General features: G+C 38.2%; 1 protein-coding gene and 1 pseudogene across 2 annotated transcripts; one reads left to right on the forward strand and one right to left on the reverse strand.

The window, feature by feature from the left end:
* Positions 1-5,260: 5,260 nt before the first annotated feature.
* Positions 5,261-12,251, reverse strand: LOC103262511 (annotated as a pseudogene).
* Positions 12,252-25,684: 13,433 nt separating this feature from the next.
* GABRA3 (gamma-aminobutyric acid type A receptor alpha3 subunit) lies at positions 25,685-121,575 on the forward strand. Of its 2 annotated transcripts, none has more exons than XM_008060136.1 (7): positions 25,685-25,748; positions 39,291-39,511; positions 68,880-68,962; positions 78,620-78,763; positions 88,810-88,962; positions 101,659-101,870; positions 119,219-121,575. In XM_008060136.1, the coding sequence occupies exons 1-7, from the start codon at positions 25,746-25,748 to the stop codon at positions 119,552-119,554; spliced, it is 1,152 nt and encodes a 383-aa protein (XP_008058327.1). In that variant the 5' UTR covers positions 25,685-25,745; the 3' UTR covers positions 119,555-121,575. The 2 variants fall into 2 exon arrangements, with proteins under 2 accessions (XP_008058327.1, XP_021569091.1); XM_021713416.1 differs by having other exon boundaries at positions 119,222-121,575.
* Positions 121,576-136,086: the final 14,511 nt, after the last annotated feature.

Here is a 136,086-nt window from a genome sequence, read left to right on the forward strand (position 1 = left end):
CTGCTTTTTTTTAATTGAGTTGCAGTCTCACTCTGTCATCCAGACTGGAGTGCAGTGGCCGCTCCCGGCCACCGCAGCCTCGCCCTGCTGGGCTCTGGCGATCCTTCCGCCTCAGCCTTCCAAGTAGCTGGAACTACAGACGTGCGCTACCACACCCGGCTAATTTTTTGATTTATTGTAGAGATGAGGTCTCACCAGGTTGCCCAGGTGGGTCTTGAACCCGCGGGCTCAGGCAATCCACTCACCTCAGCCTCCCAAAGTGCGGGATTACAGGCTGAGGTGAAAGGAAGCTATTTTCTTTCTGCCTTATCATTTCCTTCTCATTATCTACCTTGAATCCTCCAATTTCATTCAACCATATCTTAATTTCTATACCAAAGAATATTCTAGAACATACAAAAATAAAAATAAAATTGTGATTAAATAGAGAATTACCAGGTGCTCAAAGGGTAAACAGATGGAACCACAAAACAATCAGGCAACAGAGAAACACTGTTTTTTTGTTTGATCATTTTATTTTAGCATGTTTATTTTTGGTCCAAGCCCTTATTAGGTTTGACATGGGGGCTGGATAGGAAGAATATCAAGGTACTGAGGAGATGGAGCCTTGATAAGTTTGGTTGCTGCTATGTCTGATCAGTGTTAAGAATTACCAAGTCAGACAACTCCGGGTTCCCCAAGTTTTTAAGGCAGATATGCCAGACATCCTTCCATTCACACACATACCTATCCATCTTTTTATTCAACACATTTTTATTGAATGACCAGCTATGTGCCAATCATTGTGCTTGGTGCAGAGGATAGCTTGGTCAATGCAATGAACAAAAAATTTCTACTTTATTATATTTACAATCCGGTTTGTGTGAGAGACCAACATTAAACAAATAGTCATACAATTTCTGATTACAAACTGTAATGTGAGATAGGATTACAGTGAGACCTAATTCAGATTTAGGGGAAGGAGTGAGTGAGAGTTCATCAGACAGAGTTCTTCAGGCGGAGGGAAGAGCATGTGTGACTTATCTGAGGTGATAAAGGCCTTGATGCCTTCTGGAGTCAAAGGGAGAAAACAAAAACAAAAAAGCAAAACAAAAAACTAGCCAGTGGGAGTGGAGTGTAGTGAGGTTCAGTAGGACGGACATAAAATTAGAGGGTAGACAGGAACCACATCATGTAGAAATTATAAGTCATGGTAAGGACTTGAGTATTATTCAGAGTATGTTCTGAAGCCATCAGAAGGTTTTGATGGTGAAGGGGTAAGATCTTACTTTTAAAATAAGACAGTATTCTGAAGAACAGAACTGCTTGAGAGATCTACCTCTCTCTCTCTCTCTATCTATCTACTGATTTATTTTTATAGGACAAAGTCTTGCTGTATGCCCAGGCTGGAGTACAGTGCTGCAATCATAGCTCACTACAGCCTTGAACACCTGGGCTGAACTGATCCTTCTGCCTCGCCTGGCACTGCAAGCATGTACCACCACGCCTGGCTATTTTTATTATTATTATTATTTTAGAAGCAGTGTTTTGCTACGTTGACCAGGCTGATCTCAAACTATTGGGCTCATGAGATCCTCCTGCCTCAGCCTCCCAAAGTGTTAGGATCACAGGCTTGAGCCACAGTGCCCAGCCCTTCATTCATTCACTCAATTCAACAATTATTTATTGATCTTTTGTCTTGTGTTGGGTTCTGGGCAGGTACAAATTAGCAATATATTATACCAGTCCTCAAGAAGCTAAAGGTAGTTGGAAAAGTAGAAATTCAACAATATAAAATTATGACAGGATGTGAAAAAGACAACAAGCAAAGTATGTTTGGGGTACCAAAAAAGCAAAGACAAGAGGCGTACCCAATGAAACAGAGATTTAGGCAATGCTTTCAAGAGGAAAACATATGTAAATTAGAGGAAATGTAATTGTTTTACGCAGAGAAGATGGCAAAGGGTACCCCACGCAGAGAGGTGAAAAAGTCAGGATATACAAAATATTGCTTATGTGTCTAGTCATAGCAAGGCAAGTTACACTGACTTTTTTCACAAATCAATGATGTTGGCAATCGTCCTGCCTATGAACTGCCTTTGAGCTAATTTATCTTCTGGGTATATTCCACATCACACCCCATCTTCTTCCTTGTCACACAATCATAAGCCCTCACTCTCACACCCATCACCAACATTTGAACATTTTAGTCAATCTCTTGATTTGATAAATGAACAGAAAATCCATTTTAACTCAACCTTACAATAATAACTCTTGAAACTGCTTACCATTTCTGTAAATATGTTAGCTGCAATTCTGTTTTATAGACTTCCTTTTAATGGATCTGAGACCTGCATGTTACCACAAATATGTTACTAATGTAACACCTTCCTGTTGTAACTCCCCTCTAGACCATTCCTTTCCTGGGATACCATTAGTATGGAGAAACAGAGAGCTACCAACCACTGTTGAAGAAGGCATGTATCTAGATAGCTGGAATATACCCAAGGTCATGGCTGAAGCGATTGCATTCTTATCCCCAGCTTCAGCGCCAATTTATCACATAACCTCAAATAAGTGCTTTGTCCATTAGCATAGCAGTTTCTCCACCTATCGTGTGAGAAAAATCATGCTATTCTCTCTCTCTCTCACACACACATTCTTGATAACAATAATACATAGACAACTTAAAATTCACTTTCAGATAACCAGAACAGTGTTTTCATGTCATGGTGGTTATTTCTTATCCCGAGATGGTCACCACTACTTCTAAAAACACGAGAGAAAGAAATAATAACAGCAGACGATGTTCAGAATATACCCTGGGAGAAAACATTTTTGAGAGTCAGGACATTACCCTTATGCTCCTCAAATGTCATAGCTAGCGTTAATGCTTTAGTCAAGCTCTATTGGGATTCTGCAGTGGAGTTTTGCCAAATTCAAGTGTCTCCCTTTATCCCACTGGTAAACAATCTGGAAGCCTTCACACTAGAAGGAGAGGCACGAGGTGAGGCAATGAGTGGAGTTTCTTTTGTCATTCAAACTATCACCTATATCAGGCATGTCCAACCTGTGGCCCACAGGTCTCATGGACCCAGTATAGCTAGTAATTCAGCCCCACAAAGTCTTTTAACATCATGTGTTTTTTAGCATTTATTTTCTTTGTGACCCCATGCATAGTTTCATTTTTGAAGTTCACAATAATGCTTTATTCATGACATCGCTTTTTGGCAGCACATACATTTGTGAGCAGCTGTTTTCAATTATGAAGCACATGAAGAGCAAAATTCGAACAAACATTTCTGATGAGTGCCTTGAGAACTCACAAAGAATTGTGACCATTTCCATCAACTGAGATATTAATAGATAAACTTTACAGAAACAAGGTCAAATCGCCCACTAGTTTTAGATTGTTCCTCATTTTTCGAAACTTTATAACAAAAAAATGTTAAAGATTAGTCTTATTATGTATATACACTAAATATATTATTTAATTTATGTGCAGCCCAAGATAATTTCTCTTTACTCAGTGTGGCCCAAAGAAACCAAAAGGTTACTCAGCGTGGCACAGGGAAGCCAAAAGGTTGGACACCCCTGACTTACGTAGTCCGATATAATGAAATTTGGAAACGATTTCTCAGAGAAGTAGCTCTAGCTACAAAGTAGGCAATACTCGATTCTGTGTTCTGTCTCCTTTGTTCTTCCTCTTCCCCAGTAAGCTACTTTAAGGCAGGAATTCAGTCCTATAAGTTTCTCGCTTCCCCTCCAAAGTCTAGCACATACTTCTTGTGCCTGTCCCCTTTCTGTGTTCTGTCTTGGGCACTCTGTCATTTCACTATCTGAACTGTAGACGAGCAGTGTTCTCAATTAGCAAGCATACCTGTTTCTGACCAGTTCCTGTTCTTCATACTCAACTTCCTTCTAAAACTCTGGCAACCCCACTCAATGTCTGCATAAAATTTTTTATCTTGTATTGCTTTTGTCTATCCTCCTGTTTGTGCTAGTGTCTCCTATCTTACTAGATTGTTGTCCTCTGGCCTTATGCCCGATTCTGTTACCTCCTTTCTCATTTTTGAATCATTCGTCTCTCTCTTTCTCTGCTTTGAGGACTTCAGAGCTCATCTTAGGGACCCCCCTATGGCCTGGCTTTCCCAGCTAGAAAAGAACCATCAGCAGTTTAGCAGCCTAACTATGACTGCTAAACTTTGGCCTAAGATGCTCTCACAACTCTTTACCATTCAAGAGCATATTCTTTCTTCAAGACCTAACTCAATACCATCTCCACCATGAAGTCTTCCTGCATGGGCTAGAATACCTTAATTTGCAACCTTATTTCAGCTCATTCTAGCTGAATAAAAAAAAAAGTCACTTGAGTATAACTGATTCAAGAAAGTCGCTTGACCTCTCAGAGCCTCAATGTCCTTCCTTTGGCTACAAAATGCAGATAACAAGCATATGTTTTAGCTGCTCAGGAAACTTGACTCTTCTAAATTTGATCCACTAAAAAATTCGAATGGCAGTGTCCTCAAAACATCCCAGAATCTGAGCAGTTTCCACCACCTCTAGTGCTACCAACTTGGTCTGAGCCACCATCAGCTATCACCTGGATTATTTCTTGCACAAGTTCCTTCTTTCTTAAATGGCATCTTCTCAGTGAAGACTTTTCTGATTTAATTTTTTTACTCCATTCTTCTTTATTGTATCTGTTACATCTATTACATTGTAATAACTTATTTCTGTTTGGTCTACTTTCCCCCCACTTGATTGTAAGCTTTAGGACAGTGAAGATTTTTGACTACATGGTTCACTGTTAAATTGCCAAACACTACCTAGCCCATAATAGGTTCTCAATGTGTGTTTAATTGGTAAATACTTACCTTACAGGTTTATTGTGAAAACCATATGAAATAACATATAGACAGTATGTCATGAGATTAAGTACCATGGATGTGAATTATCATTTCCCAAAGTTGTAATTGACCATTGCCTATCCAGAGCTCATTTCTCTGTTGGTAAGATACCTCTAGCACTTATTTCTTTGCCTTTTGTGTGGTTAGTTATTTAGGTGTCTGTATCAGAAATACTCTCTCTGATAAAGTTAGGGCCCTATCTCAAAGTCAGGCTAGAATTCTTGGATCTGATCTAGGAGAAGAATGACTAAACTTCTAGCTTCTGTAGGCAAGAAAAATCTGAAAGAAAATGCCCAGGAGTAAAATTGCAAGTTAGAACCCAAGCAGACAGTCCAGCTTCTGTAGACCACGCAGAGTGAGAAACCAGTTACCGGGAATGAGGATGTGAAATCTAAGGGAAAGCAAGAAGTAGGTTCTCTGCCTCAAGTATCTCAAGACCTCTTCATTAATGGTATGAAGTTTCGACTCCATTGAAGTGGAATAACAGCATAACATGGGAACAATATAACTTTGGCAGTAGAAGCCTAGAGTGAAGTAGAGGAGTATAGGTCTTCCAGGACCTGCAGACAGAAAAGACCAGGACTAAGAAGAAATGTACACAGAAAAATAACAGATAAAGTCATCTTTTGAACATTCTTATTGTTTTCTGTGGTTATCCCCTCATCTCCTAAAGGGTATGGCTATCAGCAGTGTCTGCTGGGGAGGCGGCCTTAGGTCAGGTAGGGAGGAGGTTTAGTCAGTGAAGCCTCTTGATGTTCCTGAGTCGATCACTGATATTACCTGAGTCAAAGACTCCATACTCAAGATTTTATACTGTGAGTGCCACTGGAAAGGAAAATGCCTTTTCAATATACAGACAGGGCTATGGCCTAATGCAGAGAATAGGTGTTAATCCAGTTGGATAGATAATACCACCATGAACTTTGTATTTCAGGGGGAAATGGCTTATTTACCTGCAGTACAGTCATAGTGTCCCATTTGGAAATCTGGTTACTCTGATGGTGCTAGCAGATGGTGGGTCTAGATGTCATGCAGCAGGGATGACCTGGTGTCCTTGATTGTGGTCAGTTTCATAAGGCAGTCTAAGCGAGCTGCCAGCCACGCTTTTGACCTCATGATGTCTCCCATTTCTGGGACTCATTCCAGCCTGGGCAAAGAGCTTGAGTCTGATAGCCCTGTGTTCCCTGCTGGAATCTTAAATAGAGTTAATGACCATCTTTCTGAGTAAGGCTGCCAACCATGTTGGTTAGTGCTTCTTTAAAATCCGAGAATGCGTCTTAGCTGACCAGCCCACCTATTCAAACCCCTATGCCTCCCCAAACCTTTAACAAAAATACTGTGAAGACAGTCTAAAATGTTCCTCTGTGAACCCAGAGCTCTAATGCTTCTGATACAAGTACCACCGGTACATTCCATAGCAAATTTGTTGTACCGGCAAAAGTTGTGATAGATAGCAGTGGTGCTGATGGCAGATATTGGAGCCAAAGCTTCAGTTTCAGTTCCAGCAATTACATTCAGGTCATTTCTAGCTGGAGTATGATCATGACAAGGCTAGGAACAGAAGTACTGAAAATAGCACCTCCTTAACTATCTGAGAGAACTTACAGCTGGTACCTGAGCTAAGCATTAGGGAAGACTTGGCTTGTAGGCTGCAGAATGTAGGGTCCAGGGATACCAGGTTTGAGAGGCAAATAGTAAATTGGAACACCAATATGAAGGGACTGGTCATAAAGGCAGAGAGTAGCTGTAAGTCAACAGGGTTCAAAGCAAACTTATCAGACAGAGGTAACTGAGAGGTGCTTTGAGACCTTGGAAACTAGGAGGGAGTTGTTAGCGTCCCAGAGAAGTGAATTCCAAACTTTGCCGATCCTCAAAATCACCTAGAAGGCTTGCAGAAACCCAAGTTCCTGAGTTTCATCTAGACTGTCAAATCAGTATTTCTGAGAGTAGAGCCCTCACTCCATATTTTTAAAATAATTAAATAAATAAATAAATACCCCTTTCATGGAAATGCTGACCCTTCCTTTCCCACAAAATGGCTACTACTTCTAAGAGTTTCTAATCAATCCGCAGGAGATGGGTCTATTTTTCTTCCTCAAATATTTAGAAAATTTCACAGAGGGTGATGAGACAGGTGCAGGAAAATTCCACTAAAACAGATATGTTAGTACTGGTAATGACTAGCATTTGGATGGCATTTTACAATTTCAAAGAACTTTTTCACATCTAGCATCTCTTATCTAGTTTAATTCTCACAATAGGCCTATGAGGGCAGATATTAATATCACCATTTCACAGAGAGGAAAACTAAGACTAAAATGAGTAAGCGAACTTAGCCAATAAAGAGTAGAGTCAAGACTCAACTTCAAGCCTTCTGGTTCTAAATGAAGGCGTCTTATTCCTAAAAGTTCTAAAAATCGACCCTCCATATGACCCTGCAATCCCCCTACTGGGAATATACCCGGAAGAACTCAAATCACTCTATCAAAAAGATACCTGCACACAAATGTTTATCGCAGCATTGCTCACAACAGCAAGAACCTGGAACCAACCATGTTGTCCATCAAAAGAGGACTGGATTTTCAAAATGTGGTATGTATACACAATGGAATATTATGCAGCCATTTAAAAAAACAAAATCATGAATTTCACAGCAACCTGGATGAAATTAGAGTTTATAATACTGAGTGATCTTTCGCAGAAACAAAGATCTGAGTATCACATGTTCTCACTCATAAGTGGACCTTGAACAACTACCGCAATACTATATGAAAATGATTGACAGTGGCGGGCAACTACGGGGGGAGGGGGCGGGGAGGTGGGATTAACGGTAGTCAATATCTGTCTGGGGAAGAGGGGGCATACCTCATCAACAAGGGTACCTGCACAATGAATATTTGTATACTAACACTTAACTGTACCCCACCATTTTAAAATAAAAAATATATATAATTAAATGAAGGCATCTTTATAGCTCATCTATGAGGTATAAAGAGGTAAAGAATGAAACAGGAATAAGAGTGAACAGCATACTCTCATAGAAGGTTCCATATTTCCCAATGGATATCAGTATCAAGGCTTGGTTTTATAGATTTTTAAACAAGGGGTCCTGAAACAGGACAGAGCTGTTCAAAGCTGGAACAAGCAAGAGTGAGGCACTGTAGGTATATGTCAACTCAAAGGATGGTCCCTCATAAGAAAATTAAAAGAGCAGGTACTGGCTAATATTGATGTGTGAAAAAAAATATGAGCGCATTCTGGTTTAACACTAAGGTTAAGAAAGGACAGCATGGCAGACAGTGTATTTGGAAGATATAATTCTTCCTAACATGCTCAAAGGACTGGGGAAACTGTAACAAAGACATGGGAGGGAAAACTGCTTATTTTGAGTTGCAAAATGATGTCTTATTCTAGGCAGAAAGCTTGGGTTCTGCTGAGTTCAGCCAGGCCCCCCGCATTAACTCATTCTATGACAAAAGAGAATGAGACTCCATCTCACTTGCAACACATTGTTGTAGGTGATTGTATAGGAGTCTACTGGAGATTTCTGGGAGAAATAGAGAATTCCCTTTGCCAAAAGGTACCTATTAGCACCATTAAGTCTAAACAGAACTACATTTTAAACACTGAATGGACACTCATACATGTCTCTTTGTGCACATGTGTCAATACTTTTTGTTGAATATAGACCTATCAGTGGAACAGCAGAGTTACAGGGTATACACATCTAAGCTTTAGCAGATGCTGCCTAATGCTCTCCAAAATGGTTGTGTTGGTTTTCACCAGCCCACCCCAGCAGTGTGTGAGTGTACTCTGTTTCACTTCCTTGCCAACACTTGATATTCTCATGTCTCTAGATAATAGCTATGAAATTGTACCTCCGTTTAATTTGCATTTTCCTGATTATCTATTGATATTTTATGTTATTTTGAAAGAAGGTATTCAGATTCCTTCTTTCATGAATTGCTTTTGCTATTTAAGGTTTTTAATTCACTTGCAAATTAATATTTATATGTGATTTGAAATAGGGATACACTTTTACTTTTTAAGTTTTCATTTTTTTTACTTTTAATTTTTTTTATTTTAAAGATGTGGGGTACAACTCAGGGTTAGGTATACGAATGTTCATTATGCAGGTACCCTTGTTGATGAGGCAAGCCCCTCTTCCCCAGGCAGACTCCCGCTACTGCCAATTCTGCTTCCTCGCCCCCCTTCTGGCAGTTTCCTGCTACTGCCAATCCTTTGCTTATAGTATTACAATAATTGTTCAAGGTCTGCTTATGAGTGAGAACATGTGACACTCAGTTCTTTGTTTCTGTGATACATCACTCAGTATAGGGATGTACTTCTACACACGGATCACTTGTGGTCCCAGTGCATTTTTTAATCATCAGTTCTTTTCATGCTAATATATAACGTCTATCATTGCGTATATCAAGTGTCTGTGTATTCATAGGACAATTTCTGGGTACAATGTTCTGTTTCATTGGTTTTGATGTGTAGGCTCATTTGATTGGAAGTCTTTTTGCTTGTTTTTTCGCTTTTAGATTAAAGTTTAGTTAAACTTTATATTTCAAAAATGAATGTATAACTTATGCACACTATAGTTTGCTCTTTGTGGCATACAATCATATAACTACCAAGATAGTCAAGATATACACAAACTCCATCAAGCCAACCACTTTCCTAACCACCAGCCCCTGAAAACTGGGAACCACTGATCTGTTTTCTGTGTTTATACTCTTACCCTTTCCAAAATGTCATGAAAATGGAATCATATAGTATATAGACCTTTGTATCTGGCCTCTTTCACTTAGTAATATGCATTTGAAATTCATCCATGTTATTGCATCTATCAGTAGTTAATTCCTTTTTTATTGAACAGTATTGCATTTTATGGATATATTTAGTTTATGGATGCACTAGTTCAAGGATATTTGTAATATTTGCAGTTCTTATGATTATGAATAAAGATGCTATAACCATTCACATGCAGTTTTTTGTGAGACATAATTCATGTTTATTATGGGTAAATAACTAGAGCTATGATTATTGAGTTGTGTGGGAAGGGTATGTTTTACTTTACACAAAGTTGTTAAATTGTTTTTCAAGCATACTTTTTGCTTTTCTACCAGCAATGTATAAGAATTCTCGTTGCTCTACATCCTTGCAAGCATTTGACATTATATGTTTTTAAAAAAATATGAAGCTCTTCCCATAGGCTACTAATGGTATTATACTGTGGCTATAATTTGCATTTCCTGCTTTAATATTTATATGCTTATTTTTCACCTGTATTTTTTTTTTTTTTTTTTTTTGGTGAAGTCTCTGTTTAGATCTTTTGCAAATTTTTAAATTAGGTTGTTTGGTATCATTGTAGAATTTTGAAAGTTATTTACATATTCTGAATAGAAGTCCCTTGTTAGAAATGTGATATGAAAATATTTCTCTCAGTCTTTCAGTGTCTTTTTTTCTCTTAACAGTTTCTTTGAAGAAGAGTTTTTCAATTTTTGAAATTGGGGTTTTATTATTTTTGCTAAACAATATTTTAAAAATTCATTTTGAGGCAAAGCTTAAATTATTTAATTTTGATCTATTTATTTAATTTAAAAAAGAAAGCAGAAAAAGGTTATGGCCAAAGAATTGTAGTTAACTCCCACCCCATTCCCAAAACTCCAGCCAGTCACATGAGCATCACCCACATCCCATTTGGTGCCTGATTTTCAGATGGTGGCGTTTTCTATCCCATAATACTGCCTAAAGGCACGGGTCAATGAGTGCCAGTTTTAGTTCTCAGCAGGTTAGTCAAACCAGACAAACTGGTGGATTAAAGTCCAGAAATTCTTTGGTTTTCTGCTCATTGGCTGAACACATACAAACTACCATAAACTTGTAAAATTTAAGGAGACTGGTGGTGGGACATAAGAGTAGGAGGATGGCAGAGAAGAGAAACAATAGGTCACCCAAGTTTTTTCCTGGACTAGTGGCTTCGGATATAGATTTAAAGAGAGGTTGGGGTAGATAGATTTCAGTTCTATTATTAAAAAAAATCATCATTCAAGAAGAAGCTGAGATGTGACATGTGAAAAAGTTCTTCCTGCAGCTGTCTGTCCTATTTTGAGACTGGTGAGGAGGTTCTTCTAGTACCATGAAGTAAGACAAAAGGCAGAGGGAAAATCCTGAGGTTTGTGCCAAATGTGAAACTGGTACACACTCAGTTAACATCCAAAAGCCATCAGGAGTCATCAAAGCTAAATCCCATCTGTACACACTGGCTCTACAAACTGCTGTAAGAGATTCTTGCCAGGAACTAAGTCAAGTTGGTTGCCTGGCTATGGGTGATGGGAAGAACAAAGTATTTTTATTGTCAGAGGGATTTTGGAAAAGATGTAAAAGTTTCTTGAAATCATTCAGAAGGCAAATATAGTCACTTATAAAAATAGAATGGAAGGAGCAGACAAGGAAAGGAAAGTCAGAAGTAAAGGGGCAGAACAGGAGAGAAATTTTCAAAAATAAAATTAACAAGGTGACTCTTTTACAAGGGTGCTGTAAAAAGGACATGGTGGAATGAAGTTTGTTAGCCAAGTAATGATTCAACTTTTAAATTATTATCTTGTTGTTTTTTGTTGGGTGTTTATCTTGTTCAAGTCTAAGATTTGGAAATGCTGAACTTTTGTAAACAAAAGGTAATAGGACATGTAAGACCTCTTCCCTCCCCTGGTCTGCCTCTGTTGAAGCCACTACCAGTGCCTCCTTGGCTGGAAGCTGGAAGCTGGAAGAGTCCTCCATTATATGGACCCAGGATGAAAGGGCATTCTCCTTGTGTGGTTGCTGGGCTCACAAATGTAGTATCCTTTGGCTTTCCACATCTCTAAAATACTTTTTAAGTATTTTGAGTACAGGGATCAGTACACCCCCTCTTTGCATTTACAGTTTTCTACTTGCTATAGGGGAGTAATAACAACTTCTTCCATGAATACTATGTTAGTTTGTTTTGCCATTTACAGTGTTTAATAGTCTTGTGAATGATCTGAAAGAGCTGCTGGCCACCTAGGGATTAGTGTGGCTCGCTATTCCTTCTCTGTCCATGCTTTGCTGGCAAGCTTACTAACAGTGAGTGAAGGTAGAGAAGGAGGGGTTTCTGATCTATCATTATTTATATTTTCACTTCTGGAATGTACTGTAAGTTTATGAGCAAGATGTCTGCATGGTTAGGCTTCCCACTAAAAGAGGGACATTTCAAAGTGGGCATTTTGAACTGGTAGTTGAAGGCCACCACCTAGCCCTGCAGCTGTGCTCCTGGAAAGTCTGGCATGACACTTGGTTCCCAGTGCTGAAGTGCTTGCCTGCCGGAGCTGCCATGCTGTGAGAGCAGCTGGACTGGTGAAAGCTGGGCTCTCAGTTGTTTTAATTTTGATTAAATCTAACTCAATGCTCTTCTATTTTTTTTTTTTTTTTTTTACTTTTGTGTCATATCTAAAAAAGTCTTTACTTGACCCAAGGTCATAAATATTTCCCCTATATTTTCTTCTATAAGTTTTATAGTCTTAGGTTTTACATTTAGGCTATCGTCCATTTTTTGTTAACTTTTGTATAAAATGTGAAGTATGAGTTGGACTTCATGTCCAATTGTTTTAGCACAAATAGTTGAAAATATTGTACTTTCTACCCTGCATTATCATCATGGTTAACAATCAATTGAACATATATATTTATGACATATTTCTGAACTTTTTGTTCTGTTCTATTGATCTATGTATCTATCTGTTCACCAATACAACACTGTTTTGATGAGTATACTTTTATAGTAAATCATGGAACACTGAAATCCTGTACTAGAGTCATCCAAATTAAGAACACATTTTTAAAAATTCATTTTGGCAATTCTAGCTCCTTTGCTTTTCCATGTGAATTTTAAAATCAACTCATTAATTTCTCCCGAAAAGAACAACAACAACATAAAACAAAAACACCGACTTGGATTTTATTTGGCATTGTATTCAATCTATACATCTGTTTAGGGAGAATTGACTCTGCCTTAGCTTTCACTTCCTTTTTGCATGAAGTCTGAAGGTCATTCATAGTTGAAAGTGCAGAGTTTTCTCAAGTCTTTTCTGAGCATTTGTTCAACCCTGGGCATGTGCATTGCCTTATCATTTCCCTGGTATATGTGCAGCTTTTAAAAAGTCCTTATTCACCCAAGTATCTCCTTTTCCAACCTTTTTCTTCTCAGGCTTTCAGCCTGTCTTTGCTTGCTCTGACTGCCACCACCAATACTTTTCCCTTTACATGTTTTGGCAAATACATCTCAGAAAGCAGCCCCAGTGCTGGTAATGCTTCGAGTTAGGTGAAACAAGTGTGAACCACGTCATCAGTCCTTCAGGGAGCTACCATTTGGTTGTAATACTCAACCACAATTTTTTGAAAAGAAGGTTTGTATTGGTACTAGTAACTTGCACTTGAAGTGCAAAGAAGGGACCTGCCACTGATTGGAGCATGACAGATGGTAGGTGGGCAATGTAAAATGCCACAATATTCTTTTACCTAAATACAGTGACTTCTTTCTTTACCCTGGTTGTTGTAAGTTTCTGACTGGATTCTAAAGTCAAAAGTACATTCTGACAGTTTTTCCAAAGTTACGAGTTATTTTTGTGGAGACATGGGAGTTCCAAAATTTCCTACTCTGCCAACCTGGGTGACATCAATTTTTTTCTTGATACTCAGAATTTTTATATTTTCTTTCAGTTTCCTGGTTAATCTGCTGGAGTTTTGTCATTTAAAAATTATTTTTTCAAAAAAAGAAGTTTTGTTTATTTTACATATGCATATTTTAATTTTTAATGATCAAGATAATAGATTTTAAATGTCTTGCCATAAAAATGATAAATAAGTGAAGTTATAGATTTGTTAATTAGCTTGATTTATATAATTCCATAAGGTAAACACATACCAAAGAACAAATTTGAAATTTTACTGATTTTTTTCTATTGTTTTTCTTTTTTTCCCTTTTTTTTTAAAGATGTGTAAGGTACAATTCTGGGTTAGGTATACAAATGTTCATTATGCAGGTACTCTTGTTGATGAGGTGTGCCTCTCCTTCCCCTGGCAGTTTCCCCCAAATGCCAATCCCATCCCCCCTCTCCCGGCAGTTTCCCAGTACTGCCAATCCCTTTCTTTTTTTTTTTTTTTTTTTGTTTGAGTTGGAGTCTCACTCCGTCGCCCAGACTGGAGTGCAGTGGCCACTCCTGGCCACCGCAGCCTCGACCTTCTGGACTCCGGCGATCCTTCTGCCTCAGGCTTCCGCATAGCTGGAATTACAGGCATGCGCTACCACGCCCGGCTGATTTTTTGATTTATTGTAGAGATGAGGTCTCGCTGCCCAGGCAGGTCTCGAACCCTCGGGCTCAGGCAATCCACTCACCTCAGCCTCCCAAAGGCGCGGGATTACAGGCTGAGCCACCACTGAGCCTGGCTTTAATCCCTTTCTTATAGTATTATGATAACTGTTCAAGGTCCACTTATGAGTGAGAACATATGGTACTCTGTTCTTTGTTTCTGTGATAGATCACTCAGTATGATAGACTTTAAATCGATCCAAGTTGCTGCAAAGTCCATAAGTTTTCTTTCTTTATGGTTGAATAATATTCCATTGTGCATATGTACCACATTTTTTTATACAGTCCAGTTTTGGTGGGGGTTGGTTCCATGTTTTTGCTGTTGTGAATAGAGCTGCAACAAACATCCATATGCAGGTATCTTTTTGGTAAAATGACTTGAGTTCCTCTGGGTATATTCCCAATAGGGGTATTGCTGGGTCATATGGAAGGTCAATTTCTAGTTCTTTCACAAATCACCACACTGTCTTCCAAAGAGGTTGCACTAGTTTGCATTCCCACCAGCAGTGTAGAAGCATTCCTTTTTCTCCACATCCTCACAAGTATCTGTTGTTGTTTGTTTTATTAATGATGACTGTTCTTACTGAGGTTAGGGGGTATCTCAATGTGATTTTGATTTGCATTTCTCTGATTAGTGAGGTTGAGCACTTTTTCATATGTCTGTTGGTTGCCTGTATAACTTCTTTTGAGAGGTGTCTATTCATGTCTTTTTCCCACTTTCTAATGGAGCTGTTTCTTTTTTTCCTTTCAGCACGTTTGAGTTCCTTGTAGATCCTAGATATTAGACCTTTGTCAGATATAACAGTTGGAAAAATTTTTTTCCCATTCTGTGGACTGTCTCCTTGCTCTCTAGATGATTTCTTTTGCTTTGGAGAAGCTCATCAGTTTTATGAGGTCTCACTTGTCTATCTTATCTCTTATGGGGTGGGCACTTAGGGTTTTGATCAGGAATTGGTTGCCTGTTCCAATTTCCATAAGAGTGTCTCCTGCATTTTCTAAGATTCTCATAATTTGAGGTTTTACGTTTAGGTCTTTGATTCATTTAGAGTTGATTTTTGTGTATGGTGACAGGTAGGGGTCCTGTTTCAATCTTCTGCATGTGATCAGCCAGTTTCCCCAGCACCATTTACTGAATAGGCTCTCCTCTCCCCAGTGGTTGCTGTTGGAGACTTTGTCAAAGATGAGTTGGTTGAGAAATTGAGGTTTTGCTTCTGGAATCTCTATCCTGTTCCATTGGTCCATATGCCTGATCTTGTACCATTACCAGGCTGTTTTGATTACTGTAGCCTTATGGTAAAGTTTGAAGTCTGGAAGTGTGATACCTCCTGCTTTATTTCTTTTGCTAAGGATTGTTTTGTCTATTCATGGTCATTTATGTTTTCATATGAATTTCTGTATTGTCATTTCCAGGTCTGAGAAGAATGATGTTGGTTATTTAATGGGTTGAATCAGTAGAATGCCTTTGGTAGGATGGATACCTTAACAATGTTGATTCTTCAAATCTATGAGTATGGAATATTTTTCCTTTTGTTTGTGTCTTCTTGGATTTCTTCGAGCAGTGTTTTGTAGTTCTCATTGTAAAGGTCTTTCACTTCTCTGGTTAGGAAGATGCCAAGGTATTTCTTTTTCTTTTCTTTTTTTTTTTTTTTGGTGGCTATTGTGAATGGGATTGTACTTTTATTTTGTTTCCAACTGCTTGTTGTTGGTGTATAAGAATGCAACTGTCTTGTGCACATTTATTTTGTGCCTTGAGACTTTGTCAAAGTTCTTTATCAGTGCTAGCAGGTTTCTGACAGATTCTCTTGGATTTTTGATGTATAGGATCATGTCATCAGCAAAGAAGGATAACTTAACTTCCTCTTTTCCTATTTGGATACCCCTGATTTCCTTCTCTTGTCTACTTGCTCTAGCTAGGAATGCAATGTTGAACAAGAGGGATGAGAGAGGGTAGGCTTGTCTTGTTCCAGTTTTGAGGGGAAATGTTTCTAGTTTCTGTTCATTTAGCAGTATGCTAGCTGTGGATTTATTGTAGATGGCACTTACTATTTTAAGGTATGTTCCTTCTATACCTAGGTGCTTGAGGATTTTTATCAAGAAGGATGCTGGATTTTATCAAAAGCTTTTTCTGCATCTAATGATATAATCATGTGGTTCTTGTTTTTACATCTGTTGATGTATTTAATTGCATTTACGGTCTTGCAGATGTTGAACCAGCCCTGCATCCTGGGGATGAAGCATATTTGGTCACGGAGGATGATATTTGAGATGTGTTTTGGATACAATTTGCTCGAATCTAGTTGAGGATTTTTGCATCTATGTTCATAAGGGATATTGGCCTGTAGTTATCTTTTTTTGTTGAGTGTTTACCTGGTTTGGGTATCAGTGTGATGTTAGCATCATAAAGTGATTTGGGGAGAATTTCATCTTTCTCAACTGCCTGGAATACTTTCAATAGGATCAGTGTCAGCTCCTCCTTGTATGTTTTGCAGAATTCTGCTGGAAAGCCATCCAGTCCAGGGCTTTTTTTGGTAGGCAGTTTTCATATGACAGAGTCAATTTCCTGGGTTGATATTCGTCTATTTAGTGTCTAAATGTCTTCTTGTTTCAACCTGGGGAGGTTGTGTGATGTCAGAAAGTCCTCCATTTCATTTAGGTGATCAAGTTTGCTTCCATATAGGTGTGCATAGTAATCGCTGATAATCTTTTTTTTTTTTCCCTCTTTTAATTTTTATTTTAAAATTGTGGGGTACAGTTGCGGGTTAGGTATACAAATATTCATTGTGCAGTTACCATTTCTTCAGAGTCATTTGTGAGTTGATCTTTCATATTTCTGATTGTGTTTATCTGGGTTTTTTCTCTCTCTTTCTTGGTCATTTTTCTATTGTTTTTCAATTTTCAGTTTCATTTATTTCTATTCTATCATTTTTTTCTTTTATTTCCTTCGTTTTTAATTTCTTCTTTTTTTATATTTCTAGTTCTTAAAATGGTAGCTTCAATTATTGTCTTAATAGATCTTCTTTGCTACTGTAGTTATTTTATGCTATATGTTTCCTTCTAAGTATTTCCTTGTATGCATGCCACAATTTTGATTTGTAGTCTTTTTAGTTTATTCAGTTCATTATATATTTTTTTCCTCTTTTAATTTTTATTTAAAATTGTGGAGTACAATTCAGGGCTAGGTATACAAATATTCACCATACAGGTACCCTTATTGATGAGGTATGCTCCCCCATTCCCTAGGCATGTATCTACTACTGTCAATGCGACCTCACCCCCCCAAGTTCATTATATTTTGTAACTTCCTTCTTCATTTATGGACTATTTAGAAAAGTGTTCTTTAGTTTTCAAATATTTAGAGTTTTACCAGATATTTTTGTTATGAATTGCTATTTTTATTTTTATGAACACAAATCATAACTTATATAATGACAATTCATGAAATGTGTTAAAGTTTGTTTTGTGGCCTAATTTGGTGAACATTCCAGTATATTTGGAAGGACATTCTTCTGCTGTAGGTGAAGTGTTCTATTTATGTTAAGTAGGTCTCCTTGGTTGGTTGATAATAATGTACAGGTCATCCATATATTTACTCATTTTGTTTGTAAATGCTCTATCGATTGCTGGGAGAGAAACATTGAGGTGCTCAACAATAATTTGGAATTTATTTCTTCTTTGAATTCTATCAGTTTTTGTCTCATGTATTTTGAAGCTCCGATGCATACACATTTACCTTGTAATGCCTTATCTGTGATTTAATTCTGTAAATCTCTCTCTATTTTTCAATAATTCTCCTTGTTTTAAAACTGAATTTGTTGATATGAATACAGTTTGAGCATTCCTAATTTGAAAATCTGAAGTCCTTAATGCTCTAAAATTTGAAACTTTTTGAGTGCTGACATGAAGCCACAAGTGAAAAATTTCACAAGTGACCTTATGTGATGGGACATGGTCAAAATGTAGTCAAAACTCAAAACTTTGTTTCATGAACAAAATTGTTAAAAGCATTTATAAAAATCACTTTCAGGATATGTGTATAAGGTATATATGGGTCATAAAGGAATTTTGTGTTTAGACTTGGGTCTTATCGAAAAAATATTTCATTCTGTGAGTGCAAATTTTTCAAAAATCTGAAAAAAAAAGAAATCCAAAACACTTCTGGTTCCAAGCATCTCAGATGAGGGCTACTCAATCTATATAGCCATCACATCTCTCTTCTGATTAGTGTTTATGTTGTATACATTTTCTATTCATACTTTATTTGTATCTTTATGTCTGAAGTATGCTTTTTACACACAGAATATGTTGGGCTGTCTTCTCTTAATCTGAAAATCTCTACTTTAACTGGTCTATTTAGACCATCTACAGTTAATATATTTTCTTTACATATTTGTGCTTAGATTCATCATTTTATTATTTGTTTTCCGTTTGGCTCATGTTCTTATGTTTATCTATTTTTCCTTCCCTGCCTTCCTTTGAGATATTTAACTATTTTTATTGTTTTACTTTAAGAACTATTTTTTAATATTGTGAGACTAATTGGTTGTTATAGGGATTACTGTCTTTATAGCTAGTCTTTAACAGTCGTCTTAAAGTTAATAGTGTTCTACTTCTAGCAAACTGCAGTTGTCTGATAGCCACATAGGTCAGTTTACCACCCAAATGACCTTTATGTTGCTGCTGTTTTATCAATTATACTACTATTCATTAAAAACCACATAAAACAATGTTGTAGTATTTTACTCAACGACATAACTATTTTTAAGAACTTAAAAAGAAAAAAATGCCTTTCATGTTTACCCAGAATTGCCATTTCTGTTGCCTTTTTTTAAAAAAAATTCCTGCCAGTCTAATTTCCCTTCTGGCATTATTTCCCTTAAACCTAAAGGACATTCTTTGAAATTTCTTCTAGAACAATTTTGGTGGTGACAAATTCTTAGTCTTTCTTAATCTGAGAATGTCTTTATTTTTACTCCATTCCTGAAACATATTTTGCTGGATATAGAATTCTAGGGTTGATGTTTTCTTTAAGCATATTAAAGGTGCTGTTTTACTCTCTTATGTCCTCTGAGATTTGTGACAATATATCTTCAGTCTTTCCAATCATTGTTCTCCTTTATGGAATGCTATTTTCCAGTAGCTCTTTCAAGATCTTTCCTTCTTTGTTATTTAACAGTTTGATTATGGTATGTATAGGCATGATTTTCTTTTAATCTTTCTGTTTAGTGTTTGGTGAGCTTCTTCATTTTGTAAATTTGTGTATTCTATTAAACTTGGGAAATTTCTGAACACTGTTTCCTCTAAATTAATTTTTCTGCACTAATATCTTTCTCACCTTTTTTGGAACTTCAGTGCTCTATGTGTTAGACCTCATACTGTCCAACAGGGATGATTTTTTTCCAGTCATTTATCTTGCTGTTCTTCACACTGAATAATTTCCATCAGTCTCCCTTCGAGTTCACTAATCCTTTCCTTGGTTATTTCCTTTCTGCTATTGTGACTACCCAGTGAATCTTTTATTTTGGTAATTGAATTTTTAATTAGTAAAATTCCAAATTGGTTATTTTAATATTTTTAATATTTTTTTTTTTTTTTTTGCTGAGAACTTTTTCTAACTTTCCATTCATTTCAAACGTGTTTTCATTTACCTCGTGATGTTTCATAGTCATTAATAACTGCTTTCAAATCTTTGATACTTCCAACATCTAGGTCATTTTGCAGTTGACATTTGTTGTTTTTTTCCTCCAGAACTGGTAACATTGTCCCAGGTCAATCTAAGTAGTAATGCTGGATTGAATCTAGGGCATTTTTATTTTGAGTTGAGGTCTCACTCTGTGGCCCAGGTTGGAGTACAGTGGCTTGATCACACGGTTTACTGCAGCCTCAACCTCCTGAGCTCAGGTAATCTTTCTGCCTCAGCCTCCCAGGTAGCTGGGACTACAGGTGAGCAACACCACACCCAGCCAAATTTGTTTTGTTTTGTTTTGCTTTGTTTTGTAGAGATGAGGTCTTGCCATGTTGCCTAGGCTGGTCTTAAACTCCTGTGTTCAAGCAATCGTCCCACCTAAGCTTCTCAAAGTCTTGGGATTACAGGCATGAGCCATATTGAGATAAATGGTGTAGCTGGCTTTTGTTCATTTTATTCAACTCATGATCATGTGTCTAACAGAATTATGACAGACCTGTTTCAGAGTCAGTAACAAATTACTTGAGCCAGAAGAATAAAATAAACAGGGAATAGTGAGGGTACTCAAAACCAAGTCAAAAGAGGGGAGACTCAGTCAAAGGAATTTGAAATATTTAGTCTGGACATACACAAGAAGAGCAGACTTAGGCACAAGAATCACTTTCTCTAAGTCTTTGAAGGCCTGTAAATCTCAAAAGGAGCAGGAAGCAGAGTTTGTTTCATGGGTCTGGAGAGTTTATTTGTTGTTAGCTGTATTGCAGGGGTCAGGGGAGATCAAGGAATACTATGAGGAGACCAATGTGTATGTGTGTGCTTGGGTGGAGCAACTAGAGTTGGGGAACAGACTGAAACAGGTTTCTGCTCAGTGGAGAGACTTCAAGGTTTCTAGGACATGTATTGGAAGTTAAACTCCAAAATACAGTTTGTTATGGGCAACACAAACATAAAGACAGTGATAACTTGCTGATTGGCTTATCTTTACTCTTTCAGATCAGCAGCAAGGAAAATAATGTAAGGCCTGGCGAATGAGTTCCCCACCAATAGGAGTGCATTAAGAACACTCAAAACTGTTCACACACTTCCAATACTACAGTACATTTGCAAAAGGAAAAGATAATTCTATGCACCTTTTGTTTCAAAGGATAACACTGGGAGGGAATTAAATCCCTAAAGGAAATGAAGAAAGAACCAAGATGTATCTGTAAACAACTGTTAAAAAGAGGAAAAAGCCCCTCTTATCTCTCATTAATTGATATTTTACATTTGTTTCTATTAGGAAGGTTGTGAACAGGGGCTAGACTCTGTGGACTGTGGCCCTCACCAGTTTCAGCTTAATTCACTGATCTTTGCATTTAGTTAAATGAAACAGCAAACTCTGAATCATTCCTTCTCAAAGAGGAACTGAAGTGGTGGGTGGATACTGTCTTCTGCGTCTTGAACTCAGGACCTTAAACTTCTCTGAGTTCTGCCCACCTGGCCTTATGAGTGACTCATGTGGTCTAGCCTCTGAAACAATATTAAGCAGCAGCTGTAACACATACTGAAAACTGAATCCATTCTAACTACTAGCCTAAATATCATTTCCTTAAATCCTCAGAAAATTCTAAGGTAGGTGCTATCATTATTCTAATTTTACAGTTGAAGAAACAGATAAAAAGGCACACAAAGGGTCGTGGCAGAGCCTAAATCCAAACCCGAGCTAGTCATGCTTTTAAGCACTGTACTGTAATTCTTTTTTTAAATTTTAGATTTTAAGGCGTACAAGTGTGTGCTTGTTACATGGGCATATTACATACTGGCGGGGGATTGGACTTCTGGTGTCCCCATTTCCTGAATAGTGAACATTGTATCTGATAGGTAGCTTGTAGACACTTGCCCCTCTTTCTAATTTCCCCTTACTTTGATGTCCCCAGTGTCTATTATTTTCATGTTTATAGCAATGAGTACCCACTGCTTAGCTCCCACATATAAATGAGAACATATGGTATTTGGTTTTCTGCTTCTGAGTTAGTTCACTTAGGAGAATGACCTTAAGCTCCATCCATATTGCTGAAAAAGACATGATCTCATTCTTTTTTATGGCTGCATTTTGCCATACTTCTGCAAGGTTCTTTTCTATGTGTTGTCAGGTATTTGCCCTAGGGCAGCTGGATTTCCTAGTCAGAAAATAGGGCTAGTCATCCCCAAATACGGGTCCCTATGTAGAATGCTGAAGTCATGTCAAATATCCTTATTTTCCCCTGTCTTTGGAGTAGAGGGCCAGAGGCCTAAGGATAGTACCATAAATTCAGAGTCTGTCCTCTCATGCTACCAGGATCCAAGTAACAATCCCTTTTCCACACCTGATTATATGAGGGATTTCTGGCTCCTCTGGTGAAAAGAGCATTGTCATTGTCTCTTTTTATCTCTTGCATTTGTCTCTCTTGGTTTCCCTTTCTGTCTCACTTTTGCCATCTCTTGCTCTCTAGCTCTCTAGGTAATTAGGTTTATTTCCTCTTCTCATTCCCTTTCTATTTCTGTCTAGACTCTTTGTTTTCTTCCCATTCATTCTCTCCTGCTTTTTCCTCCAATCCACTTCTTTTTTCTTTTAATATTATTATTATTTTTATTATGAAGATGTGGGGTATGATTCAGGGTTAGGTATGCAAACATTGATTATGCAGGTACCCTTGTTGATGAGGTATGCCCCTCTCTCCCCTACCAGTCTCCCTCAACTGCCAATCCCACCCCCTCTCCCCTGACAGTTTCCCATTACTGCCAAACGCTTTCTTATAGTATTATAATTGTTCAAGTTCCACTTATGAGTGAGAACATATGGTACTCTATCCTCTTCTAATGATCTCTCTCCTCTTCCCTTCTTTCCCCCTTCCATTTGTTTTATACCACTTCCTCTGGTCTAATTTCTTACCTGCCAGACTCTTTCCAAACCAGCTACTAGACCAAACTTCCCCACACTATTTCTTTATTGGCAATCAATGACTGCCTTTACAAAGAAAGTGAACAAGTTAGAGAGAAGAGTCACCACCAGATTTGCATAAACCCTCCTACCTTCCTCAGCCAGCAGAGAAAGCATTATCTCTTGTTACTATTGAGAAACTTTAGTCAGATGCTTCTTGCTTGGTCCTACAGTCAGAGATACTAGTTAGAGAAGAGAGAACATTAAGAATTTGACTGATCCAAAACCCTCATTATACATAGGCAAGGGATCGGCCTAAAGGAAACCATTATGTAATCCATTCAGCAAATCAGGAGCAGAGATCCAGAACCCAAGCCTTTCCTTCCAGCCCAAGGCTCTTTGCTATAGCCATTTCCTACAGTGACTCCATTCTCCTCTTGGAACTAAAGCAGCCTCTTGTCACTTAACTTTACCACTAGTGGCATTAGAAACTGGACTAGGCTGGGGAGCAGGAGGAAGAGGCATTGTGGATGGAAGACCTTCTTTGGTCACTTTGCAATTGTAATTGCCATTAAGCCATCCTACTTATGAACTCTTCTGTCCCATTATGCCCATCAATTTTGTAGGCTTTCTTTACTGTCTCTCTTCTCCCTTTCTGTAGATGTTGGAAGTCTGTATGGCTGTCTTACAATTTTATAATTATGTTGATGTAGAAAGTTGTTCTGTATCTGGAATGTCAAGACTGGAATACTGGATTCAAATATAATTGTGGTCCCACCCATTGACGGATTTAATTTGTTTTATGTACTTGGTGGTAGGACAATTAGAGGTCATTATACCACACTGTAAGTATATGAGCACTTGCTTCTCCAGCCAATGAACCTGGCAATGTGTGTGAAGGAACAAGCCTTTAGAAAGCACATTCTGGGTTCTGAAGTTTTGTGTCTTCTCCTTCAAGTACAGAAATAACTCTGAGGGAAGCCTGTGCTCTAGATGAGAACCCAGCTATTTAAAACACAGCTTTAGTTTTAGAGACATGCTATTTGCTGATTAAGCTTGGGAGTAAATTGTGTCTCTCGGTGAATTGATTATAGTGTTGATTATTATTAGATGATACTCATCATCTCTTCTGAAATGGAATGTTTCTGGATGAGTGCAGTGGCCTTGAGTATAGTGAACACATTAGTGCCTGAGTAGGGGCACAGTATATTAGGTCTAAAGGATGGTTCTGGAAAGTGGGAAATTAACAAGAGCTAAAGTATATTTGGGCCAGAACCCAGGACTGGATGAGTAAGCTAATATGGTCCAGATGGAGTAGATGTGTTCCTTACCTCTCCTTGAGAGAAAAGAAATAGTACTATAGACTGCAGTAACCAACCCCATAATATACATACATTAGGTCTTGTGTGGGTTTTCCTGCTCTTAGCTGTGTTACTGGCATGCTCCGCTGGGGTCAGGTATTCTGGGCTGGAGTGGGACTTGGTTAATTTAGTGTAAGGATGAATTTGGTAAGCTGGGATGGGCTTTGTTGGGCTGGAGTAGGCTGCCTTGGCTTGGGCTCTGTTTGAGGTGTGGTGGAGTGGGAAGGGTAATTGGATTGCAACAAAGCACACAGGGTTGCCAGAGGCAAGAAAAAGGAAACTCAGTAGTGGAATAACTTCACTTCTCAGGGTATCTTCTGTGGTCTGAATGTTTGCATCTACCCAAAATTCCTTTGTTGAAATAATCACCCTCAAGGCGATGGTATTAGAAGATGGGGTCTTGGGGAGATAATTAGATCATGAAGGTTACAACCTCATGAGTAGGATTAGTGCCCTTATAAAAGAGGCTTGAGCAAGCTTCCTAGATCCTTCTGTCATGTGAGGACACAGACGGAACCATCTGTGGAAAATGGGCCCTCATCAGACGCTGAATCTGCTGGCATCTTGATCTTGGACTTCCCAATCTCCACAACTGTGAGTGACGAATGTATGTTTTTAAAATAAATTATCCACTCTAAGGCATTTTGTTATAGCAGCCTAAACAGATTAATTCCATATCATGTTCCAATCTGGCAAATATGTGGTAAGATTCATCCATTCACACACAAAAAAATGTTTAGTGAGCACCATCTGAGTAAAAACCCTTCTGAAGCTCTTGAGTTAGGTAAGAAGGCAGATAAGTCAACAGATGGTTGCAATGAGGGAAAATAAATGCAACGAGAGTGTATCAAGTGATATCAGTTATCTCCAGGTCTTAGTCACTTAGCAAAGTTTATTTCTCATTCACGCAATGTCTACTGTGAATTCAGGCAACTCTTCAGGGCAGTTATCCTCCATGTGCTAGCTCACCATTCCATACTTTTAACAGAGGGTCCTTCATTAGAAATGAATTGTTCCAGACACAAAGCAACACATATCAGTTTCTCCCACAACCCGAACCAGTCACGTTACCCCTCTTTACTTGAAGTGAACAGGAGAGTGGGAGTGCAATCATCCTATGCTCCTAGAAGTGGAAGAGAGTTGGATACTGCAACATCTGTAAACTATTAGAAGTAACTGTAAGCCCAGTGTGAGAACCCAGCTCTTGTGAATGTCAGGGATCTCTTAGAGACCTCTCTAAGCTTTGCTGTTTTGGAATTATGCTGTCATTCTCAATGATATCTAAAGGAATAGACTTTGAACCTGTACTCAGCATGTTCTCTGTGAAGAAATAACGCAGGTGAAAGGTTTTTGAGGGATTTTCTTTTCTTAGAAGTCGTAAGTTGCCTGTCATTCAGAGTACTGCACTGGACTCTCTCTGATATTCTGCTTTTCTACCTTTTTTTTCTTTGCTCAGATGCCGTGACTGAAGTGAAGACTGACATCTACGTGACCAGTTTTGGCCCTGTGTCAGACACTGACATGGTAAGAATACTTCTTGCAAAGGCAAAAGTGAAAGATAATGCAACAGACCAAAGAAAATAAATTGGGGCTTTCCTTCAGCATTGTAGCTATATTCTAAGGAGATAGTTTATCTCACATGGATTCCCTATTCTCACCATCCTGCATTTAGTCAAATTCATCTTTTCTCTGCTCTCCTCACCTACTCACATATAAAGCATATACTCCCATCAGGAATGCCCCTTTATTCCTTTTATGACACATCTTTCCAAACTCGATTTGGCTCTCTAGCCTCAATTAAACTACTTTAATTGACTTTTTTGCTTCACACTTTGCCAGCGCCACACATATATTCATATAGAGAGATCATGTGAGGAGAGCATTGAGGTGGGGATTCTCAGTCAAAACGGCTGGTGGTGGCATCCAGGAAGTCTGTTCTTTGCAACTGGGCTCCAGCCACCAGGGCACGAACTGAAGAGTGACACAAATCGTTTGGAGAAAGTGTATAACCCACTTCTGAAAACTAATTTGTCTACAGATGTAGACGGGGGAGAGTTTCAGTGCAGACTCTGTAAATAAGGCAGAGCACAGCAAGCTAGCAAGGGGGTGGCTCACAAGCCATCTGCAAGGACTATCTGTTCACCTGCCATTCTCCCTCATTGCCAAAGCAAAGAATGTAGTGGAGAGTTGAAGCAGAAGTCTTCCCCCAATAGATCACCTATCAATCCCTACTGAATGTCTGATACTTGACTGAGCAACTATCATTTAGAGAAGCCAAAAAGCTATTATCTCCTCTCTATGCCTGGCAGTTATTAGATGCTCAGCTTGTTTTATTAAATAGCTGGCTTTGTGTTATACATAAACATCTTAATATCAGGGAAAATGTGTTCAAAGAATATAAAGTGCCCATGTTCACTACTTATTCTTTATGTCTATTTTCAGTGGGACCACTACTTGGCAGGGGGCAAAGCTTCTTTCTACCTGTCAGAAGAATGCAAACAGTTGTATAGGGAAGTGATAGAGTTTTTACTATAGATAATGCAGAGCTGTTGAGTGGATTTGAGTAAGACAATGAAAATATATGAGTGTTGTTTTACAATGATTAATCTGGTGGTCTGTGCATGGTGGATTGCAAAGGGGAAAAGACTGGAAGCTGAGAGTTGATGTAGGTATGTTGATTTTATACGGTGAGTTCTAGAAATCAGCTGGAAAAGCTAGCTAGTTTGCAGGAGAGTAAGTCATCAATATGTGAGTTTTTGAGAGGGCAGGCAAGGGGAAAGGAGAGACCTGAGTTTTTTCTTTCAAGTGAAGAATAAGAAAAGGGTATAATATTTCCTGTGAACTCCTTGTAGGCAAATACCAAGTCTTAATGGCTTCTCTGGCACTTAGCAGGACACTTGACATAAGGAGAGCTTAGTAAGGGACAGCTTTGAAGTATGAAGAATGGAGGAGAAGGCCCTCTCTTAATGGCAACAAGAAAGTGGGTATGTCTAGATTGTCCTTTCTCAACCTATTGACTGGAAGTGCTCAACTTCCGATTCACGCATGCATTAAAATTGTTGCCAGTTGGACACTCAACAAGTACTCCTTAGGAGCCAAACTCTGCATTAAAGGACTCTAGGAAGTCTTACATTCCAAGAATTCACAGGCCATTGGAGATAACCAGATTCACCAAGGATATGCAGCTCTCTTTTGGTATTTCTAGGAATTAATGATGGATAAAGATTTTTATAAGAAGCAACTTATAACTGAAGCAACTCTTTTTACACATGCACATACAATCACTCATTCATCCTCATCCATGCACTAACATTTACAAATACATTCAGACAAATATGTTACACACAAATACACAGAGACTATAAACAATTCACACACTATCCCAGGCATTCTATAGTCACATGTGAGCAGATACCTAAACCCAGGGGTACAACAAATGCACACACCCCTGCCCCAACCAGCTCCCTGGTCTGCTGCTTCCCCACCCAAGCAGGCATGTAAGAGTGTACACAGGCTCTGGAGATACTTTTAACAATTGGGACATTCTATCTCTTTTGATTTAATGTTCACTTGCTTGCTTGTTTTCTTGCTTGCGCGTTTATCAAAAGAATGTCTCTTCTGATGGGGAAGGCAGACTATGGTCTAATAATGTTGCATTCTCTTTAACTGTACTTCCATTCTGTCACAAGTCTGAAAACTAGGATCACTCTGGCTGAGAACACATTTCTGGTGTTTTAAAATAATTTCTTCTCCTATACTACTTAGTAGACTGTGGCAATCGATCCCAGGGTCAGAGGTTACTTTGGGTAAAGCATTAGGCAGTCCTCTGACTTTAGCGACGAGTTGCAATGAGAACCCAGACTCCCCTGAGATCACGAACTACTTGGAAAAGTAGATGAAAATTCAGGCCTGCTGGGCTCTTGGTTTATTTCCATCCAAAAAGGGAGTTTTGGTCCAAAACACTTTCCTAAGGAAATAGAGGCAGTCTTTAGTTCCTAAAGGGGAACGTTGTTTGAGCATTAATACACCATCACCCCCAATCTTTTGCACCCATTGCATTCTTTGGTCGAACACTGGCTCTTAAAGACACACATCCTTAGCTTGACAGAAAGTCCCATGTCTGTTTTGTTCATCTCAGTACCATCAGTGCCTAACTCAATGCTCTGTACATGGTAAACTCCCAACTATGTGTTAAGTGCAAGAATGAATGAGATGGAACTAATTGAATTTGAGGGAAAATAATGACTGTGTCCCTCCACTTGACTGAAAGTTCTTCAAAGGCAGAAAACATGTCAGGCACATCTCTGTAGCTCCAGCACTTAGCACAGAGCCATACAGGTGACTGAGGTCCTCTGTATGTGTTTGTTGAAATATTATGAAACATTAGTAGCAAACTCTGCAGATAAAATATCTTTCCTCAGGAGACACTGTTGAGTAGCCAGCCTGGTGATTCAGACTAGTTTTAGTGACTTCTCCATTCAGGAGAATAAGGAAGTATGACAGAGATGAAAACTGAACAGTGGTAGATGTTTTTAAGGCGAAATTTTGAGATATAAAGAAATGTAATTCAGAGTACAAGAGATAAGTTGGAAAGTGGTTGCGCTGGGAATTTTACAGGCATTATGAATGAAAGCCAAATGGAGTTTGCTGGTCACACAATACATGGCTTCTCGGCAGTATTAACAATACCGTGTCCGTGGTTCCTGGGAGAGGGACAGCACAAGGACTACTATCCCAATTTGAGTGAACTGAAGCTATGCAATCTTCTATGACTATCTATTATTAGAAGAGCTTAGACTATTTTTTTCCCCATCAGATGCATGGAAAAAAGGTAGATGTGGCAGTGAGAGAAAGGTTGCAAAGAATTAGAATGTAGAGAGACTGGAAGCTGACTGAGCAATCGCAATTTATTTATATAGTCAGTATTGGAAAGCAAGGCAGAAAGGTAACAGCTGAGAAAAACTTTGGCTGTTCTTATGGTCCAGATTCCTTTCTGACTTCGTGTCCACCCTAGCTCTCAAGATCCTAAGGCCCCAGGCAGTTCTCTACATTCTCTTCTGGTTTTTGAGCACCCTGAAGAAGTGCAGGGACCTGGGTCTTGGGTTATGTATTTGACGAATATCTATTTGAAATGTACCAAAAAAAAACTAGTGAGAACATAAAGAGAACAAAGCAAAGGAATGTTAGGAAGGTCAGAGAGAGAACAACTAGAAAACTTAAAATGCCAATTTTAGGAATTATTAACTTCAGCTTCTCCCCAGAGATACTTTGCGTAGATCCTGCTCAGTAAGAAGTGCCAGCAGGGACTTGTCAACAGAGAAACTTCCTAGAGTACAGTGGACAACCAGCTATTGGTGTAAGTAGACAATACAATAAGAGAACTCATCATCTAGCTTAAAGAGAAAAAATAAAATGAAAGCTTAGGAAATGAGAACCCATGAAAGATATTATGGTAATAATTTTTATAACAGAATCAGATAACATGCATTCTGATCTGACAACTGCTTATGAAAAGTATGAAAAATTATTATACAGAACAAAATTGTGTTAATTAAAAAGAAAGTAACACAGCGACTGCTTTCCTGGTGGCAGTAAATTTGAAATTATTGTACCTGTTTTCTCCCTAGCTCTGGAATAACTGGCTATGTCTACTTCAAGCTCTTTCTTTCTGGCAATCTGAGGCACAGAATGGATGGGAACTTTTGTCTATTTTGAAAACATTTTAGGTTTCTTCTTATTTTATAGGATATAGTATTTCTAGATGCAATACAGAAAGGGGTCTATAACTGTGGGTTTTTCCTAGCAGTCCATGACCAAGAATCTCCTGGGATGCTTTTATGTAACACAGTCAAGTAGGACACATAAACAATGCCAATATGACTATTTCAAGGGCAAAATACATCTGAAAGAAGGATGTGGATTATGAGTCTCCAAAATAGAGAATAATGATGAGAAGACAAAGAGCCAGGGGAGGAGGAGATCCCAAAGTAAGGGGAGGTGGCCTGTATCAGGAAAATGGCAAGGCCTTCACTGTAATGCATTTGTCAAGTACGTTGGCCCCACACCCTGCTCAAGTTGAATAAACCTTGGAGGCTCTTTCTGGAAGCCTGCTTGGACACACTGAGAGGTGTTAGAGAGTGGAAGCCAATCAGGCTGTAACATCAAGCCAGAAATGCTTCCCCAAGAGCTAAGTGTCATCTCTGCCTTGTGTAGGAAATGTAAAGTGCCTTCCCAGGAGGCAGACTTAAGCTTGTTATCTGGAATTTTGATTTAAATGCCTCACAAAACAGCAGAATTCATTTGTTAATTTAGAGACAATCATCCTTGGAAAGTATACAAGGGCTCAATTTACAAGAAAGTCACTGATTGAATTTCTAGAGTGGTCAGGTCAAAATCTGATTGCTTTTGGCCAAAGGTCTTAGGATACTTGGAGAGCAAATAATCACCCTGTGGTTTTTCCTGGTAGTTTTGATTGTAGAGAGAATAACATATAAAAAAATAGGTGTCCATCACTCAACTTAAAAAAAAATTTGCTTTTATATTAAGCAAATAACTTTTAAACACTCAGGTGAAGTCCCCTGTGTATTTTAATCTGATTCCAAAGATAATCACAATCATAAATTTGCTTTTTTAGTGTTATTTCTATACGTACTTTACAATTATACCTAAGAATGTATATATCAAATATATTCATAAATAGCAAATAGTGGCTGTTATGTTTTTGAACTTTTATAAAAAGGCATCACAATGTGTGTCATTTTGCAATTTATTTTTAACCATATGTTAACAGCTCTTATTTTTTATGCTTTTACTCTACTTCATTTATTTTGACTATTATAGATTATTACATTTATGACTATTTATTCTTATATTTATCCATTCTCTTGTTAATGTGCATTTAGGCTGTTACAGCAAGCATTCTTATACATGTCTTCTTATGAACACGTTTGAGTTTCTGTAGGGTATGTATCTACAGATAAAATATATGGTTTGCTAGGGCTTGTTTATCTTTAACCTTTTTCAGATTCGAACCAAATACTCTTGTCATAGATTGTATCAATGTATAATCCCACTGGCTGTGTATGACAGTTCTACTTCTCTACACTTTTGCTAAGACTTCATATTGTCACGCTTTGTTTTCCATACTTTGATGGGTATGAAATTGTATCTAATTGATTTTATTTGCATTTTCCTGATTACCTTTGAGGTTTAAACATCATTTTATGTGTTTAGTGGCCAATCTGTGCTACCACAGACAAGATGCTTTTGCCACCATCTGTATCAGCAAAAGTAGAAACTCCATACAAACCCTGTTTTCTCCTGTTGCCACTTTTGAATTAAAGTTTTCTGTTAGGGGTGTATGTGTGTGTGTGTGTGTGTGTGTGTGTGTGTGTGTGAGCGAGAAAGCGAGAGAGAGAGAGAGAGAGAGAGAGAGAGAGAGAGAGAGAGAGAGAGAGAGAGAGACAGGTGGTTGCTAAGTCACTAGCCTGATTCTAACTCCAAGAAAGGCTGAAAATTTGAGTTTTGACACTTAATTTGAGAAGGCAGGGCTAATCATAGGGAATATACACAAGACATCCTAGAAAGACCAAACAAATGACAAATGATGATAAGCAGCAATGAATATGAAAGATATCCACTATACGTTCCATTTATCCGTTTTCTAAGAGGTGTGTATTTAATTATGAATGTATTTGAAATTTTGCAATTTCTCTTTTGGCCCCTATTAAGATGATTGCATTATTTTTCCTCTAATCTGTTAATGTGATTAATTAATAGATTTCCTAATATTAGGCCATCTTTACAGTCCTTAAAATAATCACAATTTTATAATGATGTATTAATTTTTATACTTGGTCTGTTTTACTATTATTTTACTCATAGTCTTTGTATCTATGTTCATAAATGTCCCCAAATTAAACTGCTTCTCACCACTTCCACTGATATTACTCTGGTCCATTTGGTCCATATATACAAGGGGGACTCAAAAAACCAGAATTTACTTATAAAATATTGTGTATTTTTTGTTACACGTTTAAACGTCAGTCCCCTTCAAAGTACTCTCCATCTGATGTAATACACCTATTGAGATGCTTTTTCCAGTGTTCAAAACAGTTTTTGAACTCGTCGATTTTGATGCCTTTTAGTGCTTCTGCTGTTTTTTGTTTCAACTTTTCCGTGTTGGCAAAACGTTTGCCTTTGAGGGCCTTTTTCATCCGGGGAAAGAAGAAAAAGTGCTTGGGGTGAGATCGGATGAATGGGGAAGGTAGAACATGGGCGTCATGCAATTTCTGATCAAAAACTGCTGAACATTCAGCATGGTATGGGCTGGTGCACTCGTAAATCACTCATCATGAAGCGAACAAACACAGTGAAAGAATCTCAAAAAAAAAAAAAAATTCACTGAAGCCGGATGCAGCCTCTTACAATGATACACTTATGCCAATGGGTTCCTAGAATACTAGAACACTTACCTAGTGGGGGACGCCTGTACTACAACGGGCCCATCCTTCCAAAAACTAATTTTGGTTATTTTCGGGTCCCCTTCTCATATATGTACCAAAATAGAGACAATAGTATAATGGAATTTCATTTATCTGTATTCCCACTCCTACCTAAGACTCTTCTCCCTGCCTTTGTCTCTTTTTCTTGATTAAATTTTTCAGAAGTTTTCTATATTAGTATGTTCAAAGCAACCTAGTTTTTAGTTTTGTTCATTATCTGTATTATTTCTTTTTGTTTTCTGTTTCACTGATTTTTGCTTTTATCTGGATTTCCCCTTTATGTACTTTCCTTGGGGGTACTCTGGTCCTTCTGGTTTCCTGAGGTAAATTAGCTTACCAGTTTTTCTTTTTTAAAAGACTATCTTTAATCCTTCTTTGTGGCTATCAATTTCACTTTAAGTACCACTTTAGGATTCCAAAACAAGATTTCATATGTAAACATTTTCACTATTGTTCGGGTTCTAAGTATTTTGTTTACACTTTCTTCTTTGTTTCTTAAAATTTTTGTAGTATTTTTCACTTTCCAAATGTAGAAGATTTTTATGAATTCCTAATTTTAATACCTCATTTTGAAAGATGATGGTCTTTAGGCTATGAAATCCTTTTGTGTTTCTTGAGATTTGCCCTATGACTTAGCAAGCACCTGGTCCTTTTTTAGGAGAGGTTGATAAATGATCTCTGTTTCTTTTACTAAGTGTTAAGTAGATGAGTTTACGTGTGTTTATTAGTTTATGCTTGTCAGATGGGTTGTTCTAATTTTCTAATCATATCAAGTCATTGGCCTGACTGGTTTTTCACTTACTGAGAGTCTATGGTTTTGTTGATTTCTCCTTGGAATTCTATTATTGCCTTATGTATTTTGATACATATGTTGTTGGTACATAAAAAATTACAGTTCTTACATTTTCCACTCAAGATACTCCATTTTTTAGTGTAATTATATTTTATCCCAAAGAAGGTTTGTCTTACAGTGCATTCTGTCTGTATTTGATAGCTCTACCACCTTTATTTTATTAGGATTTTCTTTTTTTAAAATTTTTATTTTGCAGATGTGGGGTACAATTCAGGGTTAGGTATACAAATGTTCATTATGCAGGTACCCTTGTTGATGAGATGTGCCCCTCTCCCCTGGCAGTTTCGCACTACTGCCAATTCAACCCCCACCCGACAGTTTCCAATTACTGCCAATCTCTTTCTTATAGTATTATGGTAATTGTTTAAGGTCCACTTATGAGTAAGAACATGTGGTACTCAGCTTTTTGTCCTGTGAGAGATCACTCAGTATTTTCTTATGTATATTTTCATCACTTTATTTTCAAACTGTCTGTGTTTTCATGTCTTTATGTGTGCCTCCTATATGTACATAGCATATAGCTATGTTGTTTATTTATCCTTCAGTTATATTTATTTATTTTTAAATACTATATTTTTATTGAGGCAAAATAGAAACTTTGCCATCTTTATCATTGTAAGTGTATGGTTCAGTGTAACAAATGCATTTATATTAGTTTTCTTCTCGTCTTCCTCCCTTTCCCCCTACTCTTCCTAATCGTATAATCACGATTTTACTCTCTATCTTCATGAGATACACTGTTTTAGCTCTCACTTACAAGTGAGAACTTAGGATATTTGTCTTTCTGTGCTTGGCTTATTTCACTTAGCATATGGCCTCCAGTTTCATCCATGTAGCTGAAAATAACAGGGTTGCATTTTTCATGTGACTGAATAATATGACATTGTGTATATATACTATATTTTCTTTATCTACTCACTCCTTTGATGGGCACATAGGTTGATTCTGTATTTTGGCTATTGTAAATAGTGCTGCAGTATATATGACAGTACAGATATCACTTTGATTTACTGATTCCTTTTCTTTGGATAAATACCCAGCAGTGGGATTGCTGGGTCATACAGTAATTCTATTTGTAGCTTTTTAAGCAAACTCCATACTGTTTTCCATAGTGGGTGTCCTAATTTAAATTCCCACTAACAGTGTATAAGGGTTCCCCTTTCTCCACAATATCTTTAGCATTTGTTATTTCATGTCTTTTTTGTTATGTCATGTCTTTTTTAATTCATGTCTTTTTGAAGCCATTTTAACTGGACTGAGATGATATCACATTGTGGTTTTGATTTGTATTATTTTGATGATTAGCGATGTTGAGCATTTTTTTTCATATACCTGTTGGCCATTTGTACGTCTTCTTTTGAGACATGTCTAGTCAGACTTTTTGTCCATTTTTAATTAGATTATTTGGTTTGCTGCAGTTGAGTAGTTTGAGCTCATTATTTGCTCTGGTGATTAGTCCCTTGTCAGACAAATAGTTTACAAATATCTTCTTCCTTTTGTAGGTAGTTTTTTCATTTTGTTTATTTTTTGTTTTTTGTTCAGAAGCTTTTTAGCTTGATATAATCCCATTTGTTTATTTTTCTTTTGGTTGTCTCTGCTTTTGAGGTCTTACACACAAAAAATATCTTTGCCCAGATCAGTGTTTTGGAGGATTTCCGCAATGTTTTTTTTGTAGTAGTTTCATAGTTTCAGGTCTTAGCTTAAAGTATGTAATCCGTTTTTATTTGATTTCTGTGTGTGGTAAGAGATAGGGAATCTAGTTTTATTCTTCTTCATATAGTTATCCAGTTTTCCCAGCACTATTTATTAAAGTTTCTATCCTTTCCCCATTGTATGTTCCTGGTAACTTTGTTGAAAATGAGTTGGCTGTAAATGCATGGATTTACATTTTGGTTTTTCATTCTATTCCATTGGTCTATGTGTCTGTTTTTATGCCAGTCCCAAACTGTTTTGGTTACTATAGCTTTGTAGCAAATTTTGAAATCAGGTAGTTTGATGCCTCAAATTTTGTTCTTTTTGCTTAGGATTGCTCTGGGTATTTGAGTTTTTTTTCTGGTTTCATATAATTTTTGGAATTTTTTTCTATTTATATGAATAATGTTATTGATATTTTGGTAAGGATTGCATTAAATCTGAAAGTTACTTTCAGTAGTATTGTCATTTTAATAACATTAATCTTTCCAGTTCATGAACATGGAATATCTTTCTATTTTTGCCTCCTCCCAAATTTCTTTCATCAGATTTTTATCATTTTCATTGTATAGATCTTTTGCTTCTTTTGTTAGATTGATTTTTAGAAATTTTATATTCTTTGTGTCTATTGTAAATGAGATTGCTGTTTTGACTTTTTTTTCAGATTGTCCACTGTTGGTGTATATAAATGCTACTGATTTTTGTATGTTGATTTTATATCCTGCAACTTTACTAAATTAGTTTATTAGTTCTAAAGTTTTTTGGTGGCATCTTCAGATTTTTCTAAGTATAAGATCATGTCATCTGTGAACATTGCTCCTTAAGGTACAGTACAAGTTTAAACAAATTTTAAATAAATAGAAATCATATAACATATCTCTTCTGACCACAGTGAAATAAAAATAGAAATGAATAGCAAGAGGAACCTCAGAACATACATAACCACATGAAAATTAAACATGCTCCTGAACGACCAATGGGTCAGTGAATAAATTAAGAACACAATTCAAACTTTTTTTAAACAAAGGAAAATATAAATGCAACATACCAAAATCTGTGGGATATGGCAAAAGTTTTTAACAATAAACACCTACACCCAAAAAGTACAAAGATATCAAATAACAAACTAAAAAACTAGAAAAGCAAGAACAAACCAAACTCAGTATTAGTAGAAGAAAATAAATAATACAGACAGATCCCAGCAGAAGAAAATGAAATTGAGACTACAAATTAGTATAGAAGGAGATCAACAAAATGAAACATTGGTTTTTTTTAAAAAATAAACAAACTGACAAACCTTTAGCTAACTAAGAAAAAAAAAAAAGAAGATCCAAATAAATACAATTAGAAACAAAGAAGGAGACATAACAACTGAGACTTCAGATATACAAAAAATTATTAGAGACTATTATGAATACCTATATGCCAGCAATTTGGAAAACCAGGCCTAGTGCAGTGATTCACATCTGTAATCCCAGCATTTTGGGTGGCTGAGGCAGGAGGTTTACTTGAACCCAGGAGTTCAAGACCAGCTTAGGCAACATGGTGAGATCTTGTCTCCTCAAAATCTTTCTTTAGGTGTTTTGTGGTTGTGAATAGTGAGCTTCTTTTCAGCAAACATTTATTAGTGGTTATATCTGTCCAGAATGTTTTCTAGTGTTAACCTCAGCCTGAGACCATTTTTTAAATGTTAATTTCTCACCTTGTAAGCTTTGGATCTGGCAGATAGTGTACCTTTGAGCTTCAATTCCACATAAGATTAGGACTGAGATTGCTAAATCTCATTAGAAATGTTTTCCCCTCAATTCCTTCGTTTTTGAATTGTTGTGTTGCAAGCTGATTTTGTCTAGTTCATTTTATTGAATTCATCCTTTCTATGAGGTTGGAGTCCTCCAGGGTCTTAGCTTTATGTGAGAGTCTAGTTACAGCTTCTCATTTGTCACAGTTCTGTTTTATACCTGTTGTCTTGGATATTGATAAAGCCTCCTCTCCCTCTCAAAGTAATTTCAGTTTAGATAACAGACTATGTGAGCTTTCAATGTGAGCAGGGATGTGCTTGGTACACTATAGGAAGAGAAAAGCCAGACTGGCTAATCTGTAGAGGGAAGAGTACCTGGGGAAGAGCTCAAGGAGGATAATAAGGGTCAGCTATGTTAGGGAAGCGTTCATTCCAAATCTGATCAGAAGTCATTAAGGAATTTTAAACCAAAGGAATTTCAGAAAATTCTGGCTGCTTCATTTTTTCTCACCTGACTACCATGAAATATCCCCTGTGCCTTGTATAGTTTCATGGTCAGTCAAGGATTTGGGCAAAGATTGTACTCAGTTTTAGGACTCACCCTCTCAGTGATTCTCTTGTTTCCAAGACCTCCTCATGGATTTTCAGCTAATCTTTTAGTTCTGAGATTTTCCTCTGATCCATTAAGCTAATAAGTTTTCAGATTTCTGCCACCTGAGTTGTGATGGATTGAGGAATTTCTTCAGTTTAGGTTGCAGCAAACATTATCTGGCACAGTTCTTTCATTTAGTAGACTAATACTTTGTTGTTTCTGCCCACTTTTATTACCAGCCTTGTTTTACCGCTACTTTGGCCTGGAGCTATCCTACTGTGTACAAACAGCAGCCATCAATTAAATAAACAAATAATATACTCTAAAAAAAAAAAAAAACTGGGCCCCACGGTTTCCCTCATTTGAGTATGGTATAATAGTCAGCCAGGATTTTGTGCAGAGTATTTGCATTACCCAGATTTGGGGGCCCATCCCTTGCTTTCAGGAATCTCACCCCTAATATTCCACATTCTCTCTCGCATTGAGCTAGTCATGCCACAGGAATTTTAGGTTAGGGAAGAATCTCCAGGGAAAAAAAAAGTCACCGACTTATAATTCTAATCTAGTGCTGCTGCTATCTTTCAAGGCTTAACTCACCTTAGGTTGCTGTCTGCTTTCATCCACTCAACGCTTTCAAGTAGTATAAATATATACAGTTGTTTAGTTTTTATAATTTATAGCTACAGGAAGATGGACCCCAAAATTTATTCTGCTCTTATCAAAACTTGGAACTTTTATTGCTAGTTTAATTTGTATTTAGATTAACAAATTTGAAAATTTTCTTTATGTTTATTAATAATTTTTATCCATTTCATAAATTTGCTCTTTACCCAGTTTTCTACTTGTGTGTTTGTTTTATCATATTTATCTATAAGATTTCATTATTTATTGAAGATAATAAGCTATTAACCCATCAGAAATATTGTTATTTGGGGGCTCAGATGAAATGTATGTTAAAATATAAGGTTTTGGTTTTAGAGTGATTTTTTTTTTTTAGTTGAAGTCTCACTTTGTGGCCCAGGCTGGAGTGCAGTGGCACACTCACAGCCACCCCAGCATTGACCTGCTGGGCTCAGGCAATCCTTCTACCTCAGCCTTCCAAGTAGCTGGAACTATAGTAGCTACCATGCCTGGCTATTTTTTTTATTGATTGTAGAGATGAGGTCTTGCCAAGTTGCCCAGGCCGTTCTTCAACCTGTGGGCTCAGGCAATCCCCTCACCTCACCTCAGCCTCCCAAAGTGCTGGGATTACAGGCTTGAGCCACCACGCCCAGCCTTATAGTGATTTTTTTATACCTGCTTTTTATGTTCACATAGGATCATCCAGCAATAGAGACAAGGTAAGGAGTTTGTTTTTAGAGTGATATCACTGCACAGAGAAGAGAATTCTTGTCTTTTTATATGGCAAAGTTTTGCGTAAGTTTGTATGATGTGTGTGGAAGTGTGGCAGTGATATTCCTAAACAACACCTTGTCAGATATATTATCTTCATATTTATAGAAGTTGATCATCATGGAATTATTTCTCATTCATAACCATTTGCCTTACTCACCAGTAACTACTATTAATAGACTGCTGCTTGTTTGCGTAAGAGGAAATATTGCAAGATAATTGATATTTGCAAAGGGCACTGTGGGCCTTCACCAGAACTCTACTGAAACATTTTTCTCTCTCTTTTTGTCCTTAGGAGTACACTATTGATGTATTTTTTCGGCAGACATGGCATGATGAAAGACTGAAATTTGATGGACCCATGAAGATTCTTCCACTTAACAATCTCCTGGCTAGTAAGATCTGGACCCCTGACACCTTTTTCCACAATGGCAAGAAATCGGTGGCTCATAACATGACCACTCCCAACAAGCTGCTCAGATTGGTGGACAATGGAACTCTCCTCTACACAATGAGGTCAGATGGTGGTGGCCCTCACCCAAAGTATATTGGTGGTAGGACTGGGCTTGAAAGCAGTATGTTTTAGGGTATACATAGAGAATTCTGTCAAGTGTATGGATTAGAAATACACACATATATACATACTGCCTAACACATTTACATGTGTAGATACAGACATGCATATTCTAGATAAACATAGAAATAGTAAGTTGCACAGAGGAACATTTTGAGACACACAGAGCTATATGTTCACGATGTATAAATATACGCATGCTCAAAAACAAGTGAACTAGCACACAGGAACATACATATTCAAAGACACTTAAATACACAAACTGGCAAAAACAAATACACAGGCATGAACACTGATCATAAGAATAGGCTAGCTTTAACCGCAGCACCAAACTATCCCTATGATGTATAGCTGTGAGAATCATATGAGATAATGATGAGTATTTTTTGTAGCATATGGTGTTTTATATATATATGAATTAAAAATTACAGTCACATTTATTTCATGCCACATTGCCCTGAGGATACTGAGGAGTTTAATGTAAGTGAACTTTCAAAAAAAAAAAACCAAAACCTTAAGATTATGTCTTGTAAACACCACACACACACACATTGGTATTGAAATTTTCATAAAATATGAAATATATTTTGTATTTTTCTATCTTCCAATGCATAAAAACATCACAATTTTATCTATTTCATGAATCATTATTGTTATTAGAGTTGTTAGCTGTTGAATGTTGCTGTTGAAAAATAACTTTTAAAGCATTTTAGTGCAATAAGGTTCTTCGCCCCAACACTAAAAAACACTTTCTTGATTCTTGCTTTTGCTGTTTATGCTTTTACTTGTTCCTCTGCTGTCAGTTGTCACTTCCTGAAGTTTCTTTCCACATTAATGAGTGTTGATTTTGTGTAACTGAGAGCGAACCTTTATTGAAAGGATAGGTGCAGTTCTTCAATGTGGGTTCTATGTCTATTTCAAATTGGTGTATCTGTTGTCTTGCACAATGAAACTCAAATAGTGCATGCCTGGTAGATGTGTGTTGAAAAAATGAAGTGTATTTGCCTTTATCACTTCCAATTCGCTATTGGTGCTTTTCCTACAGTAATTTGGAAGGCAGAAAGATGATCAAGGAAGAAAGGATAACAAATAAATACTTAAAAGTTGGATGAGAGTGAAGGAGATGAGAGACTAGAGGTGAAATGAGCATAGCGAAGAAAATGATGAAGCAAGAAAGTGGATAGATGTGAGAAGAAGGTGGAGAGGGGAGGGGAAGGCTGTACTCATATATATGGGGCACAAAAAAAATGTATACGCATTTTAAGTATGATGTTGGCAAATGTGTATACATTTTTTGGCACCGTGTGTGGGTGTATGTGTGTGTGTGTGTGTGTGTGTGTGTGTGTGTGTGTGTGTGTTTCTTCAGATTTTATTTATATTTTTATATATCTATATAAAATTTATATACATATGGGATTTGGGTGAAGGAAAGCAAAAATATGAAATGAGAGAAAAAAGAGTAGGAAAGTTGAGAAGGTAAAGGATAAGATGAAGTAAGAAGATGTAGTAGATGAGAAGAAAAGACATAGAAAAGTAGGGGAAGGGATACGGGAGGAAATGAAGAAGAAAAAGGAAAATTGTGGATGGAAGAAAAACAGATATTCATTCATTTATTCATTGACCAAACATGTTTTGGTTTCCTAATATATATGTGTCCCTAAACTAAATTCTGGGTATGCCAACATTAATGAGACATGGTCTTTGTCATTACGACAATCACAATATAATAGGAGGAGACTAATTCGATAATTACAAATAATATTAGCTAAAATGCTAAATATGTGAGTAATTAAGGGAGGAGAAAGGAAAGTCATCTAACTCATTCTTTTGGGCTAAGTGGAGAAAAGAGTCCCTGGATGAGGCAACTCCTGGACTCCTGATTATTGATGTTAGTATTAGTTTTAATAGTATTAGGTATGTCAAATGTAGTCAAGACACTAGTAGGTAGGGGACAGAGGGAAGAGAGGGAGGATATTCTAGACAGTAAAGAACAAAAAAACAGGCTGTTGTTTCATCTTGGTGAGTGTTTCCTTTGCTGTGCAGAAGCTTTTTAGTTTGATAAAAGCTGCATATCTGATAAAAGGTTAATATACAAAATTAATAAATCATACAACTCAGTAGAAAAACAAATATCCTGCTTAAAAATGGGCAAAAGTCCTGAATAGACATTTCTCCAATGAAGACATTAAAATGGTGAACAGGTATATGAAAGGGTGTTCAATGTCACTGATCATCAAGGAAATGCAAGTAAAACCACTATGAGATACTACCTCACACCAGTTAGGATGGCTATTATCAAAAAACAAAAGGTAAAATGTTAATGAGGGTGTGGAGAAGAGGGAACTTTTGTGTTCTGTTGGTGGGACTGTAGATTGGTACAGACATTAAGAAAAACAGTATGGAGGTTTCTAAAGAAATTGAAAATAAAACTTGTTTTTGACCAAGTTAAAAAAAACAGAAAACAAAAACAAGTGAGCAGTTCCAGAGAATGGGATGACATTTTAAGCAGGAGAATGAGGTGATCGGTTTTTTATTTTATATGTGGCACTGTAATTCTGTGTGAAGAATGCATTTGAAGACTGGGATTAGGGAAAATAGGGAACAGCTGAAACAGTCTAGATGACAAGTGATGAAGCTCTAACTTAGAGCAGTAGATTAAGATGGAGGAATGGAGGAAATGGGAAGTAAATACAGACAACTTCAAAATGACATAGGACAGGTTGTCAGAGTAGTAGATACCCAAATAACATGGGTGGATGATGGTGCTACAAACCGGAATATAATATACAAAAGTTATGACAAATTTATATAAGTATGTGTGGTTAATTTTAGACAAGATAAGCTTAGGTGATTGTAAATTATCCAGAGAGAAAACTTTAACATCAGTAGAGTTTTCAAGCCTTAAGATCGTGAGAAGGTAGACACAGGTTACAAATACAAAATTTACTATTGCTAGTATATTGGGACAGATTGAAACCAAGAGAACTGAAACCAGGAAAGGATGTAGAGTAAGAAGAATATCACACCAAGGATCCAAGGAAGGGAAAGTGAGGGAGATGTTAATAGAACCACCAGTGTGCAGTATCTTGAAAGCTCAGTGTGGTAATCAATACTATCACTTTCCAGTATTTTCAGTTCACCTCCATCTTGGCACATGGAACTGATAATATTGAGCCTTGAAGTTAGATGTGAACAAATGACTTGCTTTGGCTAATCAAATATGAGTGTAAATAGCATCTGTAAGTTCCCAGGGAGAATGGAAAAGCCTTTTAAGAGCCAGTACACCATTTGCCATGTTGCCTTCCCCTGACCACAGTGAGTAGCATTATGTCAGGTGGTCTTGGTGCCATTTTTCTATTTTTCTTATTGAGGATGGCATAGAAGTGAGCACCTCCCCACCTAACCAAAGCTAAACAGATAGTGTGAGAAATAAACCTTTACTGCCTTAGGACACTGAGTTTTTGGATTGTTTCTTACCACATATTAATCTAACCCATTCTGATTAATAAATCAAAGGAGTAAAGTGTTTCAAAAAGATGAAAGTGATCAATAAAAATACCAATATTAACATAGCACATTATTTAGAAACAATATAGTACTTACAATGTTCCAGGCACTGTTCTACACTCTACTTTTGTAATCTTCATAATAACTCTGTAAGATAGGTATTCTTATCCCCATCTTACAGATGGGAAGACTGAGACACAAAATAGGTGAGAAAAATTTCCAAGTTCACTTAAGTAGTAGATGGTTGAGCCAGCATTCATACTCTGGATTTTAGCTACAAGTTTATGCTCTTTACTATTTATTTACATATGTTTACATTGTTGGCTATAACAAAAAATCAAGTAACATAGAGACTTAAATGTGTGTATTAGTTTTGTACCATGGAGACATTAGTGTTCTTTACATACACTGTTTTAATAGAGTGCCTAGTTAAATAAAAACATTTTAGGAGCTGGAGTCGAGAGAGTGGAGACAGCTCGGTGGCTCAGCCTGTAATCCCGCGCCTTTGGGAGGCTGAGGTGAGTGGATTGCCTGAGCCCGCGGGTTCGAGACCCGCCTGGGCAGTGAGACCTCTTCTCTACAATAAAAATAAAAAAATCAGCCGGGCGTGGTAGCGCGCGCCTGTAATTCCGGCTACTCGGAAGGCTGAGGCGGAAGGATTGCTGGAGCCCAGCAGGCGAGGCTGCGGTGACCGGGAGCGGCCACTGCACTCCAGTCTGGGCGACCGAGTGAGACTCCAACCCAAAAAAAAAAAGAAAATGATAGGGAGGGGTTTGTAATATCTGCATTCAGAGGTAAAATAATTGCCTTTCTTTTCAACAGAAAGACTGGCATATATTTGTGATATAGCACAATGGAACCAGTAGAAAGAAAACAATCAAAGATACAGTAGAAATAACATTTTTTTATGATGGCAAGTCCCCAGAGAAGACCGTTGAGGGGGTGGTTTCAAAACTACAAAGCTTTACTTGGAAAGGAAGAGGAATGCCTCTTCTCACATTGCATGAAAGGTTATGAAGTGAAATTAAAATGTTGAAAAGAAGGTGGAAAGGCTAAGGCAGAAGAGAGGTATGAATGGTTGTAACGTATGAAGGAGAACTCGAATAGAGCATTAGTGGAGGGATAGATGGAAAAGAGGCATGCCTGGAATGCAAAGCAGAAAATAGGAGTTTGTAGAGGGGATGAAAGTGGACATAACTGTGGAAAGACATAATTGTGGAGGGACAGAATGATAGGGGGATATTGATGGATAGAATACAGGCAGCAAAGGGAAGAGACGCTAGAAGACGTACAGAGAGCTAGGTAAGAAAGGGATTGTACAGCGTAGAGATTGCAAATAGTAGGAGAAAGAATAGAGAACCAATGAGGAGAACAGGATAGAGGAGAAACTGAACAATAAAGGGGAAATAGGACAGAAAATAGTTAGAATTTGGAACAGGAGAAGAGAAGAGAGAAGAAAAGAGAGGGAAAGGATGGGACTGTTGAAACTATGAAGAAAAGATGCAGATTGAGAAGGGCAGAGGATGAAACAGAGCAAAGGATTAGTTGCCCGATAATAAAGTTGGATTAGTGGGAAGATGACGGTCGTTGGGTCCTTCATCCTAGTGTGAATTGGACAAGAAAGTCACGTTTGATGAGGTGGGAGTCTCTGTGAAATGCCCTTGTGCATATTCTAAATTACAGAACAGAGGAAGTACAGAAGTTCAGAGCATGATGAAGCCATTGGCCCCCTACACAGAAAATAGTTCACCTTGGACCGGGAAGCTGGGTCTGGAGAGAGATCTAGGCTCAAAACTGAGAGATAAAAGCCTGACTCTCTTGATAAACTGACAATTGATTCACCTAGTGACCTTTCCCAAGTCACAAACTGTCTGCTTTCTCTATTCTGATAATAATGTGGCTGCTTCCTGTCTTGCAGGTACATGAAAAGCACAAATTGGATAAGGTCTACAGAACACTTCACATTTTTCAGGAAGTATTATTCTGCAGCATCCCTATTATTATTCCGACCCTCAGAAATCTTAACTGGATTCCATGGGCAAACTACAGAAAAACAGCTTCCTCCTAAAATCTGACCAAGCATTGCATGGGGATGTAACTAGGGCAGTTTAGAAAGAAGGCTTTCTTTGCCTCATCTTGGGACCTCAGAACAACCATAAAAATGCAGGCCAAAGCTTGATACCTGCTGCTCACTTCAGCAGTGCATATACTAAAATTAGAGCAATACATAGAAGATTAGCATAGCCCAACCCAAGATGATACCTACATTTATAAAATATTCTCTATTGTTTAGGCATTATATATGTAGAGAGAACTCCATCTCTATTAATTCTTGTTGATGAGGAATAGGTAAACATGTCCATTGCATTTTTCTTTTTTACTATCGTATAGAAATGTTTCATAATGTCTAATATAGTAAAAAAAAAATCTTACTGACAATCTGAATAAGAGGGGCAAATATTTATTGTATTTTACTAGATTTTATCCCACAGGGAATGAAGGGTGCAGGTAGTGATGATACATTGAAGGAACTAAAAGTTAAGTGTGAGTGGACCAGAGGACGGTGCAAGGAAGCAGTCTGGAGTGGGCAGGGGGCTTATACACCATACTGGCAGAAAAATGATGGAGATCCAGTAAAGAGTTTAGTGCAGTGGAAGAAATCAAGCCAATTTGATTTTTTGACAGATCACGATCACTCTGGGAACAGTGTACAAGGCAGATTGGAGAAGGGAAAGGCTGAAAGTGAGGTGCCTAGCTAAGAAGCTGCTATAATACTCAAATGGTAACACAAACAACAACTATGCATATGCTATATACATGCATATGTATTATACTGTCTATTAAACACCTACTATGTGTCAGGTAATTTATGTAAAAAAAAATCTTGAATCTTCACAGCAACTCTTCGATATAAGTGTATAGTCTTATCCCATTGAACTGACCCAGAAAGTGAAACGTAAAAAATAAAAATTACTTGTCCCAGATGATATTGTTATTAGGTAAGTACAGGTCCACCTGGCTTCAAGCTGCTGTTTTTTCTACTCATGAGGTTTTGAAGAAGGATATGAACATATGATATGTGCAGGTGGTAGCATGGAATGTACTTGGTGCATGACCAGATGTCAGGAGGGTTCAGGATGCTAGATGGGTGGTTTCTGTAAGCAAATAAGTCCGCTAGGACAATGGAAGTATTGAGGGTGTAAGAAAAACGATGATTCAGTTTTTAACATTCTCATTGAATGTGGAAGAGCAATAAGCTTTTAGAGAATGGCAGTGATAAGGAAGGGCAATGGGAAATATAGCCAAATAGCATCTCGGTTTGAAAGAATTTCTACATAATGGATGAGGGATAATAATGTAGAAGTGGTGCAGATTATGTTTAAAATTTATTTATCAAATTGACCTATAAAATTGCATGTATTTATTGTGTACTGCATGATGTTGTGAAGTATATACAAGGGACACCCCCAAAAATCTGGATTTATTTTGGGGAGGGCAGACCCCTTGAGTACAGGCCTCTTCCACTAGGTGAGCGTTCTAGAAAACCATTGGCATCAGTGTACCAGCTAGTGTTGTTGTGAGAGGCTGTGTTTGGCTTCAGTGAATTTTGTTTTTGGAGATTCTTTCAACATGTTTGCCCATTTCTTGATGTGTGAGTTGCTAGTACACCTGCCCACATGACACTGAGTGTTCAGCAGTTTTTGACAAAAAACGACATGGCACCCGTGCTCCACCCTCCCTACTCACCTGATCTCACTCCGAGCAACTTTAGTTGTTGTTACCCTGGGTGAGAAAAGTCCTCAAAGGGAAATGTTTTGCCAATGTGGAAGAGGTGAAAAAAAAAAAAAACATGCACACACACACACAAAAATGGCAGAAGCACTAAAAGGCATCAAAATTGATGAGTTAAAAAACTGTTCTGAGCAGTGGAAAAAGCATCTTGATAGGTGTGTTGCATTAAATGGAGAGTAATTTGAAGATACCTGAAGTTTAATCATGAAAGAATAAATACAAAATTTTAATAAACAAATTCTGTTTTTTGGGTCCACCCCCTCGTATACATTGTGGAGTGGTTAAATCTAGCTAATTAGCAAATGCATTACTTCACATAGTTATTATTTTTGTGGTGAGAACATTTAACACCCACTCTCTTAGCAATTTCATGAATACATTATATTGTCGTTAAATATAGACAGCATGCTGTACAAAGGATCTCTTGAACTCATTCCTTCTAACTGTAAATATATATACTTTGACCTACAGTGATTCTTTTTTTAAAGTGAGTGACATGATGAGATCATTTATGCTAACACAAGTTGCTGAACCTCAAAATGAATAATAATTCAAACATGGTAGAAGTGTAGTTCTTGCTGCTTTAAGTTCAAAACAGGTGTTCCTCATTGACAGGTGGCTTGTTTCCAAGTGGTGCAACACATGGTTTTCAAGAGCACTGTGCTTATATGTGTTAAGTGAGTAGAAGAGGAAAGAGCATAGCAGATTATATATGGACCTTGTGTGACTTACTAATTTCAACTGACCTTCCTTTGACTAGAATGAGGTCACATGGACATGCTGAACTGTAAGAGAAGCTGGGAAAATAAATATTGCTATGTGGAAAGGGAGACAGAGAGAGAGAGAGAGAGGGAGAGAATTCGACTGGGCGAACAGTTGGCAAGTCTCTGCCAATTCCAGTTTTGCTTTTTAATTAAAATCTCTGGTTGCACTGTGGAGGCTTAGTTGAAGACAGGGATACCAGTTAGTGAACCATTTTATGGTCCAGGAAGGAATGACAAAGGTCCAAGCAAAAGCTGTGGAGAATGGAGGAGGAAGAGCAAGTATGATTTAAGAGAGGTGTTCACTGGAACTTGACGTCCAACTGGACATGAGCTGGTGAGAAAAAAGGTGCCTTGAGAATGTCCCTGATGTGTTCTCCTGTATACTGAGAGGACTGTGGTGCTATTAACAAAAAAAGCTCACTATAGGTAAAGGATATATTTTGGATAGAGAAAGATGGTTAGAGAATTGACACCTCTTAAGGATTTGCTATATGCCAAGCATCGTGCTGTGTGCTCCATGTGTTTGTTTCATTGAACCTTTACAGCAATGATCGTGTGCATATGCATATACTAAAGAGGCATAGCACAGCATTGTCATTAAGAAGGCGAGTCCTGCAGTAAGACTGCTTCTAGTCCTTCTGTAGAATGAGATGAAACAACATTATCTGCCTCATAGGTCATTGCAAGGAGTGCCTGTATCAGGGCATGGGAATTGTTGGATGTATGTTTTGGGACATTTTCACTCTGTGGAGGTTTTTCTTTTTATTGTTAATGTCCCCTTTTAGTAAACTGAAGTTTCAATAGAGAAAAATCACACCATGAGAAAGTGGCAGAGCAGGCAGAGAGACCTAAGTCACTCTTATGTTAATGAAAGACATTTTCCCTCTCTGCAGCACATCACTTACTCTAATAAGGGAACGTTTGGGCTATTGATTTGAAATAATGAGTCTGAGGTGGACATGACAAGTTGCAGTTGGAAATGCAGGTTTGGAACTCAGGAGATCTTTGACACAAGGCGATTTTGTAAAATTGAATACATTGCACAAAGTATCTGCTGTGGGTTATGTTACACAGTAGTAGTGTCCTACATTTAGCGCAATCAGAGGAAATAGGCCCTAGTTTCTCTATGTTGAATCATCCAGAGGAAAGTGGTGTTTTGAACCAATTAAGAGAGGATTGCTCTCATATTCAGACCAGGATGCCTTCCTTCATTCTTTAATTGCATGATTGGGACAGTTTTGCGTAGGTGCTTGGGATGTCCCAAAGACAAATTATTTGAAAGATAAATTCTGCATGATGTCAGGAGTCCGCCTCGCCTAAACTTTATCAGTAAAGCTCCTGTCTTCTTAGTTTAGATGCAAATAGCTGGCACTTGGGTTTTCATTTTGAAGCATGCCTCTGAAATGGCCAGGAACCAGGGAAAGCATTTTGGCCAGACTGTGAGTTGTATAGGACTTAATGTAATCAGATCAACCAAGCACTGAATGCTTGTTTCACACAGTCCTTTTTTGTAATGGCTTTTGCTCTAGGGGATTCCACCTGTAGTTTCTTATTCATTAAGCTAGCAACTGACTTACAGAGCCACACTTAGTGAGCCTCACTTTAATGAACAGAAGTGAGAGCACAGAAGAGATGGAGTGGCTCATTTTGGGTTCTGAGAAAGCTTACAATGAGGTGAGAAGCAAGTAATAGTATAAGTCCTCAGTCAATCCCAAATTACTCTGTGCACTCTGTGCAGTGACATCAACCCCTGCCCTCCAAGAGCTGGCATCTTAGGAGGAAAGATAGAACACATCATTCACTGTGCTATAAGCCATAATGGAAGTTTCACAAAAAGCCAACGCCTAAGTGCTATAAGCTAAAAATTACAGGTTTCACTCAGACTTGGGGGTATGGGTCCAGATGTGGAAGAGTGTCACAGGGGAACTAGCAATTGAGATGGCAGAAAGAAAGGAAGGAAGTATTCCCCAAAAGTTTCCTCACATTTGTTCATTTTTGCCAGTTTCAAGTAGAAATTAGGGCCTTGAAATAACAAGGACTGCCTTTTATTCAAGCAAGAGTCTGGTCTCCAAGCATATTGAATCTGTTAAAAAGCTAATTCTAACACAAGGAGGATTTATAGATCAACAGAAGGGCCCCTCTTGTTCCGAAGAACCCATCTATGTTAGATGCTATGCCTAGACAGATTAGAGACTCTATGTGGTAGTGGAGTAAACATTCGAGAAGGAATTAGGAGCTCTGGGTATGGGTCCCAACTTTGGCATAGATCAGCAGTGTAATCACGGGCAAGGTATTACTTCTCTCTGCATCTCACTTTCTTCTTTGGGAAATGTGGCTGAAAATACCCACTCTCCCTGTCTTGCAGAAATATTTATTACATCAAGGAACATTTATCAGCCATCTGCTATGTGCCAATCACCACACTAGGAATGAGATTACAGTGACGAACAGAGACTCCTCTCTCAAACTGCTTGTAGTCTTGTGCAGAAGACAAACACATAAACAGATACTGATAATCCCATGAAGAAAGGGTGAAGTGTTTGGTCCAAAGTACTCCAGAGTTTCTGTGAGCTGGAACCACTATGCCTGCAGGACACAGACAAAAAGTCATGGCAGAAGTAACATTTGAACAAAGATTTGAAGGAAATACACATATAAAGAGGAAAGGACATCTCAGGGAGAAAAAAACGATGTACATAAAGACAGATACATGAGAGCTTTGTTTTGTGAAATCATAATTATTTACAGATGGCTGGGGAGTGGGGGAAAGTGTGAATGTCAGAGAATGAAGCTGGAGCTATACTTCTGAGGTAATTGTTATAACGTAAATGTGCTCCCTCTGAAGGCTAAATGCGGCAGTAAAGTGGTGGCCTTCCTTCCTGTGTACTGAGCCTCTTGTCTATAGCTTGAGGATTTAATGGGACTCTCAGACAACTGGGATTTTTGTGACTAATGCACTGCTTGGTTTGGGTGTTCGGTGGTAGTGTATTTCAAGTGACTCATGCTGTACTAATAATGGCTATTAATGATTTATGATCCTTTCTTTTTTCACCACAAATCCCAGTTCCTGCCCTTTACTCTATGGTTATAGAAATAGTCTGCCTGGCATCCCAGCTGCTCCTGAAGTAGTATTGTCTGTACTTTGGTTTTTAGAAAGAACATTCCTCAGAGTGCAGAGCAGATTGCACCACTTCCAAAAGGCCTAACTGACAGATTGCCTGCAGTGGGGCTCATATTGAACTTCGGAGACCCTTGTCTCCTAGGAAGTTTAAACTGCTCCCTCTATACTGGCCTTAATGGGTTGATAGCCTCACTGAACAGCCAGTACATATATTCAATAAACCTCGGATCTTTAACCTTTAGGATTCTAGTTAGTGTGGGAACATTTTTTTCCCTAGGATTTTCTCCTATTTTATGCACCAACTTGAAAAAGATCAATATTCTGTGTGCAAAAATCTAGAAAAAATTTAGTATTTTTCTGTGAGGCAGTTAAGAGCTAAGTGATTCATTTTTGCTCAATTAATTTTGCAGTTCTTAAAACTATTTGAGCTACAACGTGCATATTTTGAGGTGTACAAATGTTATGTGCATAGCTCCACAGCATTCTGGGAAAGTAATATATGCGATGCGATAAAGATTGCATCATTAGAAGGGTAGAGAAATGGGAAAATGGCTTAGTAAGGTGACAGGTATTATAAAAATGTGAGGCCCAGAACATCATTCTCCAGAAAGATTATTTCCCTGAGCCAAAGGCAAATAGGCACTCTCTTAATCTATTTGAGCTGCTATAACAAAACACCTTAGACTGGGTAGCTTATAAACAACAGAATTTATTGCTCACAGTTCTGGAGGCCGGGAAGCACAAAACCACATCACCAGCACATTTAGTGTCTGATGAGGACTAGCTCTATGCTTCAAAGATGGCACCTTCATGTTATGCCCTCACATGGTAGAAAAGGCTAATATGCTTCCCTTAGGCTTCTTATAGAAGGCTACCAAATTTAAAAAAAAAAGAAAAAAGAAAGCCACCAACACATTCACAAGGGCAGAGCCTCCATGACTCATGCCCCCTTAAGGCCACACAGCTTAATACCATCACAGTAGGGATTAAGTTTCAAAATATGAAATTCAGGAAGACACAAACATTCAGACCGTAGCAGGCACTGAGAACATGGATGCAAATAGCTTTTTCTCACTGGGTTAGTGCACTCGATGAATTTCCACTACTTATTTGTAGTATTTAATCTTGTTCAGGAAATAAGACATATGCACCCCCACCAAAAAAACCCAATAAATATGAAGCACTGTGTAACAAGTGCAAAGTAAATACTGGCTTTTGTATTAATAGTATAAAAAATAGAAGAAAATTAACCAATAGCATAGTAAGAATGATCTCTGATATATATGTTTTTTTTGAAAATGTACTTAGATATTTCCACTGAGAATGAGATAAGGGCACCAAATCACTAATTTATCTCAATTCCAAAAGAGTAGAATAGAAATTATTTCCTGGGTGGAGTTTTTTATAGCCAAAATCTCTGTAATCTCATGCACACACATGTTTATTGCAGTACTATTCACAATAGCAGAAACATGGAACCAACCATGCTGCCCATCGAAACTGGACTGGAAGAAAAAATGTGGTGCATATACACAATGACATATTACACAACCATAAAGAGGAACAAACATATGGACTTCGCAGCAACTTGGATGGATTTAGAGTCTATAATACTCAGTGATTTGTCACAGAAACAAAGAACTGAACACCACATGTTCTCACTCCTAAGTGGACCCTGAGCATTTACCATAATACGATAAGAGAGGGATTGCAGTAGTGGGATACTGCTGGGGAAAGGGTAGGGGGACATAAAACATCAGTAAGGGCACCTGATCTCAAACCAGGCGAAGTAGGGACCAAAGGGAGGCCCAAACTTTACCTGCCCGATGACCGCTTGTATACCTAATCCTGAATTGTACCCCACATCTTCAAAATAAAAACAGAAACATTAAAGTATTTCGTTGTTGAAAAAAAAGAAAAGAAATTATTTATTCAGTGACTTTAAGTCAATAGCAGGGATTTTTAACCCATTGAGATGGCAGAGCATAATTGCTGGAGTAAGCGTTTCAAACTACCCTATTCAGTCTAGTGTTTACCACTTACTTTATTCCTCCTTCCGGCTTTGGAATTCTGACACATGTACATTACTCTGAGATAAAAGCAAGAATGCTGTAAGAAATAGATGAAATGTTGAGTATCATTTGTGTGTTGGAAGTCACAGGAAAGACACCAACACACTGAATTGCAGTCCTTCGACATCTTGTCTTTATTGTATATCATCACTCCTTTCATAATATCATCCAGTCTTAGAACTTTAACTAGCATTTGCAGGGTGTTCGCTAACAAATCACAGAGAACTGAAATAGCCTACACAAAAGTATTATGAGCTGGGTTCACAGTGGAGTGGAGGTTTTTAAAAAATATTTTGCCGAGCTCGGTGGCTCAGCCTGTAATCCCGTGCCTTTGGGAGGCTGAGGTGAGTGGATGGCCTGAGCCCGCGGGTTCGAGACCCGCCTGGGCAGTGAGACCTCATCTCTCCAATCAATCAAAAAATCAGCCAGGCATGGTAGCGCGCGCCTGTAATTCCGGCTACTCGGAAGGCTGAGGCGGAAGGATCACAGGAGCCCAGCAGGTTGAGGCTGCGGTGGCCGGGAGCGCCAACGCACTCCAGTCTGGGCGACAGAGTGAGACTCCAACTCAAAACAAAAAAACCCCCCAAAAAAACAAAAACAAGAAAAATATTTTATTTTATTTTTAATTTAAAGATGTGGGGTACAATTCAGGATGAGGTATACAAGTAGTCATCATACAGGTAAAGTCTGGGCCTCTCTTTGGTCCCCACTTTGCCTGGTTTGAGATCAGATCAGGTACACTTACTGATGTTATGTGGCTCCTCCCGTCCCCTGGCAGTGTCCCGCTACTGCCAATCCCTTTCTTATAGTATTATGGCAAACGTTCTTATGAGTGAGAACATGTGGTACTCAGTTCTTTGTTTCGGTGACAGATCACTGAATATTATAGACTCTAAATCCCATCCAAGTTGCTGCGAAGTCCATATGGTTGTCCTTCTTTATGGCTGCATAATATTCCATTGTGTATATGTACCACATTTTTTTATCCTGTCCAGTTTCAATGAGCAGCATGGTTGCTTACATATTTTTGCTATTTTGCATAGTGCTGCAGTACTGAATTTAAATACATCAGTATGCATAAAGAAGGACAAAATCATGTCCTTTGCAACAACATGGATGCAGCTGGAGACCATCATTCTAAGTGAACTGTCACAGAAATTAAAGAGAAAAATCGAAAAACAAAACAAAACTGAATACCACATGTTCTCACCCATAAGCAGGTCCTGGTCACTGGACACACAAGCACAAAGGTGGGAACAACAGATGCTGGCTACTGCTAAAAGTGGGAGGGTGGGGAGGAGGGATAAGGGGACAAAACCACACACCGGGTACCAGGTTCATTACCAGGGAAAGAGAGGGCTCGCTAGAAGCTCAAACTTCACCTGCACGCAATTTACTTGTGTAATAAATCCTCACAGGTACTCCACAACTACATGTACTCACTCATTTATCATAATGCAATAAAAAAGGGATTAGCAGTAGTGGAAAACTGCCAGGAGAGGGAAGAGGAGCACATAACATCAATAAGGTAACCAAACTTTACCTGTATGATGACCACTTATATACCTAATCCTGAATTGTACCCCACATCTTTAAAATAAAAATAAAGTAAAATAGTAAACAATAAAGATAAATCTGTCAGTCTGGCTTTGAAATCCATGCTTCTTTGAAAGAAATTGATAAATAAAACCCATATATATTTGTGGTGTACAACAGGATGTTTATTTTTATTTTCTTTTAGGGCCAAATAGTATTTTCTTATGTATATATCTAGTACATTTTAAAATCCATTTATCCACTGATGAACACTTAGGTGAATTCCACATCTTGACTATTGTGAATAGTGCTGCAATAAACATGTGAATGTAGACATCTCTTTGACATACTAATTTCAGTTTCTTTGCTTGTATACCCAGTAGTGGGGTTGGTCAATTATTTAGTAGTTCTATTTTTATTTTTTTGTGGAAGCGCCTTACTGTTTTTCATAACATCTATGTGCAAGAGTTCTCTTTTCTCCACACCCTTGCCAACACTTATTTTTTTGATAATAGCCATTCTAATGGGTGTGAGGTAATATCTAATTGTGGTTTTGATTTGCACTTCTCTAATAATTAACAATGTTGAGCACCTTTTTGTACACCCATTTGTATTCCTTTGTGTGTGTGTGTGTGTTGTGTGTGAAATATTGACTCAGATCCTTTGCACATTTTAAAAATTGGATTGTTTTCTTGCTATTGCACTTTTGAATTCCTTATATATTTTAGATATCAATCCCTTATCAGATGTATAGTTTGCAAATATCTTCTCTCATTCTCTAGGTTGTCTCTTCACTCTGTTGATTTTTTCCTTTGCTGTGCACTTTTTTAACAAACTTTTTTTGTTTAAATTTTAAATATGTGGAGTACAATTCAGGTTTAGGTATACAAATGTTCATTTTGAAGGTATGCTTGTTGATGAGGTGTGTCCCCCCTCCCCTGGCAGTTTCCCACTGCTACCAATCCTGTCCCCCTCCCAGTAGTTTCCCACTACTGCCCATCCCTTTCTTATAGTATTATGATAATTGTTCAAGGTCCGCTTATGAGTGAGAACATATAGCTTCTAAATCCATTCTAGTTACTGTGAAGTTCATAATTTTGTCCTTCTTTATGGCTGTGTAATATTCCATTGTATATATGTGCCACTTTTTTTTTAAATCCAGTCCTCTTTTGATGGGCAGCATGGTTGGTTCCATGTTTTTGCTATTGTGAATAATGCTGCAATAAACATGCGTGTCCAGATATCTTTTTCACAGAGTGATTTGAGTTCCTCTGAATATATTCCCAGTAGGGGGATTGAGAAGTTATGTGGGAAGTCGATTTTTAGCTCTTTTGGGAAACGACACACTGTTTTCCACAGAAGCTGTATTAGTATACCCTCCCATCAACAGTGTGGAAGTGTTCCCTTTTCCCTGCATTCTCTCCAGCATCTGCTGTTTTTTTGAGTTATTGATGATGGACATCCTGACTGGAGTCAGGTGGTATGTCATTGTGGTTTTAATTTGCATTTCTTTGATGACTAGTGAGGCTGAGCACTTTTTCATGTGTCTGGTGGCTGAGTGTATGTCTTCTTTTGAGAAGTGCCTATTCTTCTTGTACCCACTTTGTAATGGGGCTGTTTTTTTTTTTCTTTTTGGCACTTTTGAGTTCCTTTTAGACCCTAGACATTAGGCCTTTGTCAGATATACAGTTGGCAAATATTTTTTCCCAGTCCATGGGCTGTCTCCCTGCTTTCTTTGGCTTTGCAAAAGCTTGTCAGTTTGATGAGGTCTCACATGTCTATCTTACCTCTTATGGCATGGGCACTTGGGGTTTTTATCAGGAATTGGTTGCCAGTTCCAATTTCCATAAGGGTGTCTCCCACATTTTCTAAGGTTCTTATAGTTTTCTAAGGTTTTATATTTAGGTCTTTGATCCATTTAGAGTTGGTTTTTGTGTATGGTGATAGGTAGGGGTCTTGTTTTAATCTTCTGCATGTGTGTCAGCCAGTTTTCCCAGCACCATTTACTGAATAGGTTCTCCTCTCCCCAGTTGTTGGGGGTGGAGACTTTGTCAAAGATTGGTTATTAGCCGGGCTCGGTGGCTCAGCCTGTAATCCCGCACCTTTGGGAGGCTGAGGTGAGTGGACTGCCTGAGCCCGTGGGTTCGAGACCCGCCTGGGCAGGTGAGACCTCATCTCTACAATAAATCAAAAAAATTAGCAAGGCGTGGTAGCACGTGCCTGTAATTCTGGCTACTCGGAAGGCTGAGGCGGAAGGATCGCCAGAGCCCAGCAGGTCGAGGCTGCGGTGGCCGGGAGCGGCCACTGCACTCCAGTCTGGGCGACAGAGTGAGACTCCAACTCAAAAAAAAAAAAAAAAGATTGGTTATTGATGATAACCAGTGAAGGTTAGGTTGGTTGAGAAATTGAAGTTTTGCTTCTGCAATCTCTATTATGTTCCATTGATCTACATGCCTGTTCTTCTACCAATACCAGGCTATTTTGATTATTCTAGCTTTATAATAAAGCTTAAAGTCTGATGCCTCCCAGGTTTTTGTTTGTTTGTTTGTTTGTTTTTGGCTGAGGATGGTTTTGGCTATTCGTGGTCATTTATGTTTCCATATGAATTCTCATATTTCTAGGTCTGAGAATATTGTTGCTGGTAATTTGATGGGTATTGCACTAAATACGTAGATTGCCTTGGTTAGGATGGACATCTTAACAGTGTTGATTCTTCCAATCCATGAGCATGGAATATTTTTTCATTTGTTTGTGTCATCTTTGATTTCTTTGAGCAGTGTTTTGTAGTTTTCATTGTAAAGGTCTTTACTTCTCTGGTTAGGAAGATGCCAAGGTATTTCATTTTGTGTGTGTGTGCCTATTGTGAATGGGACTGTGCTTTTTATTTGGGTTTCTTTTTGTTTATTGTTGGTGTATAGGAATGCGACTGACCTTTGCACATTTGTTTTGTGCTGTGCACTTTTTAGTTTGCTATAATCCCGTTTGTCTATTTTTGCTTTTGTTGCCTATGCTTTTTGGGCCATTTCCAAAAAGTCATTGTCTCGACCAATGTTGTGGGGTTTTCCCACTGTGTTTTCTTTTAGTAGTTTTTTTTAGTTTCAGGCATTACGTTTAAACCTTTAATCCATTTTGATTTGATTTCTGTGTATAATGCAAAATACAGGATCCAGTTGCATTTTTCTTATTTGAATATCCAGTTTTCTAGCCACCATTTGTTAAAGATACAGTCCTTTCTCATAGTATGTTCTTAGCATGTTGGTCAAAAATCAATTGGCTGTAAGTGCATGGATTTATTTCTGGGCTTTCTATTCTGTTTCATTGGTCTATGTGTCTGTTTTTATGCCAGGACCATGCTCTTTTGATTATTATAGCTTTGTAATATATTTTGAAATCAAGTAGTGCAATGCTTTGTTATTTTTATTTGTCCTTTATTCTCAAGAATTGTTTTGGCTACTTGGGGTCTTTTGTAGTTCTATACAAATATTTGGATTGTTTCTTCTGTTTTTGTGAAAAATGTCAGTGGAATTTTGATAAGGATTGCATTGAATCTGTAGATCACTAATATGGATACACAACATTAATTATTCCAATCCACGAACATAGAATGTGACTACATTTACTTGCATATTCTTCAATTTATTTCATTCATGTTTTATAGTTTTCAGTGTATAGATCCTTAATCTCTGAAAATGTAACATTTATACTTAAGTATATTTTTTGTATCTTGTGAATGGGGTTGTTTTCTTGATTTTTTTCTGGATAGTTAGTGTATAGAAATACTAGTGATTTTTGTATCTTGCAAATTTAATGAATTCATTTTATTAGTTCTAGCTCTTATTTTGTGGAGTCTTCAGGGCTTTAATGTATATCTAAATCATGTCATCTGTAAACAGAGACAATTTAACATCTTCCTTTCTTATTTGGATACCTGCCTTTTATTTCTTTCTCTTGCCTAAATGCTCTGGCTAGGACTTGGAATTCATACCCTTAAATCCTGTGCTACAGTGCCTCTCTTGGTTTGTTTATAAAATAGGAACTTTTGAAGTATATTATTTACACATAATAAAATTCATTTGTTTTAGGCATACAAGTCAATGATTTTTATGAAATGTATGCAATTGTGCAGCCATAACCAAAATTTAGAGTTAGAACATTTTCATCACCTCCAAAAATGTGTAGTCAGTTTCCATTCTCACCCCAACTCCAGGTAACCACTAATCTACTTTCTGTATCTATAGATTTGCCTTTCTTGGATGAGTCATGTGAAAGGAGTCATACAATATGTAACATTTGATTTCTTGACACTTTCACTTAGCATTATACATTTGAGATTCATTCATGTTGTTGAGTATAACTTTTTTCATTGGTGACTAACATTCCATTATATGGTTATATTTTGCCCATCCATTTACTATTTAGTGGTCATTTGGGTTGTTTGCATCTTTTGGCTATTGAGAGTAATGTGGCTATTAACAGATCTTTTGGTAGACAAGTGTTTTCATTTCTTTTTTGTAGTAGAAAATTCGAGTGAAACTGTGGGGTCTTGTGGGTAGCTGATGTTTAACTGCTTAAGAAATCGCCAAAATATTTTCCAAAGTGTGTTTTTTGCCAGCAATTTATAAGACTGTTTTCTCCAAATCCTTGTCAGCATTTGAAATTGTCAGTCTTTTTGTTTTCGTGTACATGTAGTAGTATCTTGTGGTTTTAATTTGCATTTATATAATGACTAGTAATGTCGAACATCTTTCCATGTGCTTATTAGCCAACAGAATACCTTCTTTAATAAAATGTTTATTTAAATATTTTGCTCATTTTTTAAATTAGGTTGTTTCTGTTCTCACTGTTGAGCTATAAGGGTTATTTATATATCCTTGATCTTGATATAAGTTCTTTATCAGATGTATGTTTCATAAACCTATTCACTTACTTCGTGTATCATCTTTTCTTTCCTTTTAATTGTATTTTAAAGATGTGGGGTTCAATTCAAGATTAGCTATACAAGTAGTTTGGACCTCCCTTTGGTCTCCACTTTGCCTGGTTTGAGATCAAGTACCCTTATTGATGTTATGCCCCACCCCCGCTCCATTGGTAGTTTCCGGGTATTGCCTATCCCTTTCTTATAGTATTATGGTAAATGTTCCGTGTCCGCTTATGAGTGAGAACATGGGAATGCAAACTAGTTCAGCCTCTATTGAAAACAATGTGACGATTCCTAAAAGAACTAGAAATTGACTTTCCATACGATCCAGCAATCCCCCTTCTGGGAATAAACCCAGAGGAACTTAAATTACTCTACAAAAAAAGATACCTTTTCATTTTCTTAATGGTATCATTTGAAAAGCAAAGTTTTGAATTCTGATGAAGTCTAATTTATCATTTGTAAAAGAAATTTATGGATCAGGCTTTTGACGTTGAATTTGAGAAATCTTTGCCTTACTCAAGCTAACAGATTTTCTCCTATGTTCTCTTTTAGACGTTTTAGCTCTTATATTGAAGTTTATGATTCACTGTTAGTTGATTTTTGCTTATGGTGTGAGGTAAGAGCCTAAGTTCATTTTTTTTTTTGGTGTGTGGATATCAAATTCTCCCAGCACCATTTACTGAAAAAGCTATTTATTCCTCCAATGAATTGCATTGGCATCTTAGTCAAAAATCAATTGACTATAAATATCAATGTTTATTTCCTGACTTTCTATTCCTTTTCATTAGTCTATACAACATCTGTGGGCCAAAACTGCACTATATTGATTACTGTAACTTTACGCACTATGTCTTAGGATCAGGAAGTGAAAGTACTCTTTTTTTTTAAAAGATGCTTTGGCTATTCTTGATCCTTGGTATTCTCATATAAATTTTAGAATCATCTTGCCATTGAAAACACACACACACACACACACACACACACACACACACACACACACACACACACTTCAGATATTTTTCCAGGGAGTGTGTTGACTCTATAGAGCAATTTGGAGATAATTGACATGTTAATGATATTAGGTTTTCTAAATTTATGAACATGGAATGTCTAAACATGTCATCTTCAAATAAAGACAGTTTTGAGCTTTTCTTTTCAATCTTTTCTTATATTCTTTTGTTTGCCTAATTACTTAGACAGCTTTTTTGAAATATGATTCACATGTCTTACAATTCACCTTCTTATAGTGTACAATTAAATGATTTTGAATATATTCACAGTTGTGCAACCCTCACCAATATCTAATTTGAGAACATTTTAATCACCTCAAAAAAGAAACCCCATACTATTAGCAAGTCACTCCACATTTCTTTTCTTCTTTGACTGGCTAAAATCTTGAATAAAAAGTTGAATAAGAGAGGGAAGACATCCTTGCCTGATCTTAGGAAGAAGTAACATAGTGATTAACTATGATGCTAGATGTGGGTTTTTGGTAAATGCCCATTATCAGTTATGAAAGTTGCCCTCTATTCTTAGAATTTTGAGGGTTTTGAGTCATGAAGGGGTATTGTTAGAACAAGTCACCCTTCTGCTTAAAATGTTGCAATTCTTCTACATTTCACTCAGAGTGAAAGCAAAAATAACCTAAGAGACCTTATACTATCTAGTCCATGCATCATAGATACCTGTTTGAAGTCATCTTCTATTATTCTTCCCTTGATCTCTTCCACACACACACAGTATCCTAGTTCCCATTCCTTGAACACATTGGTCACACATCTACTTCAGGGCCTTTGCATTTGCTCCTTCTTTGAGTTTGAACGCTCTTTCCCTAGGTTTCCACAAGGCTCATTCTCTCCTCTCCTTCAGGTCGTTGTTCAAATGTCACCTAATCAGTGAGGCACTCCCTGAACACTCTATTAAAAGTTGCCATCTGTTCTCTCTTCATATCTTCTTATTTGTATTCCTGGGGCATATTGCCTTCTAATAAACTACATCATTTACCTATTTATCTTGTTTATTTTTTTTTCTTTCCCTGCTCAGATGTACACTCAAACTGGGCAACAACTTTGGTAGCTTTACTGATGCATAATAGACCCGCGATCAACCGTGGTTCAAACATATGAAATGAAAAATTGCAGTATTAAACAATTCATAAGTTTTAAATTGCACGTTGTTCTGAGTAACATGATAAAATATTGGAAGTCCTGCTCTGTCCCACCCAAAATATGAATCGTCCCTTTGCCTAGCATATCCATGCTATAGACGTTACCTGCTCATTAGTCCTTTAGTGGCTGTCTCAAGTATTAGGTCAACTGTCATGGTATCACAGTGCTTTTGTTCAAGGAACACATATTTTTCTTAATAATGGCCTCAAAGTGCAAGAGTATTGTGCCTAATTTGTTTTTAATTATTTTTTGTTTTAAATATGTGAGGTACAATTCAGTGTTAGGTATACAAACTGTTCATTATGCAGTTTCCCTTGTTGATGAGGTATGCCCCTCCCTCAACTGCAAATCCCACCCTGCCCCCCTTTCCAAGCAGCTTCACACTACTGCTAATCCCTTTCTTATAGTGTTATTATAATTTTTTCAAGGTCTGCTCATGAGTGAGAACATATGGCACTCTGTTCTCTGTTTCTGTGATAGATCACTGAGTATGATCAACTCTAAATCCATCCAAGTTGCTGCGAAGTCCATATGTTTGTCCTTCTTGATGGCTGCATAATATTCCATGGCGTATATGGACCACATTTTTAAAATCCAGTCCAGTTTCGATGGCCAGCATAGTTGGTTCCATGTTTTTGCTATTGTGAATAGAGCTGCAACAAACATGTGTGTGCAGGTATCGTTTTTGTAGAATGATTTGAGTTCCTCCAGGTATATTCCCAATAGAGGAATTGCTGGGTCATATGGAAGATCAATGTCTACTTCTTTCAGAAATCACCACACTGTCTTCCAAAGAGGTTGCACTAGTTTGCATTCCCACCAGCAATGCAGAAGCATTCCTTTTTCTCCACATCCTCACCAGCATCTGTTGTTGTTTGTTTTGTTAATGATTTGTGCCTAATTTATAAATTAAACTTTATCATAGATATGCTTGTATAGGAAAAACCAGTATATCTAGGGTTTGATACTACCTGTGGTTTCAGGCATCCACTGGGGTCTTGGAATGTATCCCCTATGGATAAAGGTGGACTACTCTACTTACGTTGTTTAAAATAAGACCTGGCACATAGTAGGTGATCAGTAATTATTTGTAAAATACACCAGTGGGTCAGGAAACTTTTAGTCAGCTCTGTCCCAGACATGTTGGATGACTTGAGGCAAGTTTCTTTCCTTCTGTTTTCTCATACATAAAATATATAAGGAACAAAACTATATGCTTTCTATAAGACTCTTGCAGCTCTGTTTTCTCATACATAAAATATATAAGGAACAAAACTATATGCTTTCTATAAGACTCTTTCAGCTCTGAAATTTTAGAAAACTATCTATTGAAGTGTGTAAATTGAGATGTTATGCTACTAATGAATAATATGTAGATGCTATTTTGCTTAGAATCCCAGCAATACCTGAACCTTGTCTCGCCCAACCCACACCTCCTCTCTGCAGGGTCCTCTTAGAAATATGTGCCTCTAGGAGAGGAAAATCATTCAATAATTAATGCATTCAATGGATATTCAGTGAATACTTATAATATGGTAAGTAGTATACTAGCTCTTGGCACACATCAAAGAGAAAACAAGATAAAAATAGCATAACTTTATAGTAAGGGAAGAAAAACAGAATGTAAATTAAAAATAAATTATACGGTAGGTGCTATGGAAAAAGAAACAACGTGGTAAGGTCTACTACCCTGTAGGTAGAAAATTCAGTGAGGGTCAGGATAAGCTTCATTTACAAGATATGAATTATTCAAAAACTTGAAAGAAATGCAGAATTTAGTTAATCAGGTACTTGAAAAAAGATAATTCTAGGCAGAGAGCCGTAGGGAGTGCTAAGACCATGATGCAAGAGAGTCCGGCATGTTAAAAGAGCTAGAGCAGAGTGAGCAAAGGAGGGCAGGAGACAAGATTATACTAGGTACTGTAAGATGAAGTAAGACCTTTGGCTTTTACTCCATATGACATGGGCAAACACTGGAAAGCTGCTGTGTAGAGAATATATTGTAAAAGGGAAGGGGAAAGCAGAGAGACAAGTTAAGAGGCTACAGCAACAATGAAACTTTAACTTATTATTGTGATGAGATAAAAACCAACTGTTAAGCAGCAAAGAGGAAAATGACCAGGGAGTCAGAATGTGGCAAAACACAGTGAAATGATGACAATAACCGAGCTGTTTATAGGGGAAAGGGTGCAGGCACAGGGCCAAAAAGGTCTTCAGATTCACATCTGTGTCCTCCTCCCTCAAAGAAGGGGGCTTCCTGGATGACCTTTTACTTTTTATCTGGTCTTTACATAAAAATCAAAGCAGCCTGACTCTGGATCGCGACTGAAACCCTATGATCTGAATGTCACATTTTGAGGGGTCTCTGACCTTTTTTGAAAATCCCATTAAAAATTGCTAGCAAAAACACAACCAGGTTGAATAGAGCTTCACAAATGAGTCTGTGAAGAGGGAGAAAGGTTGAAAACAGAGGTAAGAAAGGGAAAATTTTTACGAGGTTTGTTTAGCTCGCTGACCTGAAGTCAAAGCCACCCATGTCGTCTAGAGTCTCTGATTCTGATCCAGCTTTCTCTCGGAAGTTATTTTCCATATATAATTAAGTAATAATGATGGTGTTAATCTTTTGGAATAAATCCAGCTTTTCTTTTCTTTTTTTCCCTGACTTGTGGCCCCCAACATCCTATAGATCCATAAAATTGTTGAATGAGTAAATGTTGAATGGGTGGATGGGTTATGTAGGGGCAGGGTTTATTATCTCCATTCTCTTTTACAAGTGAGAGAGATAAAGTTGAGAAAAATTAAATCCCTAAACACAAAGTCTGACTTATTTTTTCTTCTAAATATTTTTTGTGCCTGCTAATCTCTTAGTTCACATTTCTATTATCTGTTAACTTGACTTGCAGCAATGACTGCCTCGGTTATCTGCCAACTGTATGGGTGTCGCCCTTCAGTTCATAATTTCACAAGTTAAATGACACTTTCCAAGCCATTTCCACTGAGTTATATTACAAGATAAATGGCGCCAATAAGAAAAGAGTACCTTTGCTCCACGCCCCAGAATGATCTTGAATGACCAGTGTGACTTTGCCAGTTGTTAGTCTAAGACCTAGAAAGTTGATCTTGCTTAGTGTGATGTCCATAGCTCTGCAGAAACTGGCTCCAGGATCATCTCCTGCCACTTCGCAGATATCCTTAATTCCAGCCCTTATACCTTTTCTTTCAGCCACATGGGATCACAAACCACTACCCAAATAGGCCAGACTCATTCATGCCTTTGTGCTTTAGCATATGTAATACTTTTCAGAACACCTTTCTTTGCCTCACCTTACTTATCCTTTAAGCTTCGTCTTAGGTGATCTTGGTCTTACAAGGTCTTCCATGATGGCCTCAAGCATAACAATTCGTTTTGTTTACCTTCTGTGTACTGACAGCGTTTATCATAGAACTTTGTACACTGTGTTGGGACTGTTTGTGTGCACGTATGCTACTTCCCTTAGGCAGTAAGCTCTCGAAAGATGGGTCCGCTTATCTTTCCTGATAATACTGTGAGTGTTGCAAAAATGCTGCATAAATGTTTGTTAGATGAATGCATGAACACAAGATCTTTGCTGTGAGATTAGGCAGAAGAATGAGCCTGGGAGAGAGTACGTATACATAATTTAGTTGAATAAATTAATGAATGTATTTTAGCATCTATGGCTGAAGATAAATATATATTCTCTTCAACTGTAGGTTTAGGAGGCTTTATGCATGTCAGGACTTTTTGGGAGGGTCTTTCCCTGTCTTGTGGTAGAGACTCATCATTCTGGATGTTAAAACTTCCTATCAATAACCTGACTAGCCTCCAGGGTTAGGGAAGAAAATGGACTATTTGGAAGGAACACTTAGATATTGTCAGCCATTGGATGAATTACGAAACAGACTAACAAACACAGTTCTGGAAGGAACTAGCAGGAAAATCAAGCAAGCTCAGCTGCATTTCAGTCACACAGCTTCTAGGTGGTCAACTGTCCAGCATTTCAATGCTGACGGACTGCTAATGCTGGTGGATGTGTGACACCCTCACAGATGGTCAGAGCAGCAATAATAGATATTGCTTAAAGCAGACTAACTAAAGCAAACATGCCCAGATGTGTATTAGCAAGAACCTCAGGCTGGAGGGAAGAAAACAAGTACGTGCCTTTCAGCCAATACTTACTCAACTCTTCAGTACTCCCATATAAACAGTAAGAGGTTAGAACTGGAGGGCAAGTGTCCTTGCAGCTCTACTAATCCTTTAGATATTTACAAAACTTCCCATGTGTTTTGGACAAAAGCTCAATTCTCAAGCTGGCCTGCAATATCCCACCAATCTGACCTTTATTCTGAAGACATAGAAGGGTTTTCATGACTCAAAGAACCAGACACAAGAGAAATGTATTTTACTGAAAAAAAAAACACAACAAAAAACCTGTTCCTTGTGCTGGAAACTGAAAAGATTCCATGAGAGTTTAATAACAAAAATCGTGTTCCTTCTCTCCACTTATATTATTATTTCCAAGATACTGCCTCTTATGAGTAATGCCAAGGGGAAATTACTTTATGTCTAACCCAGCAGTTCTGGGGATGTGGAGAATAAGACCAAAACAAATAGATTGTCAAGGCAGGATGCAAAGGTAGTGATTTCTGATTAGGAGCAGAACTGATTTATAATAACTTTTCTGTCTTCCTTTCCATCCACTTCTTGCCCAATTCATCTAAGCATGGAACAGAGAGGGAAAAGCAAAGGTTTGTGGGGGCAGTATACTTCAGAAGCCACATTATGCTGTGCTCTTTTCCTTGGTTCTTAAACACATACAAATGCTCTTTGACCTTCTGTGTCATTCTAACTTGCTTCCTTGCCCTCCCTATCTCCTCCACTTAGCTAAGATTTTCAATACCCCTTCAAACCAATTTCTGCAATGGAAAGTCCTGACAGTCCCCAGGCTAAAATATTTAACTTCTGCCCTGTGTCAACAGTTAACTACATATGTGAGTATTATCCTTCTTCTCCTATAACAGTACTCACTGTGAGAGCAGAGATTGTAACTTGTCTCTTTGGTTCTTCCTTTTTTTCTTGATATCTTCCCACAATGACCATATATACAGAACATGTTTACTCAAAGGCAGCCAGAGATAAATAGAGCATCTCTCCATATAACTGAAATATTCTTGAGGGACTGAGATTTACTCTAAGAAAATTGCAAGATGGCTAGTGTAGAAAGGACATGATTTGCACTCCCGCTCTCCATGTTGTGTGACTCTGAGCAAATTACTTTAACTCTATGAATTCTGATCTCTGAAACAGGGATGATAATGATGCCTGTGGTATGTCCCTTACAGGGGAAGGAAATGGGGGAAATAGAACCCTTAGTTCTAGATGACCAGGGTCCCTACATCACAAATGTTAGGGGAAGACCTGAGTAGGATTACTGATGAAAATTCACCTTAGAAGTTGTGACGTGCTGTGAGCATCTCATAGGTTACTAGCGATGATCATCACAATTATAACAATGATGCAGTGAACCTTCTGTACCTTCCTAGACACGTGGATGTCTGTAATTGGACAAGAAACATCACCTGGTATCTCATGCTTGTCAACCAAAGAAAACGGCAGCACTGTCACAGTAGCATGGGGGTTGAGGAGAGTGAAAAATGGAGACTCCTCACATGGGATTCCTTGCCGGCATTTCTTTATGTAGTGCCTCAACAAGACACTTCCCCAACAGGCTCTTTGGTAATTGCCTAGAAATGAGACATACTTCTCTCAGTCTCATATGTTGGCGTCTTATTAAGGAGGATTTCTGGTTCTAAGGAGTACTTGGGTCCTGAAAAGACCTGACAGAAGTGCCTGTCTAAGAGAAGAAGTTATTGGGAGATGGGGTGACACTATGCTTCTCGACTTCTTAGAACTCCAAAAGGAGGGCAGGTATAGGGTTCAATATAACCAGAAGGTGAAAAGGCTAGATAGAAAACACTCGTGAGAGCTAGATTCCAAATAATTCTGAAGTTTTGCTGTATGGGTTCCATTTCCACATAGGAGGGTACTATCAAGCCCAAGGGAAACTGAGCCTCAAAATTTTTAAAAGAAGTCAGATGCAAAACCTTGAAATAGATGATTTAGACAGACAAATGCAGGGGAATGAGTAGGTGGACTTGACAAATAACCTCCCATTCAGATTCCTGAGAAATCCATGCATAATCTTGCCACATGTTGTGAAAATATGAACTTTTTAGACTTGAACTCTGAGGTTTCTGATGTCCCCCATTACTTTTGTATTTTTTTTTTCTGGAGTGGTCAGTTGTTATTGTGTATGTGTGTATGTATGTGCGCTCATATGTGTGTTCTCCAAAAGCCATTTCTTTCTTTTATTATTATTATTATATTTATTTTTTTATAAACAATATTTTTAATTATGATATTGTGGGGTACAGTTAAGGGTTAGGTATACAAATATGCTTCGTTCAGGCACCCTTGTTCATAAGAGGTGTCTCCCCATCCCCAGACAGATATTTACTACCATTAATCCCAACTCCCTTCCCCTCCCCCATAGTTTCCCACCACTGTTAGATGTTCTTTTTGAGTCGGAGTCTCACTCTGTCACCCAGACCGGAGTGCAGTGGCCGCTCCCGACCACCGCAGCCTCGACCTGCTGGGCTCTGGCGATCCTTCCGCCTCAGCCTTCCGAGGAGCCGGAATTACAGGCGCGCACTACCACGCCCGGCTGATTTTTTGATTTACTGTACAGACGAGGTCTCACCAAGTTGCCCAGGCGGGTCTCGAACCCGCGGGCTCAGACAATCCACTCACCTCAGCCTCCCAAAACTCTGGGATTACAGGTTGAGCCACCGAGCCCGGCTATGATAGATGTTCAAGGTCCACTATATGAGTGAGAACATGTGATGCTCAAAGCAGTTCCTGTGAACAGCAGAGTCATCTTTTGTGTCTGTCTGTTCATTTTCAGGGTTAAGACATTCTCTCTACACATCTCTCCTCTCTGGTGCAATCTTTAAATTGGTTAACTCACACAATAGCCTGCTGAGAAGAATTATTTCAGAAATAATTAAACTGCAATCAGGAGTGAATGAGTCAGAACCTAATGCTTCCAGGCTTCTTGGGGAGCTGGCTAAGGAAGTACAGTTAGAAAAGATAAGTTATATTTGTTTTTCTAAAGGTGATAGGGTGGGATTCAGATTTGATCTAAAAATCTGAATACCAAAGGCTGCTTTGAGAGGCTATCTAGTTAATTTCATCTATTCCTTGTGTTCATAAAGACTTGAATCTCAGTGATCTTAAGCAAATAAAATCCCCTGTTATTCTTAGGAGGACTGCATTCCTGCGGAATGGGAACTCAACTTCGTATTTAACATTTATTTTACCTCAATTTCATTTTCTTTTCCTTTCTTTTAGGTTAACAATTCATGCTGAGTGCCCTATGCATTTGGAAGATTTTCCAATGGATGTGCACGCCTGCCCACTGAAGTTTGGGAGTTGTATGTATTTTCTCACTTTTTCTTCCTGTCTTTCAAAAAGAAAACCTTAATGTATCTTATTCTGTCCATTACAACTTTCTAAAACCAAGACCTTTAATCTAGACTGGCATAGGAATAGGTCAGTGAAGTGGGGTTGAGTCATACTAACTGATCAGGAGGAGACTTGGGCTTTAATTGAGTTTTCTTTCTAAGCAGCAAACCTTATTTCACTATTTCAGGCTAATTTCTCTGCAATTAGGCTTTAAACGTTAGATTAAAACATATGTATCCTAAATTGTCCAAAGGGCAAAGCAAGATAGAACTTATGTAGAGTACAGTTGTGGCTTCCTGAGCACAAGATCTGTTAAACAGAATCTGTTTATTCTTTTTGAAATGTATATTCTACCTGCATCATCATATACTTCTGTCCAACTCTCAACAGTAAGTGGTAGGCAGGAAGAAACTGAATATTTCCTCATTTTTGAGAGTATTGCCTTTTCCATACCTGTAAACCTTACAGAGAATGTAGTAGATACATAGTTTATTTTCATATAAATTAGAAAAATCAAAATTGGATAGAATTTGAGTGAGTTTTTTAATCTAAGAAGTTCAGAATAAGTTTCATATAAGGAGTCATCAGAGTAATATATCAAGATCTACTTGATCATGTCTAAACTAAACTTAGCTCTGTGTTTTGAAAAGGAAAGTAGATTTCAAAAGACTAAGATAATTAAATGTGACATCTTTTTAAAATCATTAATTTGTCAAATATTTAAAGATTGTCTCTTGTGTACTGGGCTACATTCTCAAGGTTTTAAATGCATCGATGAGTAGAACAAAAAAACCCTGCTCTTGTGGAGCTTAGGGGAGAGGAGAGTAATAATGAAAGATAAAATAAATAATGAACTAAAAAGTAAAGAATAAAGTATGTTTTAAAGCTAGAAATGCTAAGGGAAAACATAAAAGTACTACAGTATAAAGAAAATCAGCCATGCCTAGGTGGAGGATACGTGTTGACTTTGAAATTAAAAATAGAGTGATAAGGATCACCCTGATTTTTTAAGTGACATTTGAGCAGAAATTTTAAGGAAGTAAGGCAGTTAATAATGCAGATATCCAAAGAAATAGTGCTCCAAGTAGAAGGAACAGCCAGGAAAAATACCTTAAGTTAGAAAACTATCTGACTAGTTCAGAGAACATGAGAGATTGGAATATTTTGGACAAAGGAGTGTTATTATATGATTTATGTCTTAAAAGACTAAGTATTTTTTAAAATAATATAAGTAGTAGAATGATCAGAGCAGGAAGTACAGTTAGGAAGTTAATGCAGTATTTCAAGCGAGTAATGATGATGACTCAGATTAGTGACTGAGATAGAAGGGATGAGAAGTGGCTGGATTCTGGATATATTGTGAAGGGAGATCCAAAAAGATCAGCAATGGATTTAGTTGCCAACAATTATCAAAAGATAGTGAATAGAAAAAGATGGTGAAAAAGTGGTGAATTGTAGATTTTCGTTCTAATAGACTTGCTAGTAAATGAGTTTTGCTTTCATTTTGCATGAAATACAGTTGTTTCTTGGTGAACAGTACTCTTCTCATGAACAACTAGAAAACTTAGAACTTTAGAAGCAATAAGGATTGAACAGACTAAAATTCTGGAGAAAGGAGAGAACCTCTCTTAGATAAACTTGTGAACTGCCACTTCTTCATTCTTGGGGCGTTTGCTGATTCTGAACCTGGACTGTAGACTGGATTCAAGTTTGGCCCCAGGCAGAGGGCTGACACTGGTGGATAATAAAACAAAACAGTGATTTTGATGATCACATAAGGCTAGAATGGCAAAAATGGAAATCTAAAAGATCTCAAATTCTCGACTGATATTCTCCTCAATACAACTGGTGAAGTTTGAATTTGCGCAAAGCATGAGGCCAATAACTAATATGAATAGCTTTAAAAAGCAGAGATGCATTTCCTAAGGTCTTCCTTTGGTGGGGTGGGAGGGGTGGGGAATGAAAAGAGAGAGAGAGAGAGAGAGAGAGAGAGAGAGAGAGAGAGAAACAGAGAGACAGACAGACAGACAGACATACCTGGATGTCAGTTTAAAATTCTAGAGAGCTATATCCTAGTTACAAGGGAACAGCACAGACAGACCAGATTTAACCAAAACTGTAACCCAGCCAGTACCTTATGGGGTTAAAGGGATAATGCTTCTTCACTATCTGTATAGCACAGGAAAGAAGGAGACTTCTTTGGTAGAAGTCTTTTAAAACTTTGTAAAAGCTAAAGTTTTATACACAATATTTAAAATCCAGTAAAAAATCATTAAGCATATGGATAGGCAGAATAATGATATGTAAAACCAATATTTAAAAAACAAAAACAGAAAATATAGAAACAGACTTACAGGTGATCCAGATAACAGAGTTCACAGCCAAGGACTTTAAAAAACTGTAGCTGATAATTTCAAAAAAAGAGGAAAAATGAATAGAACAAATCTTACTCTACAAAGGTAAAAAATTTCGACAGAAAAATTGAAATCTATAAAGAAGAATACGTTAGAAATTACTTACAGAAAAGTACAATATCTAAAATTCAGAATTCAGTGTATAGATTTAATAAGCAGAAGATAGGATTAGGTGACTGAAAAATAGATAAACAGAAAATAGCAAAACAGAAGCACAGAAAGAAAAAATACAGAAAAGAGTCAAAAGTATCGGGGGCATAGTAAAAGAAATTTTAATGTGTAATTTTGTAAAAAGAAAACAGATAGAGAAAGAAGTAAAAGCAATAATTAAGTAAAGGTCGGTGCTTTTAAAACTAATGAAAATTATAGTCCAAAGATTCAGCAAATCATGTAAATGCCAAGTAGGATAAATACAAAGATAGCAAAGCTAATTCCAAATGAAATATTAAATGAAAATATTAAAGTGCTAAGAATAACTAAGGTGAGCTTGAAGAAGAATAATGCTTGGAAATTTATAATCAAATCTGATCCAATATCAGATATGTTGACTTATTTTGAAGATAGACAGATATACTAAAGGGACAGAATAGAAAGAAGGGAGGAATCAGTTTTGAGTCTTATCTCACATTATAAAAAAGAATACATTTCAGATGAATTGCAGACCTAAATGTGGAAGAGTGTAAGGTAAAAGCTTTTGGAAGAAAACTCAAGAGTGTATCTTCATGATCTTGGAAGAGGTAGAGGTTGCTTAAACATGACATAAAATAGCACTAACCATAAAGATAAAATAGGATAACTTGGAATATGTTAAAAATTAAGGAATTATTTATTAAAAGACCATTAAGAGTGAAAAGACAAGCCACAAGGTGGGAGAAAATATTTGCATTGTATATATGTGACAAAGAACTCAAAGCCATATGCCCTCCTACAAATCTGTAAAAGAAAAAAAAAGTATTCAAAACTCAATAGAAAAAGAGCCGGACCTTGAGCAATTATTATAATGCTATAAGAAAGGGATTGGCAGTAGTGGGAAACTGTCAGGGGAGGGGAGTGGGATTGGCAGTTGAGGGAAACTGCCAGGGGAGGGAGGGGCACACCTCACCGACAAGGGTACCTGCACGATCAGCGTTTGTATACCTAACCCTGAATTGTACCCCACATCTTGATAATAAAAAAAGAGAGAAAAAAAGAAAAAGAGGCAAAGCGTTGAATGGCCCCTTGTAAAACAGTTTCCTAAACACACACACATACACACACGCACACACACACACATACACGCACATTCACACACACACACACATTCACACACACACACACACGCACGGTGACTGACAGCGACTGATTACATTAGTAATCAGGGAAATGCAGATTAAAATCCAAAAGCTACCATTACACACCCACTAGAATGTCTAAAATGAAAAAAGACAAAAAAATACGACCTGTTGATGAGGATGTGGAACAAATCTGTACTCTTGTGCACTACTAATAAGAATGTAAATTTGTACTAAGATTTTGGAAAATTATTTGGTGGCAGTGCTGAACATATGCAAATCATATTACTTTGCTTTAGTCTTGAGTATAGTTCCAAACAGAAATCACTGTTTATGTCTACCAAAAAGTATGTAAAGGATGTCATAGCAGAGCTAATTATAATAGACTCACACTGGAAGCTACCCTAATGTCCATCAGAATGAATTAAAAATTGGTAACATATTCACACAATGAAATATTTTACAGCAATATCAATTATGTTACACTCAACAGCATGGATGAGGTCACGGACACAGTCCTGAGCAAAAGCCAAACACATAAGTGTATATGGAGTGTGATTTCATTTACATCATATGTAAAAACAGGCAAAATTAATCTGTGGAGTCAGAAGTCTTTAATATTTTATCTACCATTGCCATTGGTTGTATTTCCAAATTCCTAACATATAAAGCAGTGAGATTCAGGAGCAAGAAGTTGGAATTCCTGGAAATTTTATAAATTGTTTCTCATATAATACTTCCAACCTTCTTAATATTTTTTACTCATAATCACAGATATCTAACTTTTAAAATAAATAAGAATAGTAAGTTTTAAAATATTAACAAATGCTAAAAGTCTATAAAAGATTACTTGGACACTGGAAAATGCAACAAACTTTAATGGATAATATTTAAATAACTTCTGAATCTCAAAGTAGACAGCATTACACAAAGTTACAGGTCAAAGTTGCTAATAAAATGATTTATTTTGCTTCTCAGATCTGACGTGTCTTGATGAACTGTCAGTGTTTATATGTAGTATATTATGCATATAAAATACTATTTATATAGTATAATATACATAGAGACTTGTTAATATTTAATTTTTATAAATTAGCATTAGCAGAATAGAGAGTCATTAATACATACCTATTATAAGGAAAATCAATGGGCCAGATTGTGACCACTTCAATCCTATGTATTCCTGTCCTAATAACTATACATTTCAAATATTTGACTCAATGTGCCAGTATTTCCTGATCTGGATTTTGATTGACATCAATAAGTTCCTTCAAATTAGTAATGTCTGTTGTGAAGCTTTATTTCTCACAGGAGAATTATGATACTTTTTCCACTTTTTTCTCAATTCTCACCAATTTTTCTCAGGATTTGATGTTTAGAAAAATATAATACTAAGAAGGAAGTTCCATATAGAAACACCGGTCAGGATAGTGATTACCCTTGGAGAGGATTGTTATTGGAAAGAAGCACAAATTATGCTCCTGAGTGCTGATTACATGAGATATATTTCTGGTGTTCGGAAAAGAGATCTGGACTAGAGATTTAATTTAGGTGTCAACTACACAGATGATATTTAAAGCCATATGGCTGGATGAGATCACTAAGGAAATGGCTGCATATAGAGAAGAGGATTAAGGATTGTTTCTTCAGACATGATAAAATTCAGAGGCTAGAGAGAAGAGACTAATTTAATAAATGTGAAGGAGAGGATAGGTGAAGTATGAGGACAACTAAGGGAACATGTTGCTCTAAAGGCCAAATAAACTACATCAAGAGGGACAAAGTAATTCAAATTCTTTAATTCTCAAGTGGGCAGTTAAAATTAACCTTAGAAAATCTCTAATGAAGAAGCAATTTGGAAAGGTGGAGTAAGAACTTCTGAAAGCCTGCTCTTCCATAAAAGCAATGAGGCAATTTTCAAACATTATCAAAATAAGCTTTTTACAAACTCTGGAAATGGACCAAAGGTTCACAACAATTTAATAGCTAATTTGTAGTAAGACCAAGGAGTCCTATTCTCATCCTCCTCTCTTTCATGTTGTAGAAACCTTGACAATTTTGTAATAATTAAAAGGTCAATCCATCAGAAAGATATGTCAATTATTTAAAAATATACGCATCTAACCACAAAGCCCCCAAATACAGAGAGCAACACTAAATCAAGTAGTTCTCAAATTTTTTTTTAGTTACTTCTCCCTTTTCCTTCTCTCCCACTAGTTCATGCCTTTTCTGCTTTGATCTCCATATGATGGGAAGATGGTATTTTTTTTTCACAAATCCCTCTGTTCCCATATATTATTATCAAATAAACTAAAAGATTACTTTTTGCATAAAGCAAATGACTACTGTGGATCCATTGACATTTCTGAGATACTGATATCTACAATTTCTCATCACACTTGCATTAGGATCTACTAAGATTTTCAGGGCAAATATTCAGGGTTATCTGAGCCAGGTACTCAACTTAAGTTAAAAGATTCTTTTAACTTAAGAAATTATTTTGTTTTCTTAGAGATGAAAAAATCTTCCATTGCTTACCCTTCCCCTGAAAAAATCTTGTTCTAGATTTTACATTGGGTAGATTGGATAGAATATTACATTGTTCTTTAAATATAGGGTGTTACAACGATTTGAACACAAAGGTAAGAAGGCATATACAGGTGGCATTGTGCTTAGGAGTAGGGCAAGCACATGTACTAAAGATAGAAGGCCCTAGAAAAACATAAGAGGAGAAGGACCTTGTGAAATCACATTTCACTAATAGTTCGGTGATAGTTCTCACGTAATGTCAGAGTAAATTTTAAGTAAGAATATGGGAAGAGCCCTGAGTAGAAAACTTTCCTTTTCTCTTGGGAATAGTAGTTTGAAGAGCTACAATTCCTACAATTTAAGAGTCCCTGATATCCCATTGGTAGTAGAGGAAGCTGTATTTCCAAGGTTGAATCACAAAGGACCATAGTCATCGATAGGAGGAAGTCTCTAGACCAGAGGTTGCAAACTGAAACTGCAGACGTGATTTGTTTAATTCATACCATGTTTATAACTTTTTAAATTATTTGCTGAGATTTGAAATTTGGGCGATGTCACAAAAGTTCCAGATTTGTTTATTGTTTTATAAAACCATAGGATCTGACAACATTGAGTTCAAATCCGACGTGGTCACAATTTGAAGCTGAGTAGAGGCTGTCCCTTGTAGATAAGAATGTGTTTGCCATTCCTCATAACCTCCATCACATTTGTCTCTCTTTCTGAAAACGGTGTCCAATGTGAGTTGCCATTAATCAACTCATTTGCACTCCTTTTTTTTTAAACTTAGAATTATGAGCTCCCAGTATAATTAAAAGGGAAGTTAAATAGTTTTTGTACTCATATCTATCAAAAATGTTTTAATTAAAAGACAGACTGAGATGGCTTTTTTAAAAAGATGGGAGAGTTTGTATTTCCTTATAGAAATAAAGAATATTTCAGCCAGGCTCGGTGGCTCAGCGCTTTGGGAGGCTGAGGTGAGTGGATTGCCTGAGCCCGCGGGTTCGAGACCCACCTGGGCAACTTGGTGAGACCTCATCTCTACAATAAATCAAAAATGAGCCAGGCGTAGGAGCACACACCTGTAGTTCCAGCTACTTGGAAGGCTGAGGCGGAAGGATCGCCGGAGCCCAGCAGGTCGAGGCTGTGGTGGCCGGGAGTGTGCCACTGCACTCCAGTCTGGGTGACAGAGTGAGACTGCAACTCAAAAAAAAAAAAGAAAAAGAAACTACAAAAAACAAACAAACAAAAACAAAAAAACCAAAAAACAAACAAACAAAAAAAGAAATAAAGAATATTTCTATATCTTTACTATGCATACAAAGTAGGCTTGTTGAAAAACAAAAAACTTCATATATCAAAAGTGTGCAACTCAAAAAATTATGATTGATGTATAGAAAGGATATACAATGCATTATATTAAGTGAAAACACTCAGGAACAGAAAGTTCAAAATTGCATATTCTTACTCATATGTGGCAGAAGCTTTTTTAAAAAGTTGATTTCATAGAAGTAAAAGAATAAAGGATACTAGAGACTGGAAAGGGGAGAGAAAAGGGATAGGGAAAGATTTGTTAAAGGATACAAAGTTACAGCTAGGTAAGAGGAATAAGTTCTAGTGTTCTATACACTGTAGGACAACTATAGTTAACAATATTATATAGTTTTAAATCGCTAAAAGAAAAAAATAGCTAGAAAGAGGGCCTTGAATGTTCCCAAAACAAAGAAATGGTAAATGACTGAGATATGAATATGCTAATTACCATGATCTGATCACTATACATTATATGTCTCAAAACATCACTATGTACCCCATGAATATGTATGATTATTACATGTCCATTAAAAAATCACAAGAAAATAAAAAGTTCTAATAAATAAAAAAGAAAATATTAAAACACTGAAGTTTCGAAAGGTCATGTATCTGCATCAACAACAAAACTTTCCAAGCAATAACATATTATATGGATGCCAAATTTATAAACAGTGTCTATTAATTGCATCAGAAATTATGTGTCAGACTAGAAGTATGGCTGTCAGTGTGTTGAAATGACTGAGACCATATGCAGGACAAGGTATATGGAAAAGTTAAATTTATTGTGGCATTTTCTTTTGCAGCTTATGAGAGAGCAGATATGAAAATATCATTGAGTTATATATATTTTTTGCATGATGTCAATGAGAATTTTGATGGGAATGAATAACTTTTTAGTATGTTGCCCATTACAAGAAAAATCAGGTATATTGAAAATGTCTTTAAAAGCACCGTGAAAGCAGGTCGTAATTAGTACACGTGAGTAGGCATTAATGTCAGACTTATTATGAAATGCATATCATCTGATGTTACAAAGTTTTGCAGGGACACAGAATTTGCATTTGTTCATTGACTGAGATTCACTATGAACTACTTGCTTTGCAGTGAAAGGTTTAAATAGAGCATATCATGGCTGTAGTAATTACCATCATGACCTGGAAACCAGCCCTCCCCCAATGATTTGAACAATAGACAGCTCAAAACTTAAGCAAAGGGGTATGCGTTGTGATGGTCAGCTTCCCTTTATGAGTTCAGATGTCTGAGTCAGGGCAAAGTGTTCACCCCAAATATAAAATTTACTGTGCAAAAAAGTAGTCCTGTCTGGAAATGAAACAACTCATGTATTTAAGGTACTTACTAAAAATAAATAACCCTACCTTATTCCTCCACCACTTCCCTTACCCACACCCCTGTTAAAGTTAGTCTGTACAAAATTCTGAACTTTGCATTAGAATTCTAAATACAAGAATGAACATTAAACCTGGTGTAGAAGAAAAGGTGTCAGCTGTCTGGTTTGCACATCAAAGCAGTAATAAATAAGTTATGTAAGAAACTTGTAATCATTAATTATTGCTATTATTAATTTGAGATTTTTCATTTTTTAATTTAAAGTATCACTACTAGGAATTTCTACTTTAGCTCATATGTTTACCCCATAATTGATTAAAGAGAATTTTATTCCTTTTCTGGCAGTTTATTTTTGTTACAACTAGCCTAATGTGCTCATTTAAGGTACCCCATTCGCCTCCTGTTCTTACTCTCTACCCTCCAAGAGAAGGAAAAGTTTATTGGAAGTCTAAAAGACTTGGCCATTTAAGTAAGATATTACATGCATTTCTATGTGCCTAGCATATACTATAGTTCTTTTTCTCTATAGCCAGCATCTGCTATAATATTACAAAATGTTATATATTATAGTAGTTATTCAATGAGTGTTTATTAGATGAATGCGTGAATGGATGTACTTCAACTGAAGACAGAGCACATACCCAGAATTATTTGGGAATGGAAGCTATCTTTCAATCTCATTCAAGTTTAGTACCAAGGTTAATAATCATTCCCCTTTCTCTTCAACTTCTTTGTCTACCCTTCTTTGCCTTAGATGCCTATACTACAGCTGAAGTGGTTTATTCTTGGACTCTTGGGAAGAACAAATCTGTGGAAGTGGCACAGGATGGTTCTCGCCTGAACCAGTATGACCTGCTGGGCCATGTCGTTGGGACAGAGATAATCCGGTCTAGTACAGGTATTTACTTATTTTATTTAACAAACATTTCTATAACTTGTAGCATATGCCAGTCGTGGCACTAAGTGCTTATAGCTTATTTCAGCTTCAAAACAATGTTATAACAAAGGTACTGTTATCATGAGGAAACTGAGGCACATAGAAGTTCAGTCATTTTTCACATGTCACAGTTAGGCAATGGAAGAACCAAAACATGAACACAGGCAGATTGGTTCCCAAGGCCATCCTCTAACCATGATGCCACACTGCCTCTTAGGCAGCGAGGCTTAAGGTTAAGGGCACTAGGACTAAAGTATGGTAGAGAACAAAGCAGAAAATGTTCATGTCATGGGGAGAGCTAAGCTTTGATTCTAAAGGTTTTAATAAAGAGATTTGCCTTGTGTCCCTCCTGTCCCCAGTCTGTCCTACTGTTCCCCTTACACGTTCTGGCGGAGAAACTTTCTCCTGCTTAAGGGGTGCCGTAGTAACCACGGCTGCTACTGCAACTTCTGGCGCTGATCAGGCTGGATTCGTGTCCACCTGCGCTCCTCTCCTTTCCCCACCCTGCGCTTGCGGGAAAAGTGGAAGATGGCCAGGGAGGAGGCCGAGGCTGCAGCACCACGCAGCACAGAACAGCCAGCAGGGCACAGCAGGCACCGCATAGCACTGCCCTAGAGGTCCAGGGCCTGGCTCTGGCGGTGGCTGGAATTTTCTCCCCCAGAGAGAGAATTCTCTGCATCCCTGGACTCTACTCACCTCCCCGTCCCTCCTGGGCACGGCTCACCTGCCCTCAGCTCCTGAGACCAATCCGTGGCCACCCAGACAGCCTCTGTCCCCATTTCATTTGGTGACACCGCTATTGGCTTCACCTGGATCGCACACACACAGTGCACGTTCATGAGCCATACGTCAGAAACACGCGAAGGAACCAATATTGGATGTTAAAATACTCTCTGATTCCACCGTCTAGAAAAATCTTCTAAGAAAATTTTTGGGACATTAATTGATTTTTGTACATTTTGGTATTTAGGAAGGTTCCATTTCCATTTTTTGTACAAACATGTCTTTATGCATATGGAGCCTTACTATTTTTTTAAATTGTGGGTACAGTTAAGGGTTAGGTATACAAATGTGCATCATTCAGGGACCCTTGTTGATAAGGGGTGTCCTCTTGTCCCCAGAGAGATATTGACTACTGTTAATCTCACCTCCCTTCCCCTCCCTGCTCCCCCATAGTTTCCTGCCACTGTCAATCCTTTTCTTATAGTATTACAATAGATGTTCAAGGTCCACTTATGAGTGAGAACATGTGATACTCAGATCTTTGTTTCTGTGAGAGATCATTCAGTATTATAAACACTAGTTCCATCCAGGTTGCTACGAAGTTCATTATTTTGTTTTTTTATGGCTGCATAGTATTCCATTGTGTATATGTACCATATTTTTAAAATCCAGTCCTCTTTTGATGGACAGCATGGTTGGTTCCAGGTTCTTGCTATTGTGAATGATGCTGCAATAAACATACACGTGCAGGTATCTTTTTTATAGAGTGATTTGAGTTCTTCAGGGTATATTCCCAGTAGAGGGATTGTAGGGTCATATGGGAGGTCGATATTTAGAGCTTTTAGGAATCACAATCGCATTTCTTTATACCAATAATAAACAAACAGAAACCCAAATAAAAAGCACAATCCCATTCACAATAGCCACAAAAAAAATGAAATACCTTGGCATCTTCCTAACCAGAGACCTTTGCAATGAAAACTACAAAACACTGCTCAAAGAAATCAAAGATGACACAAACAAGTGGAAAAATATCCCATGCTCATGGATTGGAAGAATCAACATTGTGAAGACGTCCATCTTACCTAAGGCAATCTACAAATTTAATGCAATACCCATCAAATTACTGGCAACGTTCTTCTCAGAGCTAGAGAAAACAATACAGGAATTCATATGGGAGCCTTACTATGGATACAGCTGTATAAGCTGTTTTTTAAATTTGATTTTATACTATAAACTTGTTTTCATGTCACTAAATATACAAGATCCTGATAAAATGTACAATGAATTTAGTAACAGTATGTTAGCAGTTAGAATGGACACACATTATTACTTGTTTTTGTTACTTTAATTAAAAATTTTAAAAAAGGGAAAAGCCTTCCTCCTAGGCCAAAGCATTACTCACAATGATATGATACGTGTTTTTGTCATTGGGCTCTGTAGCATTTCATCATGAAATCAGTAAAATAGTATCTTTCTTTGTAATGTCCTCATGCATATGGATCACAATCTATTCAATTATCTATTATTATAGTCTATGTTTTAATGCTAGAAACTACACTGTGAAGACTTTCTTTTTTTATATAGCATTTTGTTCCCATGTAATTATCTGCCTAGGATACAGACAGAATATTGAGATTGTTATTTTAGAAAGTGGACACATTAAACATATTTAATATGTATTGACAAACTGCTATTCTGAAAGGTTAAGCAATTCACACTCTCGTGATCAGTGTATGAACATGCCAGTTTCCCTCACCCCTGGCAACACAGGTATTAAGAGTTGAATTGCGTCACCTGGAAAGATATGTTCCAGTCCTAATCCCCAGTATCTCAGAATCTGACCTTATTTGAAAACAGCAATAGTGTAGTTGCAAATGTAGTTAGTTAAGATCATGTTGCAGTAGGGTGGACTCTAATCCAATATGGGTGGTGTCCTTATAAAAAGAAAACTTTGGTCACCACACACACATATGGAGGGCATCGTGTGAACCTGAGGCAGTTTGTGGTGATGTTTCTGTAAGTCAAGAAAATCCAAAGATTGCCAACAAAGAAGTTGAAGCTAAGAAAAGGCAAGGAAGTATTCTCTTGAAGGTTTCAGAGGGAACATGGCCATGAGTCTAGACCTGTGAGAGAATTTGTTTTGCTTCAATCCATTCAGTTTGTGGTACTTTGTTATGGTAGCCCTAGCAAAGTAATGCAACAGAATATTGTCATTCTTGTTTTCTTACTGTTGATCAAAGTAGTACATGGGCATGATGGTCAATTTTTGAGTATGTAGTGTGTACCAAACATTGCTCTGAAGACATATATTAACTCATTTAACCATTGAACAACATTCTGAGGTAGACAATGTTGTTATCCTAGGTTTTGAGACAAAGAAATTGAGGCTCAGACAAATTTAATCATTGTCCTAGGTTCATGCAATTGGTAAGTGGTAGAGGGAAGTTTGTAAACCAGGTAGTAACCTGGCTCCAGAGTCTACACTCATAATCACAACACGGACTTTACCCTTTTTACTTTTGACCAAAGGGAAGGAAGGAAAAAGGGAAAGAAGGGAGGGAAGGAGGGAGGAAATGAAAAAAAAGAACAGATTTATATTGAAAAGCAGTATTTCCCATTTTAACCACTTATGTTTTACTTCTGGTTGCTCCCTCCTTAGTTCTAAATAATGTGTTTATACTGCTATTCTTTTTTTACCTTTAGAGATGAAATATCAATTCCCTACTCTGAAGTATACACGTGCTTGCTCACTTTGATTACCTCACCTTTCCTTTCCTTCACCATGTTTGTTAATGGCTGGATCAAATAGTCTTGTTCCATCAGCCCTTCCATTCTCATATCCTCATGTTCTTCTTTTTTCCAACTTCTGCCAGCTAAAATGTTGCTTTTATTGTCAAAACATATTAAAATGTACATTTGATCCATGTGGTAGGCAGAATAATGGCTCTCCAAGATGTCCAGATCCTACTCCCCGGAACCTGTGAACATGTTAGATTACATAGGAAAGGAGGATTTGGGTTCTTAATCAGCTAATTTCAAATAAAGAGATTATGCTGGATTACCTAGGTTGGCCCAAGGTAACCATGAGGGTCTTTATAAAGGGCCGGCAGGAGGGACTAGAGTCAGAGAGAAAATGGTTAAAAGATTCTTTGCTGCTGACTTGAAAGAAATAAAATGGGGCCACAAGTCAAGAAATGCAGACCAGCCAGGCTCGGTGGCTCAGCCTGTAATCCCGCGCTTTGGGAAGCTGAGGTGAGTGGATTGCCTGAGCCCGCGGGTTCGAGACTCACCTGGGCAACTTGGCGAGACCTCATCTCTACAATCAATCAAAAACTAGCCGGGCGTGGTACCGTGCGCCTGTAGTTCCAGCTACTTGGAAGGCTGAGGCAGAAGGATCGCCGGAGCCCAGCATGTCGAGGCTGCGGTGGCTGGGAGCAGCCACTGCACTCCAGTCTGGGTGACGGAGTGAGATTCCAACTCAAAAGAAAAAAAAAAAGAAAAGAAATGCAGACCACCTTTAAGAGCTTGGAAAAGCAAGAAAATGTGTTCTTTCTTAGAGTCACCAGAAATGAATGCAGCCCTTCCAACACTTTAGCATGGTGAAACCTGTTTTGGACTTCTAACCTCCAGAAGTATAAGAGTATATATTTGTACTGTTTTAATCCACTGAATTTGTGATGGTTTTTTAAAAGCACCAATCAATAGGAAACTAATACAGTTCTACACCAATAATTAAGCCTTCAATATTTTCTGCAGAGATTGATTTTAAAAGTTGAAAAACAGCAGGTGGTATTAGTATTAGCATAACTGTGTAAACATAGTCCTTTGTTTGGATTATATATTTTTTGTTGGAGCCCACCACTTACTTAAATTGCTCTAGTTCTGTGTAGAAGGACTCTTCAATTTATTTTAGAAAAAGGTACTCTAGTTAACTTTCTTTTGACTAGGAGAGTAAACATCTTGCACAGTCACTGTATGTATGGGGAGGTAGGGATAGTCACTGTTCAATGTACAAATCTTCAGTTAATGACCCTGTTTTCCACCCCTGTTTTTGAGACCCCACCACCACTACTGTCCCTGAAACCTCCAAATCTGGGTCCTCTTGGACACTGCCAGCAGGGTTTTCCCTCATAGCTCGGCCCCATCTGCTTCCTTTCTATGCTAAGGCCTGCTCCCTCCATCAGCACTTTCTAAATTCTAAAATTCTTTTGAGCTCTTCCACTCATTCTTTCCTGTTGTCTTCTTTCTTATGGGTTTATAATATTTTAGTGCCTTCACTGGCACTTAATGGAGTCCTAAGAGAAATAGGAAGTAAATGTGTGTGCTGAGTCTGCTATTATGAACTGGACGTCCTTCTGACATTTTACCCACATTTTTAAATAACTTTATTGTTTCCATTTTTGAAATTTTATATCTCAAATATATCTGGAGTTTGTTTTGGTTTATGCACCCTATTATTCCAATATCTATTACTGAATAATCTAGTCTTTCCTCATTGCTTTGAGATACTGCATTTTTCAAATACTAAATTCACATATGTGCACACATGTATTGATTTATTATTCTCTTTTATTATTATCTCTTTATTCTGTATCAGTATTACATTATTTAAATTATTGTAGGTAATTTTTTCAAACTAATCTTGAAATTAGTGCATGTGTGTGTGTGTGTGTGTGTGCACGGCTTTTGTAGACACCATTCCTAATTTCCCCCCTCCTTTGGCAAATTGTTACATTAATTTTCTAAAAGTATAGTTTGGATGCATTATCCTTATTTTTTCATCTTTCCTGGAAATTTGATCATTTGTTAGAATAACCATTTTATTATTATGGCCATTGTATATATTACAATGTGTGTAATAGGTATGTGTAGCATAGGTATGCAGTGATAATCCAGAAACAGGAGAGCGAAAGAGACATAAAGAAAAATTAGAGAGATGGGGATAAAAAGAAGACAGCAGGCAAGATAAAGAACAAGGAACAGAAACAGAGAGATTTAAAAAAATACCAAACATGGATTTAAGAAAATATATTCACTTACTCTGTATAATGAGTTAATTTGCCAAGCTATTTGAAAAATCCTCTTGTGTGTTTCACAACCTTCAAAACTAGTTAAGTTGCGAATGTGTTTTACATTGTATCCTCAAATATTTCAAACTTGACACAGATGGAGCTTAATGGGCTGGACTGCAAAGGCAGGGGAAAATTACCCAAACCACTTCAAGGGTCATCCTTCATAGTAAGAAAAAATACAGAGAAAGGCAGCAATAGGGTCAAGCAGAAAGGGAATATAATAATCCACTTTAGGAAAATATATTCGGTTATGTAAAGCATTAATTAGCTAAACTGTTCTGCATTTCTGATCCATAGATAATAACTCATTTGTGAATGCATATGTATTATATGTTTTATAGTGTACCCTTGAATATTTTACACACAACACACAGATGGTACTTAATGGGCTTGATAAACTGGGGCACAAAGGTAGGAATAAAATGGGGGAAGTTGGAAACATCTTCCAATCTGATTAAAGCTCCAGTTCTCACTTTGGCAGAGAAGAGGTAAAGAGATAGAAAATATCAGAGTTGTATTTAAGATAACCAATTCAGTTAATTGACACATGAATTAATTTGCTAAGTTTTCTAAAAGTCCACTTGTAATTTTCTCCCTCAGAAATAATCTAAACTGTGAATACTCGTGAATATTGCTTTGCCTTTCAGATCCACAGAATGGAAGTAATTTGTGAAAACTATTCGTTACATATTTTATATATTAAATATTTCGCATGATCAGAGATAGGATTAATAGGTAGGAGTTCAGAAGTGTGAGACTGAGATGGGGAAGGGGGAAAACTTTCCAAGCTAATCAAAGTCCAAGTCTCATGAAAAAGAAATCCTCAATGCCTTTCAGTGGGGAGAGTGAAGAAGCGAGGTAGAGATGGACATACACAAGAGAGAGAGAACAAAGAAAGGAAAGGAAGTAAAAAGAAGCAGAGAGAAAGAAAAGAGAAAGGAACTGCAAAGTTGTAGTGAGGAAAACATTTTATCGTTTTGAGTGAGCCTACTTGTGTTTTTCCTGTTCACATAAACAAGCTAGGATGTGAATACACACACAATATGGATGGTGTATTGAACTTCAATGACCAAATGGTGCTTCCTAGGTTTAGGTACAAGAAAGTGGGAACTTGCCTCATTCAGGAATCCTGCCCAAAACAAATGTGAGTGGAGGGAGAGAGGTAAAAACTAAGAAGCTCTGATAAGATGATAAGAGAAGTATTAGAGTGGCCGGATTGCAAGGGTCTTTGGGGACTATTTTGGAGAGGTTGACTTTTATTATTTGAGAGATGATAAACCATTGGAGGGTCTTGAATCGAAAAAAGTCATAAAGGACAAAGTTATGAACTTTGAAGCAACTTGGATGGATTTAGAGTCTATCATACTCAGTGATCTATTTCAGAAACAAAGAGCTGAATACCACATTTCCTCACTTAGAAGCAAACTCTGAACATTTATCATAATACTGTAAGAAAGTTTGGCGGTAGTGGAACACTCCTTGTGGGGAAACACAACATCAGCAGGGGCACCTGATCTCAAACCAAGAAAAGTGGGGACCAAAGGGAGGCCCAAACTTTACCCGTATGATGACCACTTATCCTGAATTGTACCCCACATCTTTGAGGTAAATAAATAAATAAAAAGAGACGAGACAAGACCTGGCTTATGTTTTAATAAGATCATTTTGCATTAAAGAGGGGCAAGGACAGAAGCAAAAGAGAACAGTTAGAAAGCTATGAGAGTGTTCTAAGTAAGAGATGATGGTGGCTTAGACCAGAGTAGTAGCAGTGAAGGTGGTGAGAAGTGGTCAAATCATGCATATGATTCCAAGAAAGAACTGGAAGAGTTTGCTGATTGAGTGGGGAGAGGGAGAGAGAGGAAGGGAGGAACTGAAGGGTGTAGTCAATGATAATGTTACAAATTGTTAAGATTTTTGTTTTGGCCTAAGCACATGAGAGCTACCATTTACTGAAGTAAGGAGATCTGTTGGAGAAACCCAATTTGGAGAAGGAGGGGGAACGGGAAGAGTGAAAGTCAAGATTTGTACTGTTAGATCAAGATGCTTATTAGATTCCCAAGTAGTGGTGTCCAGTAGGTAGCTGCATGTATAAATCTAGAGTTGAGTACAGAACCCTAGGTCTCCTGTAACAAAGTATGGCAAACTGGGCAACTTAAAACAACAGAAATGTGTTACCTCACAGTTCTGGAGCTTTGAAATCTGGAATCAAGGCATCAGCAGGGTTACTTCCTTCTAGAGACCCTGAGGGAGAATCTTGCCCATGCTTCTTCCTAGCTTCTAGTGGTTTCTGGCAGCCCTTGGCTTTCCTTGTCTTGTAGACACATCACTCCAATCTCTGTCTCTGTCATCACATAATTTTCTCCCTGTGTGTATCTCTATCCATCCCTCGCTCCCTACGTCCCTCACCACCTCTTATAAGAATATCAGTCATATTGGATTAAGGCCCATCCTGCTCAGCTATGGCCTCATCTTAAATAGCTGTATCTGCAATGACCTTATTTTCAAATAAGGTCACTTTCTGAGGTACTGGGAGTTAGGAATCCACCATCTTTTTTTGTAAGCTGACCGCATTTTATCCAGTTAACTAACAGAAAGCATTTGGTAGCTAAATGTTTAGATCCTAAAAATAAAACCCAAAAGCCCAGTTCATTCCTGATCACCCAGGAAGAGAGTGATGTGGCAGCTCTGGTCCCGAATGCATGCACAGAGCATTTCTTGAGCAATTCAGCATCCTGAACGTGGCCTACAAAACCCTTGCAGACTTGGCCCCTGCCTACCTCTCTAGGCTCAAATGGATCCCGTCAACCACACTCTGCTGTGCTCTGACCACTTGGATCTTCCTTCTACCTAGAGTTTTCACACTATTCTTTCGGCCTGGAATACTTTCCTCCCTCATCTGGCTGGTTCCTCCTCCAGGTCTCCTCTTACATTTCCCTTTCCCCAGCGTGACTACCTCCTTCATGGTATGCCCCATTCTTCTGCACTTTTGCACACTTACAATTTTTACAATTTTTTTCATCAGAATAACACCTCCATCTGGTAACTACCTAATTCTGAGTAACAGCCCATGGTCCTTTTTCTTCCCACCTTCAATACCATTGCCCAGAGTAGGAATCCACCATATCTTTTTGGAAGACACAACCCAACCCATAACAAGTAGGAGGCCCAAGCAGAAACCAAACAATGGAGAGTTATCAGAGTTTAAGGTATTAAAGACACACGCTGGATGAGAATGTCAAGAGAGTCAGTAAGACAGCAAACAGTACAGGTACAGAGTGCTGACACCCTCCAATGTTTAGAAATTAAAAGGAACAACAAAGGAAACTTGAGAGGAGTGATCAGTAAAGTGAGAAGCAAACCAGAGGAGCCTCATGGCCTAGAAGTTCTGTGAAGAAAGTGATTTCAATAATATGGAAGGCTCAACTATGTAAAATGCACTGACAAATGCAGTAAGATGGGGAATTGTCAAGTGGATTTAACAACATGGAGTAATTATTAGTACCGACCTCACAGAACTGTTAGAAGAACAGAAAGTTAGTATTACAAAATCATTCAGAAAATTTTTTGGCTCATAGTTAGAGTACAGTAAGCGTTGACTCTTACTTTAGAAGTGAAGTAACGTCAGTGAGTCCACGTTCTTCTAGGTAAACTTTTGGTACTAACCGAGTTAAGACCATCAGAACAGCAGAGCATAATGGTTAGAAAGCATAAATTGGGGAGCCAACCTATCTGGGCTTGAATTTGGACTCCACTACCTATTAACTGGGTGATCTAGTGCAAGTTTCTCAATAGCTCTTTGCCTGTTTCTTGATCTATAAGATGAGGGTAACAATAGTACTTACCTCATAGGGTTTTTGTGAAGATTTAATATTTGAATAAATTGAAAGTGCTAAATGAGCACCTATCACTAAGCAAGTGCTGTAGAAGAGATTGTTATTTCTTATTATTATTTAAATGAGAACATTAATTTACTTGAATTAATTTGTGTCAAAATTGTTCTGAGCAAGCTGTATTGGTATACTATTAGCATTTCCCACAAAAACACACAATTTCATGATTATTAAAGATTCTGGTTATGTGGACTTGGGAGGTGCTGGGATGTCTTGTGTTGAATAAAAGATTAAGGAGCTTTGTGAACTGAATCAGGGGCCAACTTGACTTAAAAATATTTTTGTAGCTCCATACTACCTAATTCTACTCTCTTTCTAGGAGAATATGTCGTCATGACAACCCACTTTCATCTCAAGAGAAAAATTGGCTACTTTGTGATCCAGACCTACTTGCCATGTATTATGACTGTCATTCTGTCTCAAGTGTCGTTTTGGCTCAACAGAGAGTCTGTCCCTGCCCGTACGGTCTTTGGTGAGTGTTGATTTATTAAGAATAGGGGAGAGATATTTGCAAAGTCTTATCGTGGACAATCAGAGAAGAGGCGACAAAGGTGGAAGAATGATTCCTGGAGAGAATGGGAGCAATGTCTGAGCCTAACAGTAGTAACTCAATTATTTGTGAGGTTTTAGGCTTAATTCTTAATAAGTGTTGAAGGAGTGTGGATACTGAAATGCTTCCTGTCTCTGTCAGCTTTGCCCCAGGAAGTGGGAAGGGATTGAATCTTCAGTGAAAAAGAGGAATTTAGTGCACAGTATGAAGAAGGTAAAAGACAGGAAACCAGACTAACAATAGAGAAGTGAATTGGGGACTTTTGTGTGTGTGTGTGTGTGTGTGTGTGTGTGTGTGTGTGTGTGTACGAATGTCTGACTTTACTGCTTCTCCTCTTACCTTTTTGAAAGTATGAATTATCTGATAGTCAATAAAGGTTGCACAAAGTTTGAAGGATTTCTCAATAGTACTCACAATCAAAGGCATTTTCTTCAATATGAGCTTACAGATGTGTAGGAAGAGGTTTGCATGTCATTGGCAAACGCTTTTTTAAAATCACAGACTTAAAACGCATAAAACATTTTCTGCCTGATTTCTCACTGTAGGAGATAAATATAATTTCTTTTCTGCTACTAAACTGCCTCCATGGCAGTGGTAACTGTGAAACATATATATATATATATATATATATATATATATATATATATACACACACTAAGGTGTACTAGATATCTACACAGAAGGCATTTCTACCAGTATCCTGAAACTGTACTGGGTAGTGAAATAAATAGTAAATGATATTTCAGAAGAAGCAGCATTGTAGGATAGGTGTAAGAGGAAACAACAATGTAAACAGAGAGTGACCTGTAATGTAGGAAAAAGAAAAAAACAATCATAAGGGTGTGATATCCTGAAAGTCAAGAGAGGAATGTATTTCAAAAAGCAGAGGCTACTTATCTGGGGTGAATTCTACTGTGAGTTCACATCAGATGCAGACAGAAACTGTGTGTTTGGTCAGATGTTATACCTGATTGTTAGTGATCTTGAAAAAACAGTTCCAGTGAAGTGAAGGGAACAGGAGATGTATGTGTGTGGCTTCAAGATGCCCATTTTTGGAAATATAACAAACTAGATACCCTGAAAATTATTTCTCTGAAATATCCTAGAAAACTTGATAAAACATAAAAACCATTATTGTAAGCTAAGTGTTGAGCACAAAAGAAATGAATACTAAGGGGGCACAAAAGCAAGAAGGAACAGAAACTGGAGTGACAATCACATGAACGGTACTGTTGTGGCAGGAAGATAGTGGATGAACTACTGGGCTTGATAAGCAAGAGTTTGAGTTTTAAGGTTATACAAAGAAGGCACTTAGAGCTAAGATTGTGGTAGGCTAACATTCCCCAAATTAGTCCCTGGAACCTGCAAATGTGACCTATAAGACAAAGATAACCTTGCAGTTGTGATTAGGTTAAACTTCTTGAGATGGGGAAATTTTCCTGGATTATCTAGTTGGACCCTAAACACAATTGTGAAGCAGAGGGAGAATCAACTACAGAGAAGGAAGCAGGATGATGTTGGAAGGAAGAATGATTTGGAGATGCTTTACTGTTGGTTTTGAAGAAAGAGGAAGGAGCCCATGAGCCAAGAAATCCAAGTAGTGCAGCTCTAAAAGCTGGAAAAAGCAATGGATTATCCCTCTAGAGCCTTCAGAGGGAGTGCAACCCTGCTGATACCTTGACCTTAGCCCAGTGAAATTGATTTCTGATTTCTAACATCGAGAACTGTAATAATGCACTTATGTTGTTTTGAGCAACTAAATTTATGATAATTTGTTACATAAGCCATAGAATATTAATATAAGGACCTTTCCCATAAGTTCAATAAAAAAGATTTGCTCTCAGTGGAAAAGAGCAAAATAAAAAGACATTTGTCAGTGCAGAGAGACACTAAGAAAGCATGTTTATTTTGGCCTGGGCTTTGTGTGAAGTATGAGATATGAAAATTTATTTTTTAATTCAAACTTTGTCTCGTATTAATTTAGAATTCATATTTACACTGATTGCATTGATGTGAGAACTTGCACATTGAAATGCTAATTTGAAAAGTGATCACAGAATTTTTATGTGAGAACAAAGAGCCAAGAATAGCCAATATATCCTTCTAAAGAAGAACTAAGTGGAGAGACTTGCCCAGCAAGATGCCAAAAATGATTTAAAGCTATGGTAATTTAGACAGTGTGTTACTGGTATAAAGAAAATAAAAATAAATAAATGGACCACTATAGAAAGCCAAAAATCCATGGAAACTTGACTTGCGACAATGATGGCATCACAGATAATTAATTTTAAATTGATCTTTGGCTTTAATATAAAAGCTAAAAATATGCTGCTCTTAGAAGGAAACATAAGATAATATACTTGTATCTTTTAATAAGCAGAATTTTCTTGAGTGTACAAAAAAATAATAACAGCAAACATAACTAAATAATTAGATTTCAAAATTTAAAGTTTCTGCTCTACAAAGGATAACATTAAAAAAATAAAATATATGGCTGGGCACGGGGGCTCACACCTGTAATCCCAGAACTTTGGGAGGCGGAGGCAAGGGGATTGCCTGAACTCGGGAGTTTGAGACCAGCCTGAGCAACATGGGGAGACTTCATCTCTACAGTAAACCAAAAACTTAGCCAGGTGTAGTGGCGCATGCCTATGGTTCCAGCTGCTTGGAAGGCTGAGGCAGAAGGATCGCCTGAGCCCAGCAGGTCAAGGTTGCAGTGGCCACGAGAGTGCCACTGCACTCCAGCCTGGGCAACAGCATCTGACTCAATAAATAAATAAATAAATTAATTAATTAAATATCAGGCTATAGTCTGGGATAAAGCATTCTATATATATACAAATCTAACAAAGAATCTGGATTCCAAAAATATAAAAAGCTCCTACAATTCAATAATACAAATGTAAAGAATGCAGTTTTTAAGAATGGGCAAAACACATGAACAAATATTTCACAAACAAATTTATACAAATGCCCATAAGCATGGGAAAAGATCTTTAACATATATTTTTTTAAATCAGGGAAATGTAAACTAAAACCTCAGGGAGACATCAATTTATACACTAAAATAGCTAAAATTTAAGAGACTGACATGATCAGATACTGGTGAATTTGAGGAGCAATTGAAACTTTTATATACTGCCGGTGAAGAGATGAAATGAAGCAACCACTTTGGAAAAGCAGTTTGACTATTTCTTATAAAGTTAAAAATTAATTCACTCTATAATCTAGGTATTCCATCCATAGGTACATATCCAGATGAAATGAAAATATAAATCTAAAAAAACGACTTGTCCAAGAATGTTCATAACAGCTTTATTCACAAAAACTCCAAACTGTAAAACATCCAAATATATGTACATAAACACATGAATGGGTGAATATATTGTGGTATATTCACATAATATATTAGCAACTGTTGAGTCACAAAACAATATAGATGAATTAGAACCTTACATCAAACTAAAAAGGCCAGGATCACAATAGTATAGAATATATGACTTTATGTGAAATTCTAAAACAGGTGAAGCTAAGCTATGGTGTTAGAGATCAAAGCAGTGGCCTCTTCTGAGGTGAAGGAGTAACAGAAAGTGGGCATGAAGGAACTTGCTGGTGTGGTGAAAATGATTGGGGTAGTAGTTATACAACTGTATACATTTATCCAAACATTTAAAAATGTGCAAACTATTTTGTTTTGTTGTATATAAACTGTATCCCAATTAAAAATACAGACCTATTGGGACTACAGATATTTGAGATATCAGACACAGACTTTCGAATAGCTATGGTAAATATGCTTTAGTAGATGAAGGAAACATGAGAAGTTCCAACATAGAAATGGAAATTAAATGAGAGAGAGACTATTAGAATTGTAGAACTGGAAAATATAGATTAAAACTCAGTGGTTTAGACATAGTTGAATAAAAAATTGATTAACTGGAAGATAGATCAGAAGAAACTATCTAGAAAGACAAAAATTATGAAATGCATAAGAAAAAGAAAAATCATATAATTTATTGAGAAGTTCTACTGTAGATGTAACTGGGATCCTAGAAGGAGAGAAGTGAGAGGATGGTACAGACGTAATTACTAAAGGAATAATTGCTGAACACTGTTCTAATCTGTGAAAGGATTTAAAGCCACAATTACCAAAATAAAGCAAACAAACAAAAACTACCAATCCAAGTAGGATAAATTAAAAGACATACAAACAGGGGACACATCACAGGTAGGCTTCTGAAAACAAGCAAGCAAGCAAAAAACAGAAACAGAGAAAAATCTTTAAAGTATCCTGAAAAAAAGTATTGCTGTTGGGAGCCGGCCACGGAGGCCCACTGAGTGTTAGGGATCAGGGAGAGCCATGGACCCTGAGACCACCAGGACACATTTGGGAGCTGTTGACCCCATTCCCTCCCTCCTTTTCATTTGGCACTGCAACCAGGAAAGGCTCCTGCTGGCTCTAAGAAAAAACTCTGAGACCAAAACATACACAGCTAAACTTGGGAGTCTATTGTTCCCATTTTCCACGGTTTATGGTTTTTGCTTTTAATCAATTTAAGTTTAACTTTGAGTCACATTGAGGAGCCTTAATACAAGTCACAGGTTCTCTTGATGTGATTTAAAAAATTTATAGATATAGGTTTTAAAATATAGTTTATATAGATTAAAAACATTTAGATAACCATTTTGTTCTAAAAGTGTGGTTAGTTCAGTTTGATTCAGAGGGCCAATAAAGTTTAAATTAGGTTTGCTGGTACTAGGAAAGTATAACTATAACAACTATTTTATAGAGACTAGTTTAAATTAACATAAAATAGTAAAAAGTAATATATCATTATGTTAGTTTTGGGTATAAGCATAAAACGATATTATATAATTATAAACAATTTAGGATACATAGAAACTGGATAAAAAACAAAAAGACAATTTGTAGTTATTCTTTCTCATGTTCTTCCTCATGTTTAAAAAATACATCTACTTGAGAGTGGGGGGTGTCCTGTGTACACCTGGACCTATTCATGTAAAAGACACATACTACCTTTTGTATAACCATAACAACAAAAATTCCCATGATGATAACTTTACAGAGTTCAGAGATAAAAACCCTGGGATAACACTCAGTAAACAACTTCTGGTCACTTAAACAAGAGTCCAGTCTCTTTCTTTCTCTTTATATCTATCCCTCCAATTTAATCGCCAACACTGTCTCACCTATCAGAGACCCCTGATCTCCACAGGGACAAGACCCCCACAACTGGCACCCAACATGGGGCCCTAAAAAGATAAACTTTTTCTCATTTCAAGGCGGCTAAAATCTAACCCAAGGGTGCTACCTTTGTTAAACTATACCGTTTTGTTAGGGGGAGTAACAAGCACCTGGATTTTTTTGTGTGTCATCTGAATCCACCACTCCAGGAGTAATGGAAATTTTTTGTAAAGACAAGAAGTTTTTGCCTAGTATTATGCCCACTATTCCTTCCAGGAGAGGGCCCTTTGTTTTGTAGAGAGAGGCAGAGTGAAGACAGATAAGGATTTCTTTTTGTAACGCCCGAGCCGTGATATAATCATGGGCCAAAACAAATCTAAAAAACATAAAATGTTTATAAACATTTTAATAAATACTTTTTCTAAACGTAAAACTAAAGTCTCTTCTATAATTTAACTTGTTTTCTACACTTTATTCAAGATCAATATCCTTAGTTCCCCCAAAAAGATACTGTGAGTTTAGATATGTGGACTAAAGTTGGGGAGAAATTAAGGTTATATTATTCACAACATGACCCTAAAAAGGTGCCACCTGATACTTTTTCTTTATAAAACTTAATCAAAGATGCCTTAAATCCACAACATAATTATAAAAAATTTCCTTCAAAAGGGGCCACTGATGTTGATGATAAAAATAAAAAAAACTTTTCTTTTTGCCACTACTTCGACACCTCCTTTACCTGATGACAAATTATCTTCACAAAATAAGGCTAAATTAGAAGATAAAATGGTAAAATATCATAAATAAAAATATCCTAATAATGTTACTATACCTCTTTCTAAGATTTTCCTTTAAAGGTTAAAAATACTAAAATAAAACCTGGACTTAATTACACTTTTCTTTTTCTTATAAAAATGTAGAGAGCTCAAACAATAATAAGCAAAAATATATAAATAATATATAAATAATATAAGTAATATAAATAATATATATAAACAATATATAAATAATATAAACAAAAATATATAAATAATAAACCAAAAAAATCTCATTACAGTCTTTAATTGTGGACAATTCAAACATATTAATAAAAATTGTCTGGCTAAGCAAGTTATGGCTAATTTACAAGACACACCATCGCCACCTACTAAGACTACTCGACCAAAAACACTGTGTCCTAAATGTCAAAAAGGCTATCATTGGACAAAAAAATGCTGATCTAAATTTCACAAAATCAACACTCCTTTAATTCCACAACAAGCCATCCCAGTTCAAAAAAACTTCCAGAGGGGCCAGCCTCGGCTCAAAATAACAATAGGGGCAGCCTCTGCCATAAACCCGTTCATTCCTTTTGTTCCATCACAGAGCTCATCCGAGCCACCCCAGGGAGCACAAGACTAGACATCTGTTCCTCCACCACAATAATATTAACTCCGGATGTTCCAATAACCCCAAATCCTACGGGAATAAAGGGCCCTCTCCTGGAAGGAATAGTGGGCATAATACTAGGCAAAAACTCCTTGTCTTTACAAAAAATTTCCATTATTCCTGGAGTGGTGGATTCATATTACACACAAAAAAATCCAGGTGCTTGTTACTCCCCCTAACAAAACAGTACAGTTTAACAAAGTTCAAAAAATAGCCCAACTGCTGCTCCTGCCTTATCACAAAGCAGGTAAAGCTTTAACTAACCTGCCTAAAAGTGACTCTACATTTAGTTCTAACAATGTTGCTTTTTGGGTTCCAAAAGTTACTGATTCCAGACCTCTAAAAGATTTATATATACAAGGAGTTAAAATTAAAGACTTGTTAGACACTGGAGACAGTGTTTTCTGTATTGCCAAAAAAGATTGGCCTGCTTCCTGGCCAACTCAGATAACTCCTTCGAGACTTATAGGCATTGGTTGAACACCCTCAGTGGCTAAAAATTCTCCAATTTTAAATTGGACAGACAATAAGACTTCAAAAACTTTTTGCCCATATGTTATTCCATCTATCCCCTTTACATTATGGGAGACATTCTTACTCAAATAGACATACTTTTATATAGCCCTAATGACAAAGTTTCAACACAAATGCTACAAATAGACTATAATCCCTTTAAAAGACTTGACAAAGACAGACAAAAAATACAAAAACCTGTCCAAGTTAACAAAAAGACAAATCAAGCTGACATTGACTATTCAAATTTATCCTAGGGGCCATTATTCCTAAAACTGCCGACCCTATTACCTAAAAAGATGACAAACCGGTTTGGGTAAAACAATGGCCCATGCCCTCAAAAAAACTTAAGACAACTAAAAAGCTAATTAAAAAACAATTAGAGACAGGTCATATAAAGCCTTCTGCTAGCCTTTAAAATACCCCTATTTTTATCATTAAAAAAAAATCTGATAAATGGAGACTTTTACAAAATTTTAAAACTATCAATGCCACTATAAAACCCATAGAGATGTTACAGCCTAGACTTCAATCTCCAGCTACTATACCTGTTAACTTTAATATTATAGTTATTGATTTACAAGATTTTTTTTTACTATAAAAGTTTTACATTTAGTTTACCTTCACCCAATTTAAAACAGCCTTTTCCAAAATATCAATAAAAAGTCTTGCCACAAGATAATAAAAAACAGTCCTACCTTGTGCCAAAAATATATAAATACAGCCTTACAAGATATTAAAAGCCAATATCCTAATCTCTATTTAATCCATTATATAAATGATATTTTGCTGACTCACAAATATCATACTCTTTTACATAATATTCTTAATAAAACTGTGACTGCTTTAACTAATTGTGGTCTAAAAATTTCCCCCCCAAAAATTGAAACCAATCCTCCTTTCACATATCTTGGCCGTGTGTTGAACACACAAACGATAAGTCACCAACCTTTACAATTACAAAAAAATCACTTGATGACGTTAAATGATTTCCAAAAATTGTTGAGAGATATTAATTAAATTAGACCTTATTTGCATATTACCACAACAAACTTAAAACCTTTATTCAATATTTTACAGGGAGATTCTTCTCTCAATTCTAAAAATATTCTCACATCAAAGGCCAAAAAAGCCTTGTCCCTTATAAAAAAGGCTATTAACTCTCAAAAGGTTAAAAAAATAAATTATCGCCTACCTTGAGACTTAATTATTCTAACCACTCTCCATACTCCCACAAAATGTCTATAACAAAAAGGACCAATGGAATGGCTCCATCTACCAGTGTCATCTAAAGAAATATTGACTTCTTATCCTTACTTAATAGCCTTACTTATAACCAAAGGGAGACATAAAAATGTTAAATTATTTAGACAGATACACAATATAATTATTCCTTATAATAAATTTCAATTTCAAACTTTGTTACAATTGACAAATAACATTAACTAATTATAGAAAATCTACTTTATTTTATGCTCAAACCAAACATATTATTAATAATAATTTTTCTTACAAAAGACACTCACCTCCCATTTATTTTTATAATAATTCAGCCTTTAATAATTATAAAACATATTGCCATTAAAGTCATACCAAATAGACCTACTGCTGACATCAACAAAAACAATAAAAATATTTTTACACAAAAAAATCATTATAATTATTAGACCATAATTAAAGAAAATACTAAAGGGTGTTCTTCAAGCAAAACAAAAATTAACTCAGAAGGAAGGTTGAAGATATATTTTCAAAGAATGAAAATAATAAATGATAAATTGTTGAATGTATACAACAATAACAATGGCTTATTGGATAAACAATATATTTAGAATTTAAAATACTAGATCATAAAATAATCTACATAAGTTGAGATGGGGATAAAGATAAAATGTTCTAAGGACTTTCACCATCAGGGAAATTGATTCATTTTTTTTTTTTTGAATCAAAGATGTATGCTGACTGAACCTCTCATACATCTACTGAGGATGTTAAATGGCACAATCTCTTTAGAAAACAATTTGACAGTGCCATATAAAGTTAAACATATGCTTACCATATAATCTTGTCATTCCATTCCCTAGGTATTTACCAAGATAAATGAAAGCATATGCTTACACAAACTTGTATGTAAACCGTCTCAGCATATTCATTCATAACAGTTGAACACTGGAAACAATCCAGATGACCATTAATAGGTGAATGGACAAATTGTATCAATACAGTGGAATATTACTTTGAAATTAACAGGAATGAACTAGAGATAGATGCAGTACAAATGAACCTAAAATCATTATGATGTGTAAGAAAGCCAGACAAAAATGAGTATGTATGTATATATTTAACTCTAGGGGAGAAAAAATCTAATCCATAGTGAAAGTGGTTACCTGCTGAGGGGAAGGGATGGTATGAACACCTGTGTGGTGATAAAAGTATTCTCTAGATGGTACCTATGAGAAAGAGTGGAGTGGGGTATCTCCAGATGGTAGAAGTCTCAAAAAAGCACAGGTTATCACAAGACTGTGAACATGGAACAATCTGAAGAGTACTAGACATCAAGGAAAAATATGGATCTTGATTCAGAATTATCAGTCATATTTTGAGAACTAAAACAGTGTGCTCAAGAGTCAGGTATCAGTTAAGACCAAAAGAGGGGTATGTATTCAGAGAAGTTGAGAATATAGGTGTTATATAGTCTTAGAGCAGCAGAGTTGAATAGTTAGAAGTATTTGGGAGAAAGGGTTTGTAAAAGTATGGGGGAGAGGGACAGATTCAGCAATGTACTTTGTCAAACAGTATTAAGCCTGACTGACAATGAATTAACAAATAGCCTTGGTCATGTGGTAAGCAGGAATATGAAACATGATTAATTCTGATGACTCCTGGGGGTAGAACTGGTGCTCATTTTGAATGCTGTGGTCTGAAATGTTTTAAAATTTGTATCCTTAGGACCTAACTCTGTGCAAGGTACAGAGCAGATAGTTGGTAATATTGGAGAAAAGAAGACAATAAGAACTATATTACTAATAATAATAACAATAGAGTTACTGTAAGAGAAGCACGTTATTAACTCTGATGAGAGCAGATGTGGTACAGTGCCATGGCTGTTGGCTGGGCCTGAGAATTAATGTCTGTTATACTCATCGCACATGTGGCTTTCAAGGACAGATATATGTGATCAAGTAAATGTACTAGAAGTGCTCAAAGGAAATGAGGGGGACAATTAGTTCTACCTGAGCCCTTTAAGAAAGGCTTTTTAGAAAAGTCTTGCAAAAGAAGCACCGGGTGACAGGCTGTATCTTTTTTAAAATGCCAGGAATCTTTTTGTCCATCCGTGAAATGTACCAAATGTTTGATTGAGGGTGCTACCGGCTCTGACTAGCTTAAGAGCTCTCCATAAGTTGACAGTTCTAATTAAGCCCTAGAGGCTAGAGCTCTAAAAATCTCTAGTGAGATATAGCATGGAAGCACTTGTGGTGCAGTACAGTTCTCTCCATCTCAGCACTAGCATACTTCTATGAATGTGCCAAGGTGGACAACTGCATTTGCTGATAACCATAAATTAGGTAACTTGTTTCTTCCATAACTCAGTCCTTGTTTGGTATGCTCTGAAGGTTACTGAGCCTTGAGTCCATTCTCAGAGTTCACCAGGTTATAGATTTAGATAGTTTGTTAATAAGTACTAGCTATGTGACTGATTCCTGATGTGACTTTAAAAGTACTTTTGCTAATCAACTTTGATGATTCCTGCCCTAGTTTGTGCAAAGGTGCTTCTTTAAGATCTCTCTGTTGAAACCGTATTGAGTCTTTTCCAGTCTGGATTTTTATTTATATAGCAAATGCATAAGTAAACTACCCCCAGGAGAGCAAGAAAGAAGAGGAATCGCCAGAGGCTGCAGATACATGGCTGACTATCTGAGTAGAGTTAATAGAGGCAGTGTCTTCACTGCTTGCTTTTTCATACAGCATCTTTCACTCCATTAGGACTTCTTTCCATGCTCTGCTTGACACAGGCTCGTGAGGTTTGTATCCCCTTTATCTTCAGCATGCCAACACTCAGAGAGAGATTCTGATCACTTCCCCTTCGTCAGGTCTGAGTGACTTTGCAACTGCCTTATAAAAATCCTATGGGATAGAGACAGAGGAAAATATACGTAGGTAAGGAAAAAAGAGGCAGAGAGAATAAGAAAATTGTCCAAGATACACAGCAAATAAGTGCCAGTACTCAGAACGTCTAACTCGTAGCGTAGTATTCATCAAGACTAGAATACTACTACTAGCAATTATGAAACTATAATAATATTGTTAACAATGTGGTTATAATTGCTACTATAATTACTATATAATTATGACAGTACTATTGCTAATAACAATAGTAGCAATACTAGTAATGTTAATTATATAAACTACTATTTATGGAGTGATTACTTTGTGTCAGGTATTACTCTATAAACTCTGTAAAAATCATTCCTGTCAATGCCCCAATAAATCTCCGTATCATTTGGTATTCAGTATATTTTATACTTGATAAAACTGAAGTTTACTGGAGGTAAAACACCTTATTCAAGGTTGTATTATTAGTCAGATTGCTCAGATTTCGGTCTACAGTTTGACACTCACAGCTTGCACTGTTAACCACAACACTCTATGGCTCCCATACATATCTAAAATATGAAAAGATTAGAAAAAAAGAAATAGAATTTAAAAGTGAATAAAAGAATGTATTGAATTTAAGTTAATAATACCGCCTCCAAAAGAATCAATTTATCTAAAAGCAAGCTTCGGTTTGGCAAAAACTCATAAGAAACAGATTTTGGAATAGCTTTCGTTGTCCACAAAGCTCAGTAGGGACCTAGGCTGTGAGACAGCTGTAGAACCATTCTTCACAACATTTTCTTGCTCTGTCAGAAGAGTGTTCAGAATTATGGAAGTGACCATGCCTTGAGCTCAGTTCTGGGCTATTCAGAAGAAAACTGCCAGGATGGGAAAGGAAGTGAACAAGATAAGGAATTCCTTAGAAGAACCCGAAACTCCATGTTTATTCTAGAGATGAGCAGATTTACGAGGAACTACAACCACCCTTTTTTAGGTTTCCAAAGGCCTGTCTTGGAGAGGAAGAGCAGTGGGTTGGTAGTTAGAAGAAGGCAGATTTCAGTTCATAAGGTAGGTTTAAAAAAAAATCAAAGGCTCTCTTACAATGAAATGGACTACTTATCCTACAATGGAGATGTTTAAGCAGAGACTAGAGGACATCTGCTAGACGTACTGTACTGCAAATTCTTATTCCTGTGTCCTTTGCATTGGGCTAGTTACTAGGTGGACCCATCTAGCTTTGACAGGATTTGTTTTTTACATTGAAGAGATCATTTTGAGTAGGGTAAAGCTTCTCCTTTCAAGTAGGAAGTTACTGATCTCATCAAATATACTCTCAATGTCTTCCATTTGCAACTGATTCTCATCTTCTCTCTTCCCAGGTGTTACCACTGTTCTCACCATGACCACCTTGAGTATCAGTGCCAGAAACTCCTTACCTAAAGTGGCATACGCGACGGCCATGGACTGGTTCATAGCCGTCTGTTATGCCTTTGTATTTTCTGCGCTGATTGAATTTGCCACTGTCAACTACTTTACCAAGCGGAGTTGGGCTTGGGAAGGCAAGAAGGTGCCAGAGGCCCTGGAGACCAAGGTGAGTTACAGCAAAGGAGGGGCTGGGAAGCACCCCCTGAGAGAGCTGTATTGGGACCAGGAGTGGGCAGCCTGTAGCTTGCAGGAACTGGGCAGGGCTATGTGCTATTCACTGGGGTCATCAATACAATTCTTAACTGGAGTGCTTCTTGGCAACCTGGCATGTTGTCTAGGGAAAGGTAAAGAGGACAGGTATCATGAAGGGTTGATGTCTTGTGGTGAAGGATCAGACCTCAGTGTGATACTGCTAGACTCAAGAGAAACCCATTGGTACTTACAAAGTCCCCCAGAGGCTTGGACTCTATCTTGAATGCAGAGACCAACCTCTAGGGCAACATTTGCCCCTTAATTCCAGTACATTCACATTATAGTCAAACCATAATGATCATCTTTCCTTCTGTGTCTTTGCTTATTTTGTATTTTCTACCTGGAATGTTCTCTTTTTTCCCGCTGCCTGGTGAAAACCTGCTCATTCTTCAAGACCCAACCAAAATGTTACTTTCTCCATAGAGCCTTCTTGGAAGCATCCAGAAAGACTTAGCTTTTCTTGAGGCACGAGTGTCCCTGATATTAAAATAGTTCATTTGTTGTAGAGTTTTTATGCCTACCTCCTCACTAGACTGTGAACAACTTGAATGCAGGGGCTTATCGGCATCTTATTTCTAGCCAGCTATCATGCTTGCACAACATTCTGTCTCATAGTAAAAACTGAATAAATGCTGGATGGATTGGTAGATTGATGGTAAGGAGGAAAAGAGAGAAAAAACAATAAACTAACTGGATTGGTAGGAATAAAACATGCATACAGTGAAATCAAGATTGTTGTCCCTGGCTGCTTTAAATAAATCCAGGTCTCTAGAACTAGACGTTGTCCAAAGATGCTATAAAGAACTGGCAGATGTGATCCCAGGACCCCAGTACTCTTCAAAGAATCATGGAGAAAAGAAATGGTGGTGATTTTTCAAACTAGGGGAAAATATATATTTTATAGAGTACAGATTGGTGAGTTGGCAAAATTTTAGAATACATTTAGACAGAATTTATTAACTCCTTGCTATAAATTATGAAGAAATAAGTATATTTCCACTTCCTTCTTCAACTCCACTGTAGGAATTTTTTTGTTGGTTTTATTATTATACTTAATCTAGTTATCTTTGTATTCTTAAAATACATGTATTCTTCTATAACTTAATTTAACATCTAATGAATAGTGTCTGTTAGCTCCCCTCACACCCACTGCAAGATATAAGGAAATTGGTATACATCCACACCTACCTCTCCTTCTTTCTCTACCAGTTTCTGCCATCTCCAAATTTCTTTTTGCTATACTGATATTTCTTCATTGTGAAGATTTGTAACATTTATATCCTTTTATGCAACTGTAAAACCTATAATTGTTTAGTCATAGTTCAACATTTAAATGGGCTCTTTTCTCAAAATAATCCTTTTATCCATCTTTCCATTCACTGAATTGTTACCTCAATACTATCTTCTAGAAGTTTCTTTAAGACAGTCTCATGGGAACCAAATTTCCTACTATTTTTTAAATTTTATTTTACAGTTGTGAGGTACATGTGAGGATTTGCTACATAAGTAAATTGTGTGAAGGTGAGGTTTGGTCTTCTGTGAACCCTCCCTCCTCCTGGTAATGAACATACCCAATGGGCAGTTGTATGCCCTTTAAACGCCTCTCTCCCTCTCTCCCTGTTTTTGGCTGTGCCCAGATTTGTTGTTCCCACCTTTGTGCTCACATGCCCAAAGTTTAGGGCCCACTTTTAAGTGAAAACATGTAGTATTCAGAATTTGGTTTTGTTTGTTTCTGTGATAATTCATTTAGAATGATGGTCTTCAGCTGCGTCCATGTTGCTGCAAAGGACATGAATTTATTTTTCTTTATGGCTGCATAATATTCCATTATTTATATTTACCACATTTTCTTCATCTAGTTCACTTTCAATAGGCATCTGGATGGGTTTCATGTTTTTGATATTGTGAATAGTACTGCAATAAATGTATGTGTGTAGGTGTCTTTTTGGTAGAGCAATTTATATTCCTCTGAGTATATTCCCAGAAGTGGGATTGCTGAGTTTTATGGTAGCTTAGTTTTTAGTTCTTTAAGAAAATGCCACACTACTTTTCATAAAAGTTGAACTAACTCACATTCCCACCAACAGTGTAGAAGCATTCCCTTTTCTCTGTAGCCTCACCAACACCAACTTTTTAAAAACTTTTTAATGATAGCCATCTTGACCAGTGTGATGTGGTATCTCCTTGTAGTTTTGATTTGCATTTCTCTGATGATTGGTGAAGCTGAGCATCTTTTCATATGTTTATTGGCCGCTTGTATGTCTTCCTTTGAGAAGTGTCTGCTCATATCCTTTGCACACTTTTTAAAAGAATTATTTGTTTTTTTTCCTGTCAATTTGTTTGAGTTCCTTATAGATCCTGGATGTTAGGCCTTTGTCATATGCATAGCTCACAAATATTTTTTCCCATTGTGAATGTTTTCTCTTTACTCCCTTGATTTTCTTTTGCTAGACAAAAACTTTTTAGCTTGATAAGGTCCCACCTGTCAATTTTAGATTTTGCTGCATTTGTTTTTGAGGACTTGACCATGAATTCATTGTCCAGGTCAATGTCCAGGAGGGTGTTCCTTAAGTTTTCGTCTAAGATTCTTATAGTTAGAAATTTCACTTTTAAGTTCTTGATCTATTTTGAGTTAAGTTTTGTATATGTTGATATGTAGGGGTCCAGTTTCATTCTTTTGCAGGTGGTTAACCAGTTTTTCCAGCACCATTTTCTAAACGCAGTTTCTTTCCCCAATGTTTATTTTTGTCAGCTTTGTTGAAGATGAGTTGGTTGAAGGTCAGTGGTTTTATTTCCAGATTTTCTGTACTGTGTTATTGGTCTATGTGTCTTTTTGTGCCAGTTCCAAGCTGTCTTGGTTACTTGTAGTAACAAACTTGAAGTCTAGAAGTGTTACGCCTCCAGCTTTGTTCTTTTTACTGAGGATTGCTTTAGCTATTTGTGCTCTCTTTTGCTTCTTTATGAATTTCTGTATTGTCTTTTCTATGTCTGAAAAAAAATGATGCTGGTGATTTGATGTGGATCACATTGACTCTGTAGATTACTTTGGGCAGAATGGACATTTCGACAATATTGATGCTTCCAATCCAGGAGCCTGGGATTCCCTTCCATTCATTTGTGTCATCCTTGAATTCTTTGAGTAGTGTTTTGTAGTTCTCATTGCAAAGGTCTTTCACCCCTTTGGTTAGGTGGATGCTGAAGGATTTTATCCTTTGTGTGTGTTTTGTTTTTTACTTGATTCTCAGTCTGCTTGTTGTTGTATATAGAAATGCAACATTTTTTTTGCACATTGATTTTTTTATCCTGAGACTTTACTGAAGTCATTTGTCAGTAAGAGGAGGTTTTTGACAAATTTTCTAGAGTGTTTTAGGTACAGATTCCTATCATCTACAAAGAGGGATAATTTAATTTCCTCTTTTTTATTTAGATACCTCTAATTTCTTTCTCCTGCCTGATTTCTCTGACTAACACTTTCAGTACTATGTTAAATAGGAGAGGGTCTTGTTCTAGTTTTTAGGGGGAATAGTTCTAGCTTCTGCTTATTAAGTATGGTGTTGGCTGCAGCTTTGTCTTAGATGGCTCTTTTTTTGAGGAATGTTCCTTTGATGCCTAGATGTTTGAGGGTTTTTTTTTTTTTAAATCAAGAAGGGATATTGGATTGTATTGAATTCTTTTTCTTCATCTAATGAGAATGTAGTATGGTTCTTGTATTTACACCTGTTTCTGTGGCGGATTACATTTATTAATTTGCATATGTTGAACCAGCCTTGCATCCCAGCAATAAAGCCCACCTGGTCATGATGGATGATCCTTGAAATGTGCTGTTGGATACAATTTGAGTACATTTGCAAAATGAAATATTATGCAACCATAAAGAAAAACAAAATTATGAACTTTTCAGCAACTTGGATGGAATTGGAGTCTATAATACTCAGTGATTTATCACAGAAACAAAGATCTAAGTACCACATATACTCACTCACAAGCAGACCCTGAACATTTATCATAATACTATAAGAAAGAGATTAGCAATCATGGAACACTGCTGGGGCAGGGGGCACAGAACATCAATAAGAGTACCAAAGTTTACTTCTACAATGATCATTTATGTATCTAACCCTGAATCAAACCCCACATCTCTAAAAAAGAAAAAGAAAAAAGAAGAAAAGAATCTTGTTGACAATTTTTACATCTACGTTCATCAGGGAAATTGGCCTGACATTTTCTTTTCTTGTTGGGTCTTTTCCATTTTTGGATATCAAGATGATACTGGCTTCATAGAATGAGCTAGGGAAAGTTGTGTGTGTGTCTTTGTATGTATGTGATGTGCATATGTAACCATATATAGTGCTGTATCCTTTAATTTTCCAGTCCTACTTCTTTCACCACTATATGGTAGTCAAACAGAGTTCCATGATGTTCTCTCTACCAGCGGAAAAACTGATTTTATTTCAAAGCAGGGATTATTTGTTTACTCTCTGAAGCCATTCCACCCACTTTTAAGACACTATTCTTGACTTGAGATCCAGAGCAACAGGCATCCTCAGTTTCTTCTTCATCCTGATCTGATTTTCACTGCATTTTAGAGCCCTTACTTTTAGGGATTAAGGTTATAAAGGCTTTCAAGTTTCATCAGAAATACAGTTTTGATTTTTATTTCTCATCTTGTTGTTTTGGGTTGGTTCCAGAGAAAAAGGAAGCAAAGATGCCCTTACTCTGACATATAAGACTGAAAGATTCATATATACATATTTATATATAATTAAACAGATGTTTAAGAGCAATTAGCAGCAATCATTGATATACAGCCTGAATTCTCTAATAAGAAATTATGTCCATCTATCTTCATGAGCTTTTATGAAAAGTTTACTGAACTAGTAGGCAAGAAAATGTCATAGTTTTTATAATTATATCTGACTGAACTTTTTAATTTTATTATGCCCCCATGAAGAAGAGAAAGTAGTTGAAAAAAATAGTGATGCAGCTGGTTTAGCAATTGAAATAGAGTAGAATTGACTGATGATGCATTGATCCAACCTGAGTGGAGGTCCCTAAGGATATTCCACAGGACTTTGTCTTTGACCCTGCTTTCTCAAATGTTGTCATCAGTGACTCAGATGAAGACATGTAAGGTAGAATATTCGAATTCACAAGCTGATATTAATAAATTTTGGTTCTGTGTGGCGTATTTTCTAAATTAGTAATAAAAAAGAATGTCCAAAGTTTGAAAGGACAAGCTAAAATTAAAATATTGACATTTTCTAAATCAAATAAAAATTTCTAAGCATAGATTCAGAAATTAGTTTTGAGATGAAAAAGCTTAACAACAATTAGACATTAGAAATAAAATGCTGGGATATGAGGAAAAAAAACAAATTTAATATGACCCTACCACATAGTACAATTGTAAAAAATCCAATTTGATTTAGGTCTAAGTTAAGAATCAAGAACAAGTAAGATGATAAGCCCTTTTTATTCTGTACCATTTGGACCATGTTTAGAGTACACTGTCTTCATTTAGTTACCACGTTGAAGAAGGGACACATGTTTCAAAGAGATGATGATTGTAATTTTCCGATATCTGAAAGGCTGCCATGAATGTTTTGTGAAAAAAAGAGATAGACTTTTTTTGTGATCAGTAAGAGGTGTGTGGGTGGTTTGAAGGCAGAGAAAGGACTAGAATTGATTGTTAAAAACTGTAGTGCTAGATGTCAAAAATGACTGTTTCTCTACCCAAAGAGTGCTGAGAATAAAAATATGATAAAAACTAATGATATAAAACTCTTCTACAAAGATAATGGTCTCAGTCTTCCTCCTTAAACCCTCTCAGTGGTCAACCCGTTTAAATTATCTACAATAATTATCTATGACAATTAAAAAATAAAACTATGGAATACATAAAAATTGATCTAATGTGAGGGTGCTATGCTTTGTCTACACTGCTACATTGTGGACCCACTGACAGTGAGATCAACAGAAAAAAAAACTGAAATGCTTTGGAAGTGAAAATATCAAAATGTAATCATAATTTAGATTTTTTTCTTTCTTTAGAGAAATAATATTAAATCTTTTTACTTTTTAAAGCTAGAATGGGTAAGCATGAAACCATTTTAAAATAATTTGATTTTAAAATGTATTTCTGATCTCCATTATGATCAGAAATTAGATACAATATGAGGGGAAAGATTATTTTTAAAAAATAAAAAAGGAAAAGGTGGAAATAAAACCTCATTTTTAAATGAAGATAAATGACTACCTTGTAATTGCCCTCTGAAAAATAGATGAACTGTGGGATTCTGAAATCAGCCACATGTGCTTTATCACTGCTTCCTTTGAAGATTCCACTAAAATGAGTAAAGGAATAAAATTGATGTACAATCACAAGCACCAGGAGAGCTAGACAAGGGATGTCAATCAGAGAAGAGATTTTAACATATCTGTTGAAGAATGAATGTGGATGGAAGGAATAATAACTGATTGATAAAGCTGGAGTAAGACAGAACGCTGGAGAAATCCAATGTTCAGAGGGGATAGATACAGCAGCGAATGAAGCACAAGTTTGCAACCAAGAAGATTGGTTAAAAGTCTGTAGAGTAGGGCAACCCCTTCAGGTCCCCTCCCACTGTGAGAGCTTTTTTGTCCTCTCAATAAATCTTGCTTTAAAAAATAAAAGTCTGTAGAGTAGTCAAGACCTCCCAGAGCCTGTCCCAACATGGAAAATATCTTCAGCCACATGTACATACTCTCAAGGAAGAGCATCAGGATTTCTCTTCTAAAGAAGCTGAGTATCTCCAGAGAAAAGTCATTACATGCCGACATTTTGAAGTACCGCCCCAAATGGCCTTTTTCTTTAATTACCCTAAATCATAGCCCGAAAATCAAGAAGCTCACCTTAGGTACACTGAGTTTGTATCTTCTCTGTTGCCAAATAATACTGGGATAGCGAGGATTACCAAAGCAAAAATTTCAATGTGAAAGAGACTAGCAAAGATTAAAACAAAAACAAGTAGGCAAACAAAAAAGGAACACCTTGTCTTGAAAGAAGGAAACAGAAATAATTTAGGCAATCAGAGAGAACTTGAGAAAAACAAAACTGACTTTTACTTTAGATTTGTAAATATATCATATCCATAAAATAAAGACAGGGTGCCATATAAAAGGTAATCAGAGAATAAGGTCAAGCTCTTGAAATTAAAATAATTACCAGAATAAAAATTTCAATAGAGAAGTAGAAAATTAGATGGAAGAAAATCACCCCGTTCACTATGTAAGTAGGGTAACAAATCTGAGCAACAGAGCAAGACCATGTCTCAAAAAATAAAAAATAAAAAAAAAAACACCCTAAAGTCCTTACCAATAAAAACTGTTAGAACTAGTAATTAATTTGGTAAAGTAAGTAGCAGGATATAAAATCAGCATACAAAAATTAGTTGCATTTCTGTACACCAACAATGAACTATCTGAAAAAGAAATCATGAAAGCAATCCCATTTACAATAGGTACAAAAAATACAATACTAGAAATAAATTTAATCAAAGATGTAAAATACTAGTACACCGAAACTATGCAATCTTTTTTTTTTTTTTGAGGAAGAAGTATTTATTGAGAGGTCAGAAAAGCTTCCACAGTGGGAGGGGACCCAAAGGGGTTGTTGCCCAACTATATAATCTTGAAGAAATAAATTGAGGACACAAATAAATGGGAAGCTATCCAGTGTTCTTGGCTGGAAGAATTAATATTGTTAAAATGTTTATACTACCCAAAGTGATCTACAGATTCATTGTAATTCTAATCAGTATTCTAATGACATTCTTAATACAAACAGAAAAATAATCTTAAAATTTGCATTAAACCACAAAATAAACAAATAACCAAAGCAATCTTGAGGAAAAAGGAGAAAACTGAAAGAATCACACTATCTTACTTTAAAATATACTACAGAGGTACAGTAATCAAAACAGTATGACCTTTACATAAAAACAGACACATAGACCAATGGAACAGAATAGAGAGCAGAATAGAATAAGAACACACAATGGGGAAAAAGATAGTCTCCAATAAATGATGTTGAAAAACCGGATAGTCACACACAGAGAAATGAAATTAGACCCTTAGCTCACAACATATGCAAAGATCAACTCAAATGTATTAAAGGTGTAAATGTAATACCTGAAATTGAAAAACTATTTAAAAAACATAAGTGAAAAGCTCCATGAAATTGGTCTGAACAAAAATATTTCAAATTTGAATTCAAAAGCATAGGCAACAATAACAAAAACAGAAAAATGATATTATAGCAAACTAAAAAGCTTCTGCACAGCCAATAAAACAATCGACAGAGTGAATAGACAACCTAAGGAATGGGAGAAAATATTTGCAAACCATGCATCCGATAAGGGGTTAATATCCAGAATACATAAAAAATTCAAACAACTCAATAGCAAAAGTCAAATAACCTATTAAGAAATGGGCAATTTCTCAAAAGAAGACATACAAATGGCCAACAGATTATATTTTAAAATGTTCAACATTAGTAATCATCAGAGAAATATAAATTAAAACCACAGTGGGATATCACCTCATATTTATAAGAATGGCTATTACCCAAAAGACCAAAGATAAGTGTCGGCAATGACATGGAGAAAAAAGCAACCTTCCCTGCTGTTAATGGGAATGTAAATTGGTATGGCTATTTTGGAAAATAGTATGGAGGTTCCCCCAAAAGTTAAAAATAGAACTACCAAAGGATTGAGCAATCTCACTATTGGATATGTTTCCAAAGAAAATGAAGTCTGTATTCGAAGAGATATTTGTATTTGCGTGATTATTGCAGCACTACTCACAATAGCTAAGAAATCCACTGACAAAGAAAATGTGGTGTATATACACAATGGAATGCCATTCAGCAATAAAAGAAGAGGAAATCTTGCCATTTTCATCCACATGAATGAACCTGAAAGACATTATGTTAAATGAAGTAACCCTGGCGTAGAATACCCTTTGATGTTACATGTATGTAGAATATAAAAAAGTTGAACTCACAGAAGCAGAGAACGGAATGGTGGTTACCAGGGACTTGTGGGGATGGGTGTTGCTGGTCAAAGAATGCAAAGATTTATTTAGATAACAAGAAGAAATTCAAGAGATGACATGGTAACTGTAGTTAATACCAATGTATTACATTCTTGAAAACTGCTGAGAGTAGGTTTAAGCATTCTCACCACAAAACATGATGCGTGTGGGGTATGCATATGTGAATCAGTTCACTTTAGCCACCTCACAACGTATCCATATTTCAAAGCACCGTGTTGTACGTGATAAACACATTCAGTTTTAATTTGTCAAATTAAAAAATAAACTAATTAAAATCCAAAATTGTAAGATGACAGCTGTGCAGCAAGTGAATCTGTAGAGAAACCAGTTCAGTTCAGAGCAAGAGACTACAGGCATTTATATAGTCATTTATAATGATGTAACCACTGATTATTGATTGAACTAAAAATATTGCTATAGTTGTATTGGAGAATGAAGGAAAGGTTGCATAAGTGAGACAAATTATTATTTATCATGAAAAGACAACTGGTAGTGAGCAAAACTGATAGCAGTATAAATATATTATTCAGAAATATAGACACACCTATTAGATGTATAGACTAAGAGAATTAAAAAATAAGTACATGTGAGGAGCTGAATAATGGTTTGAGGTGCATTGGAGTAGGGGTTTCCTGATTTTCATTATAAGTCTTCAAGTTCTATTTTTTAAACCTGTGTGTTTACTACTTTAAGTTATTGAGCATCAAAAACAGTAGAAGCAAATTAAAATGAAGAAATAAACCTCAGCATTTTAAAAAGTTAATAATCTTAGAACTACTTCTCAAATAGCCATAACTTCTTGCCTAAATTTTGGAAACACAGTCATTCTTAGGCTTGCTTTTTTACCATTTTCAAATGAGAAAATCCTAACGTCTTGCTCTAGAATATTTTTATCATTTTTACATTGAAGAAAATGCTCAACTTCTATGTCTTAAAAAGCTTAGTTTCCTGTCCTTAATGACTTTTAAATCTATGGGGCATTTCTGTAAATACAGCCACAAATCAAGTTACCTCTTGGTATGTTTCTGTGGGGTAACAGTCAGTGTGGGTTAAGTTTTACGCATAAATTGGTAGTCTTCCAATCCTGTTCTACAGGAGGCATAAATGACCTGACAACAGTTGTACTCTATCACTGGTGAATCAATTGAAACAAAACCACACAGCAATCATTTCTGGAGTATCTGTGAGATGCAGACCTAAACTGCATGACCCCAGCACTCAGAAGCCGATGGTCTAAGGAGGGAAGTATGGTATATATACTTATGTAGACAGAACACTGATACAGAATTAAGTGCTGTGTGACACAGGAGAAAGAAAACCAAAATGTCCCCTCTCCATTTTTTCCCTTTCCCTTATTTTTTTGGCTGTTTCCCAAGGAAACTACTGTCTTTGCAAGTGGAAGCCCCTTCTCCAGTGCCTCTGTCGCAGGACATTACTTATCCCTTTGCTTTATGCAAACTGCTTAGTCTTTAGAAGTTCACTTTATCTGGCTCTATCACTCTCTTTTTCTTCATCTTGATCAATTTATCAACATTATCTTCTCTTCTTCATGCTTATTTCATACAGAGGATATTTACAACCAGTTTATATTATTTGCGACCATCCCAAGTTCTCTCTTTGCTTTTCAGTTGGGTGGCTCACCTGACATTATAAACTAGAGCCTATCAAATGACGTTGGGGTTCTCCCACCTGCCAGGCACTGCTTACTGTTTCCACCACTAGGTAAAGGTTTTGGAAATGAACCGATTTGTTTGCCTGTATACTTGTTCTAGTGCTTTTTCAGGAAGACCGTGAGAATAAGTCAGCTTGTTGTGTTAGTATGTTTGGAACTATTACCTGATAACAGAGAAGCCTCATAATAAACTTCGTTTGTGCACATGTGAGGACATATATTGGACAGGGCTCACCTCCATGTCATCGTTGGTCAACATCCAAATAGTAATTTCCTCTGTGACTGTCCTCCCTTCACTTATTTTTATCCTATTTTGTGCTTTTTCCCTAAACGAAGCCTCCTACCCCTCATAAGCTCCCATTTCCCTCAGGAACTCCTGTTCACTGCAAGATAAAACATTCTGCACCATCATCTTCTTAACTGAATGATTCCTCCACCTCCTATCTTAGCTGACATCTGATTCTCAACGGAGACTTTCCTTTCACTGCTTACTTGCTCAATAGAAGCTGTTCATCTCCGACTCCCATTTTCCAGAAGTGTAGTTTACATTCTCTTAATACCAATATTGCTTTTGGATTATTACTTTTCCACTCTTTTATATTAAAGACGTCTTAAAAAACTTAAAGAAGCTCCATCTCATTCCTTGGATTCCCATACATCGGAATTTCCTGTTTTTCATTTTCTTCCTTGGTGTTTCTCTTTGCACTATCCTTTTCTTCCTCACTGCTAAATATTGAAGCACTCTGGAGCTCCATAGTCAGACCTCTTTTCTTCTAAATCTGCACTGACTTCTCAGCTGATCTCGTTCAATCCCAAGACATCGAATCAATGGCCACTTAAAGTCTAACAACTCCCGAATACATATCTCCATCCCAGACACGTTCCTTGAATCTGTCTACTTTTCTCTATAGCTAACACTCAAGACACCACATCTCTCGCTAGCCTCACTAAGAGTAGCTTCCTAACTAGTCCTCTGCTTTCATGCCTACATGTTTATTCTCTGCCCAACAATTGGAAAGATCATTTAAAATTGTAAATTACCAAAAAAAATCTACTAAAAAATGCTGTAATGGCTTCCCGCTGCACTTAGATAAAATTCCATAATTCTTTCTATGGCTTTCAAAGCAATACAGGATCTGGTCCCCAGGTCTGTAATGGCACCTCCTACCATGCTTTTTAACTTTTCATTCACGCCACTCAGTTCATAGTGGTCTCCTGGATGATTCTTGAACAAGTTACTCTCATTCCAACCCTAGGTATATTGTCATGACTATTCTTTCTCGCCGGCATTTTTGTTGTTCAGATATTTTCACAGCTTGCTTTCTCATTTTATTCAGTCTCTGCTTACCTTCTCAGACAGACCTTCTCTGATTAGCATTCATCTCCTCTGCCTCTACCCTGCTTTATGTGTCTCCATTTTAGTTCCCACTTCCTGACATTATATTGCTGTATCTATTTGTTTGCCTCTATGTTTATTACATATCCTCTTCACTGGAACATAAACTGAGGGCAGGGGCCATGTTTGACCATTCCCTGCTACACTCCCAGCACCTAGCACAGAACCTGTCACATAGTAAACACTCAGGAAATATTGAATAAATAAATGATTCCCTTTGTTTTCTTTGTTTCTCTACCTTGTATAGGCCCCACGGTGTATCACTATAGTCACTCACCAGCATACTCCCTAGTCACTTCATTTCGAGTCCTGTATTTCTTTCTGGAAAAAAAAATCCACAGTTACTGGTAGATTGGTGGCATTTAGGAGTATGTGCTCTTGGATTCTGCTGGTCCTTTTACCTGTCCCTGCAGTCCTTCTCTGTGCCCCTAAATCAATTCTACGTCCTGCAAAATCTATTTTAAATCTTGACTATTTCTTTCGCCTTCTTCATGGGGAACGTAGAAGCTATTGTATGAGGTTTGCCTCAACATTCTAGGCTCCTTTCTCGCTACCAAAACATAAGTGATATCTGAACGGCATCCATTCTTTCCTTCTCATCTATGATCTGGGCCTGAAAATTTGCCCACTTATGCTCTGGATACCTCCCGCCCTTTCAGAAAGCTAGTACAAGTGATCACTTTTCTCCCGCCTGCACTTTCTCCCCTCTCTGTTGGCTTACCTGACTGTGCCAAATCCAGCATGTTTCCTTCCTGTTGAATTTCCTTAACTCATTATTTACGCCTAAGTGTTTCTTATTTGTGCTTTCTCCCTCATATGTTAGTTCGTCTTATTTTATTTAACATTCTTCACTAAACTATCTATCCTGAAAGCAGGGTCACTGATATGCTAATCACACACACACAGACACCACACGCGCGCACACACACACACACACCACACACACACACACACACACACACACACACACACACACACACACACACACACACACCCTTCAGTGGTAAAAAATATATAACATACATAAATACCTATAACCTGATGAATACATATAACATAAAATTGATCACCTTAACCATTTTAAGTGTACAGTTTAGTATTGTTAAGCATGTTCACCTTGTTGTGTAACCAGAACTCTATACCTATTATACAACAACTCCCTGTTTCCCTCGTCCCAACTCCTGGCAACCACCATTTGACTTTCTGCCTCTATCAATTTGCTATACTATGAGCCCCATAGAAGCGAAATCACACAACATTTATCCTTTTGTGATTGACTTATTTCATTTAGCACAATGTCCACAAATTTCACCCATGTTGTAGCGTGTGTCAATGTGTCGGAATTTTATTTTTTGGTTTGAATATTTCATTGTGTGTATTCTCCATCTTTTGTTATTAGTCTCCCCATGATCATTTGGTTTGTTTCTACCATTTGACTATTGGGAATAATACTCCTATGAACATGGGTGTACAAATATCTTTTTGAGACTCTGCTTTTAATTTGGGGAGGGAGGCATATGCTTAGAAGTGGAACTGCTGGATCATATGGTGATTATGTTCGTAAGTTTTTGAGGATCCACCACACCATTTTCCATAACTGGTTACACCATTTTTGCATTCCCAATAGTGCTCATGGGTTTCAATTTCTCCACATACTTGCTAACACTTGATATTTTCTGGTTTATTTTTGTTTGTTTTTTAAAGTAGTAATAGTCATTCTAACGGGTGTGAGGTGGTGCTTCATTGTGGTTTTAATTTTCATTTAATGATTAGAAATGTTGAACATCTTTTTATTAGCTTGTTGGCTATCTGTATATCTTCTTTGGAGAAATGTTTATTCAATTCCTTTGCCCATTCATTAACTGGGCTGTTTGGTTTTTTGTTGTTGATTTTATTCATCTTTGAATCCCACATAGCATATACTCCATTGCTTTGTCCCACTTCTGGAAACTAGGCCTCAGGAAAGCTGAGTGCCTATAAGGGGGTTGACACAGAGGCACTGGATAACGTAAGTATATACTCTGAGACCCTGCTTGGGTTTCACCTTTGGAAACAGTTGACAGGACTGCCATCACAGGAAGACTCTTAAGTTGGGCATGTATTTATCTATAAAAGTTTGATTACCTTATGCCAAAACCCACATGAAATGGTTCCTTAGAAAGAAAGGTGTTCTTATCCTGGAGTCTGATTACTTGGGGAATTTGGAGGAGTCCATTTCAGATATTTGGTGTGGAAATTGCCAGGCTGAACTACAGAGATAGGCTCTTTCTGTAGCAGAGGTCAAGATTCAAGGAAAAAAACCCCAAAAAACAGAAAATCACATTGAGAATCTTCAAGGGGTGGATTTTTTTTTTCACTCAGTTAGCATCCATCATGTTCCTAAGAACTAGACGCTTGGCTAAGAACGTAGAAATAGAATGAGAACTTGGTCAAAGTTAAATCAGTCTAGTCTGTAACTATCAAAAAGAATGATTAGAAAACTCGATGCAGAAATGGGGAAATATTAACCATTAATCTCTGTCTTCTGCTCCTGTCTTCTTGACACTACAACTTTTGCCTTGATTTCTTTCTTTGACAATTTAGGTAAAAATTATAGTGGCTGATTTAAATGTGTCATGTTGCAAATGGTGAGAGAAATTAAAAGGTAATTTTCCTTTATTGCTTAAAAATTTGTGATTAAATCCATTGCTGCTTCTCCCTGTCTAAAGACCATAAGTGCCTGTGGAGCTAAAAGAGGTCTTCACTGTTCAGACCGATTATTTCAGAAACTTGGTCATAGCCAGCTTATAAGATGACTAAATGAAATGACATATGTAAAAGCTTCTAGCAAAGTCAGGGTATTGTTTTCTTTTTCTTTTCTTTTTTTTAATTCTTTTCTTTCTTTTCTTCCTTGTCTACCCATGAAAAAAGAGATTACTAAGCAAATTAATAAACAAGCAAGCAAGTAAAGCACTCTTTTATTTAATGGCAAAGGCATTTAGCAGCAGGACTCTATTCACACAATGAATTTGCTAATTATAAATGAGTCCCATGTAGTATTTAAAGCATTTACAAGGTTCTTAGACGCCTTCTAGTTCTGTCCCCCTTCCACATGTAGCAATGTGACTGTAATCCTCAAAGAGAAAGAACCAATATTGCTTTTTAAAATGTCCGATTAGTCAAATTATTCATTTACTTAAACCAACAGCCACTCACCTGCCACACGTTACTTTCCTGACTGAAAACACAACCTCAGTTTCTGCAACTCTTTGCCATACACACTGTGACCCAGCTATGGTAAACTCCTTGTCGCCTTTCACAAAACAGTGTCCTTGGGCTGTGCCCCCTCTGCTGCATATTTTCTGATGAGCTCCTGCTCATCTTTGTGACTCAGACCACAACTATTTCCAACGCCTGTAGGGGCCGTGTCCCTCTGTCAAGTTAGTACCCACAGTGCTTGACTGAGATCTGTGAAAGTTCTGATCACATTCTCTGAGGGTGATGTGCTCACAAAGCTCTCTCCTACTCTGGGCTGTGAGCTCCCAGAAGACAAGGACTGAAACTCACTCATGTTTCACCCTTTCCACGTATCCCTGTGTATCTAACATAGTTCTTGGCCCAATAGACATTAAGTAAATATTGGGCAAAAGTTATTATTAGGATCAGAAAGGTAAATAGCACCGCGGTCTAAAGGAGAAAAATATTAAAAACGATAGAGACTCTGAAGTAAAGAAGAAAAGAAATAGCAAGAGATTATGAGAAAGGGGTCCACAAGAGAGGGTGGGGATAAAGAGTCCAGGAAAGAAACAAGTAGAAGGTGGAGGAATCAAGAAGTGAAGCCCAGGTGCTAGGAAGCAAAGCAACATCACGAATGGGCACATGCGGTGTGTGAAATCAGGGCATTTCTCAAGCTCTTCTACACCCAATTTTCCCAAGAGCCAAAGAGGGACGGAAGGAAGAAAAGGTCAGAATGAGGAGTGAGACAGCAAGCTGTCCATGATACAGACTATGAGGCAGGCCTTTGGCCTGGGTCTGGGGCTGGCCTGCTCCCTCGACCTGCCCGTTCCTCAACTTCTCTCTGCTGATCCTGGCCTAAGCATTTTTCCCTCTTCTCCCTTCTGCATCAAAGGAGCCCCAGTGAGGCTCCATGAGTATACAAGTGCATCTATGTGAGAACAAATAGGCACACGTGAGTGCTTGCTTCCCACTGGGTGCTTGGATTTCTTTTACTCTGAAAAACAAGCCTTAAAGGCAGCGCCACAGCAAGTCTCCAGTTGTCCCTTCCTTTGCTGTGTCAGAGGGGGTCACTTGCCTAGCTTTGTGGGGAGGCTGTGGCTCCTCCCTGCAGCGTTGCAAGCCTGAAAAATCTTGACGTGCCCCAGAATTTGCAAATGCAGTTACAGTGCATGAAGGGTGGGATGCTTTTGTAATGATGCATGTAAACAGGCCATGGTATGTATTATGTCTTTAAGACAAAATGACTTTTCAGACTCACCGAGCTCTCTTCCTCACAGGAGATGTGCCACTTGATGGTCGCGGCCTTTTGGAGTTATTTCTCGGGTAACCAAAAAGTGTCTTGTGCCTATAGAAAGGAACACAGCGCAGCCCTGGATAAAAGTCAGGAATCAATTGCAAGTGTGGGCTCTGCCACTTAGTCTGAGGCTGAATTTTCTCATCTGTCAAATGGGAGTAATCTCACCCACCTACCTCATAGGGTTGCTGTGACGATCACACCACATGAAATACAAGATCCCACATGTGACCAACATTTTCACAGTTTATCAGTGATTTCTACCAGTATTCTCTCATCTGGTCCTCTCAACAACCCTGCCAATTATTTTGATCCTCATTTTACAGATGAAGAAACAAGCTCAAAGAAGAAAAGTGACTTAGCCAAAGCCACATAGCTAGTAAGCCAGGATTATGCAAGTTTTCTGTTTTCAAACTCATCTTTAGTTATCCTTAGACACAAACCTGGCTACTTAGTGCTATTGGCTTCATGGCCCTTGTTTCTTAACGTCCCTCATGGCTCCTCCTCCATGCAGCCTCTAAAAATTGTCTGTGTAATGAATTAATTAGCTTTACTTTTTTCTCCCCTTCTCCCCTTTTTCCTGGACTCTAGAAGAAAACACCAGCAGCCCCAGCAAAGAAAACCAGCACCACCTTCAACATCGTGGGTACCACCTACCCCATCAATCTGGCCAAGGACACCGAGTTCTCCACCATCTCCAAGGGCGCTGCTACCAGTGCCTCCTCAACTCCGACAATCATTGCCTCGCCCAAGGCGACCTACGTGCAGGATAGCCCAACTGAGACCAAGACCTACAACAGTGTCAGCAAGGTTGACAAAATTTCCCGCATTATCTTTCCTGTGCTCTTTGCCATCTTCAATCTGGTCTATTGGGCCACATATGTCAACCGGGAGTCAGCTATCAAGGGCATGATCCGCAAACAGTAGATAGTGGTGGTGGCACAGCAACCAGAGCACTGTATACCCCATGAAGCATCCAGGCACCCAAACCCCGGGGCTCCCCCTCATGTGTTTCAGGATTCTTTTTAACCCTCTACCAAGCTGTGAATCTCAATTCATATTTATGAATCTCAATGAAAAAATAACCACAGAAGAGTTATTTGTTCCTCTAACATTGCTGAGTATACCCCCATCAAAGCCAAACACTGCCATTTGTCCAATTACTCATCCTAGTCTGCCAGTCTCCCTCAGCTGAGGGCACTGCATGTATTTTATTGCACTCTGCCCAATGCAGAAAGAACAACAAGAGATTTGACTCCCTAGAGTGGAAGCCATGACTGTTTGGGAGATCAAGAATGAGGAGAATTCCTGACTGGTCCAGACCCGATCATTCTGACTTGCAAGGGAGCCAGGTTGGGCTATCCCATGTGGTCCTTTTTGCCACCTCCCCTTCTGCTCAGTAGGGCCTTCTAGGCGTAAGTACCGATAGCAAAAATGGGAGGCAGTTCTAACCTCTGAATATGGCCCTTCACCACTTTCTTGGCTTGGAGTTTAGTGGTAACAACTGAGGCTCACCACTCTCTACCACGTACGGCCAAATCAAATAGAACTAGCTGGGCTAGGCTGGCACCAAGAGAGCCAGTTCCCTGCCATGTCCAGTCCCTTGGAAAATAGTAACCTCCTTGGTATAGTTCTCCCCCAGTAAAGTCCACTTCCCTCAATGCCTTGACTCCCTTGTAGCCAGCTGGGCACTGCTTAGTTTGGACTCATTGCCACCTGCAAAAATTCTTCAGGAAAAAAAGAATCAAGTATTTTTAATTTAAAATAAAAAGGTACAAACAGAAGCAAAAAAGATCTAGATCAAATGCCTGCACACGAATTTTTAAAAGATGGGAGAGTTAGAAAAGTCACCTCTCTGCCAAGGCAACTGGTCAAATACTGGATCTGGCAAGAGGTTTGAGTGGAAGGTAGTTGAAGATTGAAGTCCAGCTCAAAAGACAGGGCCACTGGCAGATGACAGCCAAATTCTTCCTTCCATACCTGACATACTCCACGTCTTTGCTTAGGCTCAGGCACTTTGTTCTCACCATGCCAGGAACCTCTGGTCTTCTGTTGATGCCAATTCTGTGAGGGGTGAATTGGAGATTCATATAAATATCTCTAGCCAATTTTTGAGTCAACTATATCATTAACTTTATTACCAGTTTTATAATATATTATTTAGAGACCACTTGATCTTATTTGTTCTTAATGTAAGTAAAAGAGACAGACGTAAATATGAAATTTTTATAAGGTAGATCAACTGAGTCCCAGAAGTTTGAATGATTTGCCTAGGCGCCTCACAAGTGTCTTTAATAAAGAGCCACCATGCACTCCTTTCCAAAGGCCAAAATGAAGAAAGGACTGAGAAACCAGGTCTACCCTGACCTCAAAATTAGCACAACCTCAATGGGCCTTCTGAGTCGTAAGTGCAGTTTGGTTGGACATCAAAAAGGTTTTTAGAAAGTCACAATGTGTCACCCGAGAAGACCACTTTTAATAGTCTCGGCTCAAGGGAATGAGACTGTTTAAGATGGCAGCCCCGGCCACTTTGGATCTGAATACCTACACTAGTCCTGAGTATCCTAGAAGCCCAAGGTAAATCCACAGATGGCACCACAAGCGGATTCCCCCTACCCACCCCCTGAACAAAGCTCCTAAGGGGTGTATCATTAGCTACTGGTTGCCTTTCCACTCATTCTTTTCCCAACCCCTGCTTCCTTGCCATTGCTGGGATAACGCATGCCAGTCCCATTATCCCTAAGACCGTGTCTGTAGGTAAATTCATGACTAGAAGAGTGTAGTCTTGTGGCTATATGGGGTTATGGGGGGTGGGAGGGCGGGGCTGTAACTGATTGTCTTAAGGAATTTCGAGTGGAAGCCTGACCTTTGCCTCTTTGTAGAAATTGTGTTTCCAAATGCTTTGGTGCAATGTTTAGCGGCTGTTTATTAAACCCTTTCTAATTGTACGTGTGCTGGCGAACGTTCTTTGGTCACTCTACCTCACACAGACAGTACTATGTTCTTGACTTTCACCCTCACTCTCATGACACCTTTATTTTCCACTTCTTAACGCCATTAGAATAAGCTGAGAGCATGGTATCCACAGAGCAAGAGATGTATTACAGTGATCAAAAACAGAACTTTGGTTCACTCAGGGATCTCATCACCTAATATGAAAGAGAAGCGAACAGCTGTGTTGCTTCCCATGCTAAATTCCCCCACTTCCAGGAAACAGAGAGAGATGTTTCCATTGCATTTCTAAAGGCTATATCTTTTCCATCAATTATCACTTCCTCTAGGCAATAGTTTCCTTAGGCAATAGGCATTACGCAGAGTGAGAGTGAGTGCCTCATTGGTTGAGCCATGTGTTGGGAAATAGATAATGACCCTTATTTCTTGCAGAGGTAGGAGAAATCTGGGAGATAATCTCATGAGATATTCCTAAATGAAATCACTTGGATCCTAAGGGATGGGAAAATCTCTAGGAGAGAGCACTTCAAATCATATAAAAAGTTTTCTTGTCCAAAATAAAAACAGGAACTTGGACCATCTGATCCTTGCTGCCTGTCCCAGGCCTGTGATCATCTGATGGATGCCGACTTCTGCAACAGTCCCACAGTCCCTTACCAGCTCAATCGCACCCCCAAAACAACCATGCGAAGCACGGGTGGCAGCCATCTTTGTAAAATTGCCTGATACCAGTATTTAAGTGTTGTTGTTTCTTTCAAAACCTTTGGAAGCAACTTTGCAACTTTGCAGCTGAAAACAATTCCTCTATTTTTAGGGGCAAAGCCCAAGCTGTGCCCATCAGCACTTTTGTTGCTGAACTCCACTAATATTTGAAACCCTGCCGTTGGTTGGGACTAGTGTCCTTGGACTTGAGTATTTATGGTTTTTAGAGCATGGGAACCCCCAGCAGTTCCTTGAGGATACCAGTCCTGAGGCTGCTGGAAGAGTGTCTAGCACAGAGTAGGCATTCAGTAAACATTTATTGAATAAATAAATGCTTATCTAGACCACAGCTACACGAGGGAGGCTTCTTCAGGGCAGTGTTGGAGAGAACAGCAGCCAAACCATGATTAGTGGGGATGAACGGAAACAAAGAAATACCTTCTAAAGCAGAATTAATAAATGTGCTCTGATGTAAGCCACTTTAAAAACCTTTCTCCTAATGAAATCATGGTTTGCTCCTATCGGTTTTTTAAAATCTGGGGGTTCATTAATGATCTATTGGTTCCTTGTGCTGGAGTATTAAAGGCAGAAGAAGAAGGTATGACTGAGAGCCAGACCCCTCTGAGGGCCTCCAGCAAAGGCCACTGACACCAACCAGAATGCTTCTGTGTGATGACACCCTTCAAAGGGCTCCTCAGCTTGGGTGTGGGAAGGAGGACCTCTGGAACTCAATTCTTGCAAGAGGTCCAGCAGGAGATGAAAATAATAGGAAGGAAAAAGTACAAGGATGGGAAAAACATGAGTAAGGAAACAACTGCGGGGAATTCTGTCAAAGGGGCTTTGGATTTGGAGGCAGGGATCTGTCCTCTTCAGCTTTAACAGCTTCTAATGACCCAAGTTCCCTTTAGCCTGAGAACATTCATCACGTGTCCCTCTGCTGGAATGAGGCCAAAAGTGCCTGTCTTGTGGGTGTGAAAGCTGCCTTCTGGGGCTTCCTGTCTTCTCTTTTCTATCGTTAAATTGAATATATTTGAAGTGTTCAACATGATGTTTCGATAAACATATACATAGTGAAATTACTACAGTCAAACCTATGTATTCGAGCTTTGGGGGTTTTGTTTGTTATTTGTTTTCAGATTGCACATATAAGTGAGATCATGCAGTGTTTGTCTGTGCGTGCCCGGTGTATTTCACTTAGCATAATGTCCTCCAGTTCCATGCATGTTGTCGCAATGGCAGGGACAATCTAGATCTGTTCTGCCTTCCTTCTGCCTCGGCTCCAACAATTTGATATCATAGGGACGCACCCTTTCCAGCAGCTGCCTCCAACTGTCAACACATCCCGCCCTTCTGCCACCCATCCGAGGAACTCAAATCCCATGCTTTGGTTCCCTGTGACACAACTCAGATGGGTTGGCAACTTCAAAATAATTTGTTTCAACATGAAGGATGGACAATGGAACCTAAACCTGAAAAGACAGGGTCAAACGTCCACAGGTAACAGTGATTTTCCCCGCCTCCCCACTCCCATCTCTCCCCCAAAACCTTGCCCTGAACCCCACGTGGCAGGGTCTCCTGCGAGCAGACGCAGGATTATTAGTGACCCAGCTCCAGCCCCAGTGTGGGAAAAGCGGGTTCCTGAGTCAGGGAGATTAATGGGGTGCTGGTGCCAGGTAGGGGGTCCTCAGCCAGCCGAGAGCACAGGGCAAAAACAAAACAGACCTCCCCACATGTTTTTTCCTCCAAAGGCCCCATTCAGGGGGAGAACAAAAATCCTTAGAAGGAAACTCCCTAGTCTTCTCATGGTCAGATAGACAGATATCTTCCTGGGATCTACTTAGACACATTACCCCTTCCTTCTCTGCTGTCACAGGGAAAAGTGGCCTTCCTTCCGTCTAAGTCCAGCTTGTCCTCTGTTCCTCATCTCTGCTTCTCTCTTCTCAAAGAATTCTGATTTTGTTATCTGCTGGCAGTGAAGCTACTCTTGCTGAATCACCACTGCCCTCGTTACCAAACCCTCAAGGCATTTTCCAGTTTTCTTACTTGACCTGTCAGTAGCATTTGACACTGTTGACAACTACTTTATTCTTGAAACTGTGTCTTTCTGGTTTCCATGACACCACAGTCCCTGGCAGCCCTGCTTTTTTTGCCTTCCATGTTTCTGTTTCTCGTGCTTTTCCTATTCAACTTGTCCCATCCTTTAAAGTCTGGGGCTTCCTCCAGTACTTTCCCTGTTCTCTTTTTACTCGCCACCCCCTTGCTGAGTGATCTCATCTGTCCTGTTGGCTTCAGTTACCACATATTCCTATTATCTTTTGTTGTGTAACAAAGCACCCCAAAGCAAAACACCTGCTTTTATTATACCCCTAGGTCAGGAATGTGGACAGGGCACAACAGGGAGGGCTTGTCTCTGATCCATGATGCCTGGAGCCTCAGATAGGAAGACTCAAGCAAGCGGAGGGTGATAGGGGAAGAGAAGCCACCTTCCTGGCTCCAATTGGCAGGGGATTCTGTGGCAAGATGCAGGCATCTTAGTTGCCTAGCCCAGTCCTGTTCATCAGGGCAAAAGTGGGGTCCCAGTCGGAGAAGATGAAGGAGACTCTGGGTGCCAGATTCTTGAGCGGAGGTCTTCACTCATTTGTCAGTGAGGGTTGAAGGAAAGATCAGGCGAGACTTTTGAAACCACAGCCTTTTCTTGTAGCTTCTCACAGCATGGCTTCTGCATTCTCATAAGGAACATCTCCAGAGGGACGAACAAGCATTCCAAGAGGGCCAGATGAAAACCGCTTGGCTTTTACTGTCAGCCTGGGAAGTCATGCAGCATACCTATGCCAGGGCAGAGTTGACAGGAGGGACACAGAGAGTCAGAGACTTTGCAGACGTGCATGAAAACCGCCACGCCTCATCTGTGCTGAAGACTGCCAAATCGACAACTCTAATCAAATCTGTTGCCACGTTCAAAGCAGAACTCTTGATTCCTCAATTCCCACAATTCTTCCCTTGGTCATTCATTTCTCAATCAATAGAAGTGTTATTCACCCAGATGCTCAGGCCAAAAACCTAGGAGGTATTCTTGACACCTCTCTTCCATCACCACATCTGGAATATCTGAAAATCATGTAAGCGCAACCTCCAACTTCAATCCTATGTTAGACCCCTTTGCCCCACTTCTGCTACCTGCACCCTAGTCAAAGCCTCCATCATGATCTCTCACCTGGACCATTTCACATAGACCCCTTTAAATTGTCAACAAGATTGTATCACTTTCCTGTTTAATATTCTTCCATGAAATCCTGCTGCACACAGACTAAAATCCAAACTGTAGCCCTGTCCTTCAAAGTCATGTGTGATATAGTCCTGCTCACTGCTCAGACTCCCGGTGCCACAATGCCTGCCTCTCAGTCACATTGCATCAGTCACATCCTTCACACATCAAGTCCTAATACATCTCAGGAACTTCATGTAGGTCTAGTGTGTTCCTTCTCTCTCTGCCTTCTCCTGTATGGCTCCTGATCACCCCCAAGTTCTCACCTGAAAAGTCACACCTGGGGAGGCTCTGGTCCTCCCAGACAAGATGCTTTGTGTTTCTACTTTATTCTGAATTATTCTCACTCTCCCTACATTCACAATATTTCATAGCAATTCCCCACTAGACTAAGCACTGTGATGGAAAGCGTAGGGAAAAAATCACAGCGTAGGGAAAAAGCCATCACCCCAAATCAGTAAATACTCTCGGAATAAAATAACTTCTGAACTGGGCTTTAAAGGATGATCCAGCATTTGCCAGCCCCAAAAGAGATAGATATTCAAACCAGGACACACAAAGGCCCACAAATAAGAGATCACAATGAATTATACGGCAAAAAATATTTGTTTCAACTGTCCAGGCATTCACCCCATTAGGGTGGTGTTGAATATAGTGGTTCTGGACTTAAAAGGTGGTGTGGAAGACACAACATGCCATCTGCCTGAGAACCTGGCTGCATGCCATCATTTTGCTGACCTGTGATGCCAGAAGATGGGCTATCATAAGTTCAGAAAGATGATAGCAGCACACATGGGCTACTTTGGGTAAAATCACTTGCTGGGCCCTGGGATTGGCATCTCCCCTCTAAGCTAACTTTCTGCAGACCTAGGTCTTAGAGTTTCCTATCCTTGTAGCCTCTCTCTAGTCTTGCTGCCCACCATTCACATTCCTTCACTCTATCCTAGAGCCCACGGATCCTTTCTCAGATCACTGAAGGGTCAAATGAAATGATCAAAAGTACATAAAGGATAATAATAACACTACTAGGACTCATTGTAAGCGGCTCAATTTTATCAGAGCATCAGGATAACACGGCAAGCTTCACAGGGCTTAGGACTTTGCATTCTAGCAAAGGACATTTTATACCTGCAGGTAACAACTCTAGGATCATCAGGCATTTCAGGCCGGGCCACTTTTCAGAAATACAGATCTATCATGGAATCATACCCATCCTCTCCCTGTCTCTTGATGGAAGGAGACTTGGGGAAGTCTAAAAAATGCTTATTGGGAAAGCAGAGAGTTGGTGAGTACACAGTAGAAATAGTACTAGTCTTGAAATCTGAGATCTCATTAGTCACCACATCCCCTCCAGGCCGATGTCAGGAGCAACCGCCACTGACCCTGAAGCTGTCTGATCTCTTTAATCCACAGCAATGCTGAGCTGTTGTCCTACGATGAGAAAATTTTTCCAAGTTTCCACAACACTAGCAGATCCCTTCCAAATTAAGGTCATTGGGAGATGGTACCCAAGGCTGGTGCTCTGTTCAATGGTGGGTGGCTTCAGTTGGGAATCACTTCTAGGCACTTTGGTTTCGGGTAATGCTCACACTACAATCCCTTTCAAGGAGCCATGATGACAGATGCAGCAGAGCCTGAACCTTAGGCAGGTGGCCATCTCTTCTTGTAAGTGTTAATAAGTGGCCATATAAGAAGCTTTGATTGGAACTGGCCTCTGTCCAAACCCATGAGAAGAATGAGGTACCAACATGATTGTGGGAAAAAGCTGGTCACCGTTGAAACAAGTGTGAAAGGTAAAAAGTCACTGACACTGGGAGGCAAAAATATGGAGTTCTAATCTTAGTTATACCACTGTCCCAGCTGTGTGAACCTGGACAAGTTCTTCAACCTCTATGCAACATAAGGATAACAAGAAAACGTTTCCAGGGATGACTACAAAGATTAAATGAGATACTGCACATGAAAGAGTTCTGGAATGTTCTAATCTCAACACTGCTTCTGACTCGGAATAGACCTTCCACATTTCTAGGTCTCAAATATTCACCCATGTCAGAAGGCTCTTGAATTACATGGCCTTTAAGTACCCTTCTGGGGTTGATACTCCAGGATGCTAGCTAAACTTATAGGCTAAAAGTCAATTGTGCCTGAGTACAAGGCAGTCTGAAATGTTTTTTTATTGTTTACATGAAAGAAATGTGTTGTGCAATTTGGGTGCAAACAGAAGCAAAGTAGGTACTGAGGGGAGAAAAACCCAATCCCCCTGAAGTCCCAGAATCCTGATGCCTGACGGGATAAATACTGACTACCATGCTCATGTTTACCCCTTGAGCTGTAATCAGATCAGAACCAAGTATGAGGTATTATCACAACTCTCAACACAATTTAATGCTTTCCAATATGGGTTGGTAATGTTTGGCTTTCTTTATCTTGAATTTCCTTTTTAAAAAAGAAAATCATTTTGATTGTTCTCTGGAAAAAAATAACTTCCTGGGGCGAAAGTGTGCTCTTAAGAGAGGAAGGATACTGGTGTTGGAACAGAGCAGAAATCTGCACTAGACACATGGCACGTGTTAGGCATTTAAGTTTCCTTCTTTCCACCTTCCTCTTTCTCTCTCCACATTCACAGACAACAGCCTAGAACATAGCAGATGGCTCGGGAAATGACTGTTGAGTGAACAAATGAGTGTGATTGGGACCCTTTCCCCAAAACCTTAACCCAGAACAATTTGGCAGATGAGTTACAGAGGAACATGGGGCCAGCTGAAGTAAAGGAGTGGGCTGTGAGAGAGTGATAATTGCAACAAGACTAACCCTGAGAGCTGCCACTCACTGAGTGCTTCCTCGGTGCCAGTTGCTGCATTAATTGCTGGCAACAACTGTTTGGAGAGGATGCCATTATTATCTCCATTTTACAGATTATAAAACCAAGGCTCAGGGAGGTCATATGATCCATTTAGGGACCCACAGAGCGGACAAATTTCAATGCCACGTATCTAGAAATTGTAGTTAGGAAAAGCTTGGATGTCTCTTGGGGGCTCCCACAGTCCACAAAGCAGGTGAAGCAGGGCTGATTAGCTCAGGGGAGATGGAGGGGCACTGCGGTTCCAGGGCCTGCCTGTGGGGCTGTGGTTGAATATGTCTCTCCTGGCACCCCCGTGTTGGGCTCGTGGAGTGGGTTACAAGCCGTGCGTATGCATTATTCATAGGGCGTGTCTTCTGCACAGTTCTGTCTTAGTGACTGGTATAGTTGTTTGCCAGATGCCAGTCAGGTCATAAATCAATTGTGCTCCGGGTAATAAATAGAAGGGGATTTATTCATTCAGCAGATATTTATTGAAATGATATTGATATTTACTGAAAGCCTCCCTTCGAAAGCATGAGTGTCAGTTCTGTGCCAAGTGCTAGGGGTTCCGCGGAGAAGACAAGCGTGGGGTGTGATCTGTGGGAAGCACATTCTAGTGACAGAGAGACAGAAGAGCCGTGAGTGCTAGGGATTGGTGGAGTATGGATGAGAGTCCTTGACTAGCCTCGAATACTCAGGAAATAGGTTTCTTGAAAAACTAACATCTACCTGTGACTTTGAATAGTTAGCCTGTCCTTGCTCAAAGTTGGGTGAGGATAAGGAAGAAAGGCGGAAGGGAGAGAGAGAGAGAAAGTAGTGGGAATAATCACACTGAGGAGCTATTATATACAAAGATTACAGCTACAGACCCTGAGTAGTTTATTATGGCTGGAAGAGAGACAGAAAGGGGAAGAGAGTTGTTAAATGAAGCTGGTGAGGGAGGCAAAGTAATGTCATTTGTAAAGGACTCTGTAAGACCTTTAGACCTTATCCTCAAAGCAATGGGCAGACACTAAATGGTGTTAATCAAGAGGGTGGAGGGATAATGGCGATGGCGGCATGGTGAGGAAATGATTGGGCCCGGGGTGTGTGTTAGACAAGGAGAATCTCTGGCTTCAAGGAGAGGATAAAAGAAGCATGGGCACAATGAGCCTAGTATAATCATCTGTTTATGATAGAGTGGATCCTGAATTATGGGAGATGAAGGAGTGTTGGGAGCAATCGGATATCAAGGTCTGGAGCTCAGGGTTGAGGCCAGGACTCAAGAAGGAAGTCAGGGATCAAAGTTTCATTCGTGTAGTAAGGATGGTAACACAAGCCTTAGGATCGCCTGAGATCTCCTGTCCCACGCCCCCAGCCATGGGAGGGAAAGCAGAGTGAGAAGGGAATCCGACCCAGAAGCACTTAAGGGGTGGGCCTGGTACAAGCAGCCAGCAAGGAGGACTGAGAATTGGCAGCCAGAGAAGCAAAAGGGAGACCAGGAGGAGGCGATGTCATGAACAGAGGCTGAGGAAGGAAACAGGGTATTTCTAGAAGGATGGAGGGTTGGGCATGTTCAGTGCTGTCAGCTGCTCCTGCTGATTTGAGGAAGGAAAGGGACTGAAAAAAAATCTTGGATTTATAGACGAAAGTTTTCGGTGAAGTTATAAGAACACTCCCCGTGGTGTGATAGGAACAGAAGCCAAATTGCAATGAGTTGATAAGTGAGGGAGGAGGAAGGAAAAATAGTGAACAGAATGGGCTCCTTCAAGACATTTTGCTGAAAAGAAACAGAAATATGTAGTTGTAACTGGAGAGGATGTGGGGCTGAGACAGATTGTGATAAATCAGTTTATTGTCAATGTGGGAGAAACTTTAAAAGGTTTATAGGCTGAGGGGAAGAAAAACAGATGGGGGGAGAAAGGAGTGAGGGAATAAGAAAGGAACGGAAAGAGGAAAGGTGGAAGAAGGGAGGGAAGAAGAGAATTATAAACTAAAGGTGAGAGGAGGCACTGGGCACAGGCCTGCTCAAAGGGCAAGTGGCAAGGATGGCTGGCACTCGGGAATGTGCTGAAAGTTGGGGACCCAGAGTACTTCCTGTGGTAGGCACAATAATGGCACCCCAAAGATGTCTACAACCCCGTCGTAAGAATCTCTGGCTATATTACCTGTGATAATGTGATAAAGAGTACATAACATCACTGACCTTAACACAGGAAGATTATCCTGCATTATCTGGGTGGGCCCAATGTAATCACAAGGGTCCTTTTAGTGAAAGAGGAAGGTAGAAGAGCAAACCAGAGAGATCACAGCCTGAGAAGGACCCAGCCCTTGAGAAGGATTTGGCTTTGAAGATGGAGGAGGGAGGCCAGGAACCAAGGAAGGCAGGTAGACGCTGGAAGCTGAGAAAGTCAAGGAAACAGTTTCTTCCACAGGGCCTCCAGAAAAAAACCACAGCTCAGTGAGACTCATCTTGAACTTCTGGCTTTCAGAACAGTAAGAAGATAAACGTGTGTGGGTTTGATTAACGAAGGTTTTAGTAATCTGTTATAGTAGCCACAGGAAATCAACACACCTCCTCTCATCTTTATTCCTTTCCGGGGTTTTAATCATCAAAATAACTAAGGCTCACTCATCAGACGTTGGATTCAATGCTGGTTTGTTAATTTGGGCAAACATTTTAAACTCCTGGAAAAATGAGGCACCTGTTTAAATTCTGTTAGAATGTGGCTTGGGGTGGCAGGAAGTTCATTCCACAAATGTCTGTTGCACAGAGAGCCCTGTGCAAGGTGCTAAGAATACAACAGAGAACAAAATAGACAGGGATGAATAGCACTGGCACAGAGGAAGTTTCTAGAAACATGCAACAAGAAAGAGAAACTGTGCCCTAGTTTGGGAATTTTTGCCAGCAATGGGTGAAGAAAGAGCACTCTGAAGACAGAACAGGGAATGACCCGATTGCCTGGGAAGGCCATGTGTGGGCAGGGAGAAGCCACGCGAGTTGGGGTCCTGATAAGTGTCAGGGCAAAAAGACAAGGGCCCAAAGCATCTGGACTATGGTGGCAGCTCTGGACCTGAAGAACAATGATGCCTCGCTGGGAGAAGAGAGTCGAAGGACTGAGCGTCTGAATATCTGGGGTTCTGCCGGATCTGCTGTGTTGTGTCCCTGTCCTAGTCCCTTTAGCCACCATCCTGCTATGATTGCCATTGCATTGATAACAATGTGTTACCTGGCTATCTCTCACAAGACTGTGAGTTCGCTGAGGGGAAGGACTGTTGGCTTTTGTATTTCCCTGTTTTTTTGCAAGTGCCAGGCACAGAACTGCCCGTGTATCTCAGCCTCTGTGAGAGGTGGGGCAGAGAGACACACAGAGACTCCAAGCCACAATGTAAGAGGAGGCAGAGAGGGAGCAAAGAAGAAAGAAAAGGTCATCTTTTTTGACCTTTTTCTCTGTTGCTGCCAGCCTCCCAAGCCTCCTCCATTTATCGACCTTTTCATTCTTCCTCCCATGTCCTTGAGGAATTGACAAGTAAATGAAAGATTTTTTTGCAGCGAGCAGTCAAGGAGGAGAATCCCAGCAACTACTGGGTTGTGGGAACAGCTGCATTTACAGTCCAGTCTGTCTAGTGTTTGGGGCGGGGGACAGCCTCTGAGCTCTGGCTCCTGGGAAGGATACTCACTTCTTAAGGAATCGCTTAGAGTTTCAGATTCCAACTTTATAGCACACCCAGGAACCAAGGAGAGATAGGCGTGGGGAGCAATGTCTCAACAGTTTCTCCCTAAAATCTTGGTACAGGGAGGACCCTGAGTTTGCCAACTGTCACAGTCTACCAACTGGAAAAGTAAAGCATATCTTTCCATATCCCAGAAAGGGACTCTCATGGAAGGCAGAACGAGTGCTATGCTTGGTCTGGCTCCCAGAAAACTTTACACTGAAGCCAGTGACTATTTCATTTTATGACAGCCACACAATTTATTACAATTATTCACATATGAGCAACATCTTTTAGAGTACAACTTTCCTCTGATGTAAACACGTAAACACAGGTTTTGCACAGAATGAATTTTTAAATGATCATTCCTAGGATGTATAAATTAGCAAATCAGACCAAGGATACTGCATTAATGATTCTTTGTCATCAGCTGGAGAACGAAGACAGCAAGAAAAAAAGGCAATCAATCCTGATCCCCCACTCCCCACTGTCATTTCTTTGTCCCTTGCTTCTGTTGTTCTCATGCTTTACGGCTAGTCGAAGTTTCCCTTTTTTTCTGGGGGTTCAAACTAGGAGGAATGTACTCAGGACAAGGGGTAAAACGTGCAATTTGAATTTAAAAGAGTCCAAGACTACGTGGAGGCATTTTCATCTTGGAGTCCTGCCCCGCAGGAGCAAGTGTGTCAGGATGAAGTGTGTCAGGAATTTGGTGTTCCATCCCAGGCTTCCACCTGAAGCTATCTTTCAAGTGAATTTCATTTAGTTGTCAATCATCTGAGGGGATGGGAGAAATAAAAATGGAGATGGAGGCTTGGAGGACTGGCAGCAGTGAAGAGAAGGATCAAAGAGGATGACCCTTTCTTCTCTTTCCCTTGCAAGGCTGTCTACATAGATTCCTTTTCTTCGATTTGAAAAGCTGGGAGCACAAAATAAAACTTGAACTGAATTTCTCAAACTATGGTTCATTGTCCCTTGTGCCCCTCTGTACCTATACTGTTAGATTAACACAGAGAAAGAGTATTCTATATATAGGAAGCAATATGTGCAATGTCACAGAGGCTCAAGAGAGAAATCATCTGTTAAGGAACTGTTAGGATCAAGTGTTGCTCAAAAGGAGAGTACTGGGAGAGGCCAGAGACCACAGTGCCGGGGCACATGATGGAGATGCATGTGCAGAGGTAAGTAAAGGCGGTCATGTGGAGCTGTATAAGCCAGGGTCAGGAGTTTGAGCTTTACTTGAAGATAAATAGGGACTCACTAAAGACCATTCAGCAGGAGAAGTGTATGGACAGGTGAGATTTAGAAAGATCCTTTGGCTACTGCTGATAGAACAACAGAATGGGAAGGAGTAAGACTGGTAACAGAAAGGCCAGGTAGAAGGCTAAGGAAGTTGTTCAGGCAGTAGATAGTGTCCTGGACAAAAAGAATGAAAATACAAAGACCAGCCTCTCTAATAACCCAGCCAAGGACAAGTAAGAGAACACTTTAGAAAACAGAATGGATAGGATTGGGTCTGTAATTAAATATGGGAGTGTGGAAGAGGAATAATGTGGTTTCTAGCTTGGATGCCTGAGTGAATGGCTGTGCTATTTGTTAATTATGGTTTGGTGTTGAGAGTGCAGGATCTCATGAGTTTAATTTGGGGAAATCAAATTAGGGATGTTAGGAGGAAGTTGGATATTATGGATTTAAGGTTAGGAGAAAGACTTAAACCTGAGATTGGTGTTAGGAAATAGTAAGTGTAGGGATTATAACTGAATTTCGCAGTGAAGGCATAGTTAGTAATCCGAGAAAGATCACTTTTAATGGAATTGCAGGTCTATTTTAGAAGGGGTAGAGGGAAGTATGAGGGAGGCAGTTTAATGAATTCTATTTTATTTGGAATTATGGAAGTGAAAGCATATGCTGAGAATGAAGGAGAAGTGGTCTGAGGAGAGTAGAGATGGTTTTAGATAGTCAAAGTAGAAACCAGGCAATCAAAGAGTCAGTTAAACTTGGAAACTATGAATTTTCATTGAAGCCAATCTGCTTATTGGCAAGATTTTCTTTAGCAACCAGTGTTCACCAGACAAAGTAAATGAGGTCAGTGGAAGAATGGCTGGTTGGGTAAATGGGCCATGAGGACAACAGGGAAAAGTATTTGGTAACAGAAAGGCCAGGTAGAAGGCTAAGGAAGTTGTTCAGGCAGTAGATAGTGTCCTGGACAAAAAGAATGAAAATACAAATTATACAAAACAGAAAAATAAATCCGTTAGTGGGTAGAAATGATAATATTAGGCTATATAATTGGAGTATTGACAAGAGACTAGGAAGTAGAAGAGACAGAAGTTCTTAGCTTGGAAAACGGGTATTTGAAGAATGGATCAGGGACTGTGACAATAGCAGTTAAGGTTACAGAATTGAATGCCTGATTTTTGAGGCATCATAGGGGGTTGATTTAAAGTATAACCAATGGAGTAGACAGCTGAAGTCTAGTGAAGGAGAAAGTCATTGACGGTGGGGAGGTCAAGGGAGTGGGATGAAGCTTTCATGTGGATATTCTAGCTACCCAGAAGGATGGCAGAGCACAAAAGTAGAAAGAATGGCTGGGATCCTGCAGCTGTGATTTTCAGTGAAAGAGAGATTGAAGACATCAGTGTTGAGGTGAGAAAAATATAACCAAATAATTCAAACCATTACTGCATCCTAAGTTCTCAGTTATGGGCCTTAAATAGAGTAAGATAATGAGTGGATGATGAGTGAACTAATAATTAATTAGGAGATTCTGAGTCCACCTAGAAAAATGTGGGATCCAGACAAAGCTATTATTGCTTCAGAATCATGTGTAGTCTCAATAGGGTGGAGAGAGATGCTTCAGAATGTCCAAAGATATTGCAAAAGAAGGAGGTGAAGTCACCAGGGCTTCACCCCACATTATTTCAAGATCTTGCATAATGCCAGCCATGGGAGCACTGATACGCTTAAATCTTTGGAGGGTGGACTTTAGGAAAAGGTGGAGACCACTGAGTCCTTTTGGAAAGCCCTACTCCATGTTCCCACACGCCAGTTGGCCTGTCCAGTGCTCAAGGGCTTGGGGTGTTTGCACTTTAGGGCCCCACTACAGAAGGTTCTGAGGATGAAACTGTCCCTTTATAGGTCTCAGTCTCCAGAAGAGTGGGACTTCGTGCTCTAAGCAAGCCTTTGACACATCCCAAATCTTTGCTGCTGAGTCTCTGAGCACTCCAAATCAGGGCATAAAGACTATTTCACAGAGGGACACCCTTCTGTTTTCCGATTTTCTATTACTCCAGTGTCACTTTTGGTAAGGGTTATAGACATAAATAATTGCAACAGAATCATCAAAAGTAAATGTTATTGCTTTGGATAAAAACACAAAACAGAAAAATAAATCCGTTAGTGGGTAGAAATGATAATATTAGGCTATATAATTATTCCTGCTACGGTAATTGTAGAATGCGAAGATAATAACTACATCATTACAGGTGGGCATGAGAACGGGGCAGAACAAACTCTGATTCATCACTGTGAAAGCCCTACTTCCCACTCAAACTGCCATTGCCTCCACATGGATTGAAAGCAAGTGTCAGAAGTCAATGGCACTCCCTGTGAGGTGCCTGCTAATCCCCTGGAGCTCTTGTTAAAATGCAGATTCTGACTCAGAGGAGCTGGGGCCAGCCTGTGATACTGCATTTCCACAAGCTCCCGGGCGATGCCACTGGCACTGGTCCTAGGGCCGCAGCTGGAGTAGCTAGGAACTGGACAAGGCTCAAGCCAAGCCCTAAATGGGCCTGGCCAGGGCAGCGGCTCCTCCGGTACCCGAGGAGAATGCCCAGGGAAGCCCCATCTCTGAGCCCCAATAAAGGTCAGAGTAGTGATCACAGCGCTAGCTCAGAGTTGGGATTCCGGGGGCCGGTTCTGTGACCCTTCTCTTCCCTTATGAGAGGCCCGAGTCAGACAGATGGAGGTCAAGGTAAGAGCTCCAGGGCTGAGAAAACCTCCACAGAG

Source organism: Carlito syrichta, unplaced genomic scaffold (assembly GCF_000164805.1).
Source record: "Carlito syrichta isolate Samal-C Ts95f unplaced genomic scaffold, Tarsius_syrichta-2.0.1 Scaffold304529, whole genome shotgun sequence".
In the NCBI taxonomy this organism is placed as follows: domain Eukaryota; kingdom Metazoa; phylum Chordata; class Mammalia; order Primates; family Tarsiidae; genus Carlito; species Carlito syrichta.

Bases quoted from the DNA above. Each gene is read 5' to 3' on its own strand.
- GABRA3 (XM_008060136.1), top strand. The intron at 39,512-68,879 runs GTCAGATGGTGG...CCTTTCTTTTAG, and splicing joins ACTCTCCTCTACACAATGAG to GTTAACAATTCATGCTGAGT. The intron at 101,871-119,218 runs GTGAGTTACAGC...CCTGGACTCTAG, and splicing joins CAGAGGCCCTGGAGACCAAG to AAGAAAACACCAGCAGCCCC.